Below are 139235 nucleotides of genomic sequence, written 5' to 3' on the forward strand. Positions count from 1 at the left end.
TGGAAAACAATCTTTATTAGATGGACAGATGAAGAGTGCAAATTTTGGATTAAAGCAGAGGTGTACATTGCCTCTCTTCACTAAGTGTCTGAATTTAGGCAACTTATTGAACATTTTTTAGGGTAAATGTTGCAGTTTTTCCAACTCCAGAAGTAATAATGTGTAATATAAAAGATAGCTTGGGGTATTGCATTAAAAAGTAAGTATAAAGTCGGGCACCAGTGGCTCACGCCTGTAATCCTAGCTACTCAGGAGGCTGAGATCTGAGGATCACGGGGGAAAAAACCAGCCAGGACAGGAACGTCGGTCTGTGAGACTCTTATCTCCAATAAACCACCAGAAAACCGGAAGTGGCACCAGTGGCTAAGTGTTAGAGCGATCGCCTTGAGCTGAAGAACGCTGGAACAGTGCCCAAGCCCAGAGTTCAAGCCCCACGACCGCCAAAAAAAATAAGTAAGTATAATTTAAATAAAAAATCAAAACCAGCTGTTTCTAAATGTAGTATCCAATACAAACTGTTTAATATATCTAATGGATTAGACGAGAAGGCATGAAAACTACTTTTCAAGTAATACACATTTCAACTACAACAAAAACCCAAAGAATGATTCCAAGTTGCTATTAATAAATATAGATGGTGGTAAAATTGCAAGTCTTTCTTCTTTCACTTTTTAAATTTACAGTTGTTTTTGCAATTTGTTTAAATTGCTTTTACAATTAAAGTGTGGACTCCCTCTCTATTGTGAAGATTGGTTCCAGAGCCTCTCTTGAATGACAAATTTGTAGCTGATCAAATCCTTATATATTTAAACCTTTATATCTTTTGATAATATAGGGGTTGGGAATACCCTCCATATATCCTGATTTCTACTTTAAACCATCTGTAGATTTCTCACAATACCTAATAAAATGTAAACACTTGTGCAAAATGTTGCTACATTGTGTTGTTTAGATATAATGACATCCTCAAAAGAAGTTTGTATGTGTTCAGTACAGACACATTTTCCCCCAAATGTTTTCAATAATTTTCCCACTTTTCCTCATATTTTCATATGATTCATCATATTTTCATAGATTCGTGATTGAATCCACGGATGTCACAAATAGTGACGAATAAGGATGATTTCACAAGGAAACAATGTAAAACTCTTGTAACGGATCTTAAATATTGTTTCTTGCTATTTCCTCTCAGTAAAATATATTCTTTCTTCCCGCCTTTACGAAATATCAGTTAAGTAAGTAATCAATGAGCATGATTATGATTAGTTTGGAGATAGAATTTGACCCAGGAATGGAGTTTAGTTGCATTTTATTTCTGTTCTTTTTAAAACAGGCCTTGTGTGTTTGTTGAATGGAATTAAAGTAATAACTCTGTGTGTGTGTGTGTGTGTGTGTGTGTGTGTGCGTGCGCGCTTGCGCGCCTATGCTGGGGCTTGAATTAAGAGCCTGTGTGCTGTCCCTTAGCTTTTTAACTCAAGAATGGCACTCTACCACTTGAGCTATAGCTCCACTTCTGAGACAAGGAGTCTCATGAACTTTTCTGCCAGGCTGGCTTTGAACCACAATCCTCAAATTTCAACCTTCTGAGTAAAGTGATAATTTAAAACTAATTGTTTTTACAAAATAAAACAATATTTACTTTTTGTTCCCTGTCTTAAAAAAATAACCTCCAAATTGACTCTGGGTAATATCTTGAATCTTTATTTCACAAAGTTAAATTTGTATTCAAATAAATAAACATAGTTTTTCCTTGTTAAGCCAAAATATATGCTTGCATATATGCTTATTGTGTGTGTGCTCAAGGCTAGTGCTCTATCACTTGATCCATAGCTCCACTTCCCACTTTTTGGTAGTTAATTGGAGTTCCATAGACTTTTCTGCACAGGCTGGCTTTGAACTGTGATCCCCAGATCTCAGCCTTCTGAGTGGCTAGGATTAGGGACATGAGACACTAGTGCCCCAGGTGTATATGCTTATACTTTTACTAAACAAGCAGTTATGTAAGTTCTGATCATAGAGATTTAGACCTCTATTAAATAATATATTAACTATATAGAAAGAATAGGGTCTCCTTGTAAATAAATATTAATATTAAAATAAGGTATACAAATATAAAAGAAAAGATTTCTAATTATGGTAATGATTTAAATAAGAAATCTTTTAGGCCATATAAACTACTTTTTAGTGTGTCAAACCTTGAATTGTGACTGTCTTATACCATTTCCTCTTGTGGCTGGGGTTAAGGTAATCAGTTGTTCTGTATCTTATGGTATCTCCACATGTGGAGAAAAGCAGTGACATTTTGAATTTTTTTATCTTTTAAATACAGCAGCCTACAAGTCAAACCATATGGTCCAGCCCTCTGTCTTCAGATAAAGTTTTTAGGGAAATTTCCATACATCTGTTCTAAAGTATGATATCATCCAGTTTGGGAAGAGTAAGGTTGTAACAGAACTTGCTCTTTTTCTTTCTTTCTAGCCTCACTTTCCTCTTTTTATAAGAATTTTTTTTTAATTTAAGAGTTAAAGAAGTTTGGGGCTGGGAAGGTGGCTCAGTGGTAGAGTGCTTGCCTTGCATGCATGAGGCCCTGAGTTTGATTTCTCAGCACCACATAAGCAGAAAAAGGTGGAAGTGGCGCTGTGGCTCAAGTGGTAGAACACTAGCCTTGAGCTGAAGAGCTGAGGGACAGCGCCCAGGCCCAGAGTTCAGGCTCCACGACCAACCCCCCCCCCAAAAAAAAAAGAGTTAAAGAAGTTAGAGCATTATGTTAATAAAAATTTGACAAAGATCTCATTTGTTCTTGGACCTGTTTACATATCACAAGAGTATGCTTATTCTGGATGTCAGAGGTCAACAAGAATGGTTTGTAGATCTGTCTGGACTACATCCTTCCAGAAATTAACTAGAGAACTAATTCACAAAGATGATATAATAGTATACTATCTGTTCTACAAAAGATGGCCCAGCATTTTGGTCCTTAAGATAATAGTGCTGTTTTTGTTTCTCATAAAACCTTGGGCTCTGAATCAGATAAAAATTTTTGTTTTACTTAGTTCTACATATAATAGTCATTTATTTTCCAGTAGATTAAATTCCTCCCCAGGCCTTTTTTCCCCTACTATATATCGCTCCAAGTCATTTTACAAATTAGAGTTTATTCCTAAGGCAACCAACTATGGAAGTAGGAGACACATATCTTAAATCCATCTCCTTAGGGATAGGATTTGGGGTCTTTCCCCAATTGGCTATTTTGAAGTAAAACCTCAGAATTTGTATCATTTCTTTAAATATTTTCAGACTTTGCTTCATAAGAATTTTTAGTTTGCCTACTCCCTCATTATAATTCAAAACCATATATAAAGTTAACTAATACAAATATCTGAAAGTAAATAACAAAAAACAAACCACAAGTCAAAAGTGTTATCCTCGGGGCTGGGAAGGCGGCTCAGTGGTAGAGTGCTTGCCTTGCATGCACAAGGCCCTGGGTTCAATTCCTCAGTACCACATAAGCAAAGAAAAAAAGCCAGAAGTGGCACTGTGGCTCAAGTGGTAGAGTGCTAGCCTTGAGCTGAAGAGTTCAGGCCCCACAACCGGACCCTCCCCCAAAAGTGTTATCCTCAGGAAATCTAGGAAGACATAATATATTGCTCAGCAATATGATTGCCAATATTAGTGATGTATTTTCTTTTCTTTTCTTGCAAAGATGCCATACAGTGGGGTTACAATTACACGAGTAAGGTAATGAGTACATTTCTTGTAAAGCATTGTTACCCCCTCCTTTGTTTTTCTCCTACTATCCCTTCCCTCCCCCAGCTCTCCCACTCCCCTTCCAGAGTTGTAAAGTTGATTCCCAACATAGTGTCTTGTGAGTATCGTTGTTGCAATGGGTCATCCTGTGTCCCTGTTTCAGTATTTTGCTATTCCCTTTCCCCTCCCCAAATTAGATAACTGTATATACAAAATGAAGGGTACCAAAATCAAATACAGTATAAAATGTGCTGGCAAAATTGGTTAAATATCTGCAGAAAACTAAAGCTAGATCCTTCTATATCACCCTGCACCAGAATCAACTCCAAATGGATCAAAGACCTCGAAGTCAAAGCAGACATCCTAAGAACATTACAGGAAGGAATAGCAGAAATTCTAGGGCTTCTGGCACAGACTGAAACTTTCTTAATAGAGACCCAGAAACACAACAAATCAAAGAAGGTTGGACAAATGGGATTGCATGAAGCTGGAGAGTTTCTGCATGGCAAAGGACATAGCTAGTAAAATCAACAGAAAGCTCACGGACTGGGAGAAGATCTTCACTAGCCATACAATGGACAGGAGTCTCATATCTAAAATATACTTGGAACTCAAAAATTAAATCCCCCAACAACAAATCCTCAAAGAAACAACTGCCCAATAAATAAGTGGGCTAAAAACTTAAAGAAACTTCTCTGAAGAGGAAATAAGAATGGCCAATAGACACATGAAGAAATGCTCAACCTCTCTAACCATAAAAGAAATGCAAATCAAAACAACATTAAGATTCCAGCTCACCCCAGTTAGAATGGCTATAATCAAGAAATCTAATAACAACAGCTGTTGAAAGAGATGTGGCCAAAAGGGAACCCTACTGCATTGTTGGTGGGAGTGAAAACTTGTTCAGCCATTTTGGAAAGCAGTATGGAGATTCCTGAAAAGACTCCACATAGAGCTCCCCTATGATCCAGCAATCCCACTTTTAGGCATTTACCCAAATGATCACAAACAAGGCCATACTAAAGCTACCAGCACAACTATGTTTATTGCAGCATTATTCACCATTGCTAAAATATGCAACAACCAACCCTAATGCCCCTTAGTTGGAACAACCAACCCATATGAATGGATCAAGAAAATGTGATATATATGTGTGTGTGTGTGTGTGTGTGTGTGTGTGTGTTTGTGTGTGTGTGTATGAATTCTATGCCTCCATCAGAAAGAATGACACTACCTTGTTTGTTAGGAAATGGAAAGACTTGGCAAAAATTATATTAAGTAAGCCAGACCCAAAGAAACATAGGTCCCATGGTTTCCCTTATCTGCAGTAACTACTATATGTGTAGGACAAGCAGAAGAGGTCAAAAGCTATGTACATATGACCATATAACCTGATGCTAAGTAAAATGAACCCCAAGATACAGATACAAGATATTTTATCTTTCTTGTTGTACTTTTTAATGTACTTATAATGTACATTATAATAATTTCTTTGTATGTTCTTCACAGGGAAAGGAAATGACAAAATGCTGAAATAAGGATACAGGATGATCCATTGTAACAATGAGATGTACAATACACTATGTTGAAAAAAAACTTTACAACTTTGCTGAGGGAGGTGGAGAGGAGTTGAGGAGGTGGGGAGGAAAGGGATGGTAGGAGAAAAAAAAGGAGGGTGTTAAAATGCTCTATAGGAAATAGACTCATTACCTTGCTCATATAACTGTAACCCCATTGTATAGGATCTTTATGATAAAAATATATATTCATAAAAATACAGTGACAACAGGAGAAGAGCATAAAAGGAAACAACATCACAAAGCACATTAAAAAACAACAACAGAGGAAAACCTCTTGTGTCCATATCTTGGGATTCATTTTGCTTTGTTAGTGATTCTTAAAGGGAAATAGAAGCAAGTAAAACTGAAGGGTTCAGGTAGGTTTTCCCTGGGGTACATAAGGCCAAATATCATTTACATATATATCACAAATCTTTATAGTTCTAAATTTGCTTAAAGGAACAACACATACCTATGAATGAAATAATGAGTATAAAATATTGGTGTTATTTGATGCTAATTTTATATTTCCTAATATTTATTTCATTCATTAACTACATATTATGTGCTAGAGATTATTTTAAATGTGTTATTTCATTTAATTTTCACAACCAGCTTAGAAAGACAATAGTTTTGATCTCTATTGCACAGGAGCAACCACTGAGGTCGAGTGGTTAATTTATTCAAGATCACAGCTAATCAGCAGCAGAGGTTTTTAAATCAAATGCTCCAGTCATGACAAACTACTTTTGTTATTGCTATTTCAAAATTGCCTTATATTAAGAATGCTAAAAATTATGTACAAACCACCTGCATTTGACACTTAAGCATGGAAAGACTGAACCAGTCCTCAGCCTGACTCATCATTTTCCACAGGAAACAAGCAGTCTCAGTGCTTCTCGGATACTTAAAAATACTTAATTGCATGATGGACAGAGAAATATTTTAGATGCTTGTGAAAACTGCAATGTTTGTGTTTGCTATTTTCAGAAAATGTATTAAGTAAATTCATACCCTGGAAGATCAGTAAGGCTCAGTATGTTTTGTATGAGCTGCATGGAGCTAAATCATGAAGACGCTGAGAACACTGGCTGGTAGCCCAGGCAACATCTCAGTACTTGATGGTTTATTTGTTGGTGTCTCTCTCTCATAGCCAATTCTACAAGCATACAAGGATCATGAGCAAAGTATCTTTACTAATGGAGATTTTATCTTGTATTGATGGGCTCTTCTCAGAAAATTATATATTTTTAAAATTATAGTATTTAATTATATTTTTATAAATATAATTATAAAATATATAAATTCTATTTAATTATATATATAAATCCTATCTTGGGACTTGAACTTGGGGCCTGGGCATGGACCTTGAGTTTCATTTTTGTTTGTCTTGTTCAGGGTCAACACTCTACTGTTTGAACCACAGCTCCACTTCCAGCTTTTTCTTTTGGTGATTAGTTTGGAGGTAAGAGTCTCACATATTTTCCTGCTCAGACTGGCTTGAATTAGGATCCTCAGATCTCAGTCTCCTGAGTAGCTTAGAAACATGTGCACTGGCACCCAGCTGGATCATATTTTTTAATCAAAAACTGGTTTTTTTTAAGTTTAGTGGGTAGAAGCCAGAAAATAATAAGCAAAGCACAAAGATAAGTAGTTCTCTGTTTTATGGGGTAAAAAGTCACGTTCAGAGTTGATCCTTTTAGAACAGTGAGTAAGGGTTACTAAGAACTAAATTTAGTGCCTCTGAAAACCATCTCTTGTTTTCTACAGATACCTTCTCCAATATGGTAAGCCAATGAGTGACACACAAAGCTGGAGTGAGGGGGGCTCATATGTAACACAGGATGCTTGACTGAGAGGCCTTGAAACTGGCCTTTGACTTGCATCATGCATTTTGCATTTAGAAGGCAGCTGAGCTCTTTTCTCGGTGGATGGAATCCAGGGGAAAATTAAAGTAGATCTAGATTTTTGTCTTATCCTTTGTTCTTTTCACTTTGATGTAGAAGTCTTTGATCAAGACAGACATGAGATGCAAAACCTCTTAGTGAGAATAGGAAAACTAAAACAGGCTGGGGATCACATACTCTGCTTCATGCTCTCACACAGTTATGTGTGTGATAGATTTTGCAGAAAGCAAAATCTGGAGTGGGGGAAAGGGAGGTATGCTATGATATTGTAACGGAAGGGTAGCTAGCATTAGAAGCAGAAATCAAGTTAGGAAAAAAAGACAACCTTCTGTACACTATTTTTAAAAAAAACATAAAAAGACATATATATGCAATTAAAACATCAGTGTTTATTTGATGACACTCATTAAAGAAGGGGGGAGGGGTGACTACTGCTTTGTTTTGCTTTTATTTTTGTTTTCTTAAATGCCTTAAGTTCTTTATCAACTAATATCAAGGGCTGTGCTTTGGCCCTAAAGTTTCAATGTTGATGAAAAACTGAGCGTTTCAATTACATAAAGATGGATATGGCTGCAAAATTGATTCTGATGATGCTTATAATAAAAAGATGCCGAGTGGTCAAATAGGTTAGAAAGAAGCTCAACTCAGTTCAGCTGCTGCAAACATAGAGAGGTATTACCATATACCACAAATTTGTCAGTGTAAGTTTTGTTTTCATCCAACAATTGCCACATATTATTTTTAAGAATTTAACTTCACAGTTGGATACTTTCTCCAAATCAAATTTATATGGAAAGTCGAGAACTTAAAAAGAAAGCAGAAAAAAGTTCACATGTTAGTGTCATGAAATAAAATGATATCATTTTTTCTTTTGGCAAACTGCGATGGTTATACTATTAATGGTCTTTAAAATATTTTTCTTAAATGTGTGAAGAAAAACAATTGTAGGTTTTTCTTTTCTTTTGATGGACTTTTCTGCTGTTGGAATTTAGGCTTGAAATCAATTTTAGAAAACTTTTTTTTTTACAGCTATTATTCTCTTTTTTTCTTGTTCCTATTTGAATGGCTTGTGTCAAAAATGTAAGCATCACACAGTAGAATATTATTAATCCATCTTATACAACCTGCTATAACTTCTTTATGACAGATATAAGAGTTCAACAGGTTGCATATACCTATAAAATATTCTGGGTAAAGTTTATTTACTCATAATCAAAAGGACATAACTAAATATTGGAGAAATTTTTCCCCACCAAACTCCAAGATTGCTAGTATGAATTCTAGTGAAGAATGTTCTTACAAAGATTTGATTGCTTCATACATTTGTGAATTCAAAATAAATTTTACACATCTTTTCTATACCAGCTAAGCATTTCTGAAAAAGCTAAGGATAAAGTAGTGAGCAAAACAGCCTATGGCCTATTAAGAAGGAATTAGTGATATATTTATTGTATATGGTAAAAAAAAAACCAAAGGAACTTGAAATTACTTGTTATTTTATGATTCAACTGACACTTGGAATATTTAAGCACACTAAGTTTTGATGAAAAGTGGCATAAAGCTTTAGAATTGGAGCTTTAAATCCTATCTCCAAAATGTCGTTTGTTACGATGCCTTGTGAAAAGTACAATTTGCTTTCTGAAATTTATTGCTACTTTTTAATATTTAGAATAGTAGTTACTTCACAGATAGTCTTCAAAGTTATGTAAGATGTGGAGAAAAGTACAATGATATCAGAAGTAACTTCAGGACAAGCAAATTCCTTGCTTCTACCTCTGTGTTTTTCTGAGCTATCAATATGGATGCCACTTCTTGATCTAGTTTTGTTGGGGAGGAAGGGGATAAAATAATGTACCAACTTAGAATAAAAACAAATTATTACCCTAAGTGTCAATGAAATCCCTTTTGAGGACAGAAAATAACATCATTGCATTTTTATCAACTTTATAGAATTATAAAATGATTACAGCCTAATTTATTATGCTAAATTGCAATCTTCCAAACCTGGCCAGTCAGATAACTTCTATGCAGACCTCAGAAAGTACTTTCTTTTTTTTTTTAATTTTATTTGTGAACATACTGAACAGAGGGGTTACAATTACATGGGCAGGATAATGCGTACATTTCTTACCAAGCATTGCAGCCTCCTCCTTTTGTTTACCCTTCACATCCCTTCCCAGCCTCCCCCCTCCCCCCCAATCCCAATCCTTCTCCTTCCCCCCCTTCCCCCCCCCCACCGACGTTGTAAAGCTCGTTTTGGACATGACAACTTGTACTTCTCATTGTTGCAACAGGTCCACCTGTATCTTTAAACACCTGGTTTTTCCCCATCTCCTCCTCAAGTTATACTGACATCAAATATAGTGAAAGCAGGGGTCATACTGTGGGGGAGGGACATACAAAGCAACAAAGAGATAATCTTATAAATGCATTAGAAACACATGCATGAAAGAAAAAAACATTAAAATACATTTTCCTGACATCACATTATCTGACTTTTTCCGCTTGACTCATAGATATACTAGATATTGCAAATAAGGGAAACCATGGGACCTATGTTTCTTTGGGCCTGGCTTACTTCACTTAGTATAATTTTTTCCAAGTTTTTCCATTTCCTAACAAATGGGGCAATGTCATTCTTTCTGATGGAGGCATAGAATTCCATTGTGTATATATACCACATTTTCTTGATCCATTCATCTACTGAGGGGCATCTGGGTTGGTTCCATATCTTAGCTATGGTAAATAATGCTGCAATAAACATTGTTGTGCTGGTAGCTTTAGTGTGGTCTTGTTTGTAAACATTTGGGTAAATGCCCAAAAGTGGGATTGCTGGGTCATAGGGGAGTTCTATGTGAAGTCTTTTGAGGAACCTCCATACTGCTTTCCAAAGTGGTTGAACAAGTTTACATTCCCACCAACAATGAAGTAAGGTTCCTTTCTGTCCACATCCCCTCCAGCATCTGTTTTGTTAGAGTTCTTGATTTTTGCCGTTCTAACTGGGGTGAGGTGATATCTCAATGTTGTTTTGATTTGCATTTCTTTTATGGCTAGGGATGTTGAACATTTCTTCATGTGTTTATTGGCCATCCTTCTTTCTTCTTCAGAGAAGTTTCTCTTTAAGTCTTTCGCCCACTTATTTATTGGGCAGTTGTTCAGAAAGTACTTTCAATCTGACATAAACATGTAAAGTTATTGTTGAGTGATATAGCCCCAATAAATATTATGTATAATTTAATTTGTACAACTAATAATATTATACATCAAAAAGAATAACATATTTATGGATTCAACCCACTTCCTATTTTTATTGCAGAGTAGGTTAAAGTCCTATGGTTACTAATATTTTACTATCAGTAGACAATAATTTCCAAAGTAAAATTATATGAAATATTTTAAATAAAAGTTTGACAAAATACACGGGGAAATAGAAATCATTGAGGATTGATTTTATTATAGTAGAAAATTTGTAATAAGAATTTCTTCTTTTGTAAAGCTTTTCCTTTTTGTGAATACTAGTGCAATATTCCAACAGATATTTTCTTTTGTCTTAGTATATATTAATTGATACAAGGGGGTTTCTTTGTGATATTTCAATAGAAGTATCCCTCCTATGAGAGTCCTTTAACCCCATTGCTTCTCCCTGCCTTTCAAATGGTATTTAGTGGGTTTCATAATATTATCTTCATGTATTTATATGGGTGTGTTTAACATATTTTTATCCTGTTCATTTCCTGGTACCCTTTTCTTAGAACCTCAATCTTCACATCTCAGTCTCCTAAGTAGCTAGGATTTTAGGGGTGTGCCACTGGTGCCTGGCAATTTCATTCTTTTTTATGGTTGAGTACTATTCTGATGAAAATATACTCCTTTTATCTATTCATTGGCTGTAGTGCATCAACTACTTTCCTAGCTTGGCTATTGTGAATAGTACTATAGCAAACATGAGTGTGTAGGAGCCTTTGTTTTATTCTGACATATCCCTTTGGATAAGTGTCCAGGACTGATAATTTCTGGATCAAATGACAGTTCCACTTTTTGAAGACCCTCTAAACTGATTTTCATAGTGGCTGCACCAGTTTGCAGTCCCAGTAACAGTGTCTTAAAGTTTCTTTTTCCTCATATTGCCTGAATTTATTGCTGTGTTCTTGATGGTGTTAACTCAGACTGGAGTGTGATGGAAATCTCAGTGCTGTTTTGATTTGCACTTTCTTTATGCTGAGAACATTGAACATTTCCTCCTACATTTATTGGCCATTTGTACTTATACTTTTGAGAAGTATTTCCTTTGCCCATTTATTAATTGGGTTATTGATTCTTTGCAAGTTTGATTTTGTAATTCCCTATATATTCTGCTTGTTAAACCCTCTTCAGGTGTGCAGCTGGCTAAGATTTTCTTCCATTCTGTAGACTGTCTTTTCAGCCTGATGACTACTACCTCTCCTTTGCAGAAGTTTTTTTTTTTTCCCCTAGCTCTACACAATCCTCTTTGCCAGACCTTATTCTTATTTACTTAGTGATTGGAGTTCTATTCAGGGAGTTACTGCCTGTACTAGTAAATTCTACTGCTTTTCTTATTCTATTCTGTGGATGCTTCAAAGGTTCAGGTTTTACAGTAAGATTCACTTTGAATTGGTATTAGCACAGGGTGAGAGATAGGATCCAATTTCATTCTTCTGCATGAAAGCATTCAATTTTCTCAGCATCATTTGTTAAAGAGACTATTTTCTCTCCAGCATATGTTTTGGGCTCCTTTCACAAAAAATCAGGAGGTTATAATTATGTGGTTTCATTCTGGGTCTTCTAAAGTGTTCCATTGTTCTTCAGGGCTCTTTTTGTGCCACTAACATGTTTTTGTCTTATGGCTCTGTAGTATATTTATAAAGACTGTTGTGATACTGCCACAGCATTGCTTTATTTTATTTTTCTTCTCGAGTTTGCTTTGGCTATTCAGATCCTTTTGTGGTTCCATATAAATTTTAGGATAGCTTTATCTATCTCCCTGAGGAACAACATTGGGAGTTGGATGAGATTTGCCTTGAATTTGAGGATATTATTTGGCAATATGGCCATTTTCATGATTTTGATTCTACCAATCCATGGACAGGGGAGATCTATACTCTAGTGGCTTCACTTTCTTTATTCAGAGTTTTATAGTTTTCATTCTAGAGGTCCTTCTCCTCCTTGGCTACAACTCAGGAACTTTGATGAGAGCTATCCCGACTCTCAGTTCCTCTATGGAAATCTCAATTGAGCTCTGTAGAGACCCTAGAGCAGTTCAAAGAAAGGTCCCTTCCAATATTGGATTGATTCTGAGGTTGTTTGGGGCAGAAAGGTTCAACTTTTGAGAGTACTATAATTTATTGCAGCATATTCCTGGGTCTAAAATATCAGGAAAAACCAATCATCCAAATCAACATGTTACTTGTGATTTATATTGAAATAAATAACTTGATCATCTGTGGATTTTGATATTCTGGGATGTTCAGTCCCAGTTCCTGTAGATACCAGATAGAGGAATTTGTTTGATTGTCTGTTGCTTAATATCTTAATTTATCAAAATCCACTCTCCAAGAAATAAGGAGGAAGGGGAAAGGGAAGTATGCCAGTAGCCAGGCTTACCCTCATGGCTCACTCTCTACCACTTGATTCACACCTCCACTGCTGATATTTTTCTAGTCAATTGGAAGTATATGTCAACGTGTTCTCTGTCCTGCCAGCTCCAAACCTGATCCTCATATCTGAGCCTCCTGAGTAGCTAGGATTGTAGACACGAGCCACTGGCAGGAGTGTTAATTATATCCCTTCATCCTGTACTGGTCAGTAACAGATGTTAATTGTTTATCTCCACTTCCACTTCTGATATACAACTATACTACCATTTCTTTGAATTTTTCTATATGCCTTAGTTTTAGATGAATCTTTTGCAAACTGTATCTGCACTTATTCTGTCCTTGAATTTAATTTGCTATTAGGTCCTCCCATTTAGTCAAGCACTGGGATATGCCATCTATTCCCAACATTCTCAAAGGCCTAAAATTCTGCTTCAGATGCCCATAAGGTGAGGTTGGATTCACCTTTGTTTTACCTCTCTGTGCTCCTGCCTTCAGTTAGATGTGGTGTCATGGTTATTCCTTGCTAAGTCTTCAGGTCATCAATGCACAAAAAAAACTTCAATAATTTTACTCTATAATTTTAGCTGTAGGGAAATCAATAAGGGTACCTAGTCTAGCATGTTCCCAGAAGCCATCAATATTTATACTCCAGTATGCAAATGCCTAGCACTTTTACATTAGAGATTCCTTAGGATGGAACTTTGTTTGCAGTATTGACTATGTAGGATTGATTTCCCATCAATAAGGCTGTGGGCATGCATAACACTGTGCCATATTTATGAAGTTGTCAGTAAAAACAGATCAATTATCCAGGATTTAAATTTGGAAATTTTCTTTTATTCAAATTATTTTTATTAGTATAATTATATAAAGGGAATTCATTATGATATTTACATAAATGCATATGATTTTATTAATTAAATTCATAGCATGTATATTTCACTTTCTTAGCCCATTCCTCCTTCCCTCTCCTTAAGTTTTTAATGAATTTCATAATGATGTTTTCACACATGCATAATGTACTTCTAGTATATTCACCCCCATCACCACCCCCCTTTCTTTCCCTAGTACCCCTCCTGCTGATTTCCTCAGAGATCTCTTTTTACATTATTTTTATTGCTATTATTATTTTAGGTCTGCATTCCACATATAAAGGAAAATATGCTTTGTCTTCTGAGCTTACCTTTCTTCACTTAACATGATGATCTTTAGTTCCATCCATTTTCCTGTAAACAACATAGTTTATTCTATACATACATGGAAATATCCCAATGAAAACCCTTTGTACTATAAATATATGCCAATAATTGGGATATTAGTAGAATATAACATTAATAATTCACCAAATTATATTTATATAGTAAAGTAATATATTAAATTAGGACATTTTCAAATATTCACAGGTGAAAATCATTAGAAAATCTGGGAAATACTGACTTCACTAAAAATATAGGAATATATTCTATATCTTGCTCACTTTTGCAAACTTACTTCCCAACAATGAGTTGAGAATTTTTGCTAATTTATTCTCCTATCCTTCTTCTACTATGCTGCCCTAGCCTACTATGCTCAGCTTTCTATTTTCAGCACATGACTAAGTATTTCTCATTTTTTTAGTATCTAAACACATAATTTCCAGAGCCTTTCTCTGCTGAGGAATATTTGTGTTTTAAGTACAATATCTCAGGTTCACTTCTCTATAAGGAATTCCCATATTAATGTTTTCACTCTAGTCTTCTAAACAATACCACATTTAAAATTATGAACTTCCTGTAAAAGTAAGTAGAAAGGCCTTAAAAGAACCAAAGGACATCATTTGCCTTGCAGATCAAAGAAAATATCGGATCTGTGTATAATCCAAATGAAGCAGACAGAGCCTTCATGGTTACATAAAGCAACTCACACTCAGGCTAGGATAAGATTACCTAAACAGGAACAAGTAAGTTGTTGATTAATGAAAGAGAATGGATAGCAGCTGAGGATTTGTGTTTGTGCATTCTCGGTAGAAGTTGTGCCTTGTCTATAGATAATAATCATAAGGCTACTGGTCAAAATAACTTTATATTATAAATATTGCTCTATCTTATAAAAATGTCATTATCAAATAGGTAAAGTACATTACTTATCTAGTTTCATATAATTGTGCCTCCAGGAAGCCTACCTAGTTATATTTTAGGGACAAGCTAAATATTCCAACTACTAAATTATCATTCTCACTGAGACTCAAGAAATAATAGACATCATTTGACAGATACTTGAAAGTGAAAAAAATTATGAGATGGGACATAGGAGAACTTAAAGATGAGTTTACTTTGCAATTTTACATCAGGCTGATCGTGTTAATACTTGATTTTACACATTTGTGTCATGTGTTACGCATTATGTATGTATCTTACAAGCTTGTCCTGGTTATCCCAGTAGATTAAAAGAGCCTTCAAAGCAAAGCTGTAGTACTTGTTTTGGTTTTAATTCTTTTTGGTGCTCTGTGTACTATCGGCTCTCCATAAATATCTGAATGACTGACAGCTTGTGCTGGCAGCCTTCAGCCAGAGGGTGGAGAAAAGCACCTGAGTCAGCTGAAAGTCAGCCAAGAATCACAGTCAAGTGTAATCTGCTGCATAAATATTACAGGACATTCTCATGCTAAAACACAAACAAACAGATGAGGGACATGTGTTACAGGAGTAAAGATTAGGCTCTATTTCAATGTCTCTGGAACAAATAAAACACAAAAAACCCCACTAAATCAGAATATTCAAGAGTATGAATGTTTCCTTAGAAAGAGCAAATCGGTAATTTTTTCCAGCTGGAGATGATGTCTGAAAAATGTGTTATGCTTTCTGAGTTTTATAGAAAAGGGCCTAGGATTTGCTCATGAGCCCTGTTACCCAGGTACCTTCTACTCCAGGGTTCAGATGCTAACTCAACATGGAAAAATTGGTTTTGTCAGGACATTCTTTTTCTATCAGGCTAGAAACATCAGTATATACTAGAAACTGGTTATTACCTCATTACACTTCAATATACTCTTTCAGGCCTATTTTTTGTATGCAATCTAAATAGTGTTTAAAAATGCATCTCTTCTAAACATTCTTTAGGTATGCTAATTCATCCTGTCCTCACATTGTGAGGACTTGTCTTCCATTCACAAAGGAAAAAGTGAAGCCCAGGAAGCTTATGCAATTTGTCCCCAACACAGATGTAGGACATGTTTAATGAAGGCAGAATTTGAGTTCTGAGAGTATAACCCCAAAAGCCAACTCTACTCTTCAATCCCATGCTGTCTCTCATGAGTACTAGGAATCCTATTGCATATAGTTAACCCTTACCCTCCACACATAATCACCAGCATTATTTGGCATAATGCAGATTTTAGGGAATATTTTAGACCTACTGAGACAAGGCCCAGGAAGCTGCTTCATTAACATTGTATCTGAGAGACTATAATTCTTACCATCTTAGAGTGTAGCTTCTAGAGTGAAAATTTCTTTTTAAGCATTTTCTAGTAACTTCAGTGTACCTATTTGGAAAAGATGTATCTGTACCTGCAGGATTTTCTACAGCATTTCCCTATACCTAAATAGACCAATGCTCCATTGGATGAATCTAAACCTTTCGAATGACAGCAGCCCGCTAACGAACACAGTACATACTTGTAGTCTGTGATTTGTATTACGGTTTAATTCAAATCAAGCATGATTATTATGACTTCGTAAAACCCCTTACTTCTTAATGTTTTATATGATTCATCCATTAAAGGTCATAGTTGTAAGTTTTAGAATAGTCAGAGTTAAGGAGCTATGAATATAATTTTATTTTTTTCCCTCTCCTGCAGGTAGAACCAAGAGTCTTACACATGGCAAACAAATGCACTACCAGTGAGTTACATCCTCAGCACCATATAAATCATTCTAGAATATTCATTCCAACAAGAATCTCTACTAGTAACACTTATTATCCCCTTTCTCAGTCTCAGGAAACCACTAATTTTCCTTCTGTCTCTAAATTTGCTAAAGTTTTGGCATTTTATAAAAATGGAATAATTTGACTAGCTTCTTTCACGGAACATAATGTTGCATCTTTAAGTATATTGTGTGTTTAATTTACTCATTTATTGGTTGAACATATCATTATTTATAATCATCAGAAATGCTGTTATAAAAATTCATGTTAAAAATTTAGCGCATATATGTTTCCAGTTCTTTAGGGTAAACATCATATGGTGTCTCTATGTTTAACCTTTTAAGAAATTGCCAGACTTTTTTCCAAAGAAGCCGCACCAGCAGTGTATGAGGGTTCCACTTTTTCTACATTTTGCCAGCATTTACTACAGCTGGCTTTCTGGTCCTGTCATCCTAGTGGTGAGAGGGGTTCTGGCATCTGGATGTATCACGAGACAGCAAAGAAGCAGAAAGAGAATTTGGCTGTACGCAGAAGGCAGAAACAACACAGAAGACAACAAGCAAGAGGCCTGGGAAGGGGGCATGTTTACTTTTTTTTTTTTTGGTCTTGTGACATCTGAAACTAATCCAGCTCCAGATTTGAGGCTTCCTATAAGACAGCATTGATCTATTTCTAAAGCTGGAGCGCTCATGATTACCTTCCAATAGGTTCCATACCTCAAAGGTTTTACCCTTTAACACTATTACACAAGGAGTCAGATTCCATTAGAAGGACCTTTTGGGAATACATTCAGACCATATCAAAGCCATAGTAATGTTAAACATGCATTTATGTGTCTTTGTCATTTCCATACCTCTACTGTCTCCTTTTAATTGGATTATTTTTATTATTGGATTTATTTTTATTATTGGATTATTATTTTTATTTTAGAGATAAGTCTTCTGTGAATCAAATGATTTGCAAACATTTCTTCCCATTTGTGTGTTGCTTTTTCATTTCTAGATTTATTTCTCAAGGCCAAATCCATCTTTTTTTTTTGGGGGGGGGTCTGGTCCTGGGCCTGAACTCTGGGCCTGGGCGCTGTCCCTCAGCTCTTCAGCTCAAGGCTAGCGCTCTACCACTTGAGCCACAGCACCACTTCTGGCTTTTTTCCTTTTTGCTTATGTGGTGCTGGGGAATCGAACCCAGGGCCTCATGCATGCAAGGCAAGCGCTCTACCACTAAGCCACCTTCCCAGCCCCCAAATCCATCTTAATACATACTTCCATCCTTATTTCTGTTACAAAGATGATGTTTTGAGTTGAATAATGCTCTACCAAAATTTACGTGTAAATAATCCTCAATCTCTCAGAGTGTGACTTTATTAAAATAAAGGGTTTGTTGCAGACTAATTTAAGGTAATATTGAAGTAGATACATGTTTAATCTCAGTAGAATACTTACAGGAAGGGCAAATTTGAACACAAAGAAGCACTCAGGGCGAATGCCACTACCAGAACTAGGAGAGACAACCAAACCTGATCTTTTATCTGGTGTGCGCAGAGGGAGCAGAGCCTTGCTAACACCTTCATGTTGGACATCTGTTCTCCAGAACTCGGAGCCCATGAATTTCTGCTAAGTCACTAAGATTACAACAGTTTTTAAAGTATCTCTAGGAGAATAATATAGATGCTTAACATGAAAGTTAGATTTGTTCTTCAGTTTTAATGATTACATCAGATCAAAAGTCAACATGAAATAATATTTGTGTTTGGTTTATAATCCTGTTACCTAATTTTATGAAAATTAAGAGGCTGTTATCTTTAGTTTGTCTGTGTAAAGATCATAGGGTTCTACTTTAGTTTTATTGAGACAGTATCTTTCTAGGTAGCCCTGTACATGCAGAAAGGGGAAATTTGAGGCTCATGTCTCAGTCTCTTGTGTGCTGGAATTACAGCTATGTGCCATTATGTCTGGCCCTGTCACAGGGCTTTAAAAAGTAACAGAATAGGGCTGGGAAGGTGGCTCAGTGGTAGAGTGCTTGCCTTGCATGCCTTGCATGCATGAGGCCCTGGGTTCGATTCCTCAGCACCACATAAGCCAAAGAGAAAAAAAAAGCCGGAGGTGGCGCTGTGGCTCAAGTGGTAGAGCGCTAGCCTTGAGCTGAAGAGCTGAGGGACAGTGCCCAGGCCCAGAGTTCAGGTCCCACGACCAGACCCCCCCCCAAAAAAAGTATCAAAATCGTGCTAAAACATATCCATCTTTAATGGACATAAAAACATTTTGACATGACTTTTTCCCAAGTATTCCTTCCTTTCTGTCATATGAAATAAGGGAAGTGACTTGAAACTCAGCACTTCAACACTGCTTTGCTTAAGAAAACAATCATTCTACCCTTTACATTCCTGGTGGGTGGATTAGAAATGTACAAAATACAATTTCAGGGAATGAAATTTTAGGTGAATTTTAATGGAGAATTTCTGAGAAAAGGTTTCCAAAGAAAGCTTTCTTGTTCTTAACAAAGAAGTATGAAAAAAGTGTACTTTCTCCTCCTTAACTGTAGCCACATTTTAAAAAATATAATTTAGTCGTACAAAGGAGTTGCCATTCAATAGAGTAGTTTATGAAATTCAGTGTCTCTTGATCAATGTCACCCCTTTTAACATTCTCACCCATGTGGCTATATTTTTGATCACATGGTAGATGGTCTTTCAAAAACTTGCTCACACAGAGGATGTCAGGATAATAGCACGGGAAGTTGGATTCATGATGAGGGGGAGAAGATTGCCCAGTTGTCAGACTTGCTTTGAGAAATGATAACTTCCTTATGGTTTTCACTAGTTTGGATCAAGGCTTTGGTTTCTGTACTCCAGAGCAGCTAAACTAGCATATAACCAATAATAGAACTATTCTAATAGTTTCTCTTCACTTTATTTGGACATTCTTCTTATTAATATGTAAACTATAGAAGAAATCTCTTTGATCATTGTTCTGCATTTTTGAACAAAACATTTTAAAATTTGATGTAAGTTCAGACATCATGAATTAATGCATAGTGGATGTGCTGAAGGTAGGTAACAGAGGTAGAGATATTGTCCCTAGTCCTTTGGGCTGCTGGAAACTTCCCAGTGGTCATTCTTGTAGAGCTGCTGCTTTTTTAAAATTTTTATTCAAGACTGCTGAGTGAAAAATGTTTCCAAATGGGTATGCTGAACAAATATATTGTTTATTGCTTACTTCACACCAGTTAGATCAGTTAATACTGATAAATTTATACATGATATTGAGTATTCATAGTGAATTGAATGGCCTTCTAGTAATTGCATGTTAGCTGTGTTTTTTCCCCTTGAATACAAATCCTTTAATAGACTGTTTAATTGACTCTATACTGACAAGAAAGTTGGGGGAGGGGAGCAGCAATGTTTAGGGCCAGTTCATGCTGGTCCCCAGACTGTGAGTCATCTGTTCAATGTGAAGTGTAAATTAGCAGATCCACAGAAGACCAAGTTTTTTATTTTGATAAAAAAGTCCCCATCTTTATCAATTATTCAGTTTGTTGGTTCTGACAAATATATACTAATTATGTATAATAAGGTAAAGTATTTCACTATGCATACTTTCAAATCAGGATATTTGATGTTCTCTACTCCTCATTACTTCATGATTTTCAGCCTTTGCACTCCTGTCTTCAATTTATACATAAATATACAATAGGATATTGTAAACAATATTCACTGTAGGCCACTGGAACTCATTGCTTCTATTGAATGTGACTTGGTACCATTATCCAGTCTCTCTTCATGTCCCATCTCCCACCCTTCACTTAACCAATCACTGGTAAACATTCAGATTGACTACTATGCTTGTGTATGACAGAACACATGGTATCTGTCATTCTTCACCTCACTTGTTCACATCATTCATTTTGCTAAATGTTCAAGCCCTCATCTTGGGGCTTGAACTCTCAGCCTGGATGCTGTCCTTGATCTTTTTACTCAAGGCTAGAGCTCTATCACTTCAGTCACAGCTTCACTTCGTATGTGTGTGTGTGTGTGTGTGTTTCATTGGAGGTAAGAATCTCATGGACTTTCCCATACAGGCTTTGATCCATGATCCTAAGATGTCAGTCTCCCGAGTAGTTAAGATTACAGTCAAGTCTGGCACCGGTGGCTCAATCCTAGCTATTCAGGAAGCTGAGATTTGAGGATTATGGTTCAAAGCCAGCCCTGGCAGGAAACTCCATGAGACTCTTAATTGCCAGTTAACCACCAGAAAACCAGAAGTGGTGCTATGGCTCACGTGGTAGAGCGCACGCCTTGAGCTGAAATGCTGAGAGACAGCGCCCAGGCCCAGAGGTCAAGCCCCATGACTGAAAAAAAAAAAGTTTACAGTCATGAGCCACCAGCACCTGTCATGGTACATTTTTTTCTTTATAAACAAATGGTGTTTGTTATTTTTCCTTTCATTGCTATTAGTTATACATTTGAATCCAAACGTTACAATAGTATTCAACAATGATCCTGAAAACTATAGATGGGTGTGGGAGATAATGCCACCTCTGTTGATTATATTGACTTTGTAATAATTTAAAGTATCATGACTTTAATCTAAAGTGGAAGTTAGAAACTGGATTTTAGAAACGAAACTGCTTAATACTCTTCCCTCAATAAGGCTTCACAAAGTCAAATATTAAGATAGTATCAAGCATAAAGGAAATTCTTTATCATTCCTTTGAGGGTAGGGAGTCTCTGAAACATTTGTTTACTCTTTTATCTCCAATATAAAAACCATGAGTCTTTTAAATGGTCCTCAATGTCTTTGTGTATGTGGGAATAGTAGGGATGAGAGGGAAGAAGTTGACAAAGAAATGGTATTTTTATCTCAGAAATCTCAGATAGGCATCTTTATCCACCTGTATTTGCTAATGCTAATTGTGAAGTACTTTCACCAGAAATCTTCAAAGCTGAAGCATTTAAACACAAGATAACGTGTTTCGCACTTAAAAGCATGATAGACTGTAGCTTACAGGTGAGGTGAAGTGATTTAACAAGCTATGGAGTTTTAAATATCTTGGATACTAAGTGCTTCAGTTGAAAAAAAATAACATGACCTCAAATAATAAGAGTTTCTTATCTAAGCAATAAAATGTGAGAGTCTATTTGAACAAAGCCCAAGTTTTTTGTTTTTTTGATACCATATGATATTTGGGCATCCATACACTAGCCCTGTCTTTACTTTCTGACTTTAGAGTCTTAAGTCCCCCTATATATGGATGGGGGCCAGCGGAAGGGCGCCCATTACCTTTCACCAGTGGAAAGAGGAATCAGATGACAGAACAGAAAACAAACCAATTAATCATTCCCTGAAAGGGGTGGTTGTAACATGGACAGGGAATTACGACTCTTAATGTCACCATACCCATGCCCTTGCTCACTCAGAGTATTCACTGCATAAATTTCTAGGATCAGGATATAGTCTCCCCCCCCCCAAAGTAATTATCTGTCCTTCCCAAATTTGTGTTCTTGAGAAGACTGAGAAATTAAACGACAAATCCCAAGCACTGTTTCTGGCAGGAGTGCTGTGAAGAAAACAAAAGCAGGACCAAGTCTTGGCAGCGTGGACTATGTACGTGTGAGGCTATTTTAGATGTGTGGTCAGAGAAGGCTTCTCTGCAGAGGTGACATGTGCGGAGACCTGAATGGCATGAAGAAACCAGCAAGAACACTCTGCAGAAGAGCAGCTCTTGGGCGAGGAGCTAGCAACGTAACGCGGGACGGGCCCTGGCGACTTCCAGGAACGGCATGAAGGCCTCTGCGGCTTGGTAAACACGTGGATGAGCCCCCAGAGTGTAGGTACTCATTCTTGCTTGTATTCAAAGTGCGGTGGGTATTCATGGAAAGTTTCAAAGCAGGAGTGGGAAGTAACGGATGTAAGACAAAGGACATTTTAAACTACGAGATTGCATTTTGGAGTCTTTGAACCTAATGTCTACCTCCCCGTGTTGGTCAAACAAGATCTTGGCCATCTCTGTTTGCCCAGGATGTTTGCGCACGCCGAGACTTGTTTGCACCCGACACCCTGCTTGCTGATGGCCTCGGAGGAGCTTGTGACAGTTGGCAGGCGCCGAGTGGCGCTGGGCCAGCCAAGTGGCGGCAGGCCGGGGCCAGGGCTGAACAGGAGGGGAGGAGAGAGAGGCGCAAGGGCTGCGGGCCGGGAGGGAGGAAGCTTCCTCCGCCAGGGTGGCGGCGAGGCTCTCCTGGAGGAAGGCGGCGGCGGCCCCCGAAGAGCCTTCCACCGAGCTCACGCGCGGCCCCAGGAGGTTCGGTCTCCAGGCTGGCCGGGGTTGCCCCGACCTGGCGCCGTAAACAATAGGGCTTCGTGGCTGGAGGCAGCCATCCGAGTGGCTGGCCGGGAGGGAAGCTGCAAAGACGAAGGGAGCTGCTGGAGCCCGGCCCCGCCGAGCCGGGCTGGGAGCCCAGCTTCAACACCCGCAGGGAACTGCAGGTGTCCATTTGGGACTGGGGTCAGGTGGGCCTCTACCCCACATCCTGCAGCGCCCCGTCCGGGTGGTCCGGGTCGGGCGATCCGGCCCCGGGTTTTGCTCTCCGCCCGTATCTACAGGCCGCGCCCGGAGTGGGGTGCGGCGCGCGGTACCCAGGCGCGGGGGGGAGGAGGGGGACCCGAGGGAGGCCCCGCCCCGTCCATCGCTCCCCCTCCTCCCACCCCCCCCGCCTCTCGGACCCCTCTGCTTCCCCAGGACAGCCCGATCCAAACCCACACGGAGCTTGGAGGGCGAGGGGTCCGGACCTCAGCCCCTCCAACCCATGCTTCGCCGCCCGGGAAGCGACTGGGGCCGTCGCAGGTTCCAGCTGCGCCCACGGAAGGCGACGTCGGGGGGCGCCGCGGCGAGGCCTCTCCCCCTACGTCCCCCGGATTTAATGCCCAGCGGGCCACCGGCGGCGCCGTGTGACTCCGGAGCGTCCGGGCGGGGACGGGGTTCTTCCTGCGCGGCGTCGGCGTGGTGCGGACCGGCGGGACGCAGCGGGCGCACGCAGGGGCTCAAACGGTAGAGCGCGGCGCGCGGCAGCGGAGCGCCCGGGCGCCGAGAGAGGCGGGCTGTCCCAAGCCTCGCCCCAGGACACGCCCCCACCCATAGCTCCTCCCCCCGGCCTCCTAATTTGGCTGGGATTGAGCGGCTTTTGGCGCTCGGGCCTTCTAGGCTCCTTCTGCTGCAGTCGAGAAAACCCGGAACGGCGGAGTCGCCGAAGGGCGGAGCGGCGTCGCCCCTCGCCGCGCCTCCCCGGCAGCCCTCCCAGGCCGCGCTGGGCATGCTCAGTCGGCAGGGCCGCTTCAGCTCTCGGAGTAGGAAGCCTGGGCGCTCGGGTAGAGAGGAGCCGCGGCGGGGTAAAGATGGAGCCCTTCACCAATGGTGAGTGGGCGCCCCGGCACCCAGGTTCCAGGGCTCTCGCGGCCCAGGGGAGGGGGGGGTATTGGACAGCAGTGACCAGCGGGGCTGGAGGATGCAGGCGCCCCCGCCGCGAGCTTCCCCCGAGAACTGGGGTGGGGGCGGCGGAGGGAGGCATCCGGAGGGGGGGCCCAGGTGGGTGGGTGAGGGGTCGGGCCGGGCCCCGCGCGGCCGGGGGCTGGCGTGAAGGTCAGTGCCGGCGCCCAGCCGGGGCGCCGCCGGGACCCGGCACCGCTGCGCTGCCAGGTGAGCGGACCACAAAGTTTGGGCTGCGTGCGCACCAGAGGGGGCAAGAGGAAAAGTTGGCAGCCTCGTGGGCTCCTGGAGGAGGTGTCGGCCCCGACTGGGCCGAGGGGGATTCATTACCAACTTGTGTGCCCCGGGAGCTGTCCCCCTGCCCTTCACCGAGTTGCCAGCGTGACTTTCCGTATTAGGGCGGGGTGGGGTGCGGGGTTTGGCCCGGTAATTGCGGGGAGGCGGGGGTGGGGAAGAGGAACTTACCGAAAGGCGGGGTTGGCCCCGGGTCCTGGCGACCGAGGTGCCCTCCCTGGTCAGTTGCGGGGCTACTCAGCAGGGTTAGTGAGTCTTCTCACCGCCCCTGATCACATCTGGTTTTCAGTCAATCCAGGGCCCCCATCAGGGTGAGATCACAATGTGACAGGAGGCCAGAGTCAAAGCAGGCGCCTGCACCCTGAAAACAGCCTTGGCCCAAATCCCCACCTAGTTAAAACGATGGCTTTTGTTTGGACCAGAATTGCGGGAGTCACAGTTTAGGGGTGAGATTTCTTACTATTTTTGCGGTGTATTGAGTCTATGCGTTCTTCTTTACGATAGAGAGTGGGAAACATGCGAATGAAAGAGGCTACATGCAAAACTTAGGAATTTATTGTCAATATGCCTTTCTCTGTGGGTGGTTGGTTACTTCAGGTAGGTAGAATATCTCCATAATGGGAAGCAGTCTGTGCCCTAGGTGGGGTGGGTTTACCTCTAAAAGACTGAGACTTTGCCTACTACTGTAGTGGACAGACTTGGTTCTGTGTTGCAATTCAATGATGAGACTGTAAACTACTCATTATAATCTTTTTGTCCCTAATTCAGCATTTTTTATTCTATAGCCGTTTTTCTAAATGTGCTGTTTAATTTGGCTTAATAACGACAACCTGAACTCTGAATTTTCTTTCTCATTAGGGTTATATTTATAATTACTAAGAATCTTAAGAGTAGTTCGGTGAAGTTACTCAGAGAATTGGGAAGACTTGGACTGAAAAGTCAGACACCATAGAGACCATTTAGTATTTGAACGGGAAGTATGTTTAACACAGTTCTTAAATCCCTGCAAATGAACCACTCCAAAGCTTATTCATTGTTCTAGGCAGAATACTTGGGAGTTTCTGTGTTTGTAGGATTTTAAATGTGAAGTTTCACCCAATTCAGTAAAAAAAAAAAAAAATCTCCCCAACAGGGCTGAGTCACCCATGTGTGTGGTCTACATAGGAGTGCTGTTGGTTTGCTTACCCCTTCACCTAGCAGGGCTGTGGCACCACTGGCCACTAGGCATTATGAGGCCCAGTGAAAACATTTGGTTCCTGGTGGACAGCATGCTTTTCATAGACTGCCCCTGGCTGTATGCCTGTATAGCTAATTTTGTATGGCCCTGGAATGATATAATATCCAAATGACCCTTTGGAGAAAAGTGACCCCACTCCTGACAACATTAAAGTGCATTCTCAGGTCTTAAAAATAGTCTTTATTCTCCTCTCATGGAATATGCTCCTGTAAATAAGCATATTTGCAAATTGTCACATTTGGCAGGACAGAAGAATCCGAGAGATGGTTTTTAAAAAACAAGCAAATTTTTAAGTTTCATATAGGAGATTGTATTTCTAATCCTTTCCTATTTTCCAGACTTTTCAAAATCCTTGCTGAAGACATATTGACAGTGTATCATTTTAGTTAATGTAGTAATCTTTTAACCTGGAAAATATAAACTGGAACATATAAAGTAGGCAAGATAGATGTTGATAATCTGAAATGGTTTGAAGGTTTTAGATAGGTATTTACCTCAAAACTTTTTTTTTAAAAGGTTTACTGTAGAGTTTTCTAGTGTCTTCAAACAACATAGTGTAATGGAAAGTATACTTATTTTTGTATGTAATCCTAAGTACAAAAATATTCACACAAAATTCTCCCATTGGTCCATGTGTTCTACGGCTGAATATTTTATCATCTTAGAATAGATGATTGAAAGATTTCTAAAAGCTCAGCATTGGCTTTTGTTCCACATTCCCCCTCTCTTTACCCAGTTAGACTTTTCTTGTGTATATCCCTGTATATACAGAAAGATAAGGGATTTTAACAAGGACAGTTTTTATAATTCTGAACTGCATATGGTTCAGCTATAACGGTTTCATTATCTGACCTATACATTTGTAAGGGAAGATAACTTAGTTTCTGTTTTGACATTCTGGCTTTCAGTACTCATCTATCTCATTAGGGCTATTAGTTACTCATTTCCTATGAAAAGTTGCTATGCTATGAGGCTATGTCTTAGTGCCAGGAATTGGCTCAGGAGATATTTGTCCTTGTCCTTTGGAGCGACTACTGACTATAAGACTGAAGACAGTACATTTGGACCTCTGGTGACTTTATTATGGGGGAGGGAGATGTGTTAGACTAATACTTAAGATTGGTTTCCCAGGAACTAGTGTGTCCTGTGAGATAGACATAAATGAAACTTTGAAGAAGTAGTGACTTCTGTATTTTCCACCACAACAGAAAGTTGATGGCAATTTTTAGGCAGAGGTACTAGATTAAGGCAAGTGTTAATATCCATTTACTTTTGTCCTCATTTGCATGCAGGGTTGAGATAATTCAGCATAACTGAAGTTTACATTAAGACATGCTAAAGCCTTAGCTCAATCCCCATTATCTGATTGAGAAAACCTGAGATTGGGCCCTGAAATCTGTAACTTCATTTTGAGGGTAGTAAAAGTATTCACTAGAAAGGAGTGCTTGGTAAGTTTATTAAGTAAACAAATTCAGGATTTGGGAGCCCAGCACTGAATAAATATCCTGATAGACACTTGCTGGTTTGTGATGTGATTTGAAATAAATTTAGAGATTAGAAAAACATTGATATTTTCATCCCAGAACTGAAAACATAGTTTGTTTTTTAAGAATAGAGACTTCATTTCTCTGTCTTAGTGCATAATGAAACAGGAGGCATTTTTTTTTTTTGTCAAATTAAGTTGTGTTTGCTTTGTTTTGATTGATATCTGAAAGTATTTTCCAACTTACCAATGGCAACATATAAGATATTTTTGGGTAGTAAAGCAGTGTAAAATTGTGTTGTCATCTTTTTGTCTAATAAACAATGAATGTTTTATATATATATATATATATATATATATATCCAGAAAAAGAAATTGTCGTATTATCTCTCAAAAATGTGAACTTTCCGGGTGCTGGTGGCTCATTCCTGTAATCCTAGCTACTAAGGTGGCTGAGATCTGAGGATCGTGGTTCAAAGCCAGCCCCGGGCAGGAAAGTCCATGAGACTCTTATCTCCAGTTAATCACCAGAAAACAGGAAGTTACGCTGTAGCTGGCCTTGAGTTGAAGAGCTCAGGGACAATCCCAGGCACAGAGTTCAAGCCCCATGACTAACAAAAAAAAAATGAGCTTATCACATTTTATTTACAGATACATAAATAGACACACATATGCACCCCCCCATATATATATATATATACCATATATATGTGTATATATATTTTATATATATATATATATATATACATATACATATATTTATTTTGTTTTGAGAGAGAATGTGAAGTGGAAGCCTGTAATTTCTCTGTAATGGCATATGAGTTGAATTTTGTTTTTGTTTTTGTATCTTAAGTTTTTCAGTTGGAAATAAGATACAAATGTTGATTTTTTTTTTTTTTTTTTGGTTGGTTGTGGGGCTTGAACTCTGGGCTTGGGCGCTGTCCCTCAGCTCTTCAGCTCAAGGCTAGCACTCTTCTACTTGAGCCACAGCACCACCTCTGGCTTTTTCTGTTTATGTGGTGCTGAGGAATCGAACCCAGGGCTTCATGCATGCAAGGCAAGCACTATCACTGAGCCACCTTCCCAGCCCCAAGATACAAATGTTGAGATTTAGCATCATTACCAGTATAGGTAACTAGAAACCAACCCATTCTTTATTAGAAAGTAGTAGCAAAAACCTTTCCTATTACCCATTTTCAAAAAAGTGTCTTGAGATAGACTAGGAAGCAGTGTATTTTAGTGATTATCATTGATTTGTACATGATCCTATATCTGAAGGATACAGAACTATAAGCAAGTTATCATATAGAACAGAAGCCAGATTTCCTGCTGTGTAATTCAGTCAAACACCCACCTTTGAATGTTCATTTACAAGTAAATTTTCTGCTAGGCCTATTTACTCCACAAATTACTCCATGAATGTGTCATCACATCATCTTAGCTAAAGAGAAGAAATGCTTGGAAGAATTGAGTTTTGTTTTCATTGCTAGTTTAAAAGTACAGAAATGCAGAAGAAATAAAAAGCAATACAACTTTGTCTATATTGTCTAGACTATTTGACAATATTCTAGTTATGAAAGAATGTATAGAATTGTCTTTATATCCTTTTCATAGAATACTTGTCACCAATACACTGAGATTTATACTAATTTATGATAATATCCCTATTAGGATATAGAGATATGAAAGCATTAAACCAAGATCACTCCAGACTTTGAGATAGAGATAGATTAGGCCTGTGAATCTTGGCAATTGAGGGGAGAAGGATGGTATAGCCATGTTCTGTCAATGATTACCTCATGCCTTGAAAACTATAGGAGTTAGTGCTGAGCTAATACTTCTAGGCAGGTTCATAATATTGCTGTAACAAAGAGGAAAAATTGGTCTTTTAAAACTTGAATCCTTAGGTATTTTTGAGTGTTTACAGGAAACCAGAATTGGGACTGGAGGGAAGTTTTGGAGCTCTTATTATGACTTAGGTCCTCTTAGATATTATAGTCTGTAGAGAAGGCTGCTCATTGCAGTAGTGTTTCTGGATAGTAAGTATAACAGGAAGATATCCTATGTCTATGGAAGGATCTTCAGGAGTCCCTTGTAACCTGATCCACTGCATAATCATTTGTGAGAATCTAGGGGCACTTGTAGGACTTCAAATCTTGCAAAAATCTTTAGAGAAGATTGGAGCTTAATTGAAGAATCGTGAGGAAGATAAACAGAATACAGAGATTTGAGGGTAAAAAAGGGCATTGCTACATAGAAAATTTCAAAATGGTGTGTCTTAAGGTGTGCCACTCTTAGCTCAGAAATGAGCCTTTTTAGGGGAGTAAGAACTTAGGTGAAGTCTTTCAACTTTCATGAAGTTGAAAGGTAGGAGTAGAAGAAGAGGGAAGGTAGATGGGCGTGGTTGGACAAAAGGAATTGAGGGATGTGGGTGTGAATGAGTTAAGACTGGCCTTTGAAGTTCTAGGCAGGAGACAGAAAACATTTGCTTGGAATTTAATCATACTGTTTTCTTCATAATCAGGAAATTTATAGTCAGCTCTAAGTACTATTTATGTTCCTGAGAATTTTAGATTTCAAGGGGAAAAAAATGAAAAAAATGGCTAATGTCATCTACCCTTTTCTATCATAATAGCAGTCTCTCTGCTTTTGTAGTCTGTTGTGGTTTTTGGGTTTTTGTTGGGTTTGTTTTTTTTTTTTTTTTTGGTGTTGATGGCTTTTGTGTTTTTGTGTGCCAGTCTTGGAGTCAGGGCCTGGGCACTGTCTCTGAGCTTGTTTATGTTCAAGGCTAGTTCTACAACCTGAGCCACAGCTATACTTTGGCTCAGCATCCTGAGTAGTTAGGATTACAATCGTGAGCCTCTGGTGCTTGGCTACTATAGCCTGTTTTTAATTCTTTTCTACTGGTTGAACAATGAATTGATTAATTTTTAAAATTTTACCATACTATCTAAACTAAGAGGAAACCAGATTACTTGTCAAATGAAGTTGAGGCTACCAGGGAGTTTCTAAAGACAGTGGAGAATAAAGCTTTGTTGTAAAAGGCCCTTTGAAGTTCTTTTTCTTCTGTGTATTGCACAATGAGAGTTCCATGTATTTCAGGAATGTAGTCACTGAAACAAAATAAGAGTCAGTTGTGTGAACTTTTCTAAGTTGGGGGATTGATTGTAGGTCTTCTAGAGCTTCTGAGTACTACTTGGGGAGCCTAAGCCAATGACATAGGATTTGGGGAGTCAAAAAGCCTTCTTGATTTTCTTTGAGAACAGCTTCAACTGAGGGCATAGTAGAATAGAGAGTGCAACGAGTAGATACCTCTGTAGGTCACTGAGCCCTTCTTCTTGCAGTAAATGAAGAGCTGTGTGGTAGTGGTTCTCAGACAACTGGCACAAATGCCATTTGGTGTCTTCGAGGAAATTTCTGCTAGGAAGGAGTCTTTGGAGCATGGTATTTCTTACAGCTAAAACTGTTACTTTTTAAGATTTAAAATAACATTCATCACCAAAAGAGCATTATGTAATTTAAAGGTCTCCTTTAAAGAAAAAATGGATAGAGATTATCAGTAGCACTTGAGGAAAACTAGGTGTTTAAAAGATCTTTCTTTTAAGTTGATATTGGTAGTATGATTTCAAGAAAATATAGAACCAACACTTGTTTAGTTTCAGTTACCGAAGGGTCTCTATGTTCAGTTAGGGAAAATGTGGCACTTGATGCACTGAGCCTTGTGGGACTAGTATTCCTAAATTTACCAAGATCACATACACCATTATCCTTAACACTAATTATACCCTTAACAGTAATTTCTCTGCTCCTCAAACCGGTTACTAAGGGCCATCCCTTAAGTCCACTGATTGAATAAGATTGAGAAGACTGATCACAGAGTATGTGAGGGGTGCTGTTCTGTATAAATAAGAAATATATTGCTCTTTAAAGTAGTGGTTTCTCTTTTGTATGTATTACTACATGCTACTAAGTGATTTTCCATTGGGAAGAAACACACAAAAACAATTGAACATCCAGTGGAAAGATCTAGTATGACAGGAAGGGAGATAATGTGGAGGAGGGAGTCTGTTACTCCCTAGAATTTTCCAAAATCACAATCAAAGTTCGACCCAACATTTCCCTCTTCCATCTCTCCTTTTCTGTGACTGGAGAGCTTTTGAGGTTGTGCATTTGAGGCTAAGTGGTACAGTTAAATCAATTCCTCTATATGCAGTGCTGTAGGGCCATCTGGGTGACCTATGTTGAGACATTTTGCCCTTTATTAAAGAGTCACAAAAACAATTCCCAACCCAATTAGATTCAGCTTTTGAGAAGGAATTTTCTAGTATCCCACAGAGTTGGTATGGAGGCCTGAATTGGTCACACACAACCTTTCACATGGCCATGTGGAAAGAGTAAAGGAGCTGAAGTTCTATCATAGCTGCCCATTGGATAAGATCACTAAAAAGTAGGGCTGTGTTAGTGACATAACAAAATGACTAGTATAATACGTTAGTGTTAGTATGAAAGCATGATATTTAGTTTGATCCTAACCAGAAGGAAAAATTACGGTGGTTTTTGTTTTGATGTTAATCACAAGATAAATATCAGATACCTTTTGAAAAGAAATAGGGCCTAATCAATACTTTAGTATTGATTGTTGTTGAAATAGTAATAAATTATATATACATTATGATGTGAGTACTGCATGATTCACAACTCATTTCTTTTCTTTTTTTCTTTTTTCTTTTAATTGTGAAAATACTGTACAGAGGGGTTACAATTACATGGGCAAGATAATGAGTACATTTCTTATCAAGCATTATTGCCTCCTCCTTTGTTTCCCCTTCCCATCCCTTCCCATCAACTCATTTCTTTTAAACATTCCCCATAACTTCTTCCTTACTCATTATGTTTATTGAGCAATTTACAGGACACCAGGATACAGGCAATATGTTAGTCTACTTTGGCTGCCTCAGTGAAATAACAACAGACATTTATCTGCTCAAAGAGAAAGGTACCAGTGCAGTTAGTTTTGCCTCTCTTTTATCCTTACAGGTAGGTATCTTCTTTCTCTGTCCTTACTTGTCCATTTCTCTGTGCAGGTATGGAGAAAGTGAACTTTGGTGTTCATTCCTCTTCTTGTAAGAATTCTAAACTATCCTTATCAGATTAGGGTCCTGCCCTAGTGATCTAATTTAACTATAATCACCTAACCTTAAATCTTTTGTATCACATTGGGGTTCAAGACTTCAACAAATGTATCTCAAGGGGATCCTAATTCATTTTAGTCAGTTCTGGAATTATCAGGGTAAAGAAGATTGTGGTTTTTTTCTTTTTCTTTGTTGTCAAGGTGATGTACAGAGGGTTACAGTTACATAAGTAAGGTAGTAAGTACATTTTTTATTAAACTTGTTACCCCTTCCCTCATTTTTCTTCTACTTTCCCTTCCCTTATCCTCCCCACCCCCAAGTTGTATAGATTATTTCCAATATATTGTCTTGTGTATATCACTGTTGCATTGGTTCTTTGTCTCACCATTCTGTTGTTCCCCTTCCCTTTCCTAATTCAAGTAAACATATATACTATTTTGGGGTACCAAAATCAAATACAGTGACAACGAAGGATATACCATAGTGGGGAAGAACATACAAAAGAAACAAAAAGTCATATAGCATATTGAAAACAACAACAACAAAGAAAAACCTCTTGTGCCCATATCTTGGAGTTCATTTTGCTTAGCATCATCTTACATGCTCATATGTACATAACTATTGAGCTATTCTGCTCATCTAAGATTATTCTAGATGTATACTAATTATTGCAAATAAAGCAAAGAACCTATGGTTCTTTTTTTTTTCCCTGGTCATGGGGCTTGAACTCTGGGCCTGGGTGCTGTCCCTCAGCTCTTCAGCTCAAGGCTAGCGCTCTACCACTTGAGCCACAGTGCCACTTCCAGTTTTCTGGTGGTTAATTGGAGATAAGAGTCTCACCTACTTTCCTGCCCAGTATGGCTTTGAACTGTGATCCTCAGATCTCAGTCTCCTGAGTAGGTAGGATTATAGGCACAAGCCACAGGTGCCTGGTGGGACTTATGTTTCTTTGGGTCTGGCTTAGTTCACTCAATGTGATGTTTTTTCATAGGAGCAAGTTATTAGAATTCATAATCCTACTTAGAGGTGTTCAAATGAGCATATATGGGTTGTTATTTTTCTGAAGATAGGTGTGCAGAATGGCTCAAAACGGGTCCCCTCATACATCTTCCCATTTTATATTTGCTCTAATGCCTTTTCAAACAGTATACATGCTCAAATAAAGAGGTTTGGAGAATTGACAGTTTTTTTTTTTTTTAAATCTTCAAGGCTGTTGTTCTTCTCAATCTGTTCAGTCTCAGGATCTCTCTTTTTTTCTGAAAAATTGCTGTGGATCCTAAGAGCTTTTATTTATGTCAGTTTTATTTTTAGCTACTATGTTAGAAATTAACAATGAAAAAAATAACTTTTCCAAAACAAAAAGGTAAGTGAGACACATTTTTTTTTGTCAATACACATCTATTAATGTCGGGCTTAATACAAGATAACTGGATTTTCAGATTGTGTCTTCATGAAGTTTGTTGTGATATCATATACCATACATGGCATGAAAAAATATTCTATGTTCGTGAAAGAGAGTAAATGTGAAAATATAAAATAGCATCTTATTATAAAAATAATTTCACTTTGAGAGATCCTCTGGGAGTATATCAGGTCTTCCCCAGGGTATCTCTGCCACATCTGCTGCTCATTAAATCTGTCTTTTATTTTTATAACTGAAGAATAACTAGGAGTCCAAGAAATTAGGAAGTGGAGTTGGAACTGAGAGAAAGGAGGCAGAAATGCTTTAAATGCTTTGGCCTAGGCTCTGGCCTAGAATGTCTGCTGAGCAACCTTATTGGATGTCTGCTTATTTGACAATCTCACAGTCATTTTTTTCAGCATTGGATGGTTCTAAATCAGGGAAGATGCTGAACTTCTTTAAACTGATTATGTTATAAAATTTTATTTTTTAAAATCCTTGTTTTAAAGGGTTTTCAGTTTCCCCCATTTCTAGCACATACAGACTTCCAACTCATAACAATAGAGAGACATAATTTATCTTCTCAGGCATTTTGCAGTTTCTTAGACTTACCTTAATTTTAGTGAATTGAAGACCTCTATAGCTAGGCTTTATTTACTTGGCCCAATCTGTAGACCTAGGGGTCCAGGATGATATAAAAATCTTTTGCCTTGATATAGAATGATATAGAACTTTAAGAGAATAAGATGGGAAATGTACTTATTAGTTGCTCATGTATCTGTACAGCATTTTTACAATGAAAAATGTACAAAAAAAAAGTCAATCCACTCCTTTCTTCTGGGCTGTCGTAGGCCATAAATAACTAGGGTTGATCCATGTTTCGAACCTTTACCCTGTGCCTAACTAGGTCAGTTGGGACCAGACTGTGAGGTTTGTCTGTTGTACCTGAAACAGAGAGCTAATCTGTAATTAGCTTACTGAGATACGGTTTCCATGTGCCTGTGGGGAAATGAGGGCACATCTAACACCCAGAGTGTTGGATGCTCACATTCCTGACTGGCATTTTGTTAGTGTGATTGGTGATAAAAGGTATAAACTGGAGACCGGTCCTATCACAAAATGTGTGGATATCTTTTATCTTGTCCTTTGCTTAGAACAACTTTAATAGAACAGTTAAGCACATAAGACTTACTTAAATCCAAACTAATTCTTTTGTTTCTACCAACAACTACTTACTGTGCCTCCTGTCTCCCATCTGTCTTACACACACAGGCATATGAGGTCACTTAAGGTCCAGTTAATTTATCCTATAGAATAACTAAATGGAGAAGGACAGTCGCTTCCCACTTTGGCTTCCCTTATATGGAACATAATATGTGGCTAAATAATATGTTTCTTTATTTAGAAATGCACGTCTTTCATTTTCAGAACTTTCCAGTGTCTCAACTGTTGGTATGAAAGTTTTCTCTTGCCTAGTTGTATTTTGGTAGTTTCTTTTTTAACTAAGAACCTTACTGCATTGTTGGTGGGAGTGTAAACTTGTATGGAAAAGCAGTATGGAGGTTCCTCAGAAGACTCCACATAGAGTTCCCCTACGACCCAGCAATCCCACTTTTGGGCATTTACCCAAATGTTTACAAACAAGAACACACTAAAGCTACCAACACGACTATGTTTATTGCAGATTTTATTTTCTTTTTTAACTAAGAAAAGCTATGATCATTTGTAAACCTTTACATCCTAGAATGTATATATAGCTTCAAGTTGTCTAAAGTAGACTTCTATGAATGTAGATGATATGTTTATCTTTTTAAAAATACATTGGAGTAACTATTAACATTTACAGACAGTTAGCCCTTCATTCTGCTAATGTTTGTAGGAAGTATCAGTAATATTTTTACTCAGAAGACTTTGTGTGGTTCCTTTGTATCAGTGGACTGAAAGTAACTGAGAAACAAAGACTTGGAGTCTAGCTTGTGAACATGAAATTATTTAAATGAATACTCCTCTCAAAATGATCTTTGTATAATTAAAATAAGTACTGAAGCCTTTCAAATTCCTGATTCTTGGTGTTATATTTAAAGTGAAGGCAAAAATTAAAGTAAAGGTAAGATAACAACAATTAAAAACATGCCAGACATAGTGGCACATCCTTGTAATCCTGCTACTCAGGAGGACTGCAATTTGAGGTGAGCCTTGGCAAAAATTTAGGTGTTATTAAAACAAATAAGCCACATACCATTTACTTACACCTGAAATCCTAGCTATGCAGGAAGCTTCAGGGAGGATGATCTCAGGCCATAGCAAATCTGAGACCATTGTCTGAAAAGCAAACTAAAGCACAAAAAGAATTGGGACAATCAACTGGTATAGGGTACCTGCCTGGCAAATTTGATGCCCTGCAATTATATAGATCTTTATGTAAATAGAATCCTTTTCTACTTAGCTTTCACTCAGCGTAATTTCTCATTTAAAAATAATTACTGAATACTGTTCTGTTGTAACATGTATTATTTTCTGTTTTACTATATGATGTATATTTTTCAAGTCTTTGCTTTTGTCTCTTTTTAAATACATAAGAGTGGAATTGCTGGATTATAAGATAGTTCTGTGTTTAATTTTTGAGGAACATCTATGCTATCCAGAGAGCTTGAACAAGTTTATATTCTCATCAATAGTATACTATGGTTCCTTTGTCCATATACATGTCAACATCTGTTATTATTTGTATTCTTGATGATGGGCATTCTAATGGGTAAAATGGAATCTTAGTGGGTTTTTTGTTTGTTTTGTGTTGTGTTGATATTTTTGTTGGTTGTGGGACTTGGACTCAGGATCAGGGCACTGTTCCTAGGCTTTTGTGCTCAAGGCTAGTGCTCTACCACTTTGATCCACAGCTCTACTTCTGGTTTGCTGGTGGTTAATTGGAAATAAGTCTCATGGACTTTCCTACTCAGGCTGGCTTTAAACTGAGCTGCTCAGATCTCAGCCTCCTGAGTAGCTAGAATTATAGGCATGAACCACCAGCACCTAGCTTTAGTGTTGTTTTGATTTGCATTTCCTTTATGCCATAGATGTTGAACATTTCTTTTCATGTGTCTATTGTCCATTTTTACTTCTTCTGAGAAGTCTCTGTTTAGCTCATTTTTTCATTGAGTTTTTTCATTGAGTTGTTAAGATTAGACCTTTGTTTGATGTATAGCTGTCATATATCTTCTCCCAATCTGTAGGTTGTCATTTTGACTTGTTACCTGTGTCCTTTGCTGTCAGGCACCTTTTAGTTTGATGCAGTCCTATTTATCATTTTTTTCTTTGATTTTCTGTGCATCTGGATCTATACACAGAAAATTCCTATGTTGAGAAATTGTGATATATCTCCTACTTCTTTCTTTAATAGTTTCATGGGTTCAGGTCTTACGTTGAGGTCTTTGATCCATTTTGAACTGATGCTGATGCAAGGTGATGGACAGGGATCCAGTTTCAGTTTTCTGCAGGTGACTGTCCATCCAGTTTTCCCAGAACTCTTTGTTAAAGAGGCAGTGCTTTTATCCTCCTCCTTCTCCTCTTTCTTTCTCTTCCTCCTCTTCTTTTTCTCCCACAAACAATCCCACAACTAATATATATTCAAATGTCATCCAATAATCATATATGCATATATAAACATTAGTGATATATGTTTATCTTTTAGGTAACATTCACATCTGAGTGAAAGCATGACCTTGTCTGCTGAACTTGGCTTACTTCACTTGCCATGTTCTTCACTTCTACTCATTTCCCTACAAACAAAATAATTTCATTCTTTTTGAAGGCTAATTTTTTAATTTAAATTTTCAATTGTTTTAAAATTTTACCTGCTGATATTTTTATTCTAATTTGTTTCAATATGTTCTTTATTTTAGAGCATAGACATAATTTAAAATGTCAGCTATTGTCTTTTCTATGGAAATTTGTTCATATTTTCTTGGTATATGCACTAGGTTTGGATTATATCCTGGACATTGTTAATGATACGATATATTGTATAGACTCCAGTTTCTGGTTTGGCCTCTGGAAAATGCTGAGTTTTAGCAGATAGTTAGCCTACTCAGGTTTACACCTGAAGTTCCATTTTACTTTCTGTGCAGTATCTTTTCTAATCTCAACTCAGTTTTATTAGCCTTTAATAATGATTTCCAAAGATGTTCATGAGAATATGTCATGTTACATGATAAAGGGGGACTAAGGTTGCAGTTAAGAGCTATAGTTGGGCTGAGTGTAGTGGTGCATAGTTATAATTCTGGCATTGAGGTGGCCAAGGCATGAGGACTGGAATTCAAGGTTAGTTGGGCTACAAAGTTAGACCCTGTCACAAAAAGGCCAAAAAAAATAAAAGGTTTAAAATTTACAGTGGTTAATCTGCTAATCTTAAAATGATTCCTCAGGATTATTCACATGGGTTTAATGTAGTATAAAGGATTTTAAAAGTGGAGGAAGAAGACAGAAGAATCAGTATTAGACTGAGGCTTTTGGAAGATATAAGTGGGCACAAGCCAAAGAATGCAAACAGCTTCTAGAAGCTAGAGAAAAAACAAAGAAATGTTTTCCTCTAGAGGCTCTAGAAGAATCACTATTGTACAAAGGGGTTTCACTGTTAACCCTTTGGCCCACTGAGATCCATTTTTTATTTCTTTATTTTGTCCGTTTGGGGGCTTGAACTCTGGGCCTGGGTGCTGTTCTTCAGCTCTTCAGCTCAAGGCTAGCGCTCTACCACTTGAGCCACAACCACTTCTGGCTTTTTCTGTTTATGTGGTGCTGAGGAATTGAACCCAAGGCCTCATGCATGCGCCTCATGCATGCGAGACAAGCATTCTACCCCTGAGCCATCTTCCGAACCTCCACTTGTTATTTCTAATCTCCAGAACTATACGCTGAATTGTGTTGTTTTGATCTCCCAAATTGCTGGAAACTTATAATAGTAACAGCAGAAATTAATGTCATTTGCTATATAGATTTTGATCTATCTTGAATATATGTAGCTCAGTGGTCATTGTATATTCTTTGAGGGCTCATAGGCTAATTTAGCTCATCCTCGTTTCTTGGCATTCCCGTTTGACATTCCCAGCATAGCCTGGAAGATTTCTGGTTCCTCTGTGTAGAGATGTGGTTTTCAGTGAAGTTTTACCTAATTGGCATTGTCACCACGTCTGAGACTGAAGCCTTCCCTCAGGGATAAGTGGAAAAGGAAAGAAAAGAAAACAAAGTTAAAATGGCCATTCATCCCCATGTGGATTGCTTCACAGAGTTGTGACTTTATAATTCACCATAAAGTGAAGTGACAAAAGAGAAGTAATCTGAACACAAATTTGTCTAGATTTTTATAGCTTTCCTCCAGTCTCTTAAGTGTTGTCTCATATCTAACTTAAGTACAGTTTTAGTGGATTGCCTCTATTGGATTTTTCCAAAAGTTTTATCTAGACTTCTTGGAATAGCTTTTTTCATCTGTTTCATGAAGCAGTTAAGTTACCTAACTGCTAGAGCAAACATGACTGGAAATGACGCAGCTGACTTTGGGTAAGCTCTTAACTATACTAGAGTGTTGGAAGGAAGCAGACCAGTCACAAATGTTAGGTATGTTGTGGATGCCAGTTTCTTACTTTTCTTTTCTCACCATAACAAATGATCACAAACTTAAACATTAAAACAGATATGTATCATCATATGATTCTATAGGTTAGAGCCCTAACATGAATCTTCCCAGACTGAAATCAAGGTGTTACAGGGCCGTGTTCCTTTCAGTAGCCTCTAGGTAAGGTTCACTTTCTTCACTTTTCCAGTTTGTATAGGCCATCTGCATTCCTTGGCTACTGGCCCCATTTTTCATCTTCAAAGTTGGCAATGGGATGGTAAGCCCTTTCTATATTACTTTACCCTGCTTTCTTATACTGTTTCCCTGTTCCACTTTTAAAGATTGCTGTGATTATATTGGCCCAGAGTAGTTTCTACAAGATTAAGCTTAGTTTTTTAAGATGACTTTACATTTAATAGAACTATGCATTTTGTGGAGGTTTCTTTGGGTAGAATTGAAGAAGGGATAGGAGTGAGATTATTTTTGTCATGGTTCATGTTATACCACTATTTTTCCCATGGTCAATTCACCAGTATAGCCATACGAATTACCTACATATTTCTTTTTAAAATTTTCCATGGTATAATTATAAAATTCTGAAAATTCAACATTGATAGAGTGCCAATATTGTAATTTTTACTTTTGACTCAAAAACATCTGTCAGACCATTTCATTCCCTGTATAAGATATAGTCCAGGATCACACAGTGCATGTAATTATCATGCCTTTTCATCTTGGAATACTTTCTCAGACGTGGTCTTTCATGGCACAAATGCTTTTGAACAATGCAAGACAACTTTATTGTTGTTGTTTAATGTATTGCAATTTGAGTTTGTCTGAGATTCCTCATGATTAGCTTCAGGATTTCCATTCCCTGGCTGGAATACAACTTAAAGAGAGACTGTGGTCTGGGAAGGTGGTGCATTGCCTCTCATGCATGAGGCCCTGGGTTTGATTCCTTAGCACCAAATAAGCTGAAAAAGCCAGAAGTGGCACTGTGGCTCAAGTGGTAGAGCGCTAGCCTTGAGCTGAAAAGTTGAAGGACAGCACCCAGGCCCAGAGTTCAGGCCCCATGACTGACCAAAAAAAAAAACAGAGAGAGAGAGAGAGAGAGAGAGACTATGTTCTTCTCAGGGTATCACATCTGTCCTTCATCAGTGAGGACCTATTTATCACTGGTTCTGAAATAGGTACATTTGACCTTAGAATTACTTATATATTTGTAAGTGTAAGTCTTGTATATGCCTCTAATATTAGGGAATGTGTATATTAATTGAGCATATTGAAGCTTAAAATTGTCTTTATTTCACAGATTATACAAGTGGCTTTATTAAATTAATATTTTAAATAAAAGGAATAGCTTACTTTCTGAAACTGTGAATCATAATCAGAATTGGCCTTCAGATGAACTTACAAATTTTCTGAGACAGGCTGCTTCAGTAAAATTTAGTGAACAAATATAAACAGTAATTTGAACAAAATAATAGATTTAAAGCTTAAACTATTAACTGAAATGCATTTTTGTCAATTGGGAATTGTCATAAGGAATTACCTTTTCAATACAGTAGATGTCCTTTTCTTTTTTTTTTTAATTTTATTTGTGAAGATACTGTACAGAGGGGTTACAATTACATGGGCAGGATAATGCATACATTTCTTACCAAGCATTGCAGCCTCCTCCTTTTGTTTACCCTTCACATCCCTTCCCAGCCTCCCCCCTCCCCCCAATCCCAATCTTTCTCCTTCCCCCCCTTCCCCCCCCGCCCCCCCGCACCGACGTTGTAAAGCTCGTTTTGGACATGACAACTTGTACTTCTCATTGTTGCAACAGGTCCACCTGTATCTTTAAACAACTGGTTTTTCCCATCTCCTCCTCAAGTTATACTGACATCAAATATAGTGAAAGCAGGGGTTATACTGTGGGGGAGGGACTAGATGTCCTTTTCAATACAATATTTATGTCCAAACAAGTAACAGAACAAATACTGATTTTTCTCCAGTCATCATAGTTTTTTTTTTCAGACTAGTATTTTTTAAAATACAAGAAACTAGTAAAAAGTGTTAGAAATAGTTGTAATAATTTTTTCTCATTAATGAGTTTCATCACTTAGACAAGAAACTTTTACATAGAATTAACAATTGCTCATCCCACATGTCGCACTTTACTATTATTATTATTACTATTTACTATTATTATTACAGGGAAAAAGAAACAGCAGATAGTATTTTTCAAAAAATAACTTAGAATACAACATGAGAAATTACTCTAAAATTACATTTCCCCTCCCCCCCATCATCATATCTGCTCTTCATTTTAGCTGAGATCAGTATGAAATTTTGTTGCTTTAAAGACTGTTGAGTCCTCAACTCATAGTTTGCTCCCTGGCATGACTTTTATTCTTCTGATTTGGTTTTAAATCTTGAGAATTTATTTTGTTATAAATTGCAAGCATCCATTTCTGTAGCTCTTTTTAAAGAAATGAATATGTCTGGAATAGAGCAATGACATGGAATCATGTATACTAGCTTCAGTTGATGAATACATTGACAATTTTAAGATACCCTATTATTTGTACTTATCTGTGGTACAGAGACAAATGAACTTTCTGAGGTTGCTTAACCATTTCCTGTGAGTCTGGGAAAGAGGTTGTCTTCAAAAGACAGAAGTTAACTTAGCTGGCGAGTTCTGTGGGTTAAACTCACTGTTTCATTTCTGTCTTCCTGTAGAGAAGTAAGTATTTACAAATTAAAAAAAAAAGTCCCATCATTTACACTGACCAGATACATATCTTTAAATAAATGGCAATTACTTTATGTATAAAATGTAATAGAATTCTTTTTTGAAAATTTGTTTGCTAAGTTGTGGCTACCTCCTGATTCTCTAAAAATTCATACACTTAAGTCCCTCACAAAAGTAGTTTAGAATGTAAATGTGGACTTATAGTCTTCAAATAGATAATTAAGTTAAATTGAGGCCTCTAGGTATGCTCTCATTCACATCTATTGCTGTCCTTATAAGAAGAAATTTGTGAACACAAAGAGACACGTGTGCAAACATAGAAAAGGCCATGTGTGGATGTAGTTAGAAAGCAGCCAGCTGCAAGAGAGTGAACAAAGAAGAAACCAACCTTACTGATACCTTCCTCTTTGATTTCCAGCTTCCTGAATTATGAGAACAAAGATATCCTCTGGTTAAGCCACCTAATCTGTGTATTTTTTTCTGCAGCAATTCTAGAAAACAAATACACATGCTTACTGTCATCAACACCAAAAGCAAAGCCCATGTATGTGTATTTGTAAGTGAAATGATTGACCCCGTTAAGTGTAGATGTTGTGGTGGTTAAAAACGTAAATTGAGAAAGTACATGGTATAAAATCAGCTAAATTAGCAATTCAATATTTTAGGCTGTTTTTAAGTAGATTACACAATGGATATTTCACATACTAGTTATACAGCAAGTAGAATACTAGAATTAGATTATCTGAAAGAGGTGAAAGCAGTTACAACATAAAACAGAAATTGAGAACCAAGTATATCTAAGAAAACTGTGGTCAAAATAGAGAAGAATTAGTCCAAAGTTTGAGCAGTGTGGGAAACACTGTTATACAAGTAGAATTTCCAAAATGCAGGACCCAGAAGACATGCCAATTACCAAAGCTGGAGGTTATATGTGTGCAGTAAGGTCAGATTAATTACTTCATGTCTTCCTTTGGTAAACAGCCTAATTTATGAATTTCCTGAAGTTTTTACATGGAATAGTTGTTAGGTGACTGAGCACAAGGACTGCAGTAATTTTCTTGTTAATTTCTAGTGCATGCTTAGCTAGACACCTACACTACACGTAGTGCTCATTGAACACTTGTGAAACAAATGACACACACCACAGATTAACAATGAAGGAATGAAGGAAGAAAGGAAGGAAGGAGGGAATGAAGAAAGAAAGGAGGAGAATAGGAAAGAAGGAAGAGAGAGAAAGAGGGCAAGAATAAGGGAAGAAGGGAGGAAAGATGAAACACAACTGCTTTACCATCATTAAGTCTTGTGCTTCAATACTTGTTCACCATGACTTTTCCCTTTAAACAACATCCTTAATTAAGGCTCAGTTTTAAAGACCTAAAGTAATATGCTTTCTTGTGGTTAAGCAAACAAGTCTGCACTCTAAATAAACCATAAGGGCATCATAACAGTCTCAAAAAAAGACACTGTCTCACAGAATACCAACACTAGGAGAGTGGATGAGAGTGGCTCAGGTGGTAGGAATACCTGAATAGCAAAGGTGAGGCCCTAAGTTTATAGCCCACCCAAAGAGAAAGAAAAAGGAAAAGAAAACCAATCTAAAGCATATATGAAAATAAGTCTGGAAAGAAGCAAGTTAGCCTTAGCAGCAGTGGTTATTATGTCCCTTTGGACGGACATCATGGTAGCACAAGTGGGTAACTCAGCAGTTCTTTACAGTGAGGAGATTGGTTTGATTTTGTAATATACAGGCGGCTGCATCTATTTCATTTTGTATCTTAGAGCCTACTTTTGTTCCAGCTCAAACAACAGACACAACACAACAAAGCCAAGCAGGCTGTGGTAGAAAACACAATTTGAACTTTGCCTTTTTCACCATTAGGTCTCCCAGATCCTTAGCATTAAATACTCTTGTTTAAGTTTAATCTGGGTTTACTCTTTGTGAAAATTGAATGTGAATTGCACCCTGTTGCAAATTTTGCTAAAAGGACTTCTGTGTCTTCCCAAAGATCTTCTTTCCTTTTTTTCTTTCCCTTTGTTGTTTCATTTCACTGCACTAAAATTAAATCAGTATTATACAGATCAAAAGAATTATTTCTTAAACAAAATGCTTAATTAAATAGGGATGCAGGTTGACCCATTGTTGTAACAATGAGATGTACAAGACACTAAGACACTGTGTTGAAATGAACTTTACAACTTTGGTGATGAGGGTGGGTTGGGGGGGGAAGTTGTGGAGGTGGGCGAGAAGGGATGATAGGGAAAAAACAAAGGAGGAGGCAACAATGCTCGATAGGACATGTACTCATTACCTTGCTTATGTAACTGTAACCCCTCTGTACGGTATTTTTACAATAAAAAATACAAAAAAAAGAGAATTATTTCTTAGTGAATAGTGTCTCTATTTTCAGACCCAGGAAAGACATCATGTAGAAATACAAGTATCATAAAACAAACTCTGTGAAGTCTAGACTGCTGTTGATCAAGTAGAAAAGATATCACAATGTAATTTTCTTAATTTCAGCTAACCAAGCCTTATTCCTCAGCAGTAGTCCAGCTAGAGAATTTGCATCAAAATGCTAATTAAGCTAATATGTCTGGAACTCTTTATGAGCCTTAAGGAATGGAAGACCATTCCACTAAACAGTAGCCTACAATGTAAAATTTGAAAAGATTAAATTTCTCTAATATCTTATTTTATTTTTGATAGGTCAACCATTGTGGCTCATGCCTGTAATCTCAGCTATGAAAAAAGTAGGATGATCATGGTACAATATTAACCCTGGGAAAATGAACTTCCTTTAGGATACTGCTTTAGTGTTAATAATAATGTGAACACTAAAATAGATGCAAAATAAAAATTTTAGGCTGTATAAAATCTAAAATTCCAAAATGGCATTTCTGTGGCCGATCCTAAAAGACATCAAGAGGCATAGGCACTAGTGTTTATGGGATCCAAGAAACAACGGATTTCTGGATTTCTGTGAATTGTCTATAGATGTGTTACAGATGACATTTAAGAACCATCTTTCAAGGCAAAGGTGTGAGGAAGAAAATTTGTTTATGTATCTTGAAGGGAAATCTTACTATGCTTGTTTGAAAAGTAAATAGTATGTTTATTCATTTATGACTTTGATGCTCCTACACTAATTACTTAATAACAATGAGCTCATTGTTATTATGATACTTCATAGTTTTCAAAGCAGTGACCTACTTACCTTATTTGATCCTGGGATCTTATTTTACTATTGGAAAAAGTAGTTTCAGTATTTCTAAGTGTTGGCCCTTGATAAAATCTTTAGGTTTTGCTTCAGTGTATTTAATGCCATAGCTGATTTAAATTATATACCAGCTTTGAGAAAAGAAGAGGAAATGTAATGAGTAGTCTTAGTGTCCGATATGCAATGGTCCTGTGCCCTTAATCTCTGAAGTATTATGAGATCCAGCATTTTTATTACCCAGCCCACTGCAGGTGTCTGAAGGACTTTGTTAGCATGTAACTAGCATGGATTCCATTTTACAACAAGTTTTAATAAACCTAGATTCCAACATTGAAGATTTTAAGTCATTTTCATCAATTAATACTTCATTTTAATGTGTTAGATACTGTTCTATTTCAACATTCTTTGCAGGCTTCTTTCTTGTTAGTCACTGGGAATGCCAAGATGAATGATATAAGAGCTTCTCCCTAGAGGAATTTTCCAAAGGTGAAGCAAACTTTGCAATTGTAATTTATTTGGAATTTCCTTTCTCTACAGAGTAAACTAGGCCTTAGATTTTTTCCCTAAGCTTTCTTTCTTTAAAACTATGATTTTTTTTAATTGTGAAGGTATGTACAGAGGGGTTACAGTTACATAAGTGAGGTAATAAGTACATTTCTTGTCAGATTTTTAGTAAGCAAAAAGTAACTAGGATTTATATGTACCCTGTATACTAGAAAAGTACATATGGTTTATGTTTTGGAACTCACTATTTCATCCTTCAGGAAAAAGGCTATATGGACTAGCAGTATTTTCAGTTTTCATATTTCAGATCTGAGAGGGCTGGTGGTGTGGGATTACTCATGTTCTAGAATGGGTGTTTTGATTGCTGTCTGTAACCTCTGTAGAACACTGGCAGGGCACCAGCCTAATTAACACTGCACCATCTAATTATAAACAAAACTCTGTATGCAGTGGCCACCATGAAGCAAGCCAGCACTGGATAATCTTCCAAATTGGCAGGATTACTTCAGAATAACCAGATAATATGAAGTTGACTATAAATCAAATTGTTTTTCCTTAATTGTCCAGTAGTTACCATGGAGGGAAAATGAATTGTAGTAATATATGTGTAAGTCTTACTGGATTATTTTTTAGAAGTCTTATAAGCACTTCTCCACTGCATTTCTTCTAGCCATTTTTTTTCCTAAAAGAGAGCTATGCATCTTAAATATCATAGTACACTGTTTTAGCAGGAGGAGGAGAATTGCTAGATTAATAATAGATTTGAATTTTGTGTTTGTATGTGTATGTGCTGGTACTGGGGCTTGAACTCAGGGCCTGGGTGCTATATCTGAGCTTTATTTTTTGCTCAAGGCTAGAGCTCTACCACCTGAGCCATAGCTCCACTAATGATTTTTTGATGGTTCATTGGAGATAGACATCTCATGGACTTTCCTGGCTTCAAACTATGATCCTTAAATCTCAGCCTTCTGAGTATCTAGGATTACAGGCATGAGCCACTGGCTCTGGACTGGCTTGAATTTTTTTTCTTTTGATTTAATTTTATTCATTTTTTTTGTTTATGTGGTACCAAGGAATTGAACCCAGGGCTTCATGCATGCTAGGTAAGCACACTACAACTAAGCTTCATTCCCAGCCTGCCTTAACTTTATAAAAAAGACACTAGGAATTTTAGGAAAGGGAAGGGGAAAAACAAAATGGTGAGTCAAAGGACAAAGGGTGAACCAATACAACAGTGATACTCACAAGACAATATATTGGAAATGAACTTTACAACTTGTGGGGAGGAGATTGAGGGGAGGGAAAATGGGAGAAAAACCAGGAAGGGAACAATGTTTGACAAGAACTGTACTCACTTCTGTATGTAACTGTAACCCCTCTGTACATCACCTTCACATACAATTACATTAAAAAATCCTGTGAATACTGATAAATAGAATTTTTTTTAAAGCCCATCACTGAAGAGAGTGTTATAAAGGGATGGGAAGAGGGTTCAAGTGTAATGTGGCTTTAGCAGCCATACATGCTTGAAAGAAAGCAAGATGCTTAACTTGTGTATGGTCTCATGTACTGGTCAGAAACAGTGACAGTGTGTGTGGTTGTATTGCTTTACAGATTTATTTAAGCATGGCTGAGAGCCAAGGTCTGATTTAATTAGTTTATATATAGAGTTTAGGCACTAAGTCTCTGAGGTCCAGAGCAAAAGGTACAAGCTGTGGAGATTCATTACATGTAGCTGTAAACTATACTAGTACAGGATCCTTGTGTGTCTGCAAAATGGTCTTACAGTTGTAATTATTTTAATGAAGTAAGATTTTTTAAAGCAGATGCTTAACAATAAAGCCCTTTTTCTATTCATAAGTATATAGTCAAAATTTAAGTGGCTATTTATAGTAAAAGAGGTTTCCCTTTTAAAAAAATGGGCATGTTTGGTGGCTCACACCTGTAATCTCAGCTGCAAAGGGGGTGAAGGATCTGCAGGATTGTAGTTTGAGGCCAGTCTGGGCAAATCGTTACCAGGACCCAATCAGTAAATGAAGCATGATGGTTCACATCTGTAAGTTCAACTATGAGGGAATAGGTAAGAAGATCATGGTCTGAATTTGGCCTTGGGCAAAAATGTGAGATCCCACTTGAAAAATAACTAAAGCAAAAATGGGCTGGGAGTTTGGCTCAAGTGGTAGAGTACCTATCTAGCAAATGTGAGGCCCTAAGTTCAAACCCTAAACTGAGAGAGGAAGGGGAGACAGGGGGAATGAGAGAGAGAAAAAGAAAAGAAAGAAAAAATAAGAGAACAAATGGTATAAACATCAAATACAGAGATGGATGAAGGCTTTTTATTAAGGGTTATGGAATATGAATTTTCTTAGCTTCAGTGTAACTGTTGTTACCACTGGCTGAATGTTTTAGGTTTGCCAGATGTTCTTGAGAGAGAGAGACAACTGTAAAATGGGCTTGTTAAAGAGATTAGCTGTCTCTAGGCATGACCCAGTTCTAATTTGTCGTGGTAAATTAGTGTAACTGGACTTTTGAAATGCAAAGGATTGATCTTAGAGATTCATCAGGGATGGATATATGTGGGCTTTAATGTCAGTTTCTAAGTTTTAGGAGGAAAATTGTTCCTTCTTCCCTTCCAGCAGCAACTTGTGCCTTAATTTTCTGTTCTTTCTGTCTATATTCCATTAGTTTCTGCTCTGTTCTTTATTACCTCTCCAACTTTCTTATTATTAATTTGTTATCTTTTTGTATCTTCTTTGAATGAATAGTTCTATCAATCATTTTAAAGCTTTATCAAAGAACCCAAAGCAACAAATTTCTCACACATTTTTATATGATTTTAGAATTTGTTTCACGTATTTTTGTAATTCCTTGAAATTCCTTTGACTGATAGATTATTTACTAATACATTGTATATTTCCATTGTAGAAGGAGAACAGGTTTCTAAAAAAAAAAGAAGGGGTTAACAAGGCTTGACAAGAAATGTACTCATTACCTTACTCATGTAACTATAATCCCTCTGTATAGCATCTTTAGAATAAAATAAAAAAATTTTAAAAAAAACTATTTCCTGGGCAATTATACCTCTCTCATTGATAAAGCAGGTGCTTAGAATACATGAGGCTCTGGCACCAATGATAGGATGGATAACAATAATAACAATGACAATAATAATACTATTTTGGTCATTTAAACTTCATTGCGGTTTATTTTATTTTGACTTGGTGACTGTTTTAATCTATTGTGTTCAGCAGTTGTTTACTTAAAAATTTTTAGATGTCAGATGGATCAAGTTGGTTGATATACTTGGTAGGATCTTCTGCTATTTGCCCTGTCTAGTATGAAGAGAAATGCGATACATTCTGTGGTAGAGAATTTTATTTTTGTTTTTATGAATTTTAAAGCTCTGTGGTTAGATATGCATTAATATCTTATTTACACTGTTGGAATTCTCTTAATTTCTATCTACAGCAAACCTGTTTGTGCCTTTAAATTTAAGTTGCAAAGTGTATAGTTGGTTCTTGCTCTATTTCCCATATGGTGATACTCTTTGCCTTTTAGTTGGAGTTTTTGATTTGATAACAATACATGTAGTTATTTATACAGCTAGGGCTAAGTCCAGCATTTCACCAATTTTCCTTTTGTTTGTTTCTCCTATACTGCTTGAGATAAATTTTGTCAGTTTAGCTGAAAATGTCTTTATACTATTCTTGCTTCTGAAAGATATTTTCATGGGTATGGAGTGCTAAGTTGATAGCAGTTTTTATTTTTGTTTTGTTTTTCCTAGAAATGTTGTCTGTGTTAATATTCTGGCTCCTACTGTTAAGATGATAATTGGTGTTCTTTGAATTATTTTCTTTTGCATGTAATGTGTTATTTTCATGATCCTTTTTTGTTGTTGCTTTGGTTTTGGTTTTGGTTTCTTATTAGGCAGGTTGGGCTTAAAATTCCTAGTCTTCCTGTTTTAACTTCTTGAGTACTGGATTTACAGATACATACTACCATGCCCAGCCTAGGCTTCTTTAAAGATTTTGACTTTATCTTTGGTTTTAAGCAGTTTAACTATCATGTGCCTAGGTTTAATTTTCATTGTACCTTTTCTCTTTGCAGTATTCTCAATATTTTGGTGGTTTTCATTAAACTTAGATGTCTGATGTTTTATTCTCTTTTCTAAAATCTTTTGTGTCTTCTTCAAATTAGTAAATAATAATGTATGTATTACAATACATGTATGTATTACATACAATAATGTATGTAATAATAATTATTATTATTATTATCAGATAGTTCATGGCCTTTTCTCTCTGTATCTCCAGAGATTCTGCTGCTAAGGCCATCCAGTGAATTTTTTTTTCTTCATTTTAATTTTAGTTCCTGAATCTTTCAGTCCTGCAACTTTTTTTTTTCTCCATTTTGTTCCTTACATTTTTTTGACAATATTGGGGATTGAATTTGGGGCCTCATGCTTAGCAGGCACTCCACCACCTACTGAGGCACACTGCTAACTCTTTGGTTCTTTTGTTTGTCTAATCTCAAGTTCTTCGCTGAGATTCCTATATTTACATAGTCTCTTTTTTAACTAAAAAATTCAATTTATTCTTTGTAATGTATTTATAATAACTGCTTTCAAGATTTGGCTAAGTACAGTATCTGGGCCATTTAATGTGGCCCACTTAATGTTAATTTCTAATGACATTTTTCCTTGAAGCATTTTCTTGTTTCATTTTTACATTATATTTTGAACAGTAATGAGGACACATGATAGAGGTTTTACTTTTTTAAATTTCTTTTTCTTTTTTGTAGGCAGCTAAGTTACTAGCCAGTCAATACTGTAGGCTTAGTTTCATTGTTGGTCTCTGGAAGTCTCAGAGTGGTTCTTGGGCCCTTCTAACCTAGCAACACTCATCTTCAGTTTTCCTACGGATTTTATTAGAGCTTGGTTTTAGAATTTGTTAGTATGAGTGTACAATATACTTGCGCTAGGGCGTGACTGTTCTTACTGAGGTCTTTCTAGTGTTTCAAGCTGATGTCCATGGTGTTAATGGGTTTTCTTCATACTGGCTAACTTGGACTGCTCATATTTCCTTACATTGCTTGATATATAGTATTTCTGTTCCATCTTAACCTCATTGCAACCACGATTTTGTAGATCTTGTATAAGTATGTCCTGTCAAAGAGTCTTGGGAAATCTGTAAAAACTTCTCTGTGCCCTCTCCCCCTATTACTCAGCTCTCACCTCTTTGGTACCCTGATCTCTGCTTGTCAGCCCTGTATTACTTGGACTCCAGCTTGTCATATTACAGTTGAGAGATTGTCCTAAAGCAGAGTACCAGAATGATTTTGAGCTTGAACTCACCTTCTCTCAAGGGTCACATTATTGTTCTTTATTTAGTATGTGAGAATAGTTGTATCATTTTGTGCAATTTAATAGTTGTTAATAAGAGAAGCCATACCCTCATACCAGTTACTCTGTCATATTAGATGAAGAAGTCTTCCACAGAAATATTATGTATTGAATTGAATGTTGGGGTGGCTTAAAGCAAAACCCTTCTCTGTCCTTTCCTTTCCCTTTCCTCTTTCTTTTTCCCTTTCTTTTCTCCTGCCCTACCCTATCCTTCTTCTTTCCTTCTTTTCCTTTCCTCTTCTTGAGATGGAGTTCTACTATGTTGCCCAGACTGACGTAGAACTCTTGAGGCTCAATTAATAAATACTCTTTCCTGGGTAGCTGGGACCACAGGCACATACCACTGCTCACTGCTGAGAAAAGTATATCTTGATTCCTCATGTTGAAGACTAAAGATAAAACGAACTTAGGGTGTTAATAGACTAAACCATTTTTCTGTGATCTTTTTGTCTCCTATCCTGTCACCCACTTCTTCCTTCACAAAACTGACAAAAGGTTAAGAATTGAAGAGAGCTAGAATAAAGACTTTATTTGGATTTTGGGTTATTATCTTTCTGCATCTTGTCTGGAAAATTAAAGGTTGTTTGTGGAAAAGCAAAATATACCAGGGGTAAAATATATTCAGATATTTAAAAAAAACCATAATAGGGAGAAAAGCATACAGGAGTTTCTGTGTTTGAATTTTATGGCACTGCCTATACATTAAGGTATGAGCAAACAAAGTGTGTTAGCAAAGGAATTATTTACATGCATTTTGTTCTATGTTAGTAACTGCCTTTTAGATTCTGGAGAGATAGGATATATCTAAATGTGCAACATAACCTGAGCCCTGTGACTAATGACAAGAGCTTTTCTTTGATCATGGGTTAGGAAGGTTGGGTCACATTTTGCCTGATAAGACTTAGGCAGGGGAAAAGAATCAACTTGTTTTTGTTTCTGAAGTCTACATTTTCTTTTTCTATCAAGCTAACCTTCATTAAGATGAAATCTCTTTTTGATGGAAGAGGATTTTATTAGGCAAATACTATGATAGTTTGCCACCATTTTGGAAATTTACTTCAGTTTCCAGTTTGAAATGGTTTAGAAGATATAAATCCGCTCATGCCTGTAATCCTAGTTACTCAGGAGGCTGAGATCTGAAGATCCGGGTTCAAAGCCAGCCTGGGCTGGTGCTGTAGCTCCAGTGGTGCTGTAGCTCCAGTGGTAGAGTGCCAGCCTTGAGCTGAAGAGCTGAGGGACAGTGTTCAGGCCCAGAGTTCAAGCCCCATGACCAACAACAACAACAACAAAAAGATATAAATCCTGTTTTATACGTGGAGCTTTTAGCTTCATGTAAATATATCACAGGAGCTGGAAAAAACAGAACAACTTTTATTGTTAGATCCTTATTTGAATATAGCTAGCTTGTGTCTGCCCCGGAATACTTACTTATACTATGCCTGTTCTTTTAAAGATGTTTTGGCTTGTTAATTTGAAAATCCTATTTCATTTTCTCAGAAAATGGGATGGCTAGCTGTGGGAATTTTGCTTCTTTTAATTCAAGTTGCTCATTGTTATTTGTCATGGCTTTTTGTACTTTTTAAATTGCAGTTCGTCCTCAATCTCTTTCCAGTACCATCTGTATATTTTCCCTGGCCTCTCACCACTTCCTCTCTATATTTATAAAACCAGAAAATCATTTGTGTGATTTTTTAAACTTTATAATTGTAATAAAATGTAACATTTCTCTTCTGTTTCAACCTGGGCTGATAATATTTCTGAATATGTTTATGAAATCACATGGTCTGACAAATTCCACTAGGCTTTCTGAGTTCCTTAGTCATCTGTTGTCTATGGAGTTAATGCTCCCCTGTTTCTCCTAAATGTCACCTGTCCTTATTATTCTCAAGCTGCCTTTGTCTTCTCCACAGTTGCCTGTGGCTCTGGGTAAATGATCTTGTTTCTCCTGTCACCCAGAACACAAAACCTTCTGCTTTTCCATTCTCCTAGGTTTGACTTTTCTCTCTCTCACCTCCAGGCTCAGAAGAAGCATGCCTACCATTATGATGATTAATCCATCTCTTGGAGTTTTTGTGATCTCTCTCATCTTTCTGAAATGTTATTCCATTTCCCCTCTCTTATATGCCTACATCTACATTTTTAGCTTTCTTTACTTTTTACTATAAACACATGTACTTAATTTGTTTCCATGTTAAAGCAAACAAAAAAAGGATTTAATTTTTCTGCATGTTATACTTTTAGTTTAGTCCTATGATTTCCCTTAGTCATTTCTTCTTTGGAAAATTAGAATCTGGATCCCAGTCCCCTGGTTCCACTGAACATACCTGATAGAAGAATCACTGATTCCTTGGTTGCTAAACACAGGCACTTCTCTAGGCCTCACTTTACTGACCTTTCTAAGTAATTTAATGTCAAGTACTTCCTTATGAAAGTTTACCTTTGGTTTCTGGGATGCTCATGATTTTCCTATTTCTAGGTAGTCCATTATTTCTTAGTCTCCTTTGTCACCCTTCTTTTTTGTGCCCCTCTTAAAGTGCAGATGCCCTTTGACTCTTTTCTCCCATTCATGGTTTAAGATAGTAAACACAGGTTATTCATCTTCCAATATCCCTCTTCTGGGCGCTGGCCCATATGGCACCCTTATGACAATCCTACAAATTTGTAAGGTTGCCCACATTTATACATGAAGAAATTGAAGTTAACAGGTAACCTGTTTGAAAGTAGTTAATAGAAAAGTCAGGACTTAAACATTCATCTAAAATCAGATATTCAGCTTTGCACTGTGCTATTAATGAAATACTTCTACACAGATACCTGTTCGGTATATTAAATATATTATACCCCATTCAGAATGCCATTTCCGAAACCCATTCTTGAGAGAGAGAGAGAGAGAGAGAGAGAGAGAGAGAGGAGAAAGATAATATAAGAAAACTTATATTTTCACTTTCAATGAATGACTTTGCTTCTTCCAGTTTTTCAAACCAGACTGTATGAAGGGATTAACATGTATTTCCTGCCATCTCTTGTTTCTTGGCTCTTATGGTCCATTTGGCCTAAGAGAGCAGTGATTCCTGTATGCTCTACCTCTTAATATACCTAACTTACCGGTTAGTTATTTCCTCTTCACCTCCACTGTTGTTGTAGTTGAGAATTTTATCTTGAGCTAGGTTTTCAATATAATGACTCATTGAACTCAAAGTATCTAACCTATGAACCAAGGTTTTTGATTTTTGTTTATTGGGTTAAAATTTTTAATCTGTTGCAGAGATATTGTAACATATAAAATTAATAATTGGAAAAATGACATGAAAAAGGACATATAAAAACAAGCATTTAAAATGCTATTAAATTCAACAGACACAAAAGGATTCTATCAGATTGCAATTAAATTTTTGAATACTAATTTTCTGTCCTGTCAGATAGGTAACAAAAGTGTATGGATTGGCATTGTCCACAGACAATGTCAAGGACCACAGGTTTGCAGTACCTGATGAGAAGACATATCTTCACATCTTAAATTCTGACCACGTGGGTTTATGTTGTATAAAAGTGGAATGTTTCAGATAGGAACATTTGACTTTTAAATAGCTTCTGTGTGTAGGTTTTTAAGTGGTTTTAGAAAATTCCTGCTTGTCTAAGGATACTATCTTTAGTAGTAATAAATTCCATTAGAGCAAGGAGTAATCATATGTTACATTGTAGTTTGAGCTAAAATTAAAGAATCAAATTAACTTTTAAAAAAGTAGAAATAAGCCAGGAGCCAATGGCTCACGCCTATAATACTAGCTACCCAGGAGGCTTAGATCTGAGGATCTTGGTTCAAAGCCAGCTGGGGCAAGAAAATCCGTGAGTCTCTTATCTCACACTAACCACCAGAAAACCAGAAGTGGCGCTGTGGCTCAAAGAGGTAGAGCTCTAGCCTTGAGCTGAAGAGAGCAAGAACCCAGAGTTCAAGCCCTCCAACTAGAAAAAAAAAAGTAGACATAAAGTATAGCGTTCATAAGCTACCTGTAATAAAAGTGACTTTTGCCTGGTGTTATATGTTTGGCTTGAGATAACTGTACACACCAAAACAGTATGATTCTCACATTGTTCAATAAAATATGGCAGATGGGTTGATGTGCTTCATTACTGAAAGATTAAAATTCTACATAAGAGTTAATCTGATGGGGTATTGAATAATGAAGGTAAGTTATCTGGATTTTTTCCAGATGAGCTCAGAGGATGTAAGAAGGAAGTGAAGACAGGAGATAGTAAGTGGTCTGAGTATAGAGTACTCCTTGGCTTGATGTAGGACTTGGATGAAGACTCTAATTCAAAAATAGAGCTCCAAGGGAATGTGAGACATGAGAATGTTCTAAGTATTTAGAGCGGACACTCTACCAAGATTTGGGTAGAAGTATATTACATGGAATGAATCCAGGTAGTCCATATTGTTGTCTACACAAGGTCTAGCACAGAAGAAAGCACAATGCCTAACAGCCTTTTTCTATAGGATAGCAATAACAACAAACCAACCAACCATAAAAAAAACAAGAAAAAATCTTGAAAGGTTTAAAATTAAACAATTATCTAGTTTATAACACTTCAGGTACTCACTACCACAGAGATTTCCTACCCCCTATAAGAATTTATTGAGAGTTTAAGAACGTTTTTTTTTAAATTCAAATATTTTCTAATAATGAAGTGTATGCCTGCCAAAACTCAAGTAAACATACATAGATATAAGCTAGAAAGTGGGGCACTATAGGAGGCTCAGAAAATTAAGTTTTTAGAAGTAGGTTGTAACTGATCTTCTATTTCCAGACCATTAACAGGAAATGGATAGATAGCTGCTTGCTAAACCTACATCTAGAAAATGACTAGAAATTTTATTGAGTTATTAAGCCAGGCCATGGAATAATAGATGCTCACCACGTACCCTAAGGTGGAAAGGAGAAGTGAGGGCATACAAGCAGAAGGATCAAAGGAGGATAGCAGGTAATAGCAGCCTGGCCTGTCAGAGTCATAAACAGTGTGGGATGCCAGAGCATGCCCAGGTGTACTGTGATGGCTGTTATTAGGATCACGCCATATGGCATCAACGCTTTCAGACCTGGGTACATATAGATCATCTGAGGGTTTTATTAAAGTTCATACTTAGGAAGAGGCCATGAAAGTCTGCTTTTTTAGGAACTTTACTGAGGTTGCTTCTGGTCATCATATACACTTCACCCCGGTATGTGTCAGTGTTTCATTTCTGGGCTCTGAAGTCAGTTAAATGTGCACAGAAATAAAAAGTCTATGCATAGCTGTATGATTATAAAAACAAGCCCATTTCTGTTTGTTTGTTTTGTTGTTGTTCCTACATGCCTGCAATAGAATATTTACTACTTTATATAATTTATTGTGAAGGTTAGAAATTAGTTAGACGTGGATAAAAGTACCTAGTAGGGAAAGGTTAGTAGTGGTTTCAAATGTGTTTAAACAAAGAATATTAAATGGTGTAATACTAGAGTTGTTGATATATATGTGGAAATATTTATCCTTTTGAGAGTGTTTTTCTCATTGACTTAAAGAAATTGGTGGGGCAATTCTTTGTAGTTTGTCAAAGTTCTCACTACTTATTCATCCAAGATTCACAAATTCAGGTGGGATATAGTTTAGGTGTTATAGATGGAAGTATGTTGTACTTTTGAATGCTGTAAAAAGCATGGAAAACATGTTGGATTGCAATTTTTTGTAGAGTTTTTGTTTTATTGTTTTTTTTAAATTACTGCTTGCTTAGGAAGTTTTCTTTTTTTAAATAAAGTTTTCTTATAATTTGCTGTCTCCAGTTTGCTCTGGGACAAGTCTATCTTCTTGTTTTGCTGCCACTTGAGCTTAGTAACAAGCAAACAAGTGTGTAGTAGTCCCTAAGGGGAATGTGACTCAGTGATCACGGAGTCACTGGGTCACTTTTTCCCTCAAAGCCTCTGGAACCTGGTTTGAGGCCTTTAGCATATGAATACTGAGGTCCAAGGGCCCAAATACAAGAGACCTGGACTACATTCCATTTGATCCTACTTCTTTCTTTGTGGGGTCAGACTCAGCTGCAGGCAGACTAAAACACAAGTCGTTTAAAGACTAGATTGTTGATTAAGAGTACATTAAGGAAGTTAGTAGGTAGGTAATCTCAGCTGTCTTTTTTTTTTTTTTTTGCTATTACTTGGTTTGTTTAGCTTTTTTATTTCATGACTGTTCTACTTCATGACATATCTACTTTTATTCATGCTTGAGTTTTTAATGGTTGAATCAAGAATCTAAGTATCTTTTTTATTAATGTTTTTTTTTATTGTGAAAATACCGTAGAGGGCTTACAATTACATGAGCAAGGTAATGAGTACATTTCTTATCAAGCATTGTTGTCTCCTTTGTTTCCCCTTACCATCCCTGCTCTCCCATCTCCACCCCCCCTCAGCCAAAGTTGTGAAGTTCGTTTTTTCAACATAACGGCTTGTACATCTCATTGTTGCAGTGGGTCCACATGTATCCCTATTTAAACAATTTGGTTTTTCCCTTCCCAGCCACAAATTATACCAATATCAAATATAGGGAAAACAGGGGTTATACCGTGGGGGAGGAGCATACAAAGTAACAAAGAAATCATCTTATAAATACGGTAGAAACAATAGCAAGAAAGAAAAACAATTTGAGTCCTTATCCATCAGAAAGAATGACATTGCCCTATTTGTTAGGAAATGGAAAGACTTGGAAAAAGTTATATTAAGTGAAGTAAGCCAGGCCAACGAAACATAGGTCCCATGGTTTCCCTTATTTGCAATAAGTAGTATATGTCTGAGTCAAGCAGAAATGGTCAGACAAATTGATGTTAGATGAAATGAACCCCAAGATAAGGTATGCTCTTTAATTTTGTAGCTCTGAGATGGGACTGTAAGTCATGTGATTTACAGAATCTTAAAATTTTTAGACTTTACGATTTTAATAAGTCTTAGATTGAATTTGATCTTTCCAGAAGATGTTGTATTATTGTATTTCCCTGTAACTCTGAACTTTATCCTTTTGTTCTGATATTTTAGATCGACTTCAGCTCCCCAGGAACATGATTGAAAACAGCATGTTTGAGGAAGAACCAGATGTGGTGGATTTAGCCAAAGAGCCTTGTTTACATCCTCTAGAGCCTGATGAGGTGGAATATGAGCCACGGGGTTCACGACTGCTGGTGAGAGGTCTTGGTGAACATGAGATGGATGAAGATGAAGAGGATTACGAGTCATCTGCAAAACTGTTGGGCATGTCCTTTATGAACAGAAGCTCAGGCCTTCGGAACAGTGCAGCCGGCTACAGGCAGAATACAGATGGGGCTTGTTCTGTACCCTCTACCAGGACCTTGGTGGTCTGTGCTTTTGTCATTGTAGTTGCTGTCTCTGTGATCATGGTGATTTATCTGCTGCCTAGATGTACTTTTACCAAAGAAGGCTGCCATAAAAAAAACCAATCAATTGGACTCATTCAGCCACTTGCAACAAATGGGAAATTGTTTCCATGGGCACAAATTAGACTTCCTACTGCCGTTATGCCACAACGTTATGAACTTAACCTGCACCCAAACCTAACCTCAATGACATTCAAGGGTTCTGTGACAATTTCACTTCAGGCTCTTCAGGCCACCTGGAATGTCATTCTTCATAGCACAGGACATAATATTTCAAGAGTGACTTTCATGTCAGCAGTTTCAAACCAAGAAAAACAAGTCGAACTTCTGGAATATCCGTATCATGAACAAATTGCCATTGTTTCTTCTGAAGCCCTTCTAGCAGGGCATAATTATACCCTGAAGATCGAGTATTCAGCAAATATCTCTAGTTCTTACTATGGGTTTTATGGCATCACCTACAAAGATGACAGTAATGAGAAAAAGTATGTAGATCTCTTCAGTGATTCTTGTTTGATGCTGACTGATGACTTTTTTTGATATGTATCTCTTTGTTCATACCAGAGACGTTCAATGCATCTTTTTTTTTTTTTTGGTCATTTGTGGGGCTTGAACTCTGGGCTTGGGCGCTGTCCCTGCGCTCTTCAGCTCAAGGCAAGCACTCTACCACTTAAGCCAGTGCGCCACTTCTGGTTTTCTAGTGGTTTTTATTGGAGATAAGAATCTCACAGACTTTCCTGCCTGGGCTGGCTTTGAACTGCGATCCTTAGATCTCAGGCTCCTGAGTAGCTAGGATTACAGGCGTGAGCCATCGGCGCCCGGCTTCAATGCATCTTTTTAAGTTTAAAAAGTTATGTGAAAAATGATATTTTGGAAAACTATAATGCTTTTCTTAGGCAGAACTTAGGGCTTGTATGGTGAGGTAGAAGTAGGTTCTTCTGGGGGAAGGAAATAGATGAAGATTCTATGAGTTATATTCTTTATTACAAAAACTCAAGTTATCTTGAGATTTCCATATTTTATGAGATGAATCTATTTTCTATCATTCTTTGGAATTTTTATTAGTAATAGGCATTGATTATTCTTTAAAACCTACTTACCTAAGGTGTAGAACTTTTAGAAGGTGTTTAATGAGACTGAATGAGGGCATCAGAGTGGAATGCTTGCATATATCATTTTTGAATCCTTAATCTTTACTGGTTCACTTAAAAAAAAGTCTGATTAATTTCTCATGGCAACTTTGAAAGAGTCCAAGTCCCGCAAAAAGTGAAATAAAACTTAAAAGTATTCAGCATACATACTTTGTACATTAACATTAGTATTCATAACATGTAGCTGGAATTTCTAGAAAGATGCACTGTACAATATGTATAAGTTGTTTGTAAATTGTAATAGTATCCAACCTTTTATTGAAAAAGGTCTGTGTACATCTGCTTTATGCAATTGGAGCATTCTTTCTGATCATAGTGTATAAATCAGTATGTGAATTACTGACATTTAGCATTTGTTTAATGTATGCTAAATGTATTAAGACAAATATAGGAAACTGTGAGTGTATTAGAGTATTCCTCTCCTGTGAGTACAGGTCCCTAAGTTCTATCTCCAGGAACTCTAAAAGAAGAGAGAAGAGAGAGGAGAGGAGGAAAACCACTAGAGAAGGAAGGAGAAAAGAGAAATACTTAGGAAAGAATATTTTAAGTCTATTTAAAGAAACTGCTTCTTTTTTTGGGGGGGGGTCCGGTCGTGGGGCCTGAACTCTGGGCCTGGGCGCTGTCCCTCAGCTCTTCAGCTCAAAGCTAGCACTCTACCACTTGAGCCACAGTGCCACTTCCGGCTTTTTTTTTCTTTTTGGCTTATGTGGTGCCGAGGAATCGAACCTAGGGCCTCATGCATGCAAGGCAAGCGCTCTACCACTGAGCCACCTTCCCAGGCCCAAACTGCTTCTTTTGAAGTGGTAAAGAGACAAAGTAAAATCTATAGTTCTAGTCACATGGCAGTTTGTTGTTGTTTTTATTATTTCAGAGACTTTTTAAATTTTAAAATCCATTGAAAGAAATAAAATCATATTTTTTAGAAATAGAGCAAGCCTGGAGTAAACACAACAAGTCAATGTATTTTTCTGAGATGCATATCTAATTAGCTATAGAATGGACTTTTCTAACTTTTATGAAATTTTTCCCCACTACTTCTATCAAAAAGCACTGCAGTGCTAAATGGGCTGCTTGCGTATAAAGTCTTACCTTCTAAAGGAAATTGAGAAAGATCAAAAGCTGCTATAATTTCCTATCTTGTAGTATTAAATTGTATGTCTATTTTTATATAAGTTTGATAGTTTTATACTTGTGACTTGAACTTGAAAAGGCTGGTCATATTTTAGTAAAGTTTTACTGCTACTTTGTAAGAATATCTAAATAAGTAGTTTTTATATTTTCTTTTTATAAAATACTTATATATATTTATAATATGATAAATGTCTCTGTATTTCAATTCTTGCATGGTATCTGAAATTGAGCACACATTTGAGATTGCAGCCACAGCCTGGGAGTTCTTATCTTTAGTCCTTTTACTATAATTCCCATCATCCTAGAAATACAGAATATACATGAAAATAGTCACTTTGTACCAACAGACCTTTAAATAATCTATTTAGCCATCTCATCCAATCAGATGATATTGCCCCCAGTCCTTGAACCTGGTACTAGTCAATAATGGATGTTGTATATGAGAGTAAAGTGACTTTTGGCCTAGCCACATGCTTACTCTCTTACTATGAGCTAGATTGAGTTGTGGGACATGCTAGAAAAATGGAATATTATTCCTCAAAGTTAAGAAATAGAGTATTACAAATGATATATTAAAGCCTTAGGTTAGTTTGTGAAACTATTACAAGCAGAATATGTTTATTTATCTGACTGCTAGAATAAAGTAAAGGCCTCACACTATTGTATATATTGGTAGAAGATGAAAGTTGAGAAGATTATAATTATACCTTTTAGGATGTCTGAAAACTATTCTTTCTAAGCAATTCTTAATTCTAGTAATTTTTTGTTATTGTCTTACTTGAAATTTTGTGCATTCCCATTAGATAAGTTTTAGTACTGTTCCTTTCTGCAGTACAATTAGAATAAAGATTTAAACCATAAAATAAAGTAATTAGGGGATTTCGTATTGTACACTTTGCACTGACACTGAAAAATGTCTATGCACAATAGTAAGGAGATTTTACCCATTTTCTGCACTGCTGCTATCCTATTTCTATGTGTATTACTATTATTATCATTATTTGACATGACTGAGTTTGGATTCAGTGTCTCATACTTACTAGGCAGGTACTGTACCATTTGAGTCATGGCTCCAGCTCTCTCGCAGTCCTTTTTGCTTTTATAATTTTTTTTTTTGTCGGTCGTGGGGCCTGAACCCAGTCTGGGCTGGGCACTGTCCCTCGGCTCTTCAGCTCAAGGCTAGTGCTCTACCACTTGAGCACAATGCCACTTCCGGCTTTTTCTGCTTATGGGATACTGAGGAATCAAACCCAGGGCCTCATGCATGCAGGGCGAGCACTCTACCATTGAGCCACCTTCCCAGCCACCTGCTTTTATAATTTTTAATGGGGTCATAGCTACCATGACAGGCTTGAACCACTGTTGCCTAGTTATTACTGGTTGAGTAGGAGTCTTGCAGACTAACCTAGCCTTGAACCACAATTCTCCTGCTATCAGTTTCCTGAGTAGTTAGGATTGTAGGTTTGAACCACTGCACCTAGCATATGTATCTTCTTGCTTTTGTACTTGTTTCTGCAAGGACAGATGACTGTGTTGGCCTTTGGTTTACAATCCTTAGCATTTCATTATTTCTAACACAATTTCAGTCAGGATCTTTAGTTACCAAGCTTCTGGTTTTTCTTATGCCATTGTCTGCTATACTGAACTTCATGTTCATTTGCCGAAAGTCTGAGGCTAATAATTGCCAGTTTACTGGGAACAAAAGTTAGAAACTACTTAAGCATTTGATATGCATAATAATTTTCCCCATCTAACTCAAGAAGAAGTAGATATTAATATTATATATCATGAACAACTCAAATCCAAGGTCGTTTTAACTGCAGAAGCCACATACTTAATCACCATGATGTCCTGATTCTCTAATTTATATTTCTTTTCCTCTTACATTATTATCCCAGTCCTCATTCTCTCACCTGACCCCCAGCGAATTCATAATTGGCTTGAGCACTTCTGGAGGAGAAGGTGCTGAAACTAAAAAGAAATGTACTCATTACCTGACTTATACCTAACTGTATCCCTTCTGTACATGACCTTTACAATAAAATTTAAAAAGTAAAAAACTCCAAAAAAAACATTTTTGTTAGAAAACCAATTGTACAGAAATTTCATTGTGATATTTTTAAAGATGCACACAGTATACCTTGATCAAATTCATCCATTCATAACATTCACTCTTGATACCCTTTCTTTTGTCAGTTGTGGGGCTTGAACTCAGGGCCTGGGCACTGTCCCTGAGCTTTTGTACTCAAGGCTAGCACTCTACCACTTGAGCCCACGGCTCCACTTCCAGTTTTCTGGTGATTGATTGGAGATGAGTTTCAAGGATTTTTCTACCTCAGCTAGCTTTGAACCAGGATCCTCAGATCTTAACCTCCTGAGGAGCTAGGATTGCAAGCATGAGCCATCAGTGCCTGGATTACTTTTAATAGTTTTTAAAGTGTTTCATTGAGCTATTTTTATGCACGTGTACATATACACACACAACTTGTATAGTATTCAGCCCCCTGTTACCCTCTTCTTTTCTCCTTCTCTCCAAACCCCTTTCACAGTTATATCAATTATAATTTTTTAAAGTCTAGAATTAATATTTTTGAAAGCAAATATAGAATAGATGTCAGATATTCAGCCTAGATTAGACAGACTCTTAAGTATTAAGAAAAATCCTTCTTAAAGAGTTGACTAGATACTGAATTTCTTTTAACAATAATTTTTATATTTATATAAAATTGTTAATTTTGTTACATTATCTCTAAATAGGTTCTTTTTGTATGAATAATAGGACATGATAAAATTTCATATCTTGGTTTTATTCTGTTTACAGTAGAATATTGGGGAAGGGGTAAAATATGGAATGATAGAAATATAATAGGTTTAAATTGTTTTATGTATATTGCTTGCTACCTTATTATTTACTCAATAGAAATATTTTTGGGCTCATCTTTACCAGAACGAACGTTCAGTAATTTCAAGTGTAGAAGACTCGAAGTTATCCAGCATGTATAGTAAAATCTCTATCAGGGTATCTATTTGGTATACAAGTAGATTTTAACTAAATTTTAACTAAAATCTTGGTTTGGGGTATGCAATCCTATCAAAAATCACAACATAAGAATAAGGAAAATGAGATAAAGGTCACAGATTTGCCCAAAGTCCTATGACTGGTAAATTGTAGAGTTGAAGTCTTCAGACCTCAATCCTATACATTTTCTTTTCTATTTGTCATCTAACAGCAAAACCTAAACACTAACTAGGAAAGTCTGACATATCTAAAGTGGTTTTTATAGGTATACAACATTGCGTGGTCCCTGAACTATGAGTTGCAGTATCAGCGAGCTGTACTTGCCCTAACTACTCTATGGCTATGTGTGGAATGATCTCTCATGTGGAGATTTGCTTTTGCTCTCTATTTAATGGGAAAAAAAACACATTTTTTTTTCATTTGTTCTTTTTATACTTTTCTTCCTAAGCATCTTTAAGGAGAATAAAGGAGAAGAGAATATTATAGGAAAATGGGATTTTTTTCAGTCTTCGCAAATGTATAGGTTGTAGATTTAAGGGTTAGCCAGTGTGCACATGATTCACAGCAATTAATGAAAACCTTTCTTACTGATCTTCTAGAAATATATTTAAGATATCACTGGCCAGCTGTATCCTACTTTTGTGATTTCAAACCCACACTCTACAGCCACCAAAGTGCCTAGACATATACTATTTGCTTGTGCTGCCCACCCTTTCTGGAGGGCACTCTTTCTTTCTCTACCTTTTCAAACACTTCTCAGGTTTTAAGACCATTTTTACACTGTGTACCAATTCACTTAGTGTCATCAACTTCTAGTCAGAATTTATTTCCTATCCTTCATTCACACTTCGTTTTCATGATTAGGATATTATTTGCAGCCTCACGTATGTTTCTTTCCTTTCTGTAGGCCTTTGCCTTCAAGCCAGTTGTGGATCTTATAATCACTGAGATTTTATGTATTTATCTTAATGTCTCTAGTACTTGGCAGGGTGCCTTGATAGGTGTTCATTAACTATTGGATTGAATTTGCATTTGTTATAGGTACTTTGCAGCAACTCAGTTTGAACCCCTAGCAGCAAGATCTGCTTTTCCTTGTTTTGATGAACCAGCATTTAAGGCCACATTTATCATCAGGATTGTAAGGGAAGAACAATACACTGCTTTATCAAATATGCCTAAGGTACTGTTCTTTTCTTCGAAGGTAAAATCTTTGAATTGGCTCTCTTTCTGTAAGAACAGCTGAAAAAATTTTAAACCAGGCATCTACTAAGAATAACTAGAATTATGTAAATGAATTATTTCTTTAAAATACTTGAATCAGCATTAAATAACGGTGTTAACTGGGATTAATTGGGAAGTCAGCCTGAGGGGAGAACTTAAGAAAAGACAGAGACCTGGACTGGGAAAGTATTGGTAGGAAGTATGAAGTGAGTCCTATGTACTACTAAAGCTCTGCAGATACTAATACTATGAATTAGTCCAACTCTAGAGTGATATTTTCTGAAATATAATGATTTCCTTATTTTAAAGAATGTTATACAACAGAATCTTGTTTGTGTTATTGTAGTAACAGGAACAGAAGCCTCTTTCTTGAGGGTTAACTCTCCATGGGAGGCAGTGGGGGTGTCACCAAACAGAGCAATTTTCATCCTAACAGAACCAAGAGTTCCTTTTTTTGTCTCAGACCCCTGAGTGGCTACATGTGCAGCAAGATGGGAGCCTCCTGAACCCATAACTCATGTAGTGAGGGGAAGGGGGAGCAACCAAACCCTCTATGTCTTGGAGTCAGCCCAAAGAGAAAGCAGACAATGTAATACCTTCTTAGCTAGGACAATTCTCCCAAAGCTCCATTCTTCTATAATCCCCCAGTATACTTTAATTGTTCTCTAAAAGAGGTGAACACCTGCCTGCCTAGTGTCCCAATACATACTCATGGTCGGAAAATACTGCAAGTTGCCACCATTCCTTTATCTTGTATCTACTGTAGACTTAGCTGGTGACATACCACTTTTGACCTCACCAAGCTTTCTTAGGGATACTCAAATGGTTCTTTGTGAAGCATTTTCAGATAATTTGAAGGAATATCCAGGCATATATCTCCTTAAAGTGGGACTTTCCTACATCATAGGAGAGTATTGGGGCTTTGTGGAATTTTATGTCTATGGCTCACATTTATTTAAGGTCACATTGGGGCCAAACTCTCAAAGATTTCCACTGTATCCATTGTGCCCTCATGATGAAATATGGTAGAAACAAATAGAAACTCTATTAGACCCATCCTCTCTTCAAAACTTGTGACGAGGGCGTAAAATATGCCACTTATTTCCAATATGAAGTTCTAGTTTCTCAATGTATTTGACATTGTCATTTACTCCTGCAGTTGTGGAAGTGTGGTCTTTTCTCTTTTGTATGTAGAAATCATCAGTTCATATGGAAAATGGACTTGTTCAGGATGAATTTTGTGAGAGTGTGAAGATGAGTACTTACCTGATTGCTTTCATTGTGGGGGAGATGAAGAACCTGAGTCAGGATGTGAACGGAACCCTGGTATGTTGATGTGATAATTATCTCAGAGCCTGTTTCACAAGATTCTGAAAGTCTTTTTTGCGTGAATAATTCCTGATCATTGCCTTGCGAAGAAAATCAAGCTTTTAGATCATATTATGACATATTATAGCAGAAATGCTACTCCGCATTAACTGTTATCAATGTTTTTCATTTAATATCTGAAAGCCAGTAATTTTCAAGTTTCTAATTTTAAAAGGAAATTCTAGTCAGGCAACATTTGTATGCTAAAATTTCTAGAACAGTATTTTACAATACAGGATCGCACGTCTTTTGCAACTATTTAGGTTTAAGTTAGTTATAATTTAAAATTCAGTTACCTGGGGTAATTAGCCACATTTCAAGTGTTGAGTAGTGTTCATGTGGCCTGTAGCTACTATGTTAGATATGTTGTAAATTAGATGAATCCTCTTTAAAAAAGCAAATTATGGAAACTAGGGTTTAGTTAAATGTTATAGCCTGCACTTAGCATGAGCGAGGCTATGAAAAAAGAAGGAGAGAGAAAAGGAAGGAGGGAAAGAGTGTGGGGAGAGGGAGAGAAAAAGATTCCTGACTGAGCAGTAGAGAAAGAATGTGATCATTTAACTTAAGGATCTAGTTTTTCCACATCTTGTCAGAGTTGACCATTTCTTCAAATAAGTCTTCTCTGTTTTTCTTCCTACCTATCTGTACCTGCCAATACTTATCTGTAAATGATTATTTGAATGGATTTTAATTTCACTAGAAATCTAATAATCTTTTCACATACTGGTGATATAGAAGGAAAAACAATTCTTCCCCTTTCTCTAACCATCCCTCTTTTTCTCTCATCTTTGTTTACTTTTTACTGCTCATGTTATTTTAGAATAAGCCATATAATAAGCATAAGGACCAGGTGGTGAGAACTTAAAGGACATGTTCTTTGAAGAAAAGAAAAACAAGTGCAAAAGGACAAACTACCTTTATTTTAATCATTATATTCCAGAAATAGGGATAGATGAATTCTTTAATCAAATTTCAGTTTTGTTTATAGTTCTATCATATTTATTGCCTTATGCAGTTAAACTGAAAAAGAGGGAAAGAATATTGCCCTATTTAAGTAGTGGGGATGATTCTTCCCTTAGCATGTACCCTGGAGTGTGTGGATGATAGCAGTCATAAAGCTGTTGCTCCCTCAGCTGGTTTTAGTTACTGTGTGGCACTTGTAGTGTGAGCCTTTCACTACATGATTTTCTTAAACTAGAACTTGATCCATAAAAATAAACCAACAACTTAATATAAACAAACATTTTTTCCAGCCCTGTAAGAAAAGCTAGTAGGCCATACTTGCTGAAAAATAGTGTTGACTTATAATCAGTTCTTCTCCAATTCAGTTTTATAATTGTCCATGTTCTGTCCCATATATTGACTTTAGATTCTTCTACACTAGTGCCTACTAGATGCTAGTCACTCTGATAGGTGCTGCAAGGGTTAAACTTCAGTGTTGGCTTTCAAATAACTCACCATCTTCCTAATTCCTAAGTAAGAGCAACTGCATATAAGGGAAAAATAATCCTATCACAAAATTAGATGGGAAGATACTTATAAATTACGGCAATTAGTTAATTTGAGATATCATGGTAGCTTTAAGAAAACAAAAGGAATTAGTACTTTTTTATTGTTTTTGTTTTGAAATTTATGGGTGGAAAGGATTTGTGAAACATTATGGCATATAAAAAACTATAAGCAAGAGTTTTGTCCTGAAAAAAAAATCACATACAACCATGCATTTCCTAGATATTTGAGTCCTGAAAGTGCTTTTGTGAATATGATGGCATTTTAATTGTACCTGTCCTTAAATGATCTTTCCTTTAGGTTTCTATATATGTTGTACCGGAAAAGATTGGTGAAGTTCATCATGCCTTGGAAACAGCTGTGAAACTTCTTCAGTTTTTTCATGACTACTTTGAAATTCAATACCCACTTAAGAAGTTAGGTAAGAATCAAACAATGTCTTTGGTTTCTATTGTAATTGTAATGGAGATGTGATGTCTTAAAAATATTTTGTGGAAAGGATTTAAAAGAAAAATCAAGAGAGTATGTTAATGTTTAAAACAATGTTTATAATTTTTTAGATTATTCAGATTCCATAAGTGGATCTGAGTCTGGCTACTAAAATCTTTGTAAGTTTTAGGGGCTATCACAAAGGTACTATATACGAGGGGAAATTTGCTGAGAGCTTAGTTGGGACTTTAAATAACCCTAACTCCTAAGAAGTTCCTGATTTAACTAACTGAAAACATGTAAAGGAAGCTCAGGAAAGTAAAATGATTTAAGTACTATTCAATGTGGATTGGCCCTGAAACTTGGCTCAATTTGGTTCTACTTAAACTGCTATGAAGTTCAATTTGAAGAAATTTTTTTTTCATATAGTAAGGAACAGTTACCCTAAAGAGGTCTGTCTAGTATTCTCAGCTGACAGATAAAGCATGGAAACTCCATTTATTAAGGAGAATGCCTGATGTGTAAAAAACATTTTGATTCCATGAGGGATTTCCTTTGATGAGAAGTTCTTTCCTGTTGTATCCAGATTTGGTGGCCATTCCTGACTTTGAAGCAGGAGCAATGGAAAATTGGGGTTTGCTCACATTCCGAGAAGAGACTCTTCTGTATGACAATAGTACTTCATCAGTGGCAGACAGAAAACTTGTTACTAAAATCATCGCTCATGAGCTGGCCCATCAGGTATTAATTGACAACATTGTTACACTCATACTTCTGGGCAACTTTATGTCCTAGAGTTATAGATTGTATTTAGATGTTAGCACTCAGTTCCTTTTTTAGTATGACTTTCTTTCCTAATAAGAAATAAAGATGCTTTTCGAAGACAAAACTTCCAGATGAAAATATGGTCTGTTTGTATAGGACATTATAGTTTAAATATTTTTCACATCAGGTATCTCATCGGTACTCTAAAGTGAATAATAATCCCATTTTACTGGCATGGAAACTGAATCTAGGCTTAGATAAAATAATTTGTTAAAAATAACATGGTTATTAAATGTGGCAGCATTGGGCCTTAAAGAATCCTCACGCTAGCTTTCTTCTAATAATAAATACAGAGTTGTTTCACTTCTGACAAATGCTAGCTGCTCAGAATAACTTTGTAGTGAAGGAACTTTTCCCCTAAGTTTTATACTGTCTTCTGACAATTTTATGTGTGTGCTTGCTTTGGGATGAGGCCTTGCCCACTAACCTTGACTCATGATACTCTTACCTGGGTTTCCTTAGTTCTGGGACTACAGTATGTCACAGCAGACTTGGCTTTCAACTTTTAAACCATAGGTATTAGGTCTAGATTTATTCTTTCATCTTCTACTAGAATTGGGTTCCTTATTTGGATGAGAGAAAATGTCCTCAGTGAAGGCTGAGCTTTTCTCTGTATGACATAGAGTAAAAGAAAGAAAATTAAATGAGATCTCTCTATATCAGATCTTCTCAACACCTTGCTCCTGTTGGGAGGTGCTAGTTGTACCTTATCTAGATGTAAGGTGCTTATTAGTGTTGGGTATGGTTTGGGATGTCACAAAGGAGCAGTTATGAAGGAAGAAAGGAAATTCTTTGGTTAGCTCCCTGCCTCAAACACAATGTATCAGACTCTCCCTTGTGAGCATTTCTCGACAAGCTGGCATATAAAATGGTGCTTACTGTTATAAGTGGGTTATTTTATTTTATGGAATCTCCTCTGAGTTTGCTATTTCTGGGACTACCTACTATCACATACAGTATTTCTCTGATTTTTTTCTTTAGGACTTACAAACCATCTTGCTGTAAAACAGGTTTTAAGTTAACATCTTAGAAAAGAATTCTCAAAAAACAGTTTTTTGTGAGCCCTTTCTGGGACTTGATCTCAAGGCCTGGGTCCTATCTTTGACCTTTTATTGTGTCAAGAAGTAGCACTTCTTGAGCTCTAGGTGATTTATTAGAGATAAGAATCTTCATGGACTTTACTGCCCAGGCTGACTACAAACTTCATTCCTCAGATCTCAGCATCCTCAGTAGATTGATTAATAGGCCTAAGCCACAAGTGCCAGCTTCAAACAATATTTTGTTCCAACTTTTTCTATTTTTGAGTTGAAGATTTTTGAAGTACATAATTTAGGAGAAATCTTATATATAATATATATTATTGTAAAGATACTGTTCAGAGGGGTTACAGTTGCATGAGTTAGGTAATGAGTGCATTTCCTATTCAGCATTGTTGCCTCCTCCTTTGCTTTTCCCCTGTCATCCCTTCCCTTCCACCTCCTCAACTCCTCCCTCCCCCCCCCGCAAGTTGTAAAGTTCATTTTCAACATAGTGTCTTGTACATCTCATTGCTACGATGAGTCAACCTGTGTCCTTGTTTCAGCATTTTGTTATTTCCCTTCCCCTCCCCAAATTAGAAAAATATATATACAAGTTGCAGGGCTCCGGAATCAAATACAGTGAAAACAGGGAGGAGAAATCTTTTTTTCTGAAGCTTTGTCATAGAAAAAAGCTTTAAAAAAATCTTTCTGATTTCATGTGTGTATGTGGTGTATGTGTGTGTGTGTGTCTGTGTCTGTGTCTGTGTGTGTGTGTGTGTGTCTGTTTCTGTGTATCTATGTATGTCAGCTTTCTTAAGAAATTGAATTGGATTGGATTTTGGTTTGAGTCATTAAATGAGTGTCTCAAACTTGGGCAACTTAGAGGAAAACAGAAAATATGGGCCTTTGGACTTTAGGAGAATTATCTCACATATAAATTTCCTTAGTTATCATATATGTTTGTATATATAATAGAAAATAATATTACCTGATATTAGAAGATCAAAGAATTTCATTATCGCCCGGGGCGCTGGTGGCTCACGCCTGTAATTGTAGCTACTGAGGAAGCTGAGATCTGAGGATCACAGTTCAAAGCCAGCCCGGGCAGGAAAATCCGTGAAACTCTTTTTTTTTTTAATTTAATTTAATTTTATTTGTAAACATACTGTAAAGAGGAGTTACAATTACATGGGCAGGATAATGCGTACATTTCTTACCAAGCATTGCAGCCTCCTCCTTTGTTTACCCTTCACATCCCTTCCCAACCTCCCCCCTCCCCCCCCAATCCCAATCCTTCTCCTTCCCCCACCAACCCCCACCGACGTTGTAAAGCTCGTTTTGGACATGACAACTTGTACTTCTCATTGTTGCAACAGGTCCACCTGTATCCTTAAACAACTGGTTTTTCCCCATCTCCTCCACAAGTTATACTGACATCAGCAGGGGTTATACTGTGGGGGAGGGACCTACAAAGCAACAAAGAGATAATCTTATAAATGCGTTAGAAACACATGCATGAAAGAAAAAAACATTAAAATACACATCTAACGGTTCATTTTCCTGACATCACATTATCTGACCTTTTCCACTTGACTCAGACATATACTAGATATTACAAATAAGGGAAACCATGGGACCTATGTTTCTTTGGGCCTGGCTTACTTCACTTAATATAATTTTTTCCAAGTTTTTCCATTTCCTAACAAATGGGGCAATGTCATTTTTTCTGATGGAGGCATAGAATTCCATTGTGTATATATAGCACATTTTCTTGATCCATTCATCTACTGAGAAAATCCGTGAAACTCTTATTTCCAATAAACCATCAGAAAACTGGAAGTGGCACTGTGGTTCAAGCGGTAGAGTGCTTGCCTTGAGCTGAAGAGCTGAGGGACAGCGTCCAAACCCAGAGTCTAAGCCCCACAACAGACAAAAAATAAAAGAAGAATTTCATTCTCTAGAAAGTCTCACTATTAGGAGGTAGCAAATACAATTATTTCCCAATATAGTTGTTTGTAGGTTGGCAAATATGCTGATAGACTCTTGATTATTTTTCCATTTAATTAAGCCATTAGAGTTTTTATCTACTTTTAGTGTAAATTAGCATAAGTTTTGCTAAGTAATTAATTTGAAAAGTTGGCTTAAACTGTAACACTGATATGCTTTTCAGATACTTTAATTATAGGCAGTTAATCTGACAACTTATATAATTATTGGAGAGTTCCTAAAATGTAAATATCATGTTTGTTAATAGTATATTTTTCCCACAGTGGTTTGGTAATCTGGTAACAATGCAATGGTGGAATGATCTGTGGCTAAATGAAGGCTTTGCTACATTCATGGAGTATTTCTCTTTGGAAAAAATATTCAAAGAGCTGTCTAGCGTGAGTATACCATTTTTTTGCTTGCTAGAAATGTATTTTTATGTATTTGGGGTAAAAAATGTTTCTAGAAAACAATAATAATATTGGACATTGTTGTTAATATTTATTTCTTTTAATAAGCAAAAATTAAAATTCCTTTTATTTATTGAGATATTTTATTGAAAAGCAAAATTATGTAAAATTATTTTTATTCTTAAGATGAATATTTTAAATTGATACATTTTATTTTTGACAAATATGGCCAATCTACTTGAAGGCATTAGATAAATTTAAAGTCATTTTTGAAAAATAAAACATTTTTACCCTGTGTGTAAAGAAAGAAAACATTATGCCCTCTTCTAATAATGCTGCCTCTGCCTTACCACTGAATACATTCTTATAATACGGATGCACATGATGATATAGAAAAATAATTGTCTTTATTAGGTTTAAACCATATTTTTTTGGTTTTCTAAGACTTGGAATGCCATTCTATTATAGAGAGACATAATGATGTTGTTACTGTGTTATTAGACTCTCTGAAGGTATTCCCTGTTCTTACGGATATTTGGATATATCCAATCATGATGTAATAGATATCCTCACAACAATTCAAGTACTGGGTGGGAAAGTACAAGTGTCTTTCCCACCACTAAAAGTTTCTGACCTTCCTTTAGCCTTGTGGAAACATGATCCAAGTACTTGCAGAAGAAATCTGAGAACTTTCAGTTTGAAATTTCTGTATAGGGCTTATTTTAAAATGTCAAGAAATAGGAGGAATTAATTTTTAGCTAAAATACCAATCATGATATTCCAAATTGATTGGTGTATGCTACTTTCTTAAGCAATGAAATATACAGTTCCACCACTTGGTGGTGCCCAGAATGTTTATAAAGCTTTTATGTATTTTCTAGAGGTACTCATTTGGTTCTGTTTAAGTATTATTTTGCATTTTAAAAATGGTCCTCAATTAAGAGAAATGCATATTGTCTTAATAGAAAAGCTGGACTGCATATCAGGAATAAATTTTAAAACCAACTTTTAAAAAAAATTGTGTGTGTATGTGTGTGTGTGTGTTGGTAGTGAGGCTTGCACTTAGAGTCTCAAGCTCTCCCTGGGCTTTCTTGCTCAGGGCTGGTAATCTACTACTTCATCCATACTTCTTGGCTTTTTGCTGGTTAATTGTAGTTGGAGTCTTGTAGACTTTTTTGTCTGGGCTAGCTTTGAACTGAGACCCTTCAGATCTCAGCCTCCTGAGTAGCTAGAATTACAAGCATGAACCACTAGATCTCAGATTTCAGATTTAATTTCAGATTTTATCTTAAAAATATACCCTGACCTTTTTAGAATATTCATCTTCTTGGCATTTACTTTGTTTAGTAATAGATGTTAAATTTATCTTTTCCCTCTTCTTTAGGAAATGCTGGTTTTTAATGGGTAGATTATACAAATATAAGGATTATAAATGTATTTCTTAAGGAATATGTGTAAAAGGCACAGTCTTCTGATCTTTTCAAAAAGTTTACATTCTAAGTTTAGTGAATGCCAGACTCCAGTAGCTCATACCTGTACTTCTAGCTACTCAGGAGGCTGTGATCTGAGGATCATAGTTTGAAGCCAGCCTGAAGAGAAAAGTTCCAGTGAGACTCTTATGTTTAGTGAAGGTTTCATAGTGACTTTAAATACTAAATGGTATAAATCATTAAATATTGTTATAAATACTTTGACTTTTATACTGTTCATGATGCATGTTTCATTTTTTGCTAGTATGAAGATTTCTTAGATGCTCGATTTAAAACCATGAAGAAAGATTCCTTGAATTCATCTCATCCAATATCATCATCTGTTCAGTCTTCAGAACAAATTGAAGAAATGTTTGATTCTCTTTCTTATTTTAAGGTACTGCTGTGCACACAAAAAAAGTACCTTACTAGCCTTCAAATTAGTTTCATATGTAAACAGTCTGCATGATTTGGATTATGTTAAAGGTGAAGTGGGTATTCGTTTTCAGTATCTTGTTGAACTTCAAAGTATTTAGATGTTAAGCATTTAAGTTGATTGCAATTTTGCTCCTTTCTGAGATTTTCTTTGTTTCTGTCTTCTTTTAAGTGACTAGTGTTCCATTCAGTTAAACAAGATCTTCTAATGTTGGTTTAGTGTGTAGATCTATAGGCAGCATATATAATAAGAAGGGTATTGAGGTATGTTTTAGGGCCAGGTGTGATGGTCCAGGCCTATGGTTCTAACTACTCAGGGGTAGAAGTAGGAGAATTACATTTTTGACTAACCTGTACAAAGTGAACATGAGTCTAAGTGGTAGCAAGCATGTAGGTAGCCCTGAATTCAGTCCCCAGTACCAGGATAGAGGTATGTTTTAAAGTTAAGATTGTCAAAGCAAAAAGAGATTTTTAACAAGTGAATATTGTTCTGCAGAATGTGAAACACTAGGTTTGGGGATGAAGAAAGTATAGAATATTAACAGGTCTGGAAGAATCACCATTGGTTTGAGAAAAGAGGAATGAAGATATCAATATTATGTTGGGGTGGGATCTGTCAGATTACTTGGTTAATAAATTTCTGCATTAGATACAGAAGAAAATACATAAAACATGCGAGGAGATATTTCATATAATCAAAAGCAATTCAAGAGGAAATATGTGCTATAATAATACAGAGAATATCTTCTGCCTGAGATGCTGAAAGAGAATCTAAAGGAAAGTGGAAATTGAGCTGAGTTACATAATAAGAAAATCAGTAAAGAGGAATGGAGAAAGTAGGGTAGGACAGGAATGGAATGATGTGGCCTACAGAGAAAAAGTCAAAACTACCCATAGGCAAAGAATACAGGAAAGATGAAGCTAGGATGGATTGTATTGCAAAAGTCCTGAATCTAGATTTTTTTTTTCTGTAAGTGATGAGAAACCTTACAAACATTAAATTGGTTCCAGTTTATAAAGTGGATTTGGTGGGTAGAGAGCTAAAGTTAAGAAATTGCTACTGAATTACAGATTCAAGCCTATCAGGGAAAATTATAGCACTGTTAATAATGAGCAAGGAAATTAGGAGCTTAATTAGATACATGATGTATGTATTAGTTCCCCCTTAGTTGTGGTTTCACTTCCCATGGTTTCACTTACCTGGAGTTAAGCAGCCTTTGAAAAACATTGAACAATCTGGAAATAAACAAGTAACATGAAACAGCTCAATCTGTCTTGCCCTGACTTGAATCATCCACTTTTTCCATATATCCATGCTATGTATGCTGCTTAGTAACCAGCCCGGTTATCAAGATCAGCACATGTGTTTGATTAACACTTAGTGTTTCCTTTAAGTGAACAATTAAAAATTGTTATCTTCATAAAAGAAAAATTTTATATGGTGAAGTTGCTAAGATCAGCAATTGAAATAAAGGTATTTCGAGATAGACTGGACTTCTACTTTCATATAACTTTACTGTAGTATATTATTATAATTAATTTTCTTATTATTGTTAATCTCTTGCTGCCTAATTTATAAATTGAACTGTCCTAAATATGCACACACAGGGAAAAAACACAGTCTCTATAAGTTTTGGTACTATCTGTGATTTGGGGCATACACTCTGTGTCTTATAAAGTATCCTATATGGATCTGGGGGAATTATGTATCCCAGTTAGTTACTGTAGTGATTCTGAAGCTCATACTGAAATTGCCAATAAGGAAAAAAATTTAAATTTCAGTTCTGTTCTTACAGAGAACATAAAACTTTTAGGATGTATTATAACAGAGCCTTCTCTACCTCTAAAACCAGTTTTCTAAACACAGACTTCATTGTCTTTTGAGCCTCTTATTTCCATAGCATATGGGTCACTATGGTAGCAACTTATTTTACAATTGAGAGTCTGACAAATATTCCACTTCATTACAAAAAGACCTATACTTGGCAGTTGTCAATATTTTGTGCAAGGTATAGTATGACAGTAGTTACACCAACAATATAGGTTATATTGAAGATCTGCTTTTCTTTGTGGAGTCTGGAATTTTATTGTGTACGAAGGCACCTAGCCTTGAGTTCAAACCCTATCCTTCCCTCCCCCACCCCAAAAAAAAGACTGTAGATGAAGTTAGCAGAATTATAAGGACCAGATCATAGGCCATAATAAATACCTTAATTTTAATGTAAGTGAAAAAAGTTTTTTGAACAGAGGAGTATTATGATACATCTTACTTTATGAAAAGAGCACTCTGGTTGTGAGTAGCATGTGGAAGAAGAGTAACTAGTTAGGTTGAGTTAACAGATGGATAGATAGGTACTAGTAGTGAAGGAGGCAAGATAGACTTCCAATGGTTTGTAAAATCTGACGGAATAAAATAACTGATAGATTAGCTGTAGAATATAAGAGTCAAAAAACTTCAAGATTTTTTAACAACTGCAGAATGGAGCTATCATTTGCTAAAATGGAGATTATTGAAGGCAAGAAGAAAATAGTATGAAATATATTTTAGATATACTATTTGACATACTAAGTAGACAGTTGGTGATAAATCTGGAATTTAGAAGGAAAATACAGTTAGATATATGTAAATTAGGGAGTGATTTAAAACCTTCAGAGTTGAATCAACTAGGAAGTAATTTTACGTAAAGAAGGAAAAAGGTCCAAAGATCTATAGAGCAAACGCCAGGAAACATGGAAGTTTAATCCTTGGGAAAACAATGCCCAGCAAAAGAGACTGAGGAGATCCTCCTGGATAGAATTAAAGCAAGCATAGCAAACAACAGTGCTTGCCTTGTCCTAGCAACTTGAGAGGGAGAGATAAGAAGAACATGATTTAAGGCCGGTCTAGGCAAAAAAAAATAAAAAATAAAGTAACACTCTATCTCTCTCTATTTTATATATCTATGTATATCTATACCTAGATATACATATATATATATATATATATATATGGAAATCAGGAAAGGCTTCACAGGTGGGGTGGCTGTTTCCAGAATGGGAATGGTTACATGTGTCTCAGTGAATAATCTTGCCCTAGTAGTTGCCTACCTGCCTGGTTATGAATTATTAATGCATACTTGCTTCCATGTACATTCATTAAACTCAAACACATTTAAAGTGATTCTTCAGTTGTTATTGCTTCACATCATGGTATACTGAAATTAGAAAATAGTATACTACCTATAAAGAGATTTGTGAGAGCTCTGCTAACTTCTTCTTCTTCTGCCTGTGAATTCTCCTGATATTTTTAAGTGATGAATGGGGGTGCAGACACCAAAGAAAATTTAGTATAGTTTTCATTAACAATGTATTTATAAATAGTGAGCATTCATGATATTACTAATATTCAAACAGTGAATTACTAATAAGACCATACAAAATGGCTCGTGGCTCAGTTAGCATACATGGGAATCAAATTCCATTAATTCCTTTTCTGATCCCTTAATATAATTTTACTTGAATGTAGTCTGCATCTATTTAAATAAGACTAACAATGTATTATGTTGTATATATAAAACTACATGCTTACAGCGATTATAGTTCAAATTTTAGATAACATATAATCTAATATTTTCTTCCTTTTTGTTTGGAATAGGGAGCATCTCTCTTATTGATGTTGAAAACTTACCTTAGTGAAGATGTGTTTCAACGTGCTATCATTCTTTACCTGCGTAATCATAGCTATGGATCCATTCAAAGTGATGATCTGTGGGATAGTTTTAATGAGGTAAGTGATGGATAATTAACTCATTTCTTATTGTAAAAGAGTTTCTGTTTATATGTAAATAAGCTTATGGTATCAAGAGTAGTTACTTAAGAGAGAGGATAGTACTTTCTATATTAATACTTGTGAAAGGAAAATTGAATTTAATGTCAACAATGAGAGTGCTGGTCTTTAGTATTGAACAGATATGCATGGCCTTACACAGCTATGATTATTGTGTGCCTTAGTTTCCACTTCTATTTTTTATGAAAAGGAAAATTGTCTTCCCTATGTTAATAGATTAATACCATATTTTTTTATCCTTTTTTTCCCCCAAATCTCTTCTCACTCATGGAATCCACCTTCCATTCATGGTTTTATACTGTTCACCACGAATTTCTTGTCTTCTTAATCCAGATCTTCTACAGTAGATAATATATCACATGCTGACTGCCTTGAGCTGCAGACTGCCCTAGTGTTGTTTTGTGCTTTTTGGATTTTGTTCGATCTAAGAAGCAGGGTAATTAAGTAAAAGTTATGCTTCAAATATATAATCCTACCCTGCCTTATTGGATGTATGTTAAGTGAGAGCCCTGAGATTGCATAGCATTTGAGTTGTTTCTCTGATCTAGAGCCATAGTTCATACTCTGGATAATCAGAGATGTGTTTAAAATTGACTGAATTTCTGACCATGTCCTCCTGAAAATAAAATACTAAGTAAATAAATGCATATACCAAGTACATATGCTAAGTACATATAACACACAGTTTTATGGCTGCTGGTTTAAAAACATTTGCTTTGGATCTTTCCTGTACATGCCTGATTGCTTAGCTCCTGAATCCTGGTGTTTCCTACTATGTTTTAAAATTTTCCCCTAGATCTAATTTCTCTGCTTTCTTAGTTCTCTTTGAGAAGAAAGATCAATTTTATTAACTAACACTTCCAAATCATTGTTTTTTTTCCCTCTAGTCACATAGTAGCATTTCCAAGCCATTTCATTTTTTTTAACTTTTATTTTTTATTTTTCCATTCCTTCCCATCTTGAAAGCCATTTCACTTACTTTATACACTTTGTACAAATTAGTTGTACAAAGGAGCTCCACTGTGATAATTATATACATGTATAAATATATATTCATGTATATAACTGTAAAAATCCATCAAATTCACACTGTCTCTATTACCCTTTCTTAACCCTCTCCTCATCTTTTGACATGTAGAATGTATTTTTGCCTTTGTGAATAACTGTAACTTTTACATTGTGGTGTCCTAGTTCAACCTTGTTACCTTCAGCTTTTTTAGCATCCACATCAAATTTTCACATACCATAAAGCAGCCCCTTGCTTTCTTTTCCCAGCCTCAAATCCAGAAAGTTCAGAGACATAGAAATATAAGATTAATATTCCAGTGACTTTGGAAAGAACCACTCCTATCTTTTTGTACCCTAAATTAGTGGGCATGTGATTATTGGTGGAGGCTCAGCAATAGTAATGTAGCATCACAAAATTAGGTACATGATGACTTAGTTATTTACAATTCAAATTTGTATAAAGTAGAAAAATAATCTATATCATACATTCAGCCTTCCTTATTTAAAGTAGTGGTTTATAAATTTCCTCTTGGTTACTGATAGTCGTAGATTTCTTAGGGACAGCAGGCTTTATAGGGTCTGCGGACTTAGGATACTGGATTCTATTTTACCAATAAGTTCATGTGTTTTCTGGGAGATAAAATCTATGACAATCACTGTGTTTATAGTTGCTCCCTAAAGAAAGTTCAAAGCAAAGGAATGGATGCTTCTGCTACTGCTGCTGCTTGCTGGCACTTCCTCGGGAATGGGCCTTTAAGGGACCAGAACTGAGGGAGTAGAGGTAGGAGGACAAGAAGAAACTTCTGAGTAGAGGTGAAGCCATTCTAGAGCACATGTAATCATATCACTGAAATGATGTTATGTTCAGAAAGAGAATTTATCCCTTCATCTTAATAAATTTAATGATTTTAATTTTAACTCTCAGCACGTTGATAACAGATACGCTGCTTTTCATCATACTGCCCTCCTCATACCCTTCTATAACTCTCAGTTCTGTTCTAGGTTACTTTCCTTTTAGTAATTGGCCAATTACCTTGGTTAAAAATACAAATTCAGTGGGGCTGGGAAGGTGGCTCAGTGGTAGTGTGCTTGCCTTGCATGCATGAGGCCCTGGGTTCGATTTCTCAGCACCACATAGCAGAAGTGGCGCTGTGGCTCAAGTTGTAGAGCGCTTGCCTTGAGATGAAGAGCTGAGGGACAGCGCCCAGGCCCAGAGTTCAAGCCCCATAACGGGCAAAAAAAAAAAACCCTACTAAACAAAAATACAAATTCAATTTAGCATTCATGCTTCTTTACTATATTAACATATAATATGTTTTCATAAAATATGCTAGGGAAAAAGGGAAGGTTACAGACAAACTATAGAGCTAAAACTAATTTTATTTAAGTAAAAATGTTGTTTTTTTAATAGGTAACAAACAAAACGCCAGATATAAAGAAAATGATGAAAACATGGACTCTGCAGAAAGGATTTCCTTTAGTGACTGTTCAGAGGAAAGGAATGGAACTTTTTATACAACAAGAGAGGTTCTTTTTAAATATGAAGCATGAAATCCAGCCCTCGGATGCAAGGTTCTTTTCCTTTTTCTTTCTGTTCTCTCTTTCTCTTGCTCTCACTCTCATCAGTCATGAGACTTGAATTAAGGGTCTTGGCACTGTCCCTGAGCTTTTCTGCTCAAGGTTAGCACTGTACAACTTTGAGCCATAGCTCTACTTCCAGTTTTAAGGGAGCTAATTGGAGATAAGAGTCTAAAGGACTTTCCTGCCCAGACTGGCTTCAAACTTCAATACTCAGATCACAACCCTCTAAATAGCTAATATTACAGGTGTGAGCCACCAGTGCCTGGCTGTATTGTCTCTTTTGCACTCATTAAATGAAGTACTTCTAAAAATCTTATAGGTTCTTATGAAATGTCACAAGATTACCCCTTTCTAGGAGCACTTTGAAAAATTTCACCTTTCTGCTCCAAACTCAGCAAATCATGAAAGATTGGAAAGAGAAATAATACTTCAATGTTTTCTTTTTACAGCTACCTGTGGCATATTCCAATCTCCTATGTCACTGATGGAAGAAATTATTCCAAATATCAATCAGTGTCATTACTGGACAAGAAATCAGGTTTGACTATAATTATCATTTGATAAAAAATAAAATTTTAAAAAGCTGACCAAACACCAGATAAGAGATTTGATTTCCAGTGTGTATATGCTCTGAACTGGTCCAAGACATCACTAAAATGAGATTGATTCTATATATGCACAGAATTAGTCCTAAGTTGTAAGGTATATACAGAAATTTGCAGGGAATGTGCTGACTATCTTGGTAGAAAATGTTCTGGATAAATAACCTTTTTTATAAACTAAGAAGGAATAAAGTAGAGCAGATTCCTCAGCTCTTCACCTCAAGGCTTTTTTCTTTTTGCTTATGTGTGCTGAGGAATCGAACCAAGGGCCTCATGCATACAAGGCAAGCACTCTACCACTGAGCCACCTTCCCAGCCCATAGAGCAGATTCTTAAAGCACTAACCTGTTGTCTACTTCCTACAGGTGGTATATGACAAATTCATTGACATAAGTATGGTTGATGATTTATGGGACCTACATTTATAGTAAACACTTACTATAACATGTCCTGTTTATATGGAATACTTTTGGTAATAAAAAGTTGAGGTAAGCAATTATGGTAGGCAGGGATGAAAGTGATCATAAAATTTACTGCATACCTAAAAGTAATTCAAAATCTGAAACTTAGAGCACCATACAACATTCAAAATGTTTCAGATTTGGGAGCAATTCAGATTCTGGATTTGGGGTGTGTAACCAGTAAAATCTGTACAAATAGTACAAAATCTGAAACAAATTCAAATCAGAAATACTTCTGGTCCCAAGTATTTCAGATAAAGGATATTCAATCTGTATATGCTGACCCATAAGGAGTCTATAAAAAGCAGTTGAGTTTTCAACCATCTGTTAAATGCCACTCTGATATGCCATACCGTGTATCATTTTAATTTACATACTAAAAGTACATACAGCTCTTTAGTTCTGTAGGAATCAGTAATGATGTTTTAGATTTCTGAAAGAAAGAGGAAATGTTCTTGTTTGAATTTGAAGCTTATGTTTAAATCTGTATGCTTGAAAAGTAAATACACCGTTGAGAAGTGAATAGAGCTAGATTGCTTAATTCATGTTTTGGCTAACCATGTATCCCTTGTGTGATTATAGGCGAGTTATTTGACTTCCCTGAGCCTCATCCTCTAGAAAGTAAAATAGAGATGGTAATTATACCTACTAAATAGAGTTGTGAAAATTATGAGAATTTGTTTATATGAAGCTTCTAAAATAACACCTGGTGGGTGATAGGTATTGTAGAAATGTTACTTGTTATTACTAACATTATTCTTATTGAAAAAACTTGTCTTTAAACATAGTTTATCTATGTTACATAAAATATGTTAAATAGAACAAGATTTACTCTCATCATAAGTACTCTATTAAGTTTTCTTTGCATTTAAAAAATAATTTTTCTACTTGATTGAAATCATCATGTACATGTGGTTTTTGTAATGTGCCTTAAAAAAAAAAGACACAGTATGTAGGGCGCCAGTGGCTCATGCCTGTAATCCTAGCTACTCTGGAGGCTGAGGTCTGAGGGTCACAGTTTGAAGCCATGTGGGTCAGGAAAGTCTGTGAGACGGTTATCACCAGTTAACCAAAAAAGCCAGAACTGGAGCTGTGGCTCAAACAATAGAGTGTTGGCCTTGAGCAAAAAAGCTTAGGGATAGCTGCCAGCCCTTATATTCAAGCCCCAGAACTAGCAAACACACACACACATACACACTTACATAATAACAACAATAACAATAGTAATATAATAATTGATTAGCCTTCCCTTGTTGATAGATACTTGATTCAATATTTGTCTTTAATCCTCCTTTTAAAATCCTTCAATAAAAATTATAAACCCAACATATTTTTTCTATTATATAAACTGTAATGATTCTCAAAAATGAAGACAGTTACCTTTTGTGATCTGGTACATGTGACTGAATTTCCCTAGGAGGTAACAGTGGACAGTGCCCTCTGAGATATTGGAATGTACCAGTTTCATTGACACTTTACTACAGACTGCTGTGTAATGGTGCTGCTACTGTTACAGTAACAATAGCAAGTCTGGGTTTTTAAACAAAAGGAGCAGTTGGTGGTACTGTGCTATCTTGATTAATATAACGTAGATGTAGGCAAGGAAATGCTGCTTTCTCTCATAGATCAAAACTCTGAACTTTTATGTTAGATTCTAATTCAGCCTCAGGCTGCTAGTCTATACTATTTGAGCCACAGCTCAGCATCAAAACTTTAACCTTTAAAGGGACTTTAGAAGGACACACGCTGTTACCCAAAGGAGAAAGAAATAACTCTGCCTCTTTGTATCTAATATCACAGCTGAAATATGGCTGGAATATTTAAAAGGAGCCAATGAAGAAACACATTAAATATTAGTTGGTATTAGCTCTTTTAATATGTGACCTTGTTAAACTCCTTTTGAAATTCATACTTCATAAGTTTGAATTATCTTCTTTAAACTTTATATTTCAAAAGTGGCTTAGGCAGCCATGATCATTACCCTCAATGGGGATTGTATCTAATATGGACATAGGTATAAAGGAAGCAGTATGTTCAGTATATTGTGAGTAGAAAAGTAGAGAATGTTATTTGAAAATATAAGTAGAGCATCAACCTTGCGTGGGTTGAGGGAAACTTCGCTGGAGTAAGCAGTCTTTTGTCACTGTGACAGAATAAGAGGTAAGAGACATTTAAGAAGAATGATTTCTGTTGTTCAGCCCACAGTTTTAGAGATTTCTGTTCACTGCCAGCTGGCTCCATTGCTTTCAGGCCTGTGGCCAGGCAGAGCATTGTGGAAGAGAGACATGGTAGAGACTACTCACCTCTTCACAGCCTGAAAGCATGTCGTTGAAGGATGTATTTTGCTCTGACCCCTTCCTGTCTCTTTTGCTTTTTGCTTCCTGGCTGTGATGAGATGAACAGCTTTTTCCTCTGCCATGTCTTTCTCCTACAATGTTCTGCCTTGCCACAGGCAAGATTCTAACTCTACAGGAATCTATAAAATATAATTAGCTTAATCTAGAACTGAATCTGGGCCAATATACAATGAAAGCAATATCGGTTACTTCCCTTCTTAATCTTTATTTTCTCTTCTATTGCTGCTGCTATAATTCAAATTTTGAAAGTCCTTGTTGAAAATGTTATGTTCTTATAAAAAAAAATATGTGACCTAAGATCAGTTGAATCTTCTTGGTTTCTAATACTCTGATGCTTAATTCACATGCACTCTTAAAAAGTGCATTTTCATATTTTTTGATCTTGAAATGTAGCAGACAGGGTGACGATAGGCATGTTTTTATGTTATGCAAGTTTAATACAATATTATTATGGTGCACACATGCTCTGTACTGGGGCTTGAACTCTGGCTTCAACTGATCTTTTTCCCTCAAGACTAAGCCACTTGAGCCACAGAACTAGGTTTTTAGCGGTTAATTGGAAATAAGAGTGTCATAGACTCATGCTTGGGCTGGCTTCAAACCACAATCCTCAGCCTTCTGAGTAGCTAGGATTATGGGTGTGAGCAACTAGTACTATATTTCAAAATTCCTACTTCGTATTAGTTTTAGGGTTGCTCGATTAATTCATTAGTTTAATCACATAACAATTATATTTTACCAATATCTTTATGGCTTTTTCCCTATATACATGAATTTTGAACAATTATTTGTTGTTTTTCATAAGAAAAGCTAAAAGGTCCATTTTCAAAGCTACATATTAAGGAATATACTGCAAATTTTTCTTTCTCCTTTATTCCTACTTTCTTGTCTTACTCTCTTTAACAATAGGAGAAATCTAACAGAAAAAAATATGTTTTTTAAAAACATATAACTGTATTGGAAATATTTCTGTGAGATTAAAAGACATAGCAATAGCCAGGCACAGGTGGCAGTGGTTCATGCCTGTAATCCTAACCACTCAAGAGGCTGAGATCAGAGGATCTTGGTTCCCAGCCAGCCTGGGCAGGAAAGTCCAGAAGACTCTTATTTCTAGTAAACTTCTCAGAAAAAGCCAGAAGTAATGCTGTGGCTCAAGTGATAGAGCACTAACTTCAAGCAAAAGGAGCTCAGGGACAGTGCCCAGGCCGAGTTCAAGCCCAGGATTGGCCAAAGGAAAAGAGAGAGAGAGAGAGAGAGAGAGAGAGAGAGAAAGAGAGAGACCTAACAAGAAGTAAAGGAAATTGGGAAAGAAGAAGAAGGAAAAGGATGTAATTAAAATGCTTACCGTGTGCCATTATTGTTCTTGTTGCTTGCTTCCCTGTTGAGAAAGGGAATGAAGCTGGGAAGGTAATGCCTGGTAACTGGGGTGGGGGTGCTACAGAGGAACTACATGTGTCAGGCTAGTCCTCTGGAACAAATGGACATCAAATTTTATAGCTTTGTAGAAAAACATGTTTTTGTTTCCATTTTAATGTTTCTTTGTAAAACAGTAGTTGATTTCATACCTCATTGGTTTTTGAAAAAAATCACAATTAAGATCGCTTCATCTGGGTTTCTGCCATTTAGGATTGGACTCACTTGTTCTTATTTTTTTCCAATTCAGTGGACTGTAAAAATGGAACTGTTAATCCTTTTATAAATTAAAAGCATATGAGGGTAGCTTCATCCACATGGAAACTTCAGTAGTTATCTCCCTTGTGTGCAAATCTATTATATTTTGATACCTGTGGTTTTCATTCTAGATCACTCAGAAGTCCTGAAATTCTTTAAACATTGATTCTTTAAACTCTGACAGTTCTCCTGCTTTATGCTTTTGGCTGCATTCCTCAATATTCATTCTGTCAACTTGATGACCATAATAATTTCAAAGATGCTCTTAGCTCCATTCCTGTGCTCTGCCATCTGGACTTGGCTACATCATGGCATGTTGCTTATCAGCCAAGATACTTGGTATTTCATAATTCCCTGCCCTTATCTGCTGCAGTAATTGCCATCCCTATTCCTTGTCTCCTTTTTTAAGCACTTGGGCTCTTTCACTTTTCCTTTCTTGAAAAAAGCTAAGAATTGTTTGTATTAACTTGGAGAGTGCTAATACTTTTGGAGGAACTAATAACACTAATTTTATTAGTCATAAGTTTGCTAAGAATAGCTCAAACTATTGCCATCACAAATATTCCTTAGAAGCGCATTCTGCATTTAATCTGATTGATCTTTTCCATATGTCACTATGTCAGCCATACAATAGAAATTAGTACTGACTGTCTCAACAAGAAAGAATAATATGTCCTATTAAGATGTATGTGATCAAGGACTGGAGGCATGGCTCAAGTGGAAGAATAACTAACTACCTTGCAAGTACAAAACCCTGAGTTTAAAAGAAAAAAGTCTTTTCTCTCTTAAACAACTTTTATACTAACAATAGACAGAAGTAACAAAGGTAATTTGATGTATTTGACTGATTCATGTATTTGAAGCTGACAAGCAATAAAACTATAGGTACTAATATGTACTTCATTTTAAAATTGTGTTTCTGAAGCATTTCATAACTGCAAAATTTTACTAAAGAATTATTATAATGTGAAATGTTAGCATCTAAATTCTTCAAATAGGAGTACTGTAATAGGTCTTGAAATGGAATATTAAAAGGTATTTAATACTTGAAAACTACATATAAAGAAAATGGAAAAAAGGAGGGAGACCTGGTAGTTGAAACTGTGGGATAAATAATTGCATGTAATTCCACTGTATGGTGTATATTAGTTAAAACACATATAGAAAAAAGCTTGACAAGAAATATACTCCAAGATGCTAACAGATTGGATTATTTCCCTGATCTGTACTCTTCTTTATCTTATAATTAAAAATTTTTAAGTATTTATTACTTTGAAATAGGATTATATCAGAATTATATACATACTTTATTCAGATTTGATTTGAAACTCTTTCCCATGTCATAACCATCGTTTGTTAATTTGTTCATTAATTTAATCAGTATCTTGTTAGCACCTGCTAGGTACTTTGCTCTGAGGACTGCAGTATTAGCAGTAACAAAACAGGAAGCATAGAGGACTTATATTCTAATAAATAGTGAATCTCTGGGTACCTAAAAACATACTGCTATTACAATGGATCCATATTCTTGTTGCTGACTTTTAAAAGTTTTTTATTTTGTTGTCGGTTCCTCATTACTTGTATTTTAGTTGAAAAAATTCCCTAGAAATTTCTAACAATTGTGCCAGCATTTATATATCTAATGGTAGGGGTCCAAAAAGCACATCTAACATTTCTATTCTTTTATGTCAATTATTTCATATTTGTGCCCAGGAAAGTCTTAAGCCTTCCTACTCATTTATTTTGCTAGCTTTGAATCATGTAACTTTTTGAATCATGTAACTTTGCTTTATTCTTCCTTTACAAACATAACAAAAGGCAAGACTATAGCTGTCTATTGTTTTCTCCTCCTGCCCTACTCTATATACCTTTGTCCCTCATTTCTCAGCCATAATGAACTTGGGAACAAGTTTAGTACATGGATACCGTACATAAATTCTCTTAGGGTCATAAACACTAAAGGTCCCCACAAAACTTTTTCACCTGGCTAACACTTATGTGTGCTAAAAAGAACAAATCACTTAAAAGAATGGCAGTTCTGTTGTCATTTCTTCCAAGAAACCTCACCCTCTCTTTGGGGTGAAATATTTCTCCAAGCAAATGTTATATTTTCTTTTGCCATCAGTGCCATTTACATGATATTGTACTTAACTATATTACACCATAAAAGCAGAAACGTATCTACCTTTACCATGTGTGCTCCATTGCTAACCCAGAGCCAATCATGTATGATAAATAAATAATTCTTCAGTGAATGTGTGGTGACCTTTGTTAAAGTGAAAATAACTGCAGAAAGGTACAGGTAGTTAAATATAAAACTATGGGTTGGAGATTAAGCTCAGTGGAAGAGTACTTGCCTGGCAAGGACAAGTACCTGAGTTTGGTCTTCAGTTCTGAAAAAAAAAATGTGGTGTTTCATCTGATAACAAACAAAATACTCTCTGTTTTCCCTTGTGTTCTTACTTAATGTCTCATTTTGTTCCTTAGGTGTCATCAACCTTACAGAACAAGTGCAGTGGGTCAAAGTCAACACAAACATGACTGGCTATTATATTGTACACTATGCAGATGAAGACTGGGCAGCACTGATCAAACAGTTGAAAATGAGTCCTTATGTTCTGAGTGACAAGGACCGAGCCAATCTCATCAACAACATCTTTGAACTTGCAGGGTAGAGTATAATTGGTTTGCACTATTGTTTATAAAAACTGTTAGTGAAATTTTAAAAAAACAACAGTTCAGAAATGGTTGAAAGTACTGCTAAGTGTGACTCAGTTACAATTCATTTTCCAAGATGAGGGAAATGCAAGAGCTGTCCTTTGCTTGCAGAGACTTTATAATCTAGAAACATCAACTACAAACAAAATGCCAATAATTCAGCTATGTGAAACAGACTTTCATAATAATTCAAAACTAGATATCAGCAAGAAGGATGCATATTTTGCTGAATAAGTTACTGTAGGAATTCAGGATTTATGTTGTTTCATAAGAGAATTATCAAGCATTGGTTTGTGTAAGTGTGAAGTTTAGTTTTTATCTATGGGTATGATGCACATGGCTGGTGGTCTGAGCCTATGTCTGTTTGCTCCTCCTCATGCATTAGAGAATCCCAGTGCCAAGAGTGGCAGTAGCCTCTTGTAAAAATATCCTCTAAAGAGATTACCAGTTGAGATTGATAATAGGCCTAGAAGCATAGAAAACATTCACATGGATCTCATATGACTATTCTCGACCTTCCCATTTTAGTTTCTTCTTTATGAAGTAGCCTTCTTATACCACTGTGACCACCACTGCTGTAATTCTACACTGATTAATTTTTAAGTGGATCTTTCCTTAACAAATTATGCAGAAAAATTCCATATAAAAATAAATGCTTTTTCTTTTTTCCCTTTTTTTCTTTTCTTTCTTTCCTTCCTTCCTTTTGTCCTTCCTTCCTTTTCTTGCTTGATTGCTTTCTCTCTCTCCCTTCCTTCCTTCCTTCTTTCCTTCCTTCCTTTCCTTTTTTTTTTTTTTTTGGGTCCGGCTGTGGGGCCTGAACTCTGGGCCTGGACACTGTCCCTTAGCTCTTCAGCTCAAGGCTAGCGCTCTACCACTTGAGCCACAGTGCCACTTCTGGCTTTTTTGGTACTGAGGAATTGAACCCAGGACCTCATACATGCAAGGCAAGTGCTCTACCACTGAGCCACCTTCCCAGCCCCTCTTTCTTTTTTTTTTTTTTTTTTTTTTTGTGCAGCATTTGGGGCCTGGCACTATCCAACTCATGGCCTGAGTACTGTCCCTGCACTTTTGTGCTCAAGGCTAACAATATATCACTTCAGCCATACTTCTTCTTCCTGTTCTTTGGTTATTAATTGAGATCTGTCTCTTAGACTTTCCTGCCAGGTTGGCTTTGGGCCTTGAACCTCAGATCTCAGCCTCCTGAGTAGCTAAGATTACAAGCATGAGCCATTGGCACTCAGAAAACTTATTTTTCTTACCTGATTCATATAACTTTCTATGCCCTTCCTCCTCTAGTAAATATAAGTACTTAATAAATAAAATTGATACTAATTTTTTCTCATCTAAGACATTGTCATGCTGTTACTGAGTCAGTGGCACAGGTGGCTTATGTAATAAAAAAATAAGGTATGATGTGTATTTAAAATTCAACTTTGCCCATGAGCAACTTAAAAGACAGTAATCCTAGTTTATGCATTACAGTATTCCACTCTAAACTTAAAGTTCTAATCTACAAAACTTGCCATCCAGCCATGCTGCTTTCCCTCCAGCATGCCTAGAGTTCTGCATAGCGCATCATGTTTACCTTTCCTATTGTATTCTTTAGCCTAGGCAAGGTATCTCTGAAGAAGGCCTTTGACTTGATTGATTATCTTAAAAATGAGAACCATACTGCACCTATCACTGAAGCCCTGTACCAAACAAACCTCATCTATAACCTTCTTGAAAAACTGGGACACATGGATCTGGCTTCAAGACTAGTGGTAAGTCTGCCTTTTGGCCAGTTTCTATTGTTGGCTGCTCTTAATATTGTTCGATTCAGCTAAAAACAAAAACAAAAAACAAACCAGCTGAATTCCATTTTCTTCATTTTCTTGATTCTGAAATTTTTACTTTAAATCAAATCCATTTCTCACCATGATAAAGGCTTCCTATGAAGAAGTATTGTTTCAGTATTAAGATACAGTACTAAGATCTCAAAAATGAGCTTATATGAAAAGAAATATCTCTATTGAAGAGCTATTTTCTTTTTATACAAAGAATGCTTGAAATGGACCCTTTGTTCAAAGTCAGCATACCTATTAATTTCCTAGTCATCAGTATACAAAGGCAGTTGCTTGTACTAAAAATATCCTGCTTAAGCTTCTTGCTGATTTTCCTCCAGCGTGAAGTGATACTTGTGAGTAGAAATGTCTCGGCAGGCACTAAAGGATTCTTGATACTGTACCTTAAAACCAATCTTACTGGAGGCATGGCTAAAGAAGTAGACGGCCTCCCAAGCAAGTGCAAAACTCTTAAGTTCAAACGCTAATATTGCTTCAAAAAATAAACCAAAAAATCTTAACAGATGTTATTTTAGATACTTTCAATACTGAACTGCTAGTTGACTCTTTAAAAGCTTGGGAAGGAATGATAAACTATTTATATCGATTCTCTAACTCAACATATTCCTGGCATGCTCTGTAAGTTGGTTTTTCAAGATCCCAGGCAAAAGCAAGTTTTATGAAAAGGACAGAAGTATTAGACTAGGAATTAGAATAATCTTTTGTAGTTTTGGTGACCTCTCTGGCAAAAGGAATGGCTTGGGTTAAATCATTTTTTTGAAAGAAACTCTCTACCTGTCTTGTCTTACTGCACAATCATCTGTGGTATGCTGTCTTATCACGTGCATGACTCTCCCTGAGGGAGGACCTCTGGACAGAGATGAGCCATGTGGAGTTGCAAAGCACCAACTCCCCAGAAGTTTCTGTTCTGATCCCAAGAGAGACTACCTATTAGTGAGATGATAATGCTAAATTTCTGAGATCTCTTTCAATAGTTAAGATTTTTAAAAAATCATTTTCCATTCCATATCAGCTCTAATAAGAACAAGTACTAGGAACATGACCTGGCCCATAGTGACACTAAGAAAATGTCATTGATCTTAAAACACATATTAATCCTAAGGTCCTTCTCCTTTATCCACCCTGAGTCCCACTCTAAAGAAGTATGTTCCTTATAAACACAAAGCATTCTAGGAAACTGGGAACTACCTAGCATGAAGATGCAGTAGGAAAAAAAGTTACTTAAATTTTAATAGTAAAAGATTCCAAAGGCCCAACTCCTTGAATTGAGTTTAATATCTTTGCTTTCAGAGACTAAAAATGAATAGAATTAGTAGAGAGAGGCATGAGGAAGAATATTTTGCCATCTCAAAACTAACTAGCTGGACAGCTTCAGAGTTGATATATATTCTGCCTCCTTTTAGGATATACTTAGAACCAACAATAGTTCTTTTGTAGTGGGATAAAATATGAGTCTCATTTCTTGCTACCTGTATTACATTGAATAGTGTTTCCTCTCCCTCAAATTCATGTCTCTTTGGAACCTGAGGATGATGTAGTATATGGAAATACTTAGGCCCTTTGTTGATATTATCAGGTTAAAACAAGGTTATACCCAATTGCCATCTAATCTAATGACTGGTATCTTCAGAACACTAGATAAATTTCAGAGACAAAGGTGCATAGAGAAGGACATGTCAACAATGAGTTATGTATCCATAAATCCAGAGATGCCATTGGCTACTGACAGCCACTTGTAGCTAAGAGGAAGTCACACCTCAGGATTAGAGGTGTGAGCCACTGATACCAGATAAATTTCTTTTATTTTTTTAATACCAAAAGTATAATAAGTTGTCATGGCAGCCCTAGGAAACAAATGTGCTACCTTAACTGGTATTGATTTGATATAATACTAATCACCTCCAAAGTAATTCTATAATTAAAAATAAATACATTAAATGAAATAATTCTTGTTGGATAATTAGATCCCCATATTGGAAAAACGGGTATCTACCCTAAAACAACCACAAACCAATTCCAGATCCACCATACATCTATGTGTGAAAGGTGAAATTTATGTTTTCATAAGTAAACATAATGTCTTGGTATAAGCAAGATTTAGTTAGCTAAAGCCAATTTTACTTTAGCTCATCAAGAGGAAGAACTTATTTCTTTTAAATTTGTACTCTAATCTTGTAACATCAAAATTCTCAAACTATAAAGTTAGGTATCAGGGACTCCTACCTATAATCCTAGCTACTCTGCGGACAGAGAAAAGGAGGATCACACTTTGAGGAAAATCCAGGCAAAAAAGTTTATAAGACCCATTCTCAACCTGTAGTTCAATGTAGTGATGCATGGCTGTTGTCCTAAACTATATAGGTTCCAGGCTCGCCTGGACAGAAATATCTTCAACATTTCATCTCAATAGAAATAAGCTAGATGTGGTTGTATATGCCTGTCGTGACCCATGGCAGATCATGGTTCAGCCATGTCCCAGACCCTATCTCAAAAAATAACCAGTGCACAAAAAGGGAGGCAAGGGGTGAGGAGGCTGGAACAGTAGACTGCCTGCTAAAACAAGCAGCAGACCCTGATTTTAAATCCCAGTATTCTAAAAACAAATAAAAATTCTCAAACTCTGAAATCAATTTGTAATAGGAGTTTGGGTGGCCAGACCTTTCTGTGTCTATGAATCCAGTGTTCAAATGTGCTAGGGTCTAATATTGTTGTCTAATTTGTTTTTATGCTATTTTAATCAGAAAATTATGTATTTATTGGTATGAAAACTGTACAAATAATGTGGCACATCTTGTGATGTTTTTGTGGAGTTGTGGGTAGAGTCTGGAGATACATTTAAATTGTGTTAAATTGTTCTCATCTGAAGTTAATGTCAGAGCATAGCCATATTCCTATTTTATCACTTACAAATCTCTTATTCTCTTACATATGAGGTATGGGTGGGATAAATGCTTTACAATAAAAATTGACATTTCACTTTTAAGAAACTCAGTTGACCTAGGAAAGAACTCCCTGGGCGTATTAGTGTAAAATTAAAGCAGTAAATCAAAACATAATATATAACATCAGTGCCAGCATCTTTCCCTGTTTTATTTTAAAAATCATTTTATATTATTGTTGTTACATTTTATTGCATATCCAGCATTTGTAGCTTATACAACCTATCAATTTATTCCTACTCCTCAGGTCCTGTTTTTACTTTATGAAATCATAGGATTGGGTTCTAGAATTCAGAAGATTAATGGGGAAACTCTAGGAAAACAGGCTTTATTTATAAAATGGAAAGGTAATTTTTTAAACATAAATATTGAAAATATAACTTGTGGCTGGTCATCATAGCTCATGCCTCTAGTCCCAGCTTTGTAGGAGGTAGAGATCAGTTGGATTACAGTTCTAGACTAGCCCAGACCGAAAGTTAACAGGATGTTTACCTCACTAAATAAGTTACTTATTATGATAGTACACTCCTCTAATCTCAGCTATGCAGGAGCTGTATGTAGGAGTAGCACAGTCCAAGGCTAACCCTAGGCAAAAATGAAACACTATGTGAAAAACAATTAACAGCAAAAAGTGTTGGGGGTAAGGCTCAAGCAGTATAGCACCTGCCTAGCAAGTATAAGGCTCTGAATTCAAACTCCAATATGGCAAAAACAAAGAAAAAAGAAACTATAATCTGAATTACTTAACTGATCTTATCATAGTTTTTCTAGAAATAGGATTGTTTTTATAAAACTTTTTATGTTATAATTTGAGATATATTTAAAATCAATTGAATTTACCTTAATTATTTTATAGTGAGTCTAAGTAGCAAAACCCCACACTGTATTTCCAGTGGTATAACTTTGGATTTGCCTCAGCCTCTCACACTGTTCGGTGTTGTTGGCACTTAGTGCTTTACTGTGCCATTTCCCTGGGCTTCTTGTGTTGTATGGTCTCAACGAGCATTGCTGTGCTTTCTCCATGGAGACTTTTCTCACTAAGGTTTGAACTTGTAAACTTTATTTTCTTACCTAATTCTTTTGTGTTTATTTGAAAGTGATGTGTAACTTTGGAATTTCTTCTATTCTTTGCTCATTTTGGGCAGTGGACTGTCACAATACTATTGATTCTGTGCTATTGAAAAGTTAAGAAAGTTCAGGCAAGCAGTACTGTACACTGGCATGTGTACACTGGCATGTGTACACGCTGGGTCTCCTGCACTGCTTTTATCAATCCCTTTATTAATCAGTATATCAAGTCAACCCAGTCCCTTGCATCCTTGGCCCCTCACACATTCCACAAGGCTTCCCTGTCTCTCTTCTACTTGCTTTTAAACAAATGAAAACAAGGTGACCTGTAATAATACAAACAAACAAACAACTCAGAGTCCTTCTTTACACAGATTCACTTTTCCATTCACTATGTAGCTTCACAGACTTACTCAGGGAAAGTCTGCCAAGAAAATGACTTCAGCAATTTAGAACTCTTCAAGTTGGATTCATTTAAGGGATTGACAGTGGTTCTCATGGAGAAAGTTACGTTTTATAATGAACTTGAACTCTGCATGTGGGTGTTCATTGTACTATTCTTGTATTTTTTTCTATAGGCTTGAAAGTTTTTACATGAACAGGCTGGAAAAAATAAACTATGAATACCTATTCCATGCAGTTAGATTAACTCACTCGCACATCAAGCTGATGATTTGTTTAATTTGCACTGCATTTACACTGGATTCAGAAACATTTAAAAGTTATCAGTAATGAAGTGTATTTTTCTCTTTGCTTTATGGTTTATAGATTCTAATGTCATAAGGTCAGGAAGTTACACCTTCTTTCCAGCCATCATAGCCAGGATCATCATAGGTGATGCTTTTTGGCAGGAGATAACTTCTTGCAGAGTACACACAGACTAAAAGTTTTCTACTACACAGAGGTCATTAATTCTTTCTGAGTTATATCATCGTAAGTCTACCTTGACTACAAATTTGTTATTGAATGTTTTTGCCCCAGCAATATTTAATCTTTATATGTCAGTTAATATTTAATAAGCACGTAATGTCTGTGCTCATTTTTCCCTCAGTGTATAAATGTTGGGGAAAAGCCATGAACTTGTATTGACTGTTTTGATTGTCTAATTGGTAATCCTCCATTTTCTCTCTCTAGACCAGAGTATATAATTTGCTTCAAACCCAAACCCAACAACAAACTTGGACTGATGATGGTACCCCATCAGTGCGAGAGCTTCGGTCAGTCTTGCTGGATTTTGCTTGCACTCACAACCTGGGGGACTGCAACACTACTGCCATGAAGCTTTTTGATGATTGGATGGCGTCTAACGGGAACCAGAGGTGAAGCACATATCTCCTTGTTACTTTACATCTTGTTCTGAAACCAGGATCTTCTCGTTCTGGGTTACAACTGTTATAAAACTAAATGCTAATGTAGATGAACTCAGTTCATATGTGCTCTCAAATAAGTTTGAAGATTTATGGTCAAATACACAAATATTATTTGCCAACTTAACTATTTTTTGGTATATAGTTCAGTAATACTAAGTGTATTTGCACTGTTGTGCACCAATCTCTAGAACTCTTTTTTCTCTTGCAAAACTGAAACTCTGTGTGTCCATTGAACAAGATTCTTTCCTCCACACACTTACTGACAACCATTATTCTGCTTTCTGATTGAAAATACTAGATACAGCATATAAGTAAAATAAGATAAAATATCTGTGCTTTTGAGACTGGTTTAATTTTACTTTGCAAAATGTCTTAGAGGTCATATGTGTTGTAGCATGTGTCAATTTCTTTTTTTAAGATTGAAAAAATATGTGTTCATTTGTATGTATTTAGCACATAACATTTAGCCATTTATTCCAGAATAGACTTTTGAATTGTTTCTGCTCTTTTGTCATTGTGAATAATACTACCATGAACAGAGGTGTATAATGTTCCTTGGAGATTTGACTTTCAAATCTTTTGGATTTGCATCCAAAAATGGTATTGCTAGATCACAGACATTAAAAAACATATTTTTTAGAAACTGCCATGCCAATTTGTTTTCCATAGCAGCTTACCAATTTACATTACCACAAACAGTGTGTAAGCATTCCAGTTTAACATATCCTTGCCAACACCAAGTGGAGAGGGGGCAGAGTCAAGCCTGTTCCTTATACATGAGGGCCAAATGCTGTGTTGCCTTGCTGTATCCCTAGCTCCTGATTTCTGAGTTTTTGATATCAAGCATTGATAAGGATATCTGGTGACAAGCAAGTCATGTTCAATTTAGGAATACAATATAGAAGTTGGAGTAAGTAGTTAGTAGCAATGTTCATGGTGATAATACATTCTCTCCTGGTTCTTTAGTGGGCATTATGGAGAAAAGATTCATGTATCAGATGGAAAGTTGGGGTGGAAAATTTGAAAGTCATTTTTACCTCAGATCTTAATCAGGGGATGGACTGTGTTTCATCTCCTTTTCTCATACACTGCCTCACACATTTACTGTTTTATTAATACCATGGTGTGTTGTAATGTAGTGTAATGTGTTTTCCAGATTACTTAATGCCATCTTTGTACATGGCTTCAGTATATTTCAGTATTATTCACATTTGATTCCTTTTTTCTCCCTCATCCCTCTAAATAGTCCCATAGTTAGAATCATATTCTGTGTGTACGTATAAATGTACATAAATATGTGTGTATATATACATATGTACACACATGCAGTGTACACATGCAGACATATATATATATATATATATATACATATGCATATGAAGGTGTCTGAATATGTATGTCTTTTAGGTCTAGCTTCACCAATGAGTGAGAATAGGTGATACTTGGCTTTTTGAACTTGGCTTTTTTTACTCAACATGAGGATCTCCAGTTCCATCTATTTTCCTGCAAATGAAATAATTTCATTTTCTTTATGTCTATGTAATATTCCATGGTACATTTGTTCCTTATTTTTTATCCATTCCTCTATTGTTGGACACATGGGATAATTCCACAATTTGCCTGTTGTGAACATGCGACAATAATTACGGGTATACAAGTATCTTTCTATATTGATTTATATTCCCAACAGCTAACAGATACTTGAAGAAAGGTTCAAACAGCCTTATCCTAAAAAAAAAATATGAATCAAACTACACTAAAATTTCATCTCCCTCCATTCTAAGTGGCTGTTGTGTAGAAAATAAACAAATGCTAACAAGAAACTATCATATACTGTTGGTGGAAACATTAACTAGTACAACCACTGTAGAAAATAGAGTGGAGGTTCCTCAGAAAACTAAAATACATCTACCCTTTCCTACCCCTATTGGGCATAGACCTTTTTCTTTACCCTAAGTATATAGTTAAGACTTCTGTAATTACTATCAAACAGGCCCCCAAAACACCACCACCAATCAGCTCCTTCCTTTTTGTGTTCAAAATATTTCCTGGGTTTTTTTTCACATTTTATTCTCTCTCTTACAGCCTTCCTACTGATGTCATGACTACTGTATTCAAAGTTGGAGCAAAAACTGAGAAAGGCTGGTTATTCCTCTTAACCAAGTACAGCTCTGTAGGCTCTGAAGCAGAAAAGAACAAAATACTTGAAGCTCTCGCCAGCTCAGAGGATGTTCGAAGGCTTTATTGGTATGGAATTCAGTGATAAAATGGAGATAGGCATTATACACCTACTTCATAGCATTGGTCTATTGAAGACTTCCAGTGTTGTCTAGTACTATTATTTGCTACTAATAAGGGTACATTATAATTAATTAAATTAGTTTGTTTCTTCTTTCTTTCTTTTCTTTTCTTTCTTTCTTTTTTTTTTTTTTTTGTCAGTCATGGGGCTTGATCTCTGGGCCTGGGCACTGTCCCTGAGATCTTCAGCTCAAGGCTCTACCACTTTGAGCCACAGTGCCATTCCAGTTTTCTGGAGCTTAATTGGTGATAAGAGTCTCATAAACTTTCCTGCCCTGTCTGGTTTTGAACCAGGATCCTCAGATCTCAGCCTCCTGAGTAGCTAGGATTACAGGAATGAGCCACCAGTGCCAGGCTCTTTTCTCTTTAATGGTATCCAGGTTTTAAGTAAGGCCTTCATTTGCTCAACTTGTTTGCTTCTTTGCCTGCACTCTGTCCATAAACTATGCTTCCTGCCTTTCAGTTTTGCTGATTATTTTGGAGAATATAAAATCACATAGACATTTCTGTCTTGGCTGGTTTCAAACCTGGATCCTCTAGATTTTAGCCTCAAGTAGCTGGAATTACAGACAGGAGTAACTGGCACTTGTGTGAAGAATACAGGTTTTAACAGTAGTTATATACCAGCCTACTAAAATAAAATGTTTTTTATCTGAAAAAAAAGCCAGTTTCTAGAACTATAATAAATTATGTATTATTTTAAATATATATTGTATACATATTTCTTAAATTTCCTTACTATGTCAGAAACTATTAAGTGGCAGTACGTGTGATTATTTTAGTGATTTCTTCATTTAAAAATAACAAGTTTTCAGTTTATACATTAATTTTAGACTAACTCAATAGTTATTTTCTTTGGCTTAGCCTAGAACATTAATTAAGAAATCAATACAAATTTAAGTTCTGGTGTCACTTCTTCATGAACGCTTATATTGGAGGCTTGAATCTGTTCTGCTTTTCAGGTTAATGAATAGTTGCCTTCATGGAGATATCTTCCGAACTCAGAAGTTGTCATTTATCATTAGAACAGTGGGCCAGCATTTTCCCGGACACTTATTGGCTTGGGATTTTGTCAAAGAAAACTGGAATAAGCTTGTACAGAAGTAAGTTTAAGTAACTTTTCCCATTTCTCAGGTTCTGCATTTAGAAAAAAAAGCTTTATGTTGTGTTGTATAAACATAATTGCATAACATGAGCTAAATTTTGCATGTTGGAAATGTCTCTATTGCCAAGGTATCCTTTAAGAACTCACCACATGCTAGATCACATATAGCTTGGTAGGTTTGTCTGTTCATTTGTCTTGTAGAGCAAATACGATATTCTGGGTGTGTATGATCTTTGAGAAGCATATGAATTTTTCTAAATATCCCAAATCTTCCCCTCCCCCACCGTTTTCTGCCCACTTTGCCTTCCAATGTTAGGAAGTGTATAGACACGTGACTCCCTGAAGGGCAGCGAGACTCCACTCTGCCTCAGGCAGTAAGGCATTCCTTTCTGCTCAGAAATAGGGCCTTGTTTACCAGCACCTGCCTCATATTTTCTTATTTGTTTTTTTCCAGGTTCCATCTGGGGTCTTATACCATACAAAGTATTGTTGCTGGATCAACTCACCTATTTGCAACAAAGACACACTTGTCTGAGGTTGGTTGTATAAGTGGGAAGAAGGGAAACTGGGAAACCCTTTCCCCCTAAGCTATTGAATTTATATGAAATGGTGATTTATTTTTCATGCTGATTCCTATTCGTTCTCTTTTTCCTTTATTAAGGATTTTGCTTCCAGGTCACTCTACAAGGGTTGGATATATGACAAGGAGGGAAAATTCTGAGTCCATTCACAGTACTATTCCCTTGTCATCTTAATACAAACTGTTTAAGTGGTTAATATAATTGTCTTGAGGAATTAGAGCAAAGGGCAAATTTAAAGCACTACGGCTTATTTCAGATTCTACTCATTTATTATTTCATGACCATATTTTTTCCTTTTAGTTAGAAATAGTAAGGAGCAGAGTAGTAGAAGTAGTAATAAGAGTCGTCATAGTAGTAGGGAAGATCATTTTCTTCAGATATCATCCTCCTTGATTGAGATCTCCATATAGATACTTTGAATGTTAAAGTACTTCTCGGTACTGTTCTCAGGATATTAGCACAATCATCTTTAAGTTAAAGCTTTTATCAGGATTATCAGAGTTACCTAAGACTTACTAGCTATCCTTTTCTTCTTTTAAAACCCTTGCATGTGAAATTTACAGGTAAAGTCATTCTTTGAAAGTCAATCAGAGGCAACCTTTCAGCTCCATTGTGTCCAGGAGGCCTTGGAAGTCATTCAGCTGAATATCCAGTGGATTGAGAAGAATCTGGGAGATCTCACATGGTGGCTGTAGCCCAACAGCTGCACCTCATTCTGTCGCCCATTCAGAGAGCTGTGAATCTGGGCTCTGCTGCTTTTGCAAAAGTCAAGGTGAAGCCAGGACTGTTGCCAAGTGTGTGCACTGTTAGAACTCTAGTTAGCTCAGGGCCCAACTGTACTTTCATCTGCCTTTTCTGAAATGTCTTTTGGCAGTATGTAGTTATTTATCACCAAATTATATTCACCTATATGCCAACCATCTAAAAAAACAATGAGCAGTTTATCTGCTTTAAACATATACAAATGGGAAAGAAATTGATTTTGGAATTCTGTTCTATTCTCAGTATCCAAGGAGTTACTGACACAGTGAAACAAAGAAAGGTCTACTGTAAGTGCCACCATCTGTGCAGGCTGCTAATTGTCAGCCATTTGTTGCTGCTTGTTGATAGATGCTATTGGAATATGGTAGAGTTAGCCTTGAAGACAATACCAAGGCAGTGAGGCATGCAGCTCTAGAGAGCTGTTCTCAGGTGCACCGGTCTACTTTAGTTTGGAGTTTTGAAGTAAGCCTTTATTTGCTGAAAAGATTTTTTTTTTAAATAATGATAACTAATGTCTTTTTTCCCTGAATAGCCAGGTGCTACGGAAATTTTTTGTTTAGTTGAACAGGCCAAAAAGTTAATATTTCCAAATACGTAACACTTTCTGTTTTTATTTTTTACAGCATTACCATAGGAAAATATTCCAAACTCACTTAGCTTTAATTAGAATTATTTTATTCATGAATGCGATTATCTTCCCTATCTGTAAGCCATCTTCATACTTGCTCTAGACTGACCCTTTGTTATAACATAGTATTGCTATATTTGGAGCAAGCATTTTGTTTACAATGGCATTTTTCCTCATGACATTTTTTTTTAATCACCATTTACTAAGAATACTGTTTGTTGCCTTTTGTCTTCACAAATCCTACACACTTTCTGAATCATAGCCATGTATAGATTTCCATTTTTAATCATACACTGACATGTTAGGAGCATATTTTAACATAAGGTCCTTGAAAAGTAGATTTTTTTTTTAATTTGACGTTCACCATAGTACCTTAAAGGAACAAAAAGAATGTGGAAAGGAGCAAATTGAAGTAATGGTTAGCATGGTGAGCTTTGAATGAATGTTTTTCCCACTATTAAGATCAGTAGTTTTTAATTTGATTGAAAAATATATTTAGTTTTTCTTTTGGTATGGCCAATGAATGAAAGAAAGAAGAATGAGGGATTCAAAACTGTATGGCATTTTCACTCCTTCTAAAGGAGAAATACTGTACTTGAATTTTTTGAGCTATGCAGACTTATACCTAGATTGTTGTGTTTCATTGATTCTTAGCAGAGAAGTTTCCTTCCTAATAGCTTCTGTGACTTTGTATTTTGTTTGCAAACAGTGTCTGTGTACATACAAAGGGAGCTGCTCCCAATGAGCACTTACACATCAGAATCAGGCAGTAGAAAAGGTTACATTTTTTTATTCAGCAGATGTGAACTTAGAATAGGTGGGGTTGTGTATAAAATTATATTTTATTTTATGGAAATATTTTTTATATAAGAAAATATGAAAGTCTAGAAAGCTAAAAAATATCTTGCTTTAATCCTAGTATATTTTCCCCCAAGTTAGTCTTTTCTAAATATTTATCTCTCTGTTTTTAAGTGGAATATATTGTATCCTGAGAATCACAGATCCATCAAAAAATGTGTTATATAAACTGAGATGATTTTGGATCTTTATCTTTCTTGTGTTTTGGTAAATGATGATAATTTAGTTAACACTGAAAGTTAGGGAGGCTTTGTATTTTCAATGTGAAGGAAAACTACTAACTTTGAAGAAGAAGTTTAGGAGTTTTTTGTTGCTAGTTTTTTATATTTCTAAATTCCACTTTAATACAGTTTAAATTTTGCTACTTCTCAAAGTTAGTTAAGAACCTTCCATTTTACAGCCCATCTCAACATTACTTTGAAAATGTGTTAACTTTGCATATGGCAAATCTTAATCTTAAATAATACAATTTTTCTGTTAAAATATGTGCTTGTGTGTACGTATGAATGTGTGCGGTGTGGCATGTTATTAAAAGTAAAACCTAGCTGGGCGCCAACAGTGGCTTATGCCTGTAATCATAGCTACTCAGGAGGCTGAGATCTGAGGATCGTGGTTCAAAGCCAGCCTGAGCAGGAAAGTAGTTGGTGAAACTCTTATCTCCAATTAACCACCAGAAGCCCAGAAGTGCAACTGTGGCTCAAGTGGTAGAGCACTAGCCTTGAGCTGAAGAGCTGAGGGACAGTGCCCAGGCCCAGAGTTCAAGCCCTACGACCAACAGAAAGAAAAAAAAAGTAACACTGTACAAAAATGGGCAAAAAGAGGTAACTTATGATCTATTACTGTCTACATACTCAAAGGCTCTTCATTCCCATGTTTTATTTATAACTTTCACCTCAATTACTTGTAGTTTTGATAGAACTCATTTCATTTCCCCACAGAATTTCATATTTTTATGTTTTGTTAATCCATTTATAATGGGACCTCTTAGTAATGAATCAGAGGTATAATTTACAGTAAAATAAATAAATTTTATTCTATGCATTATGTTTCTACTCAGTCTAAAGCACAGAGGTTGAGCACATAGATGCCTGACACAGCTGGGTACCCGCTGAATAATTATCCTGTTCATTGAAGAGATAGTCTGCTTGAATGTCATGTAATAGATATATCATACCAAATTATTAGGAAAGATAGAATTGGAAATCCATATTTGTGAATGGAAAATCTGGAAACCTATAAAGGTAATAGTTAATATGAATTAGTGGGTATGTTAATATGAAGTGATGAGATATGTTAAACTTCAAGTAGTGGCAATTTCTATTATGAGCTATACCTTCCTTTGTTTGTCTATTTGTCTCTTTAAGTCAAAATGTATTTGCTCTTTCTTTGAGATTCACAAATGTCACTAATCATAGGTTTGACTCTAATTTTCTTTGCCATTTGTGTTTTTACTTTATGGGTTTTAGCTACTGTAGGAACAGAAGAGCTGTTCAGTACTGGGTATATAGGAGCAAATCAAGCTGCATTCGAATTATTGTTACCAAACAATTTATTCATAGTGTTAAAAAGAAATTAAGAATTTATTGGACTGCTGGTAGTCTGTTATTGAATTCGTTTTAAGATAGTCTTCAAATTAAAGCATCTGGAACTCTGGACCCATGATCTACATTCAGATTGCTGAACACTGAAATAGTCTCACACGTTTCCATAAGCCTGTGAGCATGCTTCCGTGCAGCTCAGTGCTGCCATCTCCAAGAGCAGCCATTCCTTGGCCAAGTTCAAAACCTGGATTTTATTACTTAGGTGAGAATTGATGTCATAGGTATTATGTAGCTCTTTTCACCTTTTCCTTTGTTGATGTTTTTAATTGAAATTAACTCTCCTTTTAAAAAGCTTTCTTTCCCCTAACCCACTTGTATATTTTTAAATCTAAGTTATATATATACACGTATATATACCTATATATATAGGTATATATATATATATATATATACTGGTTTTAGGTTTGCTTTTTTTTTTCCAGTCAGGGGACTTGAACTCAGGATTTGGGTATGGGTCCTGAGCTCTTTTGCTCATGGTGAGCACAACCATTTGAGCCATAGCTCTTCTTCCTGTTTGGGGGTAGTTAATTGGAGATAAGAGTTTCATGGACTTTCTGCCCCAGTTGGCTTTGAGCTGTAATCCTCAGATCTCAGCCTCCTGAGTAGCTAGAATTACAGGTGAGAGCCACCAAGCACCTGGCTAGTTTTTTGTTCTTTTATTTTGTGTTTCACTCTCTGCATTGGCAGTTAACTACCAAATGAAAACTGGAGGTCCAAGAGTATGATAAATCTCCTCTTCTCCCCTTCCAGTTTTGCCTGACTGGGCAACAGCCAGTGTAATAGTTGAGTGATTTGTTCATTTATGAGGGGGGACTGGATATATTTTTTTCAAATGTACATATGTATTCTATATATTTTTATATTCTTTCACTTTATATCTTTTATCCTGGTGAAGAGTTAAGTATTACCCCAGGAAACCACTTTCCCATTATTGTGTATTATGGGCAAAAGCTAGAGTACTTATTTGGTTTCTTTTTTGGTTGTTTGTTGTTTAAAGTAGTGTTAGGAAAGCGAAGTAGTTTGTTTTAAAGGTGTGTAGAAATGTTTTTGCTGCTATTTTGTGAGTGTTACTTTGTTCTGCATTTTGCTCATGCTTCCTGTGGACATGTAGATAACCCATGAAGTTCCAGAAGTGTGGCATTGTCCCATTTACCTGTCTCCGTATTGCATGCATGGACAGACAATAGCTAAGACTAGTCATAGTGGCTGTTGCTTTGGGCTACTCTTAGAGACCGAAGTGGTCTGTCACTCAATTGTATATAGATGTTTTCCTATTTCATTTTGTACTTGTTCCTTTGCATGAGTGCATATATGCTTAATGAAAATTAAGGTTCAAAGTATAGCGGATCTCCTCTTTCCTTTAGTCAATAGATAATTAATAACATTGTTTGGGGATAGGGGAAAGAGTGGGGAGGATATTTATAAATATACCTGCTACTATATTGTCTTACTAAATTTATTTCATACCATGTTCTTGTGGACATAAGCATACCTTACTGTCTGTAGGACAATAGTAATAGAATAGTTGTGGGAGTGAGATGTTTGGAGAGTGTAGGAAGGGAGGTGTACTTAATATATGCTCCTACATACTGTGTGCCATTCATTGGGTGCCCAAATTGGACAATACCAACTGAGTTCCACATCTATAACAATCTCCTGTCTTTATTGCCCTTATTGTCCGGATGGGCAACTTGATCATGGTAGTTGAAATTGTTTTTGAAACTTGGATTTGTTGCTGTGTGTGTTGTTTTGTTTTCTTTTTTGTTATATAAAAGAAAGTGGTTTCAAAATAAGGATATGTAATTATAAAATACAAGTAAACATTTTGCTGCTTTTTTTTGTCTAATTTGCTTATCTGTCTTATCAACAAATTTCTTCCTTCTCCCTGTTGTGGAATAGTGGTGTGGTAATTAGTAGAGTAATTGATTTGTTTGAGGCTTCTCAGGGCTTGGGGTATGTAATTTTTAATGTATGTACATGCTTTTACTTTATTACAGTATTTCATTAGGTTCCAGTCCTTCACTTTGATTGATGGGTTCCTGATGAATCCTGCAGCTCTGGATGTGTAATAATCTCTTCTAGGCAATAATTTTCAGGTTGTTTGGGTCTTTTTTAAGTTTTTTGAAGGGTGTGAGTAGACTAAGGGTAAGATATATGGTTTTTTAATGTATATAGTTTTCATTACTATACTATGTTATTTCATTTTGTACAGAATTCTTTGCATGGATATATAGGTACCTAATGAATTCAATGTGGAAGTCCAGATGTATGAAAATCCCCTCTTTTTCCTTGTCAATAGTGGTAGCATAGTTTTTTGTTTGTTTGTTTGTTTGTTTACCCTCCTAGATGGTTGGGTTATATTAGACTAGACTTTTAAATCCATATATAAGAGGGTTTGCTGCTTTTTTCTGTTACTCTATTTTGTACCTGTGGACACTAAGTACATAGGAAAATTGAGGTTCATTCTATGAAAATGTCTCCCCTGTCCCTTTCCCTTATTGCCTATCAGGGCAATGGCTAGTAAAGTAGTTGCTCAAGTTTCTTTGTAAAGAGTGAGGATGCATTTGTACTTTGTAAACTGTATATAAATGTTTGCCAGTTTTTTCATTCTTTCGTTCTCAACCTGATTTTCTGTGCAGACTTTTAAGTATCAAATGTAATATTGGCCTATAAAGAGGCATGGGCTGACTTTTGTCTGTTGCCTTTAGACATAGGCAATGGTGTATACACCCGGTGGGGCTAGTTTATTTCTTGGTTGTTTTGGTTTTCATTTGGGTTTTTTTTAAGGGAGTAGGCTTAATAGAGAAAAGACTAAATATGTATATATTTTAAATATGTAAATATTTTTGCCATTTTTTGGCATGAAATTTATTTTGAATCTGGTCCTTTGCATGACTAGATACTTAATGAATGCTGAGATTGACTCTATGAAAATTCTCCCATACTCCCTCCCCCTCATTGCCTGGTAGGCAATGGTAGAGTAGATATTTGTGTGTCTGTCTATTTGTTTGTTTATCTGTTTAGGGGGATTGTTACACATTTTTTTAATGTATGTAAATATTTGCTACATCCTGTGTGTTATTTTATGTAGTGCTCAGTCTTTTACTGGGACTTGTAGATACATAATGAAATACAGAGGTCCAGACGTATGATAATTCTCCTCTTTCCCCTTCCCTCATTGCCTGAAGTGGCAATAATTTTATAACTGGGGTTTTTTCTTATGTGTGGGAGGTGGGAGGGAATATTTGTGTGGGTAGTATTTAAGGGGAAAAGGATAGGATATATGCTTTTTAAAATTGTATATGAATATTTTTATCTTATTGATTGGTACCTAATCCTTTGCATGGATAAATAGGTACCTAAATAAAATCGAGGATCAGTGTATGACAAATCTCCCATTCTCCCTTTCCCTTATTGCCTATGTAGGCAATAGCAATTAGAGTAGTTAGATGTTGTTTATGTGTTTGTTTGTTTTGGAAAAATTTCTATTTTTGCAAGAGAATAACTTTAAGTATAAAAATAGTTTCTTTTTTCTGTTATTTTAGTTTTATATTTAGTCCTATACTTGGATATGAAGAGCAGAATGAAAATAAGGTTCATAATATGACAGAGTACTTTTTTCTCCATGTATCTTTTCACTTAACAGTAGCCAGTATAGATGTTTATGTGGTTATTTTGTTTTATTCTATAGAAATATACCTTTAAGGTTGTAAATATATATATACAAATATATAGGCAAGTTCTATATTTTGTGTGTGTGTGTGTGTGTGTATATATATATATATATATACATACATACATACATAAATATCTACACAAAATATTTCCCTTTAATACTTAGTTCTTTGCAGGGCTCTGAATGTACCTAACACAAGCCTCACTAAGTCTTTGGCATCTGACTTGAAGGTATAGCAGTGTGACACGGTGTGAAACTAATAGCCACAGACATGCAGCAAATAGGATTCAAGTGGGTACTTAGATATGGCTGATACTGTCAATGCTAAATCAGATCCAGCATTTCTCATGTTGTGTAGAGTTAAATGGTATAAAGGGGATCTACACTTTTGTAAATAATAGAAAAGCAGAGACAGCACTGGGCAAAGATTTAAACTTCGTTATGGATTAATCTTTCAGAAAGTGGTCAGCCATTGAGGCCAATGAGCCAATAATAGTGATCTCTATAACTCATTCCATGATGTTTAAAACATAGCTTCTACTTAGGGCCTGGACTTCTGAATTGTCTAAAATCTCTTACAGTTCCATCAGTGGCTATTTATGTTTGTCCAGGAGAAATTATTTTGAGCCTTGGAATGAACCTTTGCGTTATTGCTGTTGTTCCAGTGAATAACGACCTGGGTCCAAAAACTAATCCAAAAAGAATTTGGAGGGCAAGCCCTTTGCATCTGTCTCAACACCCACATGTGGCAAGACAAGTTGGCCTTTTCTTATTCAGAACGTCTGTGGCTGCATCTGTTTCCTCACAAGCTGGACCATTCCTGCTCTTTTTTTCCCCTTTTGACTCTAGTGCCTGCACGGTTAGATGGTATCTTCAGTTGCATTCAAAACTTAAAGCCACACTGCCTCATTAGCCTTGTGTTTGTGTGTGCATTTCATGCACTCAGGCCTGCTTATTTGCTCTTAGCATTCTTCTATCAAATTTCACGTTGTCTCTTCATTCACCACATGGTAAACGTTATAACTACTCATTTGTCTGCATCAAAGAAAATGCATGTGTAAACCTCCCTCTCTCCATTCCTTCCTTGCAGCACCTTAGCTTTTTTCTTTCACATTTATAATGATGCTATTCCATGATGAAGATTTGCCATATCATTATTTAAGAAACTTTGAGTGATAGGACTTTTAGAAATTGCAAAGAAATCTGACCACATCAAACTCTCAGACTTTAGTGCTAAAAAAATTAGCCTATACATTGCTGTTACTTATACTTGATGCTGTAGAGAAAAAAATGTTTATTCATGACATGCTTAACTTTGATCACAGAAGAGAAACGGGCACCTTTTTGGAGTTAGTCATGGTAGTCATTAGTCATATTTCTGAACAGTTCTTAATTTGAAATACTTCAAACGAAGAAAAGGTCATGGCTTAGCTCAATGAAATGCTCCACCAGTACAGTAATACACTGAGTGTGTATATGTATGTAAAATGAGAATTATAGCATAACTGGAGCATTCACATTAATCAACAAACTCACAAACCTTAGTCTCACCACTGTCTTGATTAAAACCAAGTATTCCATGTTGCTGTGAAGAATTGTCTCTTTCAAATACTTTGGAAAGTAATTTACTTGGGAACTTATAGTGGTATTACACTTCTGTATTTAAACACCTGTAGAGATCTTCAAATCCTTCAGTCTGAGTTTGTGAGTACAATTCTAAATTTATATCATAATCTGTATTTTGTGGAAGATTTGGAAAATAATATGTATATATAATATTGTTTATGCAAATTGTGTTGTTTCACTTGTAAAGGATAAAACTTATTTTTCTTTATACTTCTGATGGGTTTTTTGTTTAGTTTTGTTTTTTGCATATGACCAGCACTGATTGAAAGGCATGTTTAACTGCAAACACTGTTGCTTTTTTGTGAAATGAAAATAAAAGTATTTAAATACAAATATTACTTGGAGTCTTCAGATTAAACAATGTACATAAAAGTCTTGTTTCTTCTCAGCTTATGAATTCTGTTAGGGCACCTCAACATCTATATTATCTTTCCTAATTTGTTCTGACCGCATGAGTATAGATAGTATCCTTAGAGTCCTTTAACACTTATAGCTCACCATATGTCAAACCTACACTGTGGACATTTGGCAATGGGGGCTGCTCTTGGACATCGTAGAATATTTAACTGGCCTCTAATGCCAGTTGGAATGGAAATGGAAGAAAATTCCATTAGCAACCCCTCCTCTCCCTTGGTCCCTGTTGTGTAAACCAAAAATGTCTACTTCACACATTGCTAGATGTTTCTTTGAGTGGAGGCTAAAATAGGTACATTAGGCAAGAGGTTCAGTAACAGTTGGGGAAGCTCCATCCAGGACTGACATTGTCCATGTGTTGTTATTAAAGGGGCATGTGGGCACAAGCCACTGCTGGAAGGCCCTTCTGTTCAGTGTTTTCTGATACTGTTGCTCTTCTGTAAGAATATAATTTCTGCACAGTTGCACATTAGCTGCTCTGTGGATTTATTGACTGTGCCTTCATTTTCTTTATTGCAAAGCCTCTAGTTTCAGAAAATGTATTGGAACATCAAAGCTTTTAATGAAACCTTTCAAAAAATGCAAGAAACTAAAATTGTTGAAAGGTTCTGGCTCATAGACTGGCATCAGTCCAGACTGGAACAGATTTCAGTTATTCTCCACATAGAGAGTTGTATTTAATTTTTTAGCTTCATTGTCTGCCACTTGTAAAACTAGGATACTATCTACCTACCTAGAGTTAGTAAACTATATAAAATAACTTTCATTGTCCTAGTGTGGCATCTAGCACAGGTACAATAACTGTCAGCTGTATATTTGAAGTGTCATCGCTTGCTGAGCTGTATAGGTTTAACATCTTCAGTAACAAATGTAAATAGTTTTAATAAAAGTCAGTAAGGTTATAAATAATAAACTTGCCAATTAAGAAGTTACAGAGATACAATCTAATGTGCTTTTTATCAAGTTAATTTGAAAAGCCTTAAATGTGCTAAGATTTGTTTGCATTGTAGTATAAAGCATGCAGTTACATGCTTTCCTAGTGGAAATAAAATCCTGAAGATGAATTTTGGTTAATTATGGGTAAACACAAAATAAGATCCTGACTCAAATAATTTTCACTGGGAATCATCTGCTTTGAAGTAAAAACACAAGGCATAATTTGTGGAAAACAGACATTGTACATTATAAGTGCTGTTAACAGATTTTTTTCATTCTCTCAATTTATTTGCCTTAAATTTGCAGGATTAAGCATACTCAATTCTCAATTCTAGTAAAAAATAAAAATATATGCAACTTCTGCAGTAGGTGGCAGGATGCAGAGAAATTGGCCAAATATTTTCCAATCTCTGGTGTTAGTGCTAAAAGGAACTTCTATTTGACCTTTTCTAGCTCCTTCCTGTTACAGACTAAGGGCACTAGAGAGAATACCTTGGCTAAAAATCCTACATAATAACAAGTATGTGTTACCCTTGTGTATGTATTTAGATTGGAAATTGTACTTGAGACAGTGATATGCAGTTACCTACATGCCACTTTTTCCTTGAAAAGGTTTAAGAATTTCCTAAAGAGATGTTTTCTTTAATGTTCCATATGGATCTAAATTAATCTATTTTAATTTCAGGCTTAAACTTAAGTGGGAATAATCCAAATACCATGATCTCAAATGAGTGAATCTGTGTTTGTTTGGTGCATTGAAGTAGCACAACCTTAGGTACAGATACTCATGTCAGGAGGTTCAAACTCCTCACCAAAGGCAGTTTAGGGATAAGACGGGGTGTTCAATGGTAGTGACCATGATGTATGAAGAGTCAGAGGGAGACAACACAAATGCTAACTTCACTGCCTCTGGGGGGAAAAAGTAGTTTGAAACAGACTTTTTAACCTCAGACATATCTCCTAGAACATGCAGATTACTGTTCTGCCTGGATTTTCAACAGCTTTTGTCTGATGCTAGAAAGAGAGGAACTGCAAGAATTTCCCAGAAGTGAGAAAAGCGTGTTAAGGAATTCTTAAATAAGCTATGTTACTGCTTTGGTCTTTTTGACAGGGATAACCTGAATGCCAAATGGTTCCTCTCTGTGTGCCCCACATGCGTGTCTGTTTGTCTCTTGTCTCTTTTTTTTCCTTCAGCAGACTTAAACTCAGAACTTAGTACTTCTTCAAGATTCCCTCCCACAGGATGCACTAATATCCTGAGCAAGGTAAATTTTCCCCAAGATATTGTCTAAGGAAGAATCTGGCGATACCCTCCTGTGCCACTGGGGGAGTCTTTTTACACCCTCCTCTCTCTCCCTTCCTCCTTCCCTTCCTCTCCCCTACCTGTTGCCCACTCTCTCACACACATTCACCTTTTGGACTCCTCACTTCTCCTGAACTTCTTGATTTGAAATGTCTCTCTCCTTTAGAGCACTCTAACTCAGTGTGTACATCCAGGTGCATGTGGCCAAGCAGATTGGGAACTAAACACACCTGTAGAACTGTAGTTAACCACTGACTGCACAATTTAGAAGATCTGTGGCCTTTTGCTCTTTAGACATTCGAGTCACCAGTTCTCGCAAGTAACTTACCAACTGTATACTTTAAGCAAGCACAGTGTTCTAATAAAAGAAAACTTTGATTGATTGATTGACTTATTGTACTTGGGGTTAAACCTAGGGCTTTGTGCTTTCAAAACAAGTGCTCTACAACTTGATTTATGCCTATAGACCTAACCTGTGTATCTTTAGATCTTTAGCAGCTTTTCATTCCTAACTATGTTTTTCCCTGGCTAATATGAATTCTAGCTTATATTATCTCAGTGCATTTTGACTTTGGATGAGAGAAAGTGGATAGAAAAAGGAAGCCAGGGCATACTTGTAAAATGTTCTTCATGGATCATTATTCTATAAGGTCTATGATCTACTCATTATGCACCAGGGTCTGTGCTATGTGGGCACATAAGCCTTGACTCTAATGGAACAGTTGGATCCAGTCAAGAGAATGTCAGCTGTGTTTTATAAACACAGCCTGTGTGGTGGGTGGTAGATAATTGAGGGTATTTGGGTTTGCAAAGAGAAATGAAGGGTGTTGCTCTAGAAGGTATTCATCTGAGGCTGGTATTGCTCTAGTCTAACTCGCTAACAGCATACCACCTAAATAGGGCAGAACAATGGACATTCCTCAGCTAGAATTCTCCATCTGCTCATTCAAGAGTGCAGGGGAATGTAAGAGGTGGAGGCCTTTCTACAGATGTGGTTTATACACTGCATTTAATAGCTGTATGTATCACTGAGTGTGAACCAGGGGCTCTTTGGATCCATGCTAAGTAACCACACTAGTACTCATTCCCAGTGAGTGACAAGAGATGGGAAGGTAATTGTATGTTCAGTTTTATTCCAGACTTGCCTTATATTCTAATTTGCAATTACTGAGCTTGGCTCCCCTCCACCTGAATTGTATAAGTGCTGAATTCCTCTGTGTGGCCAAGCAAGAACAAGGAAAGTGTTCAAGGCTGAATTATAAGATACGGAGTCTTGGTTTGCCCCTAAGTTCAATTTGAAAATAAGAGTCTGTAACCACCTTTAGTTGAAACCCCACAGGGGAAGTGCTAGAGCACAATCTACAGGAAATGCACTGTTTGTCTGCTTGGCTTCTAGGTAGCAGGCTCCTGCCTCCATCATTTAGCTACTGCCTTCCAACTCTAGTAACCCAAGCAAAAGGTCTGATCTTTCACCTCTCCAAGTTCTTTGATTTAAACTAAGCATGGTCTACTCAGGTCTTTCCAAATGGGCTTGAGAGTACAACTTCACCTGAGGTGTGCCAGGAAAGTCTGGTGAGAATCTATTCTTGCTCAGTGCCCAGGATTGATGAGGACTGGTTAAGAATACTTGGTAGTCCTGAGGTGGTTTGGAGTCCACAGAGACCTCATGGAAGCAACTCCAGATCAACCAGGGAAGAAGCTGAAGGAATTCAGACATGGGTTCTCATGGTGAGAAGATGCTAAAGAGAACTGGAGGGCCCCAAAATGAAATATTTCTCTTTATACTTGGATAGAGCGTTAAAGCGCATTCTATACTACCTGTAAAATGGCTGAGCTGATCCATGGTCTGATTTGGATAGCAAAGAAATTGCCACCAGCCAGAGCATAGATAAGGCTGTCTCCAATAGGAGCTAGGAAAGATGGTACCTTCCCTGGGCAACCAGAGTGCTCTCTGGGAGGAGATGATGCGGCCACTTCATCACTTCACAAGTCACTGCAGGCAAAGGTTATTTACTGGTATGTGAGATATGAGCCCCTTGGTGAGTTAGACCATAAAAGAGTAATGGTCTTTAAAAGCTGTCCTTGTTGGCCTTAGAGATGCTTATCTTGAGTTACCTCACAAATGTGCTTAACACATACTAAGGCTGATGTACTCAGTGTTGGTGTTCCATGAAAAGTAATTCCAAACCAGGCACCAGTGGCTCATGCCTGTAATCTAGCTACAAAGTAAACAGATCTAAAAGTTTGCAGTTTTCAAGGCTAGCCTGGGCAGAAGAGTTTTCTAGACTCCATCTCCAAAACAACTAGCAAAAAGGGGCTGAAAGAATGGTGCAAGTGCTAAAGAACCAGCCTAACAAGTACAAGGCGCATCCAAATAAGTAATCCCAGTGTCATTACAAGTACAAGGTGCATCCAAATAAGTAATCCCAAGTGTCATTACCCAAATGTGTGGGGGAAAACAACAGTAGCTCAGGCTCCTCTGCTTAAAAATTCTATCAGGAGCATCCCTTCGTTCACATCTTATCTGTCCAATTCAGATCTTCAAATATCTATTATATTCAACTGAGATTGAACTATTAAGATGGATAATTTAGCACATTAGACACTGGACTTTGTTGGGGAAATGCAATTTGGCAAACTTTATGATGTTTTTAGCTTAGATTTCCTCAATGTTTTGTCTAGGTGATGATAATTTTGAAACAGATTTTCATGCCTTAAGATAGTGAACTTTTTGGTAGTCTGTGCCTACTTATTAGAACTCTAAAACATCCTGCCTAGATCACATTTACTTGCCACTCGGCTAGGGAAAAATATAGAGAAGAGAAAATTGAACAAGGATCTCTGTCTGTCTTTTTCTCTTACACACACACACACACACACACACACACATTTGCTGGTGGGACTGCTGAAATAGAATAAGGACACATGTATTTATTCATTTGTGGATAGAGTGAGAAGGAAAAGAATATTTGAAAGATGTTCAGGAAGTTCAGCCATGTACCACATAGACTCCTTCTCAGTCCATGTAGGCTTTAAGTAAAGATCTGCTCTGCTTTTCAATAGTCTAGGAAAAATCACATGATCATAATACATTTCTGGAATCATGTATTGAGTGGTGAGTTTGACTTCCTACTAAAAGAAATATTTTGTTCTGTTTATTTCACTCACTAAGCCTTATATAAAAATTCTTTTTCTGGCCATTAGATTTTATAAAATTCTTCATTTGGTTCATTCATTTTCAAAGAGAGCTTTCTCAGACATTAGGCAAACCTAATTAACATAAGCCAGATATAAAATCAATCACTTACCTGTCTTGAGCTATGTAGAGTAGGTTTGCAATGTTTTGTTAGATGTAGTAGGATGAAGGAAACATCGAGCCAGGGTACAGAGGATATGAATGAAATAAAGTACTTATAATTTTATCTTTATTTCTTACTTGAACTTTTTATACTATCGTGCTATTTTCATAATTTAAGGAGAAAATTTATTCATGTTCAAATTTATTGTAGAGAATATAATTATAGAATGAGCATCTCTCAAAGTTTACTTTTCAAACAAAACTGCAAAATTGTTGGAGTCAACTTTTTCAGAAATTTAGAAATTAACCAAAAGCTTGCAGCACTCCAGGGAGTACTTAGGGAAAACAGTGAAATCTCAGAACAATGAGAATGCTGGTATTTTTACTTAGATCACCCCCTGAAACCAGCCTAGCACCAGCCTTGAAAAAATAATGACTGGATGTGGAGCTGTCTCAAGTGGTAGAGCACCAGCCTTGAATGATAAAAGCTAAAGGATCATGTCCAGACCCTGAGTTCAAGCCCAGTTCTGACACAAAGGAAGGAAAGGAAGGAAGGAAGGAAGGGGATGGAGGGATGGAGAGAGGGAGGAAGAGAAGGAGGGAAGGAGGAAGGAGAATGAGGAGGGAGAGAAAAAGAAAAGAGACTGGATTCCTGGTAATGAAGTGGACAGATGGACTTCATTCCCCCCAAATTGTCTTGTTTTGGTCTTTCTATGGTTCTGTAGGAAAACCCATTGAATAGATTTATCTTTGTTTAACCATGCTTGTATCCATCCAATGTTAAAACCTTCTGTGAAGAGAATAAAGATTTCCTGCATGTTTTGATATTATTATGACTGTTTGAATTAGCAAGGTAAACAGTAGCCTAAATACATTGCAAGAAAGTAAAAGCTGAGAAATGAGATACACAAAACAACTTTTAAAATATCTCCAGTATATTCCTGGGAGCCTAGTTAGACCACTTACAAGTCTAGGGCTGTGTATGTGCTTAGAAAAGATAAACTCACAGGGAACTGGTGGCTCACACCTGTAATCCTAGCTACTTGGGAGGCTGAGATCTGAGGATCGCAATTTGAAGCCAGCCTAGGCAAGTTTGTGAGACTCTTATTTCCAATTAACCACCAAAAAGAACCAGAAGTAGAACTTCAGCTCAAGTAGAATGCTATTCCTGAGAGAAAAAAACAAAAACAAAACAAAACAAAAAAACCTTAGAGACAGAGCCCAGACCCTGAGTTCAGGCCCTAGGACTGGCACAATAAAAGCTGTGGGAGGAGACAAACCTGACCTTAAGACTATAAAGACAGGATGTAAAGACTAAGGCAAGGGTTGTCAGCTGCCTGACAGCATTGAAGGGATGTCCACTATGCATGCAGAACACCTTGACAGACTGGTCACTTGGTTAGCTTATTGACAAGTCACTAACAAGTCTTAAAGACTTATCAATTCTAAGTTTTTAAGAAAACCTTTGTGTTAGGTTTTTAGAAAGAGGTTGCCGAGTAAGAACAGCACCAGCACGCACGTGGTATTCAGGTAAGGGGTAGGTTTATTCAGTAGACCTGCTGAGACCAGGCAAGGTTGGCACTCCACGTGTCTGGGAAAGGCCTGGGAATGAGAGAGAGCTGGGAGAGAGAGGAAAGAGCTAGAAAAGAGCAGAGAGAGGGGTAAGAACCTCAGCAGATGCAGATGTGACCTCTTCCAGGTGTCCCAGTTGCCTAGGTAACTCAGGTACTGGGTGGAGACTTTGCTGTGAGGAGGGTGGAGTCTGTTTGCCACCCAGGGGCGGACCTTACACTTTGATCATTAAGCTAGCCAAGTAAGCATATCAATGACCACATATGACAAAAATCCTGAATTTGGAGAGGGTCTACTACTAAAAAAGCAGTGTCAGCTATACCAAGAAAACATGAAAGTTGCAAGAAGGAATCCAATTTCAAGAGTGCCATATAATTTGAATGTCCAATTTCCAACAAAAAATAAGTATTCAAATATAAAGGTATGAAATACTTCCTATAGGTACATTTTAGATTAATTTCCTTTTGTTGTTGGTAGTGGTGGTGCTAGAGATTGAACGTAGGGCTTCACAAAGTACATGTTTTCCCAGTTAGCTGCACCCCCAGCCTCCCCATTTCTATTTCCAATTGAAGTTCAGCACTACCGCATGGTAAGCAGAGACAATGGGTTCTTTAAGATATTCATCCTAATTTCTAGAAGTTCTGAATATTTTATAGGACACAAAAAAGCTGTAGATCCAATGAAGCTTGTTAGTCTGATTTTTTAAAAAAGATTATCCTAATAATAAAGAAATGATTATTATGTGATTGGCCTCGATAGAATCACAAAGATCTTAGAAGTAGAAGAGAGCAATGCATATAAGCAAGACTCCTTTGGCCTTTGCCAGGTTTGAAGAGCAAGGAGTGCAGCAGCTAAACAGTGGCTACCTACATAAATCTGGCGGAAGTCAGGAAGTACATCCAACACAGACCCCACAGAAACAGACTTGATTTAACACTGATGTGATTCATGTCAGACTTCGGACCTTCCAAAATGTAAAAACTGATTTTGTGAAAGTGCCAGCTGAAACGGATGGCATTTGTTACAGCAAAACACATAAAGTATACTCACAGATACTAAGTATATCTGTGAATGTATTTTTTAAAAGTGGAATCTAAACACTGGCTATAAAACTGGTGACTATAAATCCCATAATTCTTCACTGAGTTCAAAGAGCTCTAGCTTCCAACAAGTTATTTCTAAGACCAAGCACAATTATTTGACCACAAAAAAAAAAAAACACTTTCCTATACCACCACCTGGAGATGACTTGGTCTGTTAGTACATATTTATAATCATTTTTATTAAAAAGAATAAGATTATTTAAAAATATGCAGAAGTCATCATTATTGGTGATGATTCTCTCAAGTATGGGGAATTCAGGGGGTAGTAAAATGTGGAAGGACAATTGTTTTCAGAGAATCCTCCTAGTGGAGGGAGTGTAAATCAGCAGTGATCACTACATCTGTGGTCACAGAAACATTTGAGTTTGGTAATTTTTTTTTTTAGAAAAAATACATTTATATACCTATATGCACAATTTCACATTTTTGGGATTTTCCATCCTCTGCAGTTCTATAGACTCAAATTATAACCAGCTGATTTAAATGGAGATTTGCATGATGATGTAGTTGGTTTTAATGTGAGAAACATTACTTTGAAAACGTTCATGAGCTGGAGTCAAAAATTAGCATGCTAGAAATAATACAAATAATCTTTATTTTAATTTACTGTGAGGCACTAGATTTTCCTGGAAGGGCTGATGGTATTTGTTTTTGTTGTCAGTCAGATATAACCAATACTTCATTGGGCAGGGATGTGGGCTCTGCAATCCTATAACTTTTGAATTATAGGATTTGAATGGCTTTGTCAGCCATGGGATTTTGAAGCATCACTTTTTAAAAATTTCATTTTACTATAAAGATGCTGTACAGAGGGGTTAGAGTTACATGAGTAAGGTAATGTCCATTTCTTGTCAAACATTGTTACCCCTCCTTTGTTTTTCTCTTATTATCCCTTCCCTCTCCTACTTCCCTCACACCCTCCACCTGAAATGGTAAAGTTCCTTTTCAACATAGTGTCTTGTGAGTGTCATTGTTGCAATGGGTCATTCAGCATTTTGTTATTCCCCTTCCCCTCCCCAAATTAGATAAATGAATATATAAAAACTGCAGGGTACCAAAATTAAATACAGTGACAACAGGGGATATACCATAGGGAGAAAAACATACAAAAGAAACAAAAAAAAACACAGAGTACATTAAAAAACACCACCAACAAAGAAAAACCTCTTGTGTCTGTATCTTGGGGTTCATTTTGCTTAGCATCATCTTGTGTGGCCATATGTACATAGCTTTTGACCTTTTCTGCTCATCTGATAAGATTAGCCTAGGTGTGTACTAATTATTGCAAATATGGGAAACCATGGGACCTATATTTCTTTGGTCTGGCTTACTTCACTTAGCATTTTTGGCTGATGCACCATGGAAAAGTTTGCTGTGAAGAATGTGGCCATGATATCCAGAGGGAGAGGAGAAGCTACAGGAGGCTAGGAGGGTACATGTCAGTGAATTTGAATGAAACTTTAGGGATTTGTAAAGTATATTTATTCATATGTGTTCTGAGCTCTCCCTGCCCCCCCCCCCCGCTAATACTGAAGCTTGAACTTAGGACCTCATGCGATTTGCTTAGCCTTTTTGTTCAAGGCTGGCCCTCTACCACTTGAGATACACCTCCACTTCTGGCTTGATAATGGTCTCAGATTTGTTTGCCTAAGTTGATTTTGAACCACAATCTTCAGATCTCAGACATCTGAGTAGCTAGAATTACAGACAGGTATAAGCCACTAGCACCCAGGTATATAACACTCTTGGTAGAGATATATTAGGAGAAAACAAAAATTTTAAACTAAAACTTGTAGCCACAAGGTAGGCGGTAGTATGTGATAATTTAAGGTGCTCATCTTCAATCCCACAGCTCAACAGGACCTGTCTCAAGGTTTAGCCAAATGCCCACAAAGTGTCTGTTTTATCCAGGGCAGCTTTTATTATATATGTGTGTGTGTACACACACACAAACACACACACACACACACACACAGTGCTTTCTTTCTGTGGACATTCATACAACATAGAAATAATATTCAGATATTCCTTCAGTGAAAGGTTTTAGGAAAATGAAGAAAGAAGATGGTGCCAGAATGTGTCTTGGGACTTGAGGTGGAACCGGTGAAGATAATCTTGCTGAGCCACATTTAAGAAGGATGCAAGGAAACTGTGATTCAAAGAAAAAAAAATGTCGTTGAAACCACAGTTCTAATGCTTCCCAATCAGAAGCAGGTGTAAGGGCTATGCTATACAGCTAAACACAATCATTCACATATAACCCAAATACTAGAGAAATGGCAAAAAGAACTTATAAGAGAAAAGACTGAGAAAGACAGAATAACAGAATAATTTAGGAGCAGATCCCAGGGCCTACCAAATTTAGCAGTGTGAGGAAAGGAGACCATATATTCAGGAATATTTCTGGAGAGTCTAGCCCTTCATGAATTGGGCAAAGAAGATGTCCTATCTGCTTTTCATGAATCTTCATAGCATGCAAAAACAATCAAATTCGGAAAGGATTTTAACCATCACTAGATGCTTGAAACTGATTACCTAGGACTTGGAGAAGCCATAGGAGCTAGTAGGGTTCTATCAGTTTTCCATCACTGAGATAAATACTTGTGACAAATAATTGAAAGAAGGAAAGGTTGATTTTAGCTTGCTGGTTTCAGAGGCTTCAGTCTGTACATGGTTGGTTTGGGGTTTGTGTGTGTTATAAATTTAGTGCTCCTGGCTCAGTCATCATGGGAGCTCAGGTCAGAGCTGGTTCATGGAAGGCAAGAAACAAGAGAAAGGGAGAGGGAAGAAGGGAGACAAGTCGGGAAGGAAGTAGAAGAAGGGAAGGAAGGAGGAGAAGAAAGTGAAAGAGACAGAGAGACAGAGACAGAGTGATAGAGACAGAGAGGGCAGAGAGGTTATTGTCCCAACAACATTCTATTCAAGGGCACACCCCCAAGTAACCCAACTTCTTTCAGTAGGCCTGGCTTCCTGAAGGTTCCAGCCCCCCCCCCCCCCCCGCACTGCACCACAGCCTGGGATCTTCCAAAAGCTAACGGACTGAGAGAAGAAGAGCTGACATCTGGCAACTGAGAGCAAGTGGAGATGAGGGAAAATGAAGAAACTAAAGAAAGAAATAATAAACATCAACTAAAACTGAAAGTGAACTGAGTGCTAAGACCCAAGTCTATAAAGGATTGTGGTGAAGTATTATATTTAGCCTAAATAAGTAGCTATTATTTGTCAGACTGCCTGGGGCTCTTGCAGATAATTTGCATAGATATAATTAAGCTACTTTTCAAAATGTTGGCATATATGGATTCAGTTGGGAGTCAGTTCCGGAGACTGTGGAGGGAGCCATGCTGGTCTTTCTGAGGGAGGCTCTGCAGGCAGAACGTATGGACTCCTAAATATTTGTATCTGGTGTATGACACTCCTGGCCTTACAGACATCCCTTAGATGAAAGCATTGCTGCCATAAGGTAACAACAAAGACATAGAATCACACTGAACTGGCTAGGAGCTCCTCTTATTATGACATACGTTCCAGCCCTAGTAACCTCTGTTTAAACAGATTTATTTTTAAAATGTTAGAGTATAGTTTACATATTTAATAATCATTCTATTATTATTAGTCCCATCTTACCCATTTCTAGTCTCTGTGGGCCAAACTTCCGTCTTACCATGCTCATGCTAATTTGGCTTAGAGGAAATAGGTAAATTTGAGCCAGTAGCACTAAATTGATAACACATATACACAAAAACAAAATAAACCAGTACATGTGTTCTAGTAAATGGCAGAGGATGCTTCTTAGCTTTGGGGGGGGAGGGGGTGAAGTTCATAATAGGGCCTGGAAGAACCACCAGCCTGACAGGCAGTTTGGCAATTCAAGAATTCAATTTTCCCTAAGGATATGTGTAGTCAGTCTTATCAGATCTTCTGCTTTAAAACCAATACTTCTGCAGCCCCATTTATATATATATACTCATTCTCTCTCTGATTTCATAGTTGTTTCTCCTTGCAAGTGCTGTGCAGGCCACATTTGAACTTCACAGGCAGATATAAAACCGGTGGGCTGAGATTTTGAAATTCTCAGAGTAGATGGCTTGCTTAACTTGGATGTGTTTACCCTAGAATAATTTTATAGAAATGTATTAGTATTCTTCATAGAGAAGCCTAAAAGATTCAGCAAGCTAGAGAAGGTTTTTTTTTTTTTTTTCTGTATGTAAGCATCAGAATATCCCAGTTTCCTAAGAAATTTAGTCATTGGTCTGAGGGAGGCATGGGGCTAAAATGTCAGCTAACTTTGAAGGCCATGAAGTCTGCCAGTTCAAGTCTCACCCCACCAGTGGGAAGAGAGCATCCTCTACCATCCTAACAAGGCCGTGCTGATAATAAAGTAGACATACTTGCACATAGTATTAGACTCTTGTTTTTCTCTTCCCACTCAATACACAATTACCTCTGTATAGTGACTAGCAAATGCTGATCATTTTTGTGTGCAGCCCTAATGTCTACAGGATTTTCACCTCATAATATGGAGGAGTGTAAAAGTTCCCAAGGGCCAGAGAGATTTGCAGATGAAAAAATTAACTGTGCCTTTGGTCCTCAGAATGCTGCTCGTGTTGCTGAAATCTGTGCCTTAATCTAGCTGATCCAGGGCTGTTTTCCGGTGTGGCCTCTCAAGTGATCCAGGTAACCTGAGCTCCCCAGCTCTCTGGCCAGGCCATGCAGCAGGAAGGAGACCATTTCCTTTCCCTTGGAGGTAATGCTCATCAACTGGGCAGGGCCATTTGTTTAAAGGCAGCTTCATTTTCTGCTTGTGAGGTGGGGAGGGGTTGCCATGGGCCTCCTCCTAGGAGCCTTTTGCAATGCCCGGGAAGACAGTAAGCTGACTTAGCAGACAATCAGCCATGCAACAGCTGGAATCCATTAAGGTTGGCAATTTTTGCCCAAGGGATAAAAATGCCTTTATATTGGCAGGACCAAGGACTTGCTCCCAATTGACCATATTTGTAAAAGGATGCTGAAGGGAATCTAAGGCAAAGGCAGTGAGTCTTTCCCCTGGAGCCCTTTTCTTTATACCAGAATGACCTGCCTGTGGAAGTAATTAGGTGCTGTGCCTAATGGGTCAACTACACTTCACTATGTCCAGAAACTGTTGTCCAACAGGATGCTGGTCCAGTCTATGAGAATGTCTATGAAGGAAGTATTCAAATAAGAATAATGATGTGCTTTTCTTTTGTTGTTTCTATTATTGTCATTCTCGAAGCCCAAATATTAAACAGTATGTTTTCATCTACAGAGATAAGATATGGGTATAGAACAGGGGATGTAGGAGCCAAAGCTCATAAGGATATGAGTTGGCAGGTACAAATGTATCATTTCCCCTTGACCTGCAACTGTTCTTACTGATGTATAGTATTTTCTTTCCTGCCTCTCTTCATGGTAAAAGCATCTCATAATTCACGACCTTTTCCCTCTGCCTGTCTACACTCTGGTTGAGATCCTACTTTTCTGTGAAGAACTTGGGCTCCTGGGTAGGCTAGAGAGATTGCAAGGCTTTAAAATAGTATATCCTTGTTTGTTTCATCACTTAACAGAGTGCCTGACTGATATGGCTGCTGGAGTCTTATGATCCTAACTTAGAACAAATGGCACAGAGTTCAGAGTTTGTAAATGATTCTCTTCATGTGAAACTGCATTGTCTCCTTAGGAATTAGAACTGCCATGGAAGTTAGCTTTGGTTTTCAGGGCTCAAAGTTTCCAAATTATAGATCACAGTTCTTTGTGCTGACAAACTTAGAGTTTTCCCTGAGTACTTAAGAAGGCAAAGGGTTACAAATTTCAATTATCTTAATGTTTATAAAAGTACATTCAGCAAGAACTTTGATGGAAAATTCTCATTAACTATGACTATAGAATACTTTATTAAATCATTCATGATAAATTGAGAAACAAACTATTTGTGTGAAGGAGGGGAGGCCAAGAGGAGAGAGTAATGGAGAGTGACTATGATCAAAATATCTTACATGAAATGATGAAACTTGTTAAAAATTGGTTAAAGAATGGGAAAGGGGACAAGAAGGCAACAGAGCAAAGGAAATATCATCATGTGATTCTTGTGTAAAATTACAATCAATATTCACTAATAAAAAAAAGTTAAAAAGAAATAATAGATAAATCAATGTTAAAAGAAGGCAGGTACCCCTTTCTAGCAAGTAGGGTCCTGAGTTCAATCCTTAGAGAGAGATAGAGTCAGACAGACAGAGACAGAGACAGTGGTAGTGAGAAAGAGAGGAGGGAGAGGGGAAAGGAAAGGGAGAAGGAAGAAGGGTTTGTTTTGGCTCACAGTTTGGGAGGTTTCAGCCCGTGATCAGCCCATGGTTTTTCAGCTCATGGAAAGATAATGCATAATAGTGGGAATGAGTAGTAGAGGAAGCTGCTCATCTCCTGACAGCTGAGAAGCAAAAGGAGAGGGAAGGGGCTCAGGTCCTAATGTCCCCTTTGGAGGCACACCCTTCAGTGACTAGGCCCTGTCTCTTAAAAACACCTCCCACAAGTGCTTTAGGATGGCACGCAGCCTTTTGCACAAGGGATTGGCAAACACTTATCCAAACCACAACTAGTGGTTCTTTACCTGCTTTCAAGCAGGAAGAGTCTATAGATAACCTCTAACTATTTGTAGGATTTTGCTGTTGTTGTTTCTTTGACATAGACCATATATTCTCAATGGAGTATTTTGATTATTTCTTTCTCCTTTTTTGAGGGAGTGGGATGGGGGATAGTAAATTAGCATAGATTTATATTATGCTGCAATGATAGTCTATCTTAAAAATGCTACAACTTGAAATCTATACTTTCTCCTTATGGTTTATTCCTCCTCATAGTTTTCTTTGTCTTCACAGAGTAGCACTTACATACTGGGGACAAGCATTCAAAGATGCTCTGAGACTAACATAGTGTTGTTCTATGGTGTGTTTGTCAGTTGTAAGAAACAACTGAGAGAAGGATTGGATGTCCTGGGAAAGAATTAGAAGTAAACTTCACATGGGAACAGTTCTGGGCAAATGTGTTTCTAAGATTTATTTTATTCCACAGGTGGAAACAACTGTTAAAGAAAACTCTGAGCACAGCACAAGGGATCATTATTGAGTAATAATTACTTGTGTATGTGTATGTTCAGTTCTTGGGAGAAAGCTTATGGAGATTTTCCCAGAGGCAATTTATAAGTCTTCTGGCTAAACTTTTGATGAAATTTGGTGAAATTGAGATCCTATGATTTCAGGACTAATTATGTCCTTCAATGCACCTTTATTTAATTTTCATCCCTTTAGCTGAAACCTGACTCTGAGGAATGCAAACAGGAAAGGGTGGTAGAGAGTCTCTGTGGATTGAAGTGTCTTTGAGACACATTTGTCTGACAAACATCCCCTTCAGTGATGTCCTCTGGTCTTTTACTGAGGTGACTTTGTTGACATTATGAACAATGTTTCTGTACCAAATGACTTTCTAGGATCTTTCTTTCTTTCCTTCCTTTTTTTTTCTTTCCTTCCTTGTTTTTCTTTCTTTCTTTCCTTCTTTCTTTCTCTCTTCCTTCCTTTCTTCCTTTCTTTCTTTTTGGTTGTTGTTTGGGTTTTGTTTCTGGTATGTTAAAAAATCAGGTAAACAAAATGAACAAGGAAGAGAAAGAAAAGAAAACTTTTCTCATTGTTTTTTAATTTCATTCTAACATCTTTTGCTGTTTTTTCTCAGTTCAGTTGGATGGATGGAGGATGCCAAAAAAATGTAAATAACTATGTTGAAAAGTGAATAACACATTTTCTTGAGCAAAACAGGCTAGGCAGTGTGCCACTTGAATTCCAAAATGAGATCAATGTTGTAAAACAATGTCCCAGAATTCTTTATTAATTTAAATAACGGAATCATTACCAAGCCCTGGCTTCAACTGAATGGAGAGAACTTGAATGTGCCTCTTAATTAAAACCACTGCCTTCAAGAATACCAAACACCTACTAAATTGTGCTAGTTAGCAAAAAGATGACAGATTACCACACTGCAGGGACCATACTGCAGCATATTGCATTTGGGAAGGCAGATGTGATAGACATGCACTTAATGCTACACTGCTGATAGGGAAAGACCACCTTGAGAAAAGAAAAGAAAAAGGAAGAAATGGGAGAATGTGTTTTTCACTTCACTCTCTTGCTTCGTACAAAGGTTATTCATTAAATTTGTAAATTGTGAGATACATTATACCATTATTATTATTATTATTTAGCAAAATAAGTCCATTCATCTCATCTAAATGCACTTTAAACCTGGGAGTTAGGGTGTGTCATTTCTATGAGGAATTTTATTTGGAATTAAAAGTCTTTGTTCTTCCTTGTTGAGTCTGTTTTCTATACTCCTAACCCATAAACCTTCCAGATACCCCATCTCTAACTTTTTATTTCCCCTGTATCTCCTTTTTTCTAGATGAAGTAGTGCTAATTTTGTTAGATTTCTAGAATGAATTTTGAAGTTGAACCCATGAAACATCATAGCCTTGAAAAACTTGTTCCATTTGCTCTAATTGCTTCTGCCTGAAAACAAGAGATCTAATTTTCAAATCTGTGTTGCCTCTTTTCTTCCAACTCATTAACTAATCTAATTTGAAAAGTCTTTAAGGTTGAACAGAATTCGCAGGTAACTACTTCCCTTTCCTTGGCACCTATTAAATGCTTACCCCTTTTCCTCAACTCAAAGTGATGTTTCAAGAAGCTAATGCTTGAATGCAGTCTGGAATGTATTTATACCATAGTTTGTTATGCAAAACAATTCCTGTGGTTAATAAATAAATAAGGAACACAATTAGAAAGAAATGGGATTCCAAGACAGAATAGAAGAGGATTGTAAAATCAGGAAAAGAGGCAGAATATTCAAGGATATTCCCTTCTTTTGAAATCTGTTTGCAACAGTCACTTATTTCTGGCTTTCTTCCCTGCTACTCAGAGCAGCCAAGACCCTACCAAGATTCCCTGGAAGAGACAACTGAATTAGACTGGAAAAGAAGCAGATATGTGAACCTGACAGTTGGTTTTGACTCCCACCCACTGAGACAGTGAAGAAGTTTATTGTTTCAGTTGATACCTGCTTTTTGGTGATATACTGTTTGTTGGTGTTATTTCTAAAGCTATTCAGTTACTTTATTTTGAAAGGTGGGTGTGAGAAAAGCCCTTCTTTTTCCTTGGATCTAGTCCACATCATAGCCTACAAACAACAACAACTGTTATGTGTCAGTCATTTTCCGGGCCCGGCTTGTGAATGATGTCTCGGGAGGCTTGACCAGCAACGCTGAGGTACTGGAAACTGTTTACGTGAAGGGATTCTGTACTCCTTTCTAGAGGCCAGTATGTTTACTGTTTAAAACTACAGAGGGCCAGCTTATTCTTAGCTTCTAAAGGAGACAGAGCTGTAAAACATGTGACATGCCTTTGGCAATTATGGTTATAATTAGGATTCCTATCCATTATCTCTTGTTCCTTATTGTTCCGCTTTATAATTCTTGAAAACAAGAATGTTTCTTTTTGTCTCAAGTCAAGTAATTTTTAAAGTCTCCTCTGAAGAGTATTCTTCTACAAATAATATTGTAGTTCATGCCATTGTTTCTAACTGTGCTCATAAAACTAAAAAATGGCCAATGATACAATCTAAAGACTCATGACCAAACACTGCTAGTACTTATGCCCTAACCACTTAAAACCACAGCAGAATGCTGTTGGAATACTCACTGGACAATGTGACTTACATGAGTTAGGCCAGGATAATACTGACTCCTCACTACTCTTGACCCATTCAAGCTAATTGAACTCTCCAAAGAATTCCATAACCCATTAAGCTCATGGGGTATTACACAAGACTCAGTGTCACCCATTGGGCCCAACTCTCTCAAGCAGTCCATTACCATTTTGGACATAGTAAACTCTGTCCCTAACTTGTAGCTGTTGATTTATTTGAACACTTTCTTACTCTCCCTAGTTCTCCTCATCTCCAAGTGATGAAGAACGATATACTCATGAGAAAGTACAGTGAAGAGAATGTAGGAATTATAAAAGGCATTCCTTTTATGGTACATGAAACCCATAGTCTTGTTAATTAAATGTATTGAAGGGATATCGATGCTCAGAAATCGCTTTTGCACTTAAACGAAAGACTGGGCATGAACTATATTTTGTTTTATTTTGGAGTTTCCCACCGGTCTGTCTTACAGATTGCTAATTAAATCACTATGCAAATTGTAAACTTTGTTTATAAAGTTCTTAGTGCAAACATTTTTGCATGGCAGGGGTTAGAGCCATGGCTCAGGTAATAGAGTGACAGCCAGTGAGCAAAAGTGGCAAATACTGAGTTCAAGTCCTGGGGTTGGAAGAAAAAATATGTAATATTGTACATTTTTTTCAGGTGTAGAATTTGTGCATAAATTTTTTTCCTCTATTTCATTAAATTTATTGAAAGATCAAACTGTGTTGCCCAGGCCTGAGTGAAGCCAGTGATCGAGGCATCTGGACTGAGCCCAGTGGATTCTAGGCACAGCAACAGCAAAGGTCCTGAGACCAGAACATTCCTGGCAGATTCAGTTATCTAGAAATCAGCAAGGCTAGAGTGAGAAGAGTGGTAGACACTCATGGTGTTTTTTCCTTTTCTCTTTTCTTTTGTCCTCATACCATGCCTTGCTGTATTTCTAAGGAAGTTAATGAAGAATAGAGCATCACTGTATTTCAGATTCAATTTTTCTGTGTACAGAGAGTGTTTGCAGTTATTCTGTCATGGTCAAGGACTACTGTGATGCTCTAGCGCCTGCCCCTTTTACCACTCACATTTGCTCGCTCTGTACTGGCTCATGTCTTTGTGGAAAAGGACAAACCCCATTCTGATACAATAAGCTGAGCTAGGCTTAGAAAAGGAAGCAACCTGTAGTAGAACTGAAATGTTGAGTGCTCCTAAAGACTCAGGTTTTCTTTTTTCCTCTGTAGTATGTAAGCAGCATATATCTTGTATATCACCAGTTGAGAGAGCAGAAAAAGTGAAAGAGTACAAAAACTAGATAGACTTGAACCTGTGAGGAGCGTCTTTCAAGAGGCAGCCTAACATATGTGAATCTTGGCTCAAGGCTTAGTCTCAGACTCGAGAGTTCAGTGAGTCTTCATTAAAGGAAAATGAAGTTTCAGTATAGAACTTGGTCTGGAAACTTCTGTCAGTGATGAACAATATGCAACTCTTAGGGACCCATCCCCCTGCCTTTGAGAAAGAGAAATTTCAAAAAGTGTAAAAAAAGAAACAAAGAAGGCAGGACACAGGTGACATGTGCCGCTAGGTACTCAGGAGACTGAGATCTGGAGGATAGTGTTTCAAAGTCAGTTCTCTTGACTCAAATGCTAAAATAATTAGCAAAAAGAGGGCTTGAAGTAGGCTCATATAGTATAGTACCATTAGAGGAAGTAAGTAGAGTAAGAACAAGGCTCTGAGTTCAAACCCTAGTACCCCACCCATCACCACCAAAAATGTTGTGTTAAAAAAGAAAGAAAGAAACAGAAGAAGGGGATCTAGACTTCTTACCCTGAGTGGAGATATAAGAACAAACTGATTTCTTTGTTAGGTAGGACCGATTGTGCCTTTGTTCACCTCTTGTGACATTATCACTTTGGTAGGACTAGCAGTATCAGAGAAGTAACCAGACATGTTACAACAGATCTGAAGAGGATAACGGCAGATGTCACGAGGTACAAAAAGAATTTGCTTATAAATAATTACATCTGTGATAGTCTCTGGGTTATTTTAAGAAGGGGATAGCTCTAACTGTTACACGACCGTTGGGAGTTCTTGTTCTCTGACAGTATAGACCTAAAGCTGGCAACCATGAGCACAGCTGTAGCAAGGTAGCAGAAAGAGTTTAGTTAATATTCTTCCACTGGGAAGAATGAACAGTGAGGCCCAGAAACCAGTTGTCCCACGTGGTCAGGGATTGGCTCTTCTGTATTGTCCCTCCTTACCTTTTAATCCTCCATTTATGCAATTTGTCAGATTGTGATTGGTTTGTTTGAAACAGGCAAGACCCTCCCCTGAGTGGGGGCTTGCGAGAGGGCTGGCCTGAGTTATGGCAAGACTTCTAAGATAAAGGAAATAATGTTTTTCTACTTAGGCAAAGTGGATTTAGGACCATGTGAACTAAATATTTGTGCCCCTCACCATGTATCTGTGATGGTGTAAGGAGGTAGGGCCTGTGGAAGATAATTAGGTTAAGATGAGATCATGAGACTGGCTTCCCCAGGATAGAATTACTGCCTTTCTATGCCCTGATAAGAAAATTAAGAATCAGGTGCTAGAAGCTCATGCCTAAAATCTGAACTACTCAGGAGGCTGAGGTCTGAGGATCTTTTTTTTTTAATTGTGAAAATACCGTACAGAGGGGTTACAATTACATGAGCAAGGTAATGAGTATATTCTTATCAAGCATTGTTGCCTCCTTCTTTGTTTCCCCTTCCCATCCCTTCCCATCTCCAAGCCACCCACCCCCTGCCCCACGCCAAAGTTGTAAAGTTCCTTTTTTGACATAACGTCTTGTACATCTCATTGTTACAATGGGTCCACCTGAGGATCTTGATTGAAAGTTAGTGTGGGCAGAAAAGTCCATGAGACTCTTATCTCCAAGTAGCCACCAAAAGGTGTTGTGGCTCAGGTGTTAGACTGCTAGCCTTGAGCAAAAAAGCTTAAGGACAGTCTCCAGGCCTGGAGTTCGAGCCCCAGGAATAGCGTGCATGCGCACACACACACACACACACACACACACACAAGCACACAAAGGAGAAGGAGAGGGAAAGGAGAAAGAAGAAAGAAAGAATGAACAAAGACAGTCATAGCTTATCTCTGACATGGGAGCATACAACTAGATGTTATCATTTGCAAGTCAGGGAGACCTCACCAGGAATTGAATCTTCTGGCACTTTTTTTTTTTGACACTTCTCCATTTGTGAAATGTTGAGAATATACATTTCTGTAGTTTGTGTCACTTAGTCTATAGTATTTTGTTATAGCAGCCAGAGCAGAGATCCAAAGGTCTAAGTAATTTATATAAACATCAATGTATTCTCAAAGAACATGAGGATTAAGTTCAGGCTTTTGCCTGTGTGAACAACTTGCATACTTCCTGTGTGGCAAAGTGTTCCTGTCAGAACATGGAACCACTTAGTAACCAACAAGTGACTGATCACATTAGTCAGTTTTCGTTTTTGTCACTGTAACAAATATCTGAGATAAGCAACTATCTCAGATAAAGAGAAAATATTTCTGTTGGCTCACAGTTTGGGAGGTCAGTCCGGGGTCAGTCCGTCTTAGTATTTTATGCCTGTAATAGCACATCCTGAGGGCCCAGCAACACAAAATCACTTTATAGTTGAGGAAGGACAAAAAGAAAAAGGAAGAGGAAAGAGCTGGAATACTACAATCCCCTTGGAGGGTGCAACCACAATAATGATGCGAAGGCTTCTTTCTGAGCCACAGCCCTTGAAGTTTCCACCACCTCCAGTTCACAGCAAGCCTTTACCATGGGCTTTGGGTAACACCCAACATCCATACAGTAGTACAAAGCATGAACCACCTTCATTCACATGCTCATTTGCCTATTTCATTCAACCACCACCATGAAGACCTTATAATGGATTATATCCCTGAGCTAGGAAATCAAGATTTTATTCTGGTGGAACTCACATTTGGTAGAGAAGAGATTCATAGACCCATCGATTTTGAAATATCTGTTATTTCCTAAAATTCAATTTTCTTCCCTAGCTGGGGTCTTTACACAGTTATTTGTTTTAGCACGTTTTTCACAGTTTGTCTTGTCCTGTTCTGTGCCTTCAAAGCTCCTTTTCATTCATCAAAACTCAGCTCATGTGTTATGTCCTTCTTTAATCCTTCCTCAGTGTGTCTTCTCTGCTTTCCTGCATCAAGCCAACCCCTATGTCTCTAGACTGTTATGACACCTGGATTTGAATTTGTTGGGTATAAAGTTTATTATTGTGTCTGTCACGGTGTTATTCAATGAGTTGAGAAAAGGGAATAAATAAATGCAACAGTAGTCCTACCTTCTTTCAGTCAGATTCCAGAGGAACATGCTGACTTTCTTAAATTAGTTCTTCCACGTTGTTAGGTTGTATATTACCCACATTAAAATTCTCTTCTCTTGTTCAGCAACTTAGACCCGTGCCATGGCTACCAAATTCCAGGAACAATGGTAGGAAACAATGGTAGGACATCTGAATGATGTATGGTGGGTTTATAGTTTAGAGGTAAAACAACATGATAACTTTAATATAACAATATGTGGGGAAATTTTAGATGAGATAAGGTACTAGAAAATGTGGATTCTTAGCCCAACATGAGAGTTTATGTCCTCTTGGCTCTGATAATCTTACTAAACTTAAATAAATAAAAGTCCACACAAATAAAAAAAAATTTTAACACTGTAATTTATATTGCACCTATCATGTACTGTATACTCATTGCCATAAATTTTACTCCCATATCATCTATATAACAAACCTAAGAGAAAGCTGTCTCAGTTTGAGAAATTACAAATATTGAGAAATTAGCTGGGTGCCTGTGGCTCATGCCTATAAACCTAACTACTCAGGAGGCTGAGATCTGAGGACTGCGGTTCAAAGCCAGCCTGGACAGGAAAGTCCATGAGATTCTTATCTCCAGTGAACCACTGGAAAATTGGAAGAGGTACTGTGGCTCAAGTGGTAAAGTGTTCACCTTGTGCTGAAGAGCTAAGGAGAAGCACCCAGGCCCAGAGTTCAAGTCCCACAACTGACAAAAAAATAGACAGACAGACCAACAGACAGACAGACAGACAGACAGACAGACAGACAGACAGACAGACAGACAGACAGACAGACAGACAGACAGATAGATAGATAGAATAGATAGATAGATAGATAGATAGATAGATAGATAGATAGATAGATAGAATATTGAGAAATTAAACTTTAGACTGTTTTGGCCATTGTCCTAGGTTACAAAGTTAGTAAGTTCAAGAGCTGAGCATGCAACTACAGGTCAGCCTGGCTGTATTGGCTCTCTCTTGTATCCTGTGTAGAATGCTAAAACATCAGAGTTATACAGTGCAGAAAGTATACTGGGCTTGGAGACCAATCCCACCTCTATTTCCTATTGTCTGTGTAACCATAGGTAAGTCAGGTAAAGTTCTAAGCCTCCATCTTTTTTTATCTAAAAAAGTAGGATGAAAATTTTGTGTCATAGAATAGTTGTGATCATTAAATAATTTAATATGCCATCATGTAACAAAGGTTCTAGCTCTGTGAGTATAATGAGGAAAAGCATTTGTCTGCCTAGGTTTGACCACAGGCTCCTGATGTACACATTTGTATGAAACGTTTTCTTTCTCTCATATGCACATTTCAAAGACACAGTTGTTAGCCAATAGCAGCTGCTGGTAATAGTTCTGAGGATTGACAGTCATATCAGTAGCTTTTAAGCTAAACGTGTCCCAGGGGAGAATCAGCACATTTTTTTAACCCCTAAGTTCTTGAGCACAGCTGTGTGAAATAAATTGAAAAAGACTGAAAGTATTATGTAACCTCCTTGTCCCCACTGGTGATGGAAAGTGGATTTGACAGGAGACCATCAACTCAGACAAGTCCTAGGATTCCAAAGAATTTCAATAGACAAATAAAAGTTAATAATAATTGTCAGAGCAAGGCTCGGGATCACATCACATCCCAGTGTTATCCCCTCCACATCTCACATATTTGCCAGACAAGTAACAGCGCAGCCTGTGTGCCACAATGCAGTCCAGAGCCGTGACATTTGACAAGGATACAGAGAACAGTATTCCAGCTCCAAATATGATCTGCAGAATGGTAGTCTCAGCAACCCAGGGGAACTTGAAACCCCTTGGGCTTCACTGATACTGCTGAATCAGACAGTATTCAAAATATTCTCAGGTGTTTTTTTTTCCCCTTTAGGGAAGGTGAAGAGGAGAACTAGAATTTGAACTCAAAACCTTATACTTGCTAAGCCAGCACTTGAACCATATTCCCAGCTCTTTAGTCATATTTGAGATAGAATCCTACTTTTCTTCTGGACATGACAGGACCATGATCCTCCTATTTATACTTCCCACATGTTATATGACAGGTGCATGCCACAACATCCATTTTAATTGGTTAAGATGGAGGTAAAGGAGTCTCATGAACTTTTTTGTCCAGGCTTAACCTGAAACTTATTACCCCCAGTTTCAGCCTCCTGAGTAGATAGGATTACAGGTGATTTTTTTTGGGGGGGTGGATCATGGGGCTTGAACTCTGGGCCTTGGTGCTGTCCCTCAGCTCTTCAGTGCAATAAACCAACAGTTTTCTGGTGGTTTATTGGCAATAAGAGTTTCACAGACTTTCCTGACTGGGCTGGCTTTGAACCGTGATCCTCATATCTCAGTCTCCTGAGTAGCTAGGAGTAGAGGCATGAGCCACTGGCTGAGAAATAATCAACTGACCCCTGATGAGGAGGATTATGTCCTCAGATTTACAGGGACATATTGATGCTTTTTAAATTTCTTGGTTGTTTGTCCTTGTGCAAGTTGTATAATCTCCCTGAGTCTATTCTCTCACTTCTAAACTGGAGATAATAATAATTCTAAAATGACAGAGTTGTTGAGGATAAATGTATTAATACACATAATTAGATTAGAAGGGTTTTTGCATTAGAAATCCATATCCCTTAGTTCAAGTAATAATAGAAAAGAATGATTAAAATCACTGAAACTCACAGGACACTAACCTTAGGTCTCATCAGTGAGGAACCTTGAAGGAGGGGAAATGCTGGCCCAGTAGATCTGAGTTTATTGTCTCAATATTAATCAATAGGGAGAAAGTCTTCCTCATCAAAGAAATCTTCTTATATCAGAGTTTACTCAGAACCACTCAGAAACTATAATATTGATGCTTCTTCTTTTTATTAATTTGGGCAAACTAGAAGAACTTTCATGCATACACAGAAATACTTTTGTTTTCAGTACTCAATGTTTAAATCAATCAGTGCTTCAGAGTCCATTTGCACCAAGGGAATACCAGGAAAGGAGAAAGGGGGAAATATCTGTAGGTATCTCTGTTCTTTGGTGTCAACAGGTTAAAACTTCCCCTTTACCAAACCTAAAAACCTGTAATGATTGCCTTGCCGAGTAGATTTTGTCAACGCATTGACAGTGAGGGTGAAGCAGCTCATTCACTTAATAGCATATTGGTTCAAGACATCATATGCCATAACCAAAGAAAATAAATATGTAACCTCAGATGGGCTCCATGTGAGCCCTTTTCTTTTCGTATCCCTTAAAAAAGATCTTTCAGGTCTTGATGGGATGGAGAAAGCAGTGGAATGGAGGGAAAGGGAGGGAGAAATCATCAGGCTGTTGAAGAATATAGAACATCTGTATGGTATGGTTTGGTAGGAACCAAAGACTAGAAACACACACACACACTCTCAGAGGTATAGCAAAGCAGATTGAAGTGAGGTAAGAAAGCACAGGAAAGAAAAAGAGAAACTGCTAGCATCATTTGAAAGGGACCTCAAGTTTTCCTTCTGCTGTAGCCAGTCTGTCCAGAGGCAGCATAACCTCCAGAGAGCAGGGTCAGTAAAGTCGTGTGCATGTTTTAGTGTCTTTCCTTTCTTTTGGGTGTAACAAAATTGAGAGTATGGTGGAAGTATGTGAAGGAAAACCAGTGGCTGATTTGAGGATTTAAGATAAACTTTGGATAAACCTAGAGTAAATTGGTGTACATTCCCCACTTGGCAGAAATAGCAGAGATGTGATTTATTATAACCTATTTATATGTAGCCAATTTCTAAAATGAGTAAGTCTTCTTCATCTTTGTATAAATCTGATAATGATCTTTGTTAACCTGAATGACACACTTTCTGTTTACTCTTTGTTATGTTTGTGTTTAACATTGTTGCCAACATTAGTCACTTTGTAAAAACATATATTACTTCCATGTAATTTCCTCTCTGTCTCTCTGAATCTCTAAATATTATATATACATAATTATTTTTCTCTCTTTTGGCTGAGTAAAATTTTAACAGTGAAAATAGAGAAAAACAGAAGCACACAGCAATTAAAGTTTTCTGAGTAGTTTGTTTTTTTTATTAGATCACAACTCTAGTTTTTAAATCAAGTACTTTTATTCTTAGTGGAGTGTGTTTATGTTTTCAAAAAGAAACTTACCTGTTAAAGCAACAATAACACGGATTCCAAGACTTTGAAAAGTTGTCATTGTGAGATGATTGGATCACATATGTTACAATTGGTTTTCTGTTTTTGGAGAGTATCACAAAATATGTAAGGGTATATTGCATGTTATGGACTTTCCAATGTTCAAAAAAAATTCTATTTGAGAAAATACTTATGATTTGAACATGAAAATGATTGAGGCAGTTTCTTTGAAAATATTTCAATAAGAGGATACTCAATAATATTTAAAATGAGAGTACAAACATAGTTAGTAGAATACCCTTAGAAAAATATGTCAGACAGAAGGTAATTCGTACACCTATTTTCAGAATAGTGCTACTAAAAACTGCAAATAATGAACATTCCTCTGAAGAGCAAGACAATTTTGGAAAACATGGAAGCACATGGGAAGATTTACGTGAAATAATAAATGGCTACAATAGAACATAGAGTTACCATGGGCACAAGTCAGAGCCATGTACATGCATGTAAACATGCCATAAAAAGTGAAACTATTTAATGTTGAGAAAACATTTTTCTCCTCCAAATCTACTTTTATAAAACATGGCGAGAATCTCCGGTCTAAAGTATGTTTAACTTGGGCTTCCCCTTAGCAAGGGAGCATGAGGTAGCTGCATGGAATGGAATTTAAACGTTCTGTTTATTGCCATCAACCCCTGAGGGAAGATTATGATCTGCCAAACCAACTCTGCCTACCACCTAAACAAGAAATTTTGTCTGCTTATTGGCCTATTATTTTTATTGATATAAAACTGAACAAATAGTGATAATAGACATTTTTACTATTATTTTGGGGGAAAGTTACATGATTTTGTAATATATCATCAAACTAAATTTCTATGACTAGTGAATAACAAGACAGCATACACATATTTGGATACTGACCAACATGTAATCCTGAAACTGTCATGGTTAGAACATTTTCCTGTGAGTTTGTTTTCAATCTTCTGCTTTAATTTAAACATTTCCCTTAAAATACATAGGATGTAGCTGAAAAGACAATGTAGAAAAGATTTCCTTTTTCACTCCAGTCCCTACTTCCTCAACAATTTTTGCAGCATATTCTAGCAAGTATGTCTTTACATATACCTCATCTTTAGTAGGAATTTATCCTTTCTGTATTACTTTGAAAATTGTTTTTTAGTCAATCTTAGATCTTTATGTATGTATACATAAAATTCTGCCTTCTTTTAATAACATAATACTAAGAGAAATATATGCAGAGTTTAGATATGACTTATATGCAATTATATATATTCTACTAAAGCTAAAAAGATTTTAACAATATATTTAGCCTAGTACAATCAAAGTGCAATTTCAGCATGTAGTCAATATAAAAATTATTAAGTATTTCACTTTGTCTTCAAATTCTACTGTGTTCTAAATCAGACTAGATATGCACATGAAAACACACTTCAGAAATGTATCATCAAAGTAATTATATCCATTTTGGATAACCAAAATGATTTGGTTATCCAAAATGGATATAATTATTCTCATCAACAATAAAATAAAGAATATCATTTTGCCCACACCTCTAAGAACTTGTAGGGATATATCTACAAAATGGATTTTGGCATACAAATGAAAATTTGGATGTTAAAGGGAAAAACTCTATTAAGTTTAATAGTATTGAGTCCAAAACTATTATAAATGTATACTCATAGCATCAATTTCAGACTTATGGCTGTTGAAAATTATAGTTTATTATTTTTGGCCAATCTGATGAGTGTAATTTTTATTGTTTGATAAGTCATATGGTTGAAAAATGAAATTTATTTTTCTAGAAATTACTGGTTGAGGTTGAATTCTTTTCATAACAACAACAAAAGCAAACCCATCTTCACTTTCTTTTTATTTATTTATTTATTTATTTAATTTGTGAACATACTGTACAGAGGGGTTACAATTACATGGGCAGGATAATGCGTACATTTCTTACCAAGCATTGCAGCCTCCTCCTTTGTTTCCCCTTCACATCCCTTCCCAGCCTCCCCCCCCCAGTCCCATATCCACTTTCTGGGTTAACCTTTTATTCTGTGTACCCAGATTCTGAGTTCTGCCCACCTCATGCATAGTGGAGCTGCTGACAATGTACATCTGAGAACTGGCCCGAAAGCCTAGTGCAAGGAAGGAGGGCAGTTCTGAAACCTTCGGTGCAATATGCAGATGTTGACATTGTTTGACACACATCATCATTCTCTGAAGTTCCCCATTTGCATAGAACTTAACCAGAAACATACCAGGTAACTATCTTTTCTGTGCCTCAAGTATATAAGAAGCATTGTTGTTATTAAAAGAAGAGAAGCTCATGTGCATACAATCATATAAAATGATGTTTATCAAAATGAACTCCAAGAAATGGAATTGAGAATTTTTTTGTTATTTTACTTTTCTGTGGGTTCTCCACACCCCTATCACTGTTTTTGACTTCTGTAGTTTTGTTTCGTATGTAAGTTTATCTGATTTGGGATGGTAAAGGGGAGTACAGAAGTGGTGGGACAAATGGTGAACTAATTTAGCAGTGGTACAAACTAGACACTGTTGAAAATGAACTATTCAACTTGTAGGGGAAGGGGTCAGGAGGGAAAAACTGGGAGAAAACAAGGGAAGAGGTGACACTGTTCAAAAAGAAATGTACTCATTACCTAACTTATATAACTATAACCCCCCTGTATATCACCTTTACCATAATTTAAAAAAAAGGTAGAGGCTACTAGTGCCCATAGAAATTATATATAAAATATGAAGGATTCCAGGCACCAATAGTATGGAAATTCCTTGCAAAATTAAAAAGAAAATGAGGTTGTTTTAGAAATTACTTCTCTGTACATTACCTTGACAATAAAATTTTTACTGATTTGTATCATCTTATGTGGTCATATGTACATAGCTATTGAGCTATTTTGCTCATCTGCTAAGATTATCCTAGATGTATACTAATTATTACAAATAAGGAAAACCATGGGACCTATGTTTCTTTGGTCTGGCTTACTTCACTTAATATGATTTTTTTTCCAAGTCCTTCTATTTCCTTACAAATGAGGCAGTGTCATTCTTTCTGATGGAAACATAGGATTCCTATCATATATATATATATATATATATATATATATATATATACAACATTTTCT

At 36.8% G+C, this 139235-nt stretch overlaps 1 protein-coding gene across 2 annotated transcripts; it reads left to right on the forward strand.

Annotated features, from left to right (window-relative positions):
* Positions 1-23899: 23899 nt before the first annotated feature.
* On the forward strand, positions 23900-121073 carry Lnpep (leucyl/cystinyl aminopeptidase). Of its 2 annotated transcripts, none has more exons than XM_013022027.1 (18): positions 23900-24138; positions 58285-59125; positions 64983-65121; positions 66357-66488; positions 68340-68460; positions 69055-69209; positions 72583-72696; positions 74443-74574; positions 78247-78378; positions 80858-81018; positions 81477-81565; positions 88606-88789; positions 90443-90599; positions 95822-96006; positions 98143-98304; positions 99318-99458; positions 99915-99996; positions 100605-101225. In XM_013022027.1, the coding sequence occupies exons 1-18, from the start codon at positions 24120-24122 to the stop codon at positions 100734-100736; spliced, it is 3078 nt and encodes a 1025-aa protein (XP_012877481.1). In that variant the 5' UTR covers positions 23900-24119; the 3' UTR covers positions 100737-101225. The 2 variants fall into 2 exon arrangements, with proteins under 2 accessions (XP_012877481.1, XP_012877482.1); XM_013022028.1 differs by lacking the exon at positions 100605-101225 and adding an exon at positions 120776-121073 and having other exon boundaries at positions 24042-24138.
* Positions 121074-139235: the final 18162 nt, after the last annotated feature.

This window comes from Dipodomys ordii, unplaced genomic scaffold (assembly GCF_000151885.1).
Source record: "Dipodomys ordii isolate 6190 unplaced genomic scaffold, Dord_2.0 Scaffold59, whole genome shotgun sequence".
Lineage (NCBI taxonomy): Eukaryota > Metazoa > Chordata > Mammalia > Rodentia > Heteromyidae > Dipodomys > Dipodomys ordii.

What these genes read in the sequence shown, in the direction of transcription:
- Lnpep (XM_013022027.1), top strand. An exon ending in CTTTATCAAATATGCCTAAG is followed by an intron (nt 65,122 to 66,356) that starts GTACTGTTCTTT and finishes TTTTGTATGTAG; the next exon opens with AAATCATCAGTTCATATGGA. An exon ending in ATACCCACTTAAGAAGTTAG is followed by an intron (nt 68,461 to 69,054) that starts GTAAGAATCAAA and finishes TGTTGTATCCAG; the next exon opens with ATTTGGTGGCCATTCCTGAC.